This window comes from Urocampus carinirostris, chromosome 17 (assembly GCF_059441175.1).
Source record: "Urocampus carinirostris isolate Australia breed hairy pipefish chromosome 17, RoL_Ucar_1.0, whole genome shotgun sequence".
In the NCBI taxonomy this organism is placed as follows: Eukaryota; Metazoa; Chordata; class Actinopteri; order Syngnathiformes; family Syngnathidae; genus Urocampus; species Urocampus carinirostris.
This window is the reverse complement of record NC_142365.1, coordinates 9,409,532-9,521,747: the sequence shown is the minus strand read 5'-3', so window position 1 is coordinate 9,521,747 and position 112,216 is coordinate 9,409,532. Positions and strand designations below refer to the sequence as shown.

The following is a 112,216-nucleotide window of genomic DNA, read 5'->3' as shown; positions in this document are numbered from 1 at the left end:
GTGCGGTTTCCATATCATTTTTTGAATAAAAACAATTCCAGCTGCCGGCCTCCTTGTGTGGAGTTTGCATGTTCTCCCTGTGCCCTTGCACACTCCGGTTTCCTCCCATGAGGACATCTAAATGTTCCCCACGACTCCAAAGTGGATTCACACTTATTATTAATATTAATGTTGTTATTATTGTCATAAGCTAGGAACGGAGACAGGACCCAATAGCGTTTGTTTACTCAGTTTCATTGATAAAGAGAGAGAGAGCAGTGCTTGCTTCCTCGATCTGATGATCGATGAACACGGTTGGCTGATGGCTGGAACGCGGAAGTGCCACTTCCGTGTCGAGCGAGGATAATCGTAGGCAGCAGTGATACTGGTCTCTAACCGGGACGGGATAGCAAGGGCGGTATCGAGTTCAGAAAAGAGGTCGGCAACAGGTATCAGGCAGGAAACAGGGCAAAACCGGTCGGTGGTCGGGATGGCAGATCGGGCCAGAAAAGGGTCCAGAAACGGGTCGGCAACAGGTATCAGGCAGGAAACAGGGCAAAACCGGTCGGTGGTCGGGATGGCAGATCGGGGCAGAAAAGGGTCCAGAAACGGGTCGGCAACAGGTATCAGGCAGGAGAAAACAGGGCAGGAAAATGTCGGAAGGTATGGAGCTTGCCTAGCTGGGAGCATAGGTTCGCAAATGGTCTGCTGGCTTCCTCTTGGGCAGTCACAGGTGCCCTGAATCAGCAATCTTAACAATTATAATACATGTTATAATTGTTATCATTATTATTATCATCCTCATTATTCTTATTTCTTAAAAAGCCGCCCTTGGGTCGAGCTGTGAAAATATTGTCAGACGATGAACCAGTTCGTGGTCCAGAAAAGGTTACCGACCACTGATGTACTGTACGATAACAATATAATGATAACAAGAGTGTCATGGTTGCCATGGCGCCCAATAGGCCGCTCCCGTGTGTGTCACGGTTGCCATGGTGCCCAATTGGCCACGCCCGTGGGGTGTTTGACTTTTTGTTGAGAGATTGACTTTCTGTTTGTATAAATCTCAGCGCTCTCTTGCTTGGGGGTCAGCCCCTCAAACGAACTTCTGCCCCACAAGACGTGGGTTCTGACTCCGTCCTGTTTCCCTGTGATATCTCCAGTCCGGTATTGTTCCCGTTTATTTTTGTCCTGTTTAATTTGGGGTTCCAGTTTTGTTTCCGTCTGTTTTTGTCCTGTTTATTATTTTCTCCAGTTTTCATCCCCCTCTAGTTTCTCCTGTTAATTTTCGATATCCTGATTCGCTATCTACCCTGTTTGTCACTTCCTGCCCGGTATCGACCCCATCTGTCCGATTACAACTCGGGCAATTGGAATCGGTCTCGTCGGTCTCTGGCTTCGGGTCTTTCCACGCCATACGGGCTACCTGACATGCATGACTCCCCAATTCCATAAAGGTTTGTGTGAGAACGTCACGCGATTGGGTCCTGTATCTGTTCTGGTTCTGACAAAGAGAAGCAAAGACAGCAGAGGTCAAGGCTCTTACCCGCCGGTTCTTTGCAGAAAAAATCAATTCGGCATCTGAGAGTTGAGTTGCAGGCCTTAGTGACGGAATCGGGGTGGGGCAGGGTGGTTTTTTTAGGGTCCTGAGAGGCGTTTGTGATGTGTTTGGACATGGCACAATAAGCCGCTGTCACATTTATGGAGCTTTACGGCCTCTTCTGGTGCTTATCGCAAAGCTCCAGATGGACCTGCATGGGAACACAAATGCCACATCAGCTTATCTTAGACCGCACCGCCTTGTATGTATACAGTACAATCTTTGGAACAAGACCCCTACAGGGAAAATCATTTCAAGATTGCATTTGTGTCAGAACCCGAACAGACGGTGGACCCAGACGCGTAACGTTTTCACGCAAGCTTTGATTTACGGGAACGGGGCAGTCATATGCGAGAACACAAACGCCAGCAATTCGGCGATTGCTGGGCAGAACATATTGAAACCAGACAGGACGGATACAGGATACACGAGTAGATACCGGACAGGGCAGGACAGACGGGATCTATACCGGATACTGGATACAACAGCAAGATACCGGACAGGACAAGACAAATGCGATTGATACCGGATACTGGAGCAAGATACTGGACAGGGCAGGACAGATAGAATCGATACCGGATACTGGAGCAAGATACCAGACAGGACGGGACAGACGGGATTGATACCAGATACTGGATACTGGAGCAAGATACCGGACAGGACGAGACAGACGGGATCAAAACCGGATACTGGAGCAAGATACCGGCCAGGACGAGACAGACGGGATCAAAACCGGATACTGGAGCAAGATACTGGACAGGATGAGACAAGCGGGATCTATACCAGATACTGGAGATTGGAAGAAGATTCCTGACAGGACGAGACGGATGGGATCGATAACGGATACTGGAGCAAGATACCGGACAGGACGAGATAGGAGGAATCGATACCGAATTCTGGATACACGAGCAGGATACTGGAGAGTGTCAAAATACAAGTTTTGCAAGTCCAGAGGTTCGTTGATGGACTGACAAGGAGTGAATGGGAGCACTGAGTTTAAATAGGAGGGAAGCCAATCAGATAGTGGCTGATAGTACCATAAGGCATTTATGCTTTGGGCACCCAAATGGCAAGTAACAGCACGGGTTGGATCCCTTAACCACTAGGGTTGTAGGGGTACCATTTTCTGTGGTGTGTCTACAGCCTGTTGACACCCAACCCTCTCCAGGCCAACGAGTGCACGCATACCTGTCAACCTGTACGTTTTTGCCGCACAAAGTACATTTATTATGCATTTTAAGACATGTACGACGTACAAGACAATCTGTACGGAAAAACGCAAATTGGTCAATTATGGGTACCATCCGGTATACACCGACTATCACGAAACGGCAAATCGATCAAGTCAAACGCGTTCGCCGCAGTAGCCTCTATCTCGGTATCGTTTTTTTGCGTTGCAAACGAAGCAAGCGGTTCGATGCTGCTGTGCGCATGCGTCTGCCGCCTCGGATTTCATGTGGTAGTTATGTAGTGAAAGGAAGTCAGTCTCTTTTTAGAGAACCGGCTTTTTCGGCTCAACTCATTAACGAGAGCCGGCTCTCAAACGGCTCACTTGCTTTGATGCATTATATTACGAATTATTATGTTGTATAAAGAAGTTAAGAAAAAAAGGAAGTATGAAAGGAGAAAATGAAAAAAGACAGGTTTGTGGTTATCCCTTTAATCCGTATATTACCAAAAATAATTTAATGCAGAATATGAATTCATAATTTGAATAAGAAAATGTATTATTCTACTTAATTCTATTTGCATATATTTTTTCCTTCTACAGTGAACGTCCAAGCGACTTCATTTTTGAACTTTTTTAATAACAAACCTCATTCATGTCGAGCAACTCAGTATCTCACAATAAAATGTTAATTAACAATATATATGATATAATGAAACACATGTAGACAGGGTTGGGTAGGGTTACTTTAACTGGATTACTTTCAATGACTTTTGGATCACTCCAATACCAAATATGCTAATTAAAGACAAAACAAAACTAAATAGGAATAAAATGATGACTCACAACACGTGGTAAGCTTTCTCTCCTGGCTTTGATCTCTTTGATCTCCGGCAAAACGGACATCAAATGCGACAGAAACAAAATGAAAATAAATCCAAACATCATTTTTGCCGTTCTATGTATTATGTTACTCCCCAAGCCTGCACAAAGTTTAGTAATTTTATTCATATTTGGTTTATTTTGTCTTTTATTAGCATATTTGGTATTTTGGTAAAAGTCATTGAAAGTAATCCAGTTAAAGTAACCCTACCCAACCCTGGACGCCGAAAGGGAGGGAGGGCAGCAAAGCAGAATTTAAGCGCGTGCTCTTGCGCGCCGACGCTCCACACAAGAACCGACATGCGGACACGCGTCCACACGGAACCGGGACGGCTGTGCGTGCTCGCCGCACTCCTGGCAGCGTGCACCCGCACGGAGCTCGCGTGCCCACCGGCGTGTACTTGTTCCAGGGACGCCGGCACGGTGAGCTGCCACCCCGGCGAGGGCGCGTCGGGGGTGCCGGCGCCCGTCCCCACCTGGACCTCCGCGCTCATCCTCCGGGGGAGGAACTTGACGACGCTGCGCCGAGGCGCCTTCGCGGCGGCCGACGGCGAACGTCTAGACGGGGTAGCCACGCTGTCGCTATCCGCCAACATGATCCGGGTGGTGGAGGCGGACGCCTTCGAGGGAGTCCCGCACCTTCGAGTACTGGACCTCAGCCACAACCGCATAGAGCGCCTGTCTGACGGAGCCTTTAAAGGTACAGTAATCCCTCGGTTATCGCGGTCAATGGGGACCAAAGCCACCCGCGAAAAGTGAAAATCCGCGAAGTATCGACGCCCCTTTTTTTTTTTTTTTAATTAATTTTAATTATTTTATTTTATAATGGGGACCAAAACCAGAGTAGAACATGGAATGAGTTCTCGTATGGAACTGCTGCTGCTGCTGTAGTGGGTCGTTCGTGAACAAAACGGCTCCTTGAGCTGTGATTGGTTTCTACCGGAACTCTTAGTCAAAGTCAAGTCTTTTTCAGTCTTCAGCAAGAAATAAAGAGATAAAAGAAATATACCACTTTAAACATGTCTCCCTTCCACCATAAGATCATTGAGGCTCATTTTGACCCTCATTTCTAGCATATCAAATGGTTTCAAAACAAGGTGCATGCAGAGTTCTTTTGGAAAAGTGTCACAAAGTACTGCAAACAACGACAATAAAACTTCTTTATTGTCATGGGAACCAAAAAGAGGATGTTATTCAGAAGGCCGTCTGAGGGAACAATGACTCAACGCCGTCCCTTCTGTCTTCTACTCTTCTGCTCTCCGCACTCGTGTATTTACACTCGCTGCTCAGACAATCACAATACACAAAAAATGTGGAAATATAAATCAAATTTGGAGTTTTCTTCTATGTTTTAACAGTAAGTGCCTGCATGGGGCCCTAGGCAAAATTAGATCTGGGGCGCCCTATCACTTCCATACTAGAACTCATTCCATGTTCTACTCCAGGGATAGGCAACTATTTGGAGTCGGGGGACGCATCTGACATCTTATACTTCTTTTGAAATAGATTATATTTGTCAACTAGGTTTTGAAACGACCAGTAGTAGTAGTAGTAGTAGTATTTCTGAATTCAGATTTTTATTGAAGTTCTGTAGTTTTTTTTGCAGTGTTACTGTAGTTTTATTGTTCGACTATTTTTATAGTATTTCTGAAATCATTTTTATATAGTATTTCCATAGTAGCATTTTTGAGTATTTCTGTAGTACTTTTGTTGTATTTTAAAGGTAGATTTTCGATTGTATATCTGTAGTAGTTTTGTAGATTTTTTGTATCATTACAGTAGTTTTATGAGTATAGTATTTTTGTAAAGTTACTGCAGTATTATTTATAGTATATTTTTAGTATTTTTTACTATCTCAGTTGTATTTTGTAGTATTTCCATATAAAAATATCTGTAGTATTTCGGTAGTATTTTTGTAGTACAGTGTCACTGTAGTTTTATTTTTGTTGTATTTTTGTGATATTTCCATAAGAGTATTGTAGTATTGGTATAGGTGCATTTTGCAGTATTTCTGTTGTAAACCTCTTATAGTAATATTTTTTGTCGTAATATTTCTCAAGTAGTTTTTTATATTATAGTGTTATGTATTGGTGTTTTTTAGTTTTCAGTAAAAGTATAATTAATGCATTTAGAAAGCAGTATTTTAGTAGTATTTTTGTAGAATTTTTGTAGTATTGCCATAGTAGTATTTTGGAGTACATAATTGTGTACATTTTTTTTATTTTCAAAATGAAAGCAAAATAATATATGAGGTCCCTGTTTTTAAGCACTATATTTGATATTTAGTTTTGTAGTTATTGTGTAGTATTTTTGTTGTATTTTGGTAGAAGTGTTTTTGAGTGGAGACACTAAGTATCAATGTTGGCCCCCAAAAAGGTAACCACTCCTGGGGGCCCCCTAGTGGTTGTGGGTCCCTAAGCAGCCGTTTAGCTCGCTTATGCCTTCACCAGTGAGTTACATATATTTTCCGAGATAAGACAGCATCTTTGTCATCTTGAGCTGTGACATCATTGGAGGAACACCAGCATCCTTGCAAGACAGTCTCCATATTGTTCTACGTGTTAATTTGTCAAAGGATTTACGAATGTTTTAAGTGAAGTTTATGGTAGTTTTTGTGGTGATTGCTTAGGTTGTGTATCGCGGGTGGATGCAGTTATGGTACAACAAAGAGTGAGCTGCTAACTGGCAAAAATAACTCACGGAGAGTTCCATCACACCTGCAGATCCTCCACAAAGAAAAAAGAACAGTAACAGACAAAGTTCGCCCCGGAAACAAACTAATCATAGACATTTTAGGCCCAAATCGTATTTCTGTTCAGCCTCGGGTTTAAGATCCTACCTCTAGTCACGACAGGGTAGGCAAATTTTCAATTTCTCCAAGCAGAAATGAGCGGTATGCAATCACTATTCACAAAAATCGCTGTCTGTTTCGGAGCTGCCTCACATAAGGTGTTAATGGGATTCGGCATTTTGAAAGAGTTGTGTTCCTTAAATGATGTCACAGCTCTACAGCAAACATATATTTCTTGAGTCGACCTGCGCGAGGAATTTTTGTAACTTATTTTTAAATGTGGGGAGGAACACTCCATCATCCGTGCCTAATTGAAACTAATTATTTTTGGGAATACCTTTAAAAGAAGAATAAATCAATTTGTAGACTACATTAATAAATTCTCATTATGTTCTCTTAATTAGTTACCTAAAGATAATTACCAATTCTTGAATAGATTTACGTTTAAAGGGACACATATTCGACCACTAGAAGTCAATGTATTGTATTGTGTGGTGCAATTGAAAACGAGTGCTAAAAGAGCTTATGTCGAAATATAAACTACTGGAAGGGGGATTACCTCATGTGTGGCCGCCTTCTTCAGAGCAGAAATGAGTGGTATGCAATCACTATTCACTAGAACCGCTGTCTGTTTCGGAGATGCTTCACATGTTGTGTTAATGGGACACGGGATTTTGAAAGAGTTCCTTAAATTATGTCACAGCTATACAGCAAACATATATTTCTTGAGTCTAAATGCACGAGGAATTTTTGTAACTTATCTATGAATTTTGGGGAGGGACACGACATGATGGTATGAGCGGTATGCAATCACTATTCACTAAAATCGCTGTCCGTTTCGGAGCTGCCTCATATGTTGTGTTAATGGGACTCAGTGCGAGGAATTTTTGTAACTTATTTATAAATGTGGGGAGGAACACTAAATGATCCGTGCCTAATTGAAACTAATTCTTTTTGGGAAAACCCTTTAGGCTTGTGGGAGCTGCGCACGTTGTGTCTCAACGAGTCCATCGTCCCAGAGGCGGCAACCCAACTGGCGGCTGCTCTAGGTGCCGGAGACCTTCAGGCTCTGCACCGGCTGGAGCTGGCGGGGAACCGACTCCGGAGCGTGCCCCTTGCCGGGCCGGACACCTTCCAGCTCCTGCACCAGATGGTTCTGGTCAACAACTCCATCCAGAGTCTGAGCCGGGACGAAGTGAGCGTCTTGGACCAACACAGGCGCACCCGGGTCTACCTGGCGCAAAACCCTTTCCGCTGCACGTGCGAGCTGGAGGTCTTCTACTGGTGGCTGACAAATTCCTCGCAGTGCCCTGACGCCGCCCTCCTGCGCTGTGCGGAACCCGAGCCCCGCCGAGGAATCTCGTTGGAGCGCCTGCGCCCCGAGGACGTGGACTGCCGCAACGAGAACTTGGAAGCCGTTTCCTATGTGTTCCTGGGGATCGTGCTGGCTCTGATCGGGCTAGTCTTCCTCATGGTGCTCTACCTGAACCGAGGTGGGATCAAACGCTGGATCAACAACATTCGCGAGGCTTGCCGGGACCAGATGGAGGTCTACCACTACCGTTACGAGCAGGACTCTGACCCGCGAATCGCCAACGTGGCTGTTTGAAAAACAGGACCACTTGATCACGTTAGCTGCCAATGACTCCAGACTTATGGAACAGCTTTGCAGAACCGGCAGGAATGCCAAATGTTCTTGAGAGGATCAGTAGACCATTATGTAAAACACTTTTAGAGTTTCTGGACCACCGAGTTTTTCTTGCCCAACAACAAGCTGTCAATAAATAGCAGTAGCCAACCCAAGTCCAAACTCCTTCCTCCTGAAGACCACCTGTAGCAGGGGTCGGGAACCTTTTTGACTCAGAGAGCCATGAAAGCAAAATATTTAGCTATTTTTTTGGAGAGCCACACCATATATTTTCAGACAAAATACAGGGAAACCGGCTACCTAGACAAAAGCTAATATCAACAAATGTACCACTTGAAACATGTCTCTCTCCGACAGTTACTTGAGGCTAATTTTGACCGCCATTTTTGTCATAAACCATGGTTTCGAAACAAGGTTCCAGCAGAGTTCTTTTATAAAAATGTCACAAAATACTGCAAACAAGAAAGGATGTACTTAGGGGAGTGCGCAATGTGTGCAGGGATGCGCCGACCCCATCAAATAGATCTGGGTGCTTGGCTGGCGTTTTCAGGTGTTTACAGTTTGTTCCGTGGGTTTTCATCTTAAAATGTCTCAAAAGTAAACATTGATCGTCTAATGAGCTTCCATAGGATTCCTTAGAGATGTACAGCCAAAACTGGGTCTATTTGTGGAGCACTGTCAGTGTAATCTGTAGTTTAAACTTTGATCTATGTAGAATGGACCGAACAAACATACTGCTGTTTTGCTTCGCAAACACATTCAAATTAGAAAGTCACAGAGAAGATTACTACATCCCCTAATTCATCCCCGAATCCAAGTGAGTCGTATGTTCCCAAATCTTATGGACTTTGAAATCTTCTCAAAAAGTTACAAATAAGATTCAGCATATGCCATTATAGTCTGACAACCGTTTTTTACCCAGGTTCAAATATATTCTCAGTCAGCTCCACCACTGACCCTCAGTTTTACCAAGTGTTCTGGTGGAAACCCTAAATGTTTTAGGTACACTTTTTTAGAATGCTTCCTAGCTTGTTTGTGAATTAGTCTGGTATTTGCTTCCATCCTGATCAGGAAAAAAATAACATCTTCTCCTCTTTACTGCTTTTTGGTTCGTTTTAAAAAGCCATTTTTGCATTTTTGTGTCAAGGAACTGAGTTGACATGTGAACTTCACACACTGTGTAGTCTTAGTTCAGGGATGCCGGATCCTGACTCTCTGTTCTCGGGCGGGCCGGATCAGTAAAAGAATGTCTACTTTGAATTTTTAGCTTTGTTTTTCAGTATTCTGCCTACATGAGCAACCTACCATACTCATTAGAATCACAGAAGAGGAGGGATCTTTTCCAAACACAACACATTTATTCCGAAACAATGGGGAAAATTATTTGTTTGGCTTTGAATGTGTTAACTGGTTTAACAGTTGAGTGAATGCAGTTTTATACCTGAACCAACTCACCACGCTATATAAACACAAAACTGCTCTCTAGTGGCTGGAGAGAGCATTTAGTTAGCATATTAAAAAAAAAATCATAACTTTTGATGGAAATGACCTGGAGACTTGGTTCTTTTTTTGACACACTCAGAAATGTATGCCTGTCTTCGTTCTTTTCTGGCGTAGGATCGAAATCGGATTCCTGCCACTTTTTGACTGACTTACAAGGCCAATAATCACAAACATTACAATAATTGACTTTGATCGAAAAAGACGTTTTGCATAAATGCGAGTTTTCAGCACTTTCATGTTGTTTTTAGAAGCGCCTTCCTTGTAAATGAAAAAAATATGCCATTAAAGTCTTCTCTACACCTTTTGGCTTCATTAGGTGGTAGCCCAAAATTCAGGTATATATTTGAAGCATCACTGTTGAGTGCAAGGGTTATTTCTACACAGATTTATCACTGTCATCATCCTTATCTAATTAGATCATTTCCTACCACTAGTGGCGAATAGTCTGATACCATCCACTGATATCCAGGGGGAAATTATCATCTTTGCATTTTCATCAGCACGGTATCTTCTGTCACGGTTGCCATGGCACCCGATTGGCCCCGCCCGTGTGGCACCAGCTGCAGCTTGTTGACAGATTGGCTCCCTGTCAGTATTCAAACCCTGTCCTATCAGTCCCCTTTTATCGGTCCGTCTGCGAATCTCTGTTTTTACACGGCAAGCCCTTTTTTCGCCCGTCCCGTTTTTTGCTCCTGGTTGTCCCCCGACACGATCTGTTTTGATCTTGACCACGTCTGTCCTCCCGGCCCGAATAACGGTCGGTTTTTGATCTTGACCACGTCTACTCTCCTCTCCTGGCTTTCGACTTGTTTCCAATCCCGACTAGGTTTTTTGCTCTCCTATCTTGGCAACTGACCTGTTTTTTTCTGCTCCCGACCACACCATCGCCCGCCACGGAGGTGCCACTTTCGCGTTCATTGCGACCTGCCCCCTGCGACCAGCGATCACCAGATCGTGTGTGCAATCCTTTCCCTTCTTCCCAATAAAACTATGAGAAACGAGTGGGTCCTGCTTCCGTTCTGGTCCTGACATCTTCCTTATCGTGACCTTGAACATTACACACTTGCTGGAGATGAAAGCTCTCACAAAATGTCTACTCTCGTTCACTCACTCTCATACAGCACAGTAGAAAACATGTCAATAGAGAAGGGGTGTCCAAAATTTTTCAGAAAGCGGGCCAGATTTGGTCATCTGAAAATGTGTGAGGGCCGACTATACAGCCTGGCATTCTTTGAACAGTCTTCAATAAGTTCCCCCTCCGTGAAAGGTTTGGAGTGCTTGGCGATCCAGTGTCACCTCATGGCTCGCATTTATAGTATTTTCTTTTGACTCAGAGGTTCTTTAGAAAAAGCACTGCTGTGCCGTTAAAACAGCTTCCAGTTGCTTCACCTTTTCACAGCATTCGCTTCCAGTTAGCTTTTTGTAGTCAGCATGTTTCCCCTGGCAGTGCCTTTATATTCTTTGAAAACAGCCACAGTCTCCTTGCAAATGAGGCAGACACACTTGTTTCAGATTTCTATGAAAAAATACTCCAATTTCAACTTGTCCTGGAAGCGGCGGCCCTCACAATCAACTTTCCTTTTTTTTTAAGTCATCATGTTGGAAATTAGTTGGGCTAAAATTCTCACAGAAAGGGCAAGGTGGCCAAAGGGTTACTACCATCATCTGGTGAAATGGAGATTTTTTTTTATAGTGCAAATTTGTTTTATACTGCTGTCAACTCTAATGGTGGGCCACATATTATACATTTTATGGCAGAGGCCGCGGGCCAGTAAAAGTTTTATCACGGGCCCACAGGCCGCACTTTGGACATGGCTGCATTAGAGTGAATGACACTTGGAAATTGAAACCCTCTCACAAATACAACCAAAACACTCATCCCAAGGCTCTCACACAGACACTCTAATGCAAAGGCAAAACCCACTCTGACAGGGAAACCTTCTCACACATACTACTAAAATACAACATCTTAGGAGACAACTGAAATGCTCTCTCACACACACACACACACATAATTGCTTCCTTGCAACAACTTTACTACTATAAGATAAACTTTAAAATGCTCTCACACAGTGCTACAAAAAGCTGTCGACAAAAAAGTGAATAACGCTCGCAAACCCTCTCACAATACGACTAATACACACATCCCATAGTTCTCACATAAACAAAAATTGCTCTCATGCACAAGTAAAACCCTCTTTGACACTGAAACACATAATACTAAAAAAACAAAGCTCTTAAGGGGTTTCAGAAATGCTCTCAGGACAAATGATTTCTCTCATACATCCCTGAAATAACCATAATACTAGAAAAGTCAAAATGCTCTCACACACTCACACATAGTTGCTTCCTTGTAACAACCCCACTACTAAAAGAGACGTGGCGCTACCAAAAGCTATCAATAAAAAGTGAATAACGTAAACCCTCTCACAATAGTACTAATACACACATCCCATAGTTCTCACATGAACAAAAATGCTCTCATGCACAAGTAAAACCCTCTTTGACACTCAAACACATAATTCTAAAAAAACAAAGCTCTTAAGGGGTTTCAGAAATGCTCTCAGGACAAATGATTTCTCTCATACATCCCTGAAATAACCATACTACTAGAAAAGTCAAAATGCTCTCACACACTCACACATAGTTGCTTCCTTGTAACAACCCCACTACTAAAAGAGACATGGCGCTACCAAAAGCTATCAATAAAAAGTGAAGTAACGCTCGTAAACCCTCTCACAATACGACTAATACACACATCCCATAGTTCTCACATAAACAAAAATGCTCTCATGCGCAAGTAAAACCCTCTCTGAAACCGAAACACATACTAAAAAAAACAAAGCTCTTAAGGGGAAACAGAAATGCTCTCAGGACAAATGATTTCTCTCATACATCCCTGAAATAACCATACTACTAGAAAAGTCAAAATGCTCTCACACACTCACACATAGTTGCTTCCTTGCAACAACGCCACTACTAAAAGAGACGTGGCGCTAACAAAAGTAAACCCTCTCACAATACTACAAATACACACATCCAATAGTTCTCACATAAACAAAAATTGCTCTCATGCGGAGGTAAAACCCTCTTTGACACTTATGGGCCAACAGAAATGCTCTCAGGACAAATGATTGCTCTCATGCATCCTGAAATAACCATACTACTAGAAAAGTTTAAATGCTCTCACACACTCACACATAGCTCACACTCACACAAAGACAAAGCAAAAACAATTAAATGATTGTGAGAACATACTGTACCAACACGGTGTACGAAAGTTTCTAAATATGATTTGCCGGTGCAAGAAATGTGAGAGCGTTCCTGTTGTGAGCAGGAGCTATTAAGTCTGAGAGTGCACGTGCAGTCGAAACTCATTAATGACATGTTTCCCTGGATGAGGAGGGTGTGACCTTCATCTCGCAGAGAGGGATGCTCTCATACACAAACACAGCAAGTCATTTACACATTTCACGCCGACATCGGGGGGCAGCTGCTGCTCGAAAGGTCCGCCAAGGTGACATTGAGGCTCACGCATGAGAGTCGCTCGGCTTTCGTAAAACATACCTTCGAGAAGTCGCCGACGGCGCTCACGATGACGGCCAAATATCAAATATCACTCTCTAATCCTAATGCTTTCCTTTAAACCTGGAACAAACAGACATTTTCACATGCAAAATTAGAGAGAGTCATCAACACAGCACAGAAAATCATCAATACAATTCAAAATCTGCGAAAAACCGAACCAACGACAACCAAAGCGCCAAGTCGCGAGGCTCCATTTACCGTAAATTCCGGACTATAAGACGCTACTTTTCCCCCTAACTTTCAACCCTGCGGCTTATTCAGTGATGCGGCCAATTTATGTAATTTTTCTAACGGCCGCTAGCGGCGCTCGAGTGTTGCTACCATTAACTGCCCTGTCAAAGCTATATTATTATTATTAAAGCTTTGAAAACTCTCTCGGTGTACCGTATTTCTTTGTAAACATGTGTAACTCGTGTATAATATGTATTTGCAACTGTATATTTTTGTAATGTATTTATTTGTATTTATTTTAGACACTTATTCTGATACAGGTGAACGAAAAATGAGGGGCGGAACAAACACGGGGGGCCGAGTTTAAGTGGGGACCGCTAAAGGTGAGGGACAGACAAGGAAAGAAAAGGGGGTAAAAAGTTGGTTAAAGAAAAAGGAGTTGCGTGAGTAAATGTGTTCATCTGATATATTTTTCCCACCCTTACCTTTGGAAATATACACTTTTTTCCTTGGATTACTTTCAACGGGACCCGGACTTTGCAGGTCTGCATCAAACCTTAAGTACCGATATCATTTTCCGTTCATTTTGCCGGCTGTGATTTTTAGAATGTGGGCTTTAACGAAGGACATTTAGTTTCAATCGCGGGACTTCGGGTTTGGGTTAATTTTCTTTTTGTATTACATGTTTAAATGTGGGCGCATGCGGCTTATATACAGGTGCGGCTTGTGTATGTACAAAATCGGTTTTCCTCTTAAAATGTGGTGGGTGCGACTTATAATCAGGTGCGCTCTATCGTCTGGAATTTACAGTAAATGACTTGACCATCTTCCCAAACCTTTCTCCACATGGAATCCGTTTTAAGAATTATGGATCGTAATTAGCGTGAAAACGTGCCGTTCCGTGTAGTATAAAACAATAAGCTAACGAGTGTACGGTGCATCAACGGTCAATTTACCGGGTAAACCAGATGAACGATCGACAAGCATTCATAGTTGGTTAGACCAGAGCAAAAGGGCCGAAACGAAGTCTCAATTAAGCAGGGTGGGATTAAGGACCAACATGGGAAGGATTAAGTAGATAAAAATGAAAAAAAAAACGTTTTGGGGAATTCCGAGACACCGGCAGCCTTGAACAGGCACCTTGGCTGCCCGGCGTTCATTAACAGACAAAGGCCGGATTAATGAGGTTTTAGCATAAGCCGCGGCTTTTGTTTGTTTGTGTTAGCGCAAGGTCAGACGTAAGAAAATAGATACCGAACGTCGGAAGAACGTACGCACTAAAAATGACATTGTAGGTTAAAGAGGAAAGCACTTTTCTTCCCTTGTGTGTTAGTTTGATTCCAGGATATACAGTAGGTAATAGACGAGGGTTACTTTTAAAATGTAATCCGATGCAGTAACTAGTTACCTGTTGAAAAATGTCATCAGTAACGTCATTTGAACCACCATATTGTAGTAATGCCACTTGATTACTTTCAATCACGTTTTGATTACTCCCATACCAAATATGCTAATAAATGACAAAACAAACATACTATAAATACAATTACTGTCAGGACCAGAAAGGAGACAGGACCCACTCGCGTGACGTTTCTCACAGTTCTATTGGGAAGAAGGGAAAGGAGTGCACACACACCATCTGGAGATCGCTGGTCGCGGTGAGTGGGTTGCTCGGACGCGGAAGTGGGACTTCCGTGGCAAGCAATGGCGGTGTCAGGAACGAGAAAAAAACGGGTCAGAAGCCGGGATTGAGGAGCAAAAACGTGATCGGCATCGGAAACAAGTCGAAAGCCAGGAGAGGAGAGTAGACGTGGTCGAGATCAAAAACGGATCGTTATTCGGAGCGGGAGAACAGACGTGGTCGAGATCAAAACAGGTCATAATTCGGGACGGGAGGGCAGACGTGGTCTAGCTTAAAACAGATTGTAGCGGGAGGAAAAACAGGAGCAAAAACATAGGACAGGCGAAAAAAAGGGCTTGCCGTGTAAAAACAGAGATTCGCAGACGGACCGACAAAAGGGGGCTGGCAGGACAGGGTTTAAATACCGACAGGGAGCTAATCTGTCAACAAGCTGCAGCTGGTGCCCACGGGCGGGGCCAATTGGGTTCCATGGCAACTGTGACAGAAGCTGGAGCCACACGGCAGGGGCCAATTGGGCGCCATGGCAACCGTGACAATTACTACATTTTGTTTAAGATAAATGGACAATGTAACCTTAAAAACGGCAGCAAACCAAGTAGGGCTGCAACAACTAATTGATCAAATCTATTTAAATCGAATATTAAAATCGCTGGCAACTGATTATCTCATCAATTTGTTGTATCGTGTGATCTGTGAGCCACTAAGTACGTTAAACTAATTATGTTGTGACGCTGAAAGTTGTAGTACCCCTTGGGTCCTACAGAGAGTGCAAGGACCGTTTTTATTTAAAAAGTGATCTTACATTTGTTTAAATATTTTTTTTCTTTAACATTGCACCATTAGAAACAAAATTCGCATGACAGTTTCTACTTTGTTGTGTTAAATTGTTTCAACATGAAACAAAGTGGCAAAGCGTGAAGAATTCTAGATCCATATATTTGCTTCTCTCACACACTGCTTGCATACCTACTCGCAATATGCAGCTGCTAACACACTTCAATCGCTGGATAAAGGAAGCAACTGTAAAAGAGGGGACTCCCTCTATGTGTGGACAAAGATCTGATTAAACCCACTCCCGCCATCTAATGGTTACATTTCATACGGTAACCATTCCCAGAGGCTTGATACTTACTAACGAGCTGTGCCAAACCTTTTACAATAGTTTTTTTCTAGTTAAAACAATAAAAATGTATTTTATGTTTTGGCACTCAGGGACAATGCTTCTAAAAAACGTATTTATACATTATGGCACTGAATAAGCCAAGGTGGGTGCAAGCCAAAGAAAGTCAAATCTTCTAAAGTTGAATTTATGTGTGAACTAAGGTAATGTAAATATAAACTGGCACTCCTATTGTTCATTAAAAGGTATTTTACTCGTTACAAACGCTCAAAAAGTGGCTCGCACAATCTACGCGTAGCGTCGATCAGTTATACAATGTTTAAGTTTGTTTATTCTTGAATGATATTTCTTAAATTCCTATTTATGTTTGAAAAAAAGAAAAGTTTTAGTGTATTTAATAAATATGTATCCCTTTTGGCCCGCGACCAAAGGTGTGGTTGGAGTTTTGGCCATCTGTGCAACCAGGGTTGGGTAGGGTTACTTTAACTGGATTACTTTCAATTACTTTTGGATTACTCCAAGACCAAATATGCTAATAAAAGACAAAACAAAAACTAAATATGAATAAAATTATGACTCACCACACGTGGTAAGCTTTCTCTCCTGGCTTTGACCTCTTTGATAAAATGCGACAGAAATATGAAAATAAATCCAAACAGCTTGCCAACATCATTTTTGCCGTTCCATGTATTCCGTTACTCCCCAAGCCTGCACAAAATTTAGTCATTGTATTCATATTTAGTTTCTTTTTTCTTTTATTAGAATATTTTGTATTGGAGTAATCCAAAAGTAATTGAAAGTAATCCAGTTAAAGTAACCCTACCTAACCCTGTGTGCAACTGAGTTTAACACCCCTGGGTTAAGGAATTCAATAATTTAAGCAATTCTTGCAGCCTTTCAATAGCTTTAGTGCCCCCTGGCGGGTAATAATATCTGACAAGATACTGTTCTTAAACTCTCCATTTCTTCAATGGGACCTGGTTATTATCAACAACTTTTCTGGTGTTATTTTGATTTTTATTTGAATATTTAGTACCACGTTCAACATATTTTAAATGTAGTTTATTATTTGTCATCGGGAAATACGTCACTTAGAAAAATGTGACAATGATTCAATAACTTATATTTACCACAAATAAACAAGTAAACCCCAACAATAAGTCTACATTCAAACGAGATGAATATTTATAGCTTCAACTTTACTTCTTTTTGACAACAACTTACCTCTAAAATGTAATCACGTTGGCGGAAGTTGCAGCGAAGGTGGAACTATTTCACATCTGGGCCTGAACCAAACTTTGTTTTTTTTAATCATGTCGTAATTTTACCAAATTACAAAAAAATTGTCTCATATATATAGAACAGTAGAATCGTTGCATTTGTGTATTTATTTAGTGGTAAGTTTATATTTAATCTTTAAACCTGAATACTTGGTCTCGATAGTGCTTCCGGTGGAACAATATGACCGTTGCACCAATAGTTAAAAAAAAAAAAATTCTTTAAAATAACACCACACAAATCGTCTAACAAAAAAAATAAAATAAATATTATTGATATATTGTGTACAACAACAACCAAAAGTCTCAGATGTATGAAATGGTCAAAATATGTCTTTAAAAACAAGCGGAACTATTGATCGCTACATTTGGTCCGACGCTTAAAAACTCCCCCCTTGTAATTGAATAACAATAATCTCCTTGACTGTTGCATTTGTCATGTATATTCTTATAAAAACTGCGCCACTGGGATCTTATAACAACTTTGGGACAAGTAGCTAGACGGAATAAACAAGTGGAAAATAACAGGTATGAAGTGAAATACTATTTAAGTGGGTACAGTATATGTTCTTGAACAAAGTTAGCATGGCTCCCTTCCTTAACACTACTGAATTGATAACATTAATAATATCAATGTTAATGTCAAAGTTCTACAAAAATCGCTGCAGAGCTGCAACCGTGTTGAGTGAGGGAGACTTAAAGTAGGTTGCATTATCATGTACATAGATTTATCACTGTCATAAAGGTATTGATCATATATCTAACAATCTGATAAATGAGTTTATACTACACCGTAACTTGTTATAGCAATCAGAGTATTCATAATAAAACAAATTACCCAAGTAAGATTGATGCACTCTTAAGTCAGCTCATGTGTCAGGGTCGCTACTGACTCCTTTTGGATTTTAAATGCATGCAAAAACCATATACGTCTATTGTATCAAGGCTTCTTGACTTTGTCAGGAATGTATATTTTAACAAAATAAAGAAAAATCACTTTGTTACAGAATGCCCCAAAATAAATGGTCCCATTTCTGTTTATAGGATCGGTTGTGATGCGGCTATAAAAACGAGATTATTAAAAAAACGGCTACTTCCAAAACTGAAATCATAAGTGGGCGTATTATGCATCAATTGCAAGTTACATTTCTGCAAAGAAAACACTAAAAGTGTCAGTTTTTTGCCACACATTCAAAGATGGGGTGCATCATTTGAGGTGTCCATAAAAATTAAAAGTACTTTTTATTAAGAATGTGTTAACAATGCTCAATCAATTTCAAAGAGCCTTCATAATTTTTTCCCCAACACGTCTCAGCTTTTATCTTTTAGAAACCCTGCTCCCGGACACGCACGTTAAGTAGAAGGGAAGGGGATGACTTCATGCTAGTCATCGCAGTTTTTTTGTCAGTGTGGCAGGAAAATGGTGAAAGTAAGAAGAGGCCTGTTTTAAATACAGTCCAAACATCGACTCAAAACCCCAAAATTATGAAAAAATAATTTTTTTTCGTGGGCGTCTCAAGATATACATAATGATTTCAAGCAAGGAGAGGGCGACAGAGATTCACAAAGTTTCAAACTGCGGACAGCGCCTTTAACACAGAATACATGAGACTTTTTCTCTTCATTTTGTTTTTTGTTTTGGAACAAGTAATGGATCTCTGTCCCTCTTAACTGTTGTTTGTTTGGTCTTGCAAATTTATAATATATGTTTTGACGTGCTCGGCTTTTCATTTTATATTTGTATTAGAGTTCTATTGCTGAAATAAGGATTTGTTTAGCCTGGTTCTTGAAGTAAATAACCGACCCTAACACAGTAGTTGTTATTGGAGTTAATAATATTTAATATTTTTTAAAACAGCAAATGTGTTAGATAGATAGATAGATAGATAGATAGATACTTTGTTCATCCTGTAATACTCCTATGTAATTGGTAGGTAACAGAAGAACATTTTATTTGTATAGTTCTTTTAAAGTTCATTTGAACATTTCTTTTGACTGGTAGAGAAAAGATCCAGAGACCTACAGCAAAAATAGAAAAAAAAACAATATTTTAATGGATAAGGAATCCTAACGTGGTACCCATCCATTTATTATCTGCACCGCTTATCCTCAGTCGGGTCGCAGGGGTGCTGGAGCCCATCCCAGCTATCTCCGGGCAGTGGGCAGGGGACACCCTGGACTGGTTGCCAGCCAGTCACAAGGCACACAGAGACACAATTCTCTCACTCATTCAAACCTAGGGACAATTTGGACCAGCCAATTAACCTGACATGCATGTTTTTGGAATGTGGGTGGAAACCGGAGTGGCTGAAAGAAACCCTCGCAAGCACGCGGAGAACATGCAAACTCCGGACAGGAAGGCTCGTAGCTGGGTTGTTGTTATTTAAAATCTTTTAAAATAAAAAGAGTTGTAAAATTGTCATATTCCAGGTATTCCTCATAAAACGTGTTTATGACAGGGCTCCATTAGTATTTGTATTTTTTCCCCCCACTTATTTTTGACCCCACTCTCGGAAAAGTGTAAGACACGAGTCGCCACTGGACCGCAAACATAGGGCGTGCTATCTGAAAACAAACACAAGCAGAGTGTTAAAAGTATATATACTATTGATAACATCGACTCATTCCCTCCCCAGGATGACATCCCCTTCTCCTCACAATCGAAGCAAGAAAACGACTATATCGGGTGGCAGCGAGGACGAAGCCGAAGATCCCGTGGAGCAAATGATCTCCCGCACAGGCTGTGCTGAGCTGCACGAGGCGGTGATGGAGTGCATGGCCGAGCATCAGGATTGGCGAGCGTGCCAAAGTCACTTGGGCGCCTTCAAAACATGTATGAGCGACCACCACAAGGCACGACAGGAACACCTCCAGCAAAAGCACAGCCAGAAGAAACCAACTTGATGGCTTGGTTGGCTAAGAGTGTTATTGAAAGGGGTGGTTCTGTAGCTTGAAATTTTGCTACTCTCATAATCGCAGTAGGGCTGCACGATTTTGGAGAAAGTCTAACTGTGATTTTTTTTCCAATTTCAATGAGATTTTTTTATTTTAAAAGAAAAAAGTTCATTTGTCTGTCATCTGGAAGGGGGATTACCTCATGTGCGGTCCCTTCTCAAGGTTTTTCATTTACCTCATGTTGAGGTTTTGGAGTTTTCCCTTGCCTTCATGTAGGTTTTAGATCAGGGGATGGTGTCATAATAGTCTGTAATTTGCAATAGTCTGTGCATCCCTTTGAGATTTTTTGTGATTAAGGGCGTCACAAATAAAAATGACTTGATTTGACTGTGCTGGTTTTGTTTTTGTGTGTACTTAACCCTCCTGTGGTCCTCAGAAGTAAACAAAGTGTCCAAAAATATTTTTGGGAAGAAAATAAAAAACTAGTAATATTTCCAACAGCCCACCCAACTGAAACCAGCCTTAGTTTGGTTGGCTAATCAAAACAGATCTGGAGCCACCTAGCCATATTTGGTTATTTTTTCTTCCTGGAATCAAAAACACAATCCCCAAAAATATTTTTGGGTGTTGAAACTTGTGTAGTGAATAAATAAGTAACATTTATTGCGACAGAAACCAGTTTGGCTTTTGATTTTTATGATCATCTACACACTAAAAAATAGATTGAGTGTTGACCAAGTTAGCTTTTGCAACGTAAACTTGAGCCGTGAGTGGTAATTGTTAGAATATATAAAAATGTAACTGCATATGTAGTCAAAATTATGATTATCTAGTTACATCTGTTTGACTATTTAAATCATCACGTTATTCATTTGGTTATAGTTAATATGCTTTGAGATTATCTGTGTATTTGAGTGATGCATTTACCTATGGGTTGTGTCTAAAACTTGGCAGAACACTTTCAATTTCCAATGAGTTTTATCAGCCTACATTTGAAAATTAGTTCCATTGGAAAATTTCCACTACACACAGAGACTTGTCTTTCAAGCCACTTTTGAACTAGCCCGGAATGTTTTTTTTTGTTTGTTTTATGTTGTACTTTGGTTTATTGTAATAAATCATCTCATTGGAACTATTCTGCTCCAGCATCGGGAGAAAAGCACTTTCATTTCTTTTAGAGAAGTGGAATCGAATACTCTGACACGGGGCGGTATTGGCGCAGGAGGTAAAGCGCACGTCTTGGGATCAAGGAACTGCAGGTTTGATTCTTGGCTCCTCTGTGTTATATGTCCAAGTGGCCCCGGTAAGCAGGTAGCATGGCTGACGGCGCTATCGGTGTGTGAGAGTGTGTGTGAATGGGTATGAGTAAAGCGCTTTGGGGTGTCTTTATTCAGTTGAAAAGCGCTGTATAAATGTAGACCATAATTGATGATGAATAGTTGTGTGCCAAAGTTCTAGATCAAGGGTGAATGTATGGCTTTAAAGACAGGTATGGCTCTTTTCATGAGATCACACAAGGGCAATGCCAACCTCTATACTGTTTCAAGATTAGTTTATGTGAAGCCGAAGCGACACTTAACAGTTCTGCCCAAAATTTATAGGACATAGTCTTAGCTGCAGTCTACAGTCACGGTGTTACACCAACAAACCCCATTTTCCTGTTTGTCATTAAACAATGTATGTTCAGACACTTGTTGAGACACTTTGTGCTAAAAACCCAAAAAACAAACCGAAAACGTCTACCAAGCACCCAAATCAATATGATTGGATGGTCAGTTTTCTGCACACAGCGTGCTCCCCTATCGCTCTCGCCCGGCGCTCTCTGCACCGAAGGTTAATACATCCGTAGCCTTCTCGTTTTTTTTAGTCTTTTGTGACATCTTTACTAAAGAACTCACCTTGGTTTAAAACTGTTATCCAAGAAATAAATGACGGTCAAAATGAGCCTCAATAATCTTAAACAACTGCAGGGGGAGACACATTTTAAGTGGTACATCTGTTAATATGGGACACATCCTCTGGCATTATTATAGTTTCATAGATTTTGTCTAATCATGAAATGTCACACTTTAGAAATAGGTTTTGTCCTGAGAGATTGTTTTGCAGTTTTGTTGAAATATATATATGGTGTATCTCTCTCTCCAAATAAAAATCTAAATATTTAGCTTTCATGGCTCTTTGGGTCAAAAGGAGTCCTGACTCCAGTTCTACATGTTGGCTATTATGTGCCAAGAAGCAGCCGGTATATGGTAAAATGCAGTGGTGTACAAATATCTGAATCACGTGTTGGTAATTACATTTTATAAATGGTTATTAGATAATTCCAAACTGACTGTCAGCCTCCTTTCATTGATATTTTTCCCCCCCGAAGTTGTGCTGCTTCTTTACATGTGCCTTTATGTTTAAGCATTAAATCTATTATTTGTTTCCATGATCAGACATCTCCTCGAAAGCTTTGGAATGACCTCCGCAGGCCCTTATGAATAACATAGCGTTGATAGATCTGTGGGTTTAGCCAATCAGATTCCTAATTGGCGAGTCAGAGCCTTGTAGCGGACCTTGGGAAACATCACCGGTTTGACAAACTATGGTTAGTCGGTGGTAACGAAAGTATCGCAACGAAAACGTGAAGGAAAAAACTCATTGTGTCCACTGCTTCTGTGGAACGGACTAAAGTAAACAAAAACATGGCAGAGCTATGATAGGACAGGCTTGATTTCATCACTAGGTTCCATTGCAATAGATAACGTCTTGCTGGAACAGAAATGCACGGCAAATATCTACTACAGAGTAATTGAAAGGAAGATGGATTTTGTGCACTGGAGGATTTTATACATTGGACTATAAAGGATTTTATACGATTGAATACAAATTACATTTAATGCAAAAGATATTCACTGACTGGGCTGTGCAGTGTGGTCAGGGCACACTGGTGGAAAATGTTGTTTACGGGAACGGCGGGAACAGGACGTACGGCCGATAAGATGATCAGCACATTCAGACGCAGAAAAGCCCTGATGACGTAGAAACGCTCCGTGTTGTTTTGAGTACCCCAGACATCGGGACTCTTCTATGAGATAGTGAAGCCCAGGGGGCTTCCTTGGCATGCCCACGGGTGGAGTCGGCACACCATTATGCAGGGAGAAGATGGCCAATAGAAAAAAGCTAAAGGACTTCAGAAAAAGGCTTTCCAGAAACTCCAACGTCGCTAATTCGGCCGTTTTCAATGGAGTACACTTAGTTAAATTCTTAGGAAAAATAAATCTGCCCCCGTGTGGAAATGTCGGCTTCCTGTTCATCTTTTCCCTCAAGAAACGAGTGCGCATAAATTGTTGGCTGATTGTATGTTGTGTTTGGTTAATGGAGTCAGATAACTAATTCGAACAATTTGGTAAACAGTACATTTCGATGTTTTAATTCCCAACAGCACGAATAAAAATGATTTGTGGCTATATTCCTTAATGAGGTCATCAATGAAGCTTTTTTTATGTACTAAATGTTATATAGCCATAAAATAGTTCTTGAGGGTTGGATTGATTCGGACATAAAACTTCTGAAGGCCTAGGTGTGAAATGCAAACCAGTCTCCCCCGTAGTGAAGCGCCGTCCATATTTTTGCTTTTTTGGAGTGGCGTGCGCTCCTAACGAGCCTTCTCAGCGACTCCCTTATCTCCTGAGTCTGCAAGGTGTAAATCACCGGGTTGAGCACAGGCGGGAAGACGGAAGTGAGGGACAGGTTGATGATGCGGCCGTTGGGATGGATGTTCTCCATCAGGGTGAAGGTGATGAGCAAAGGAGTGAAGTAGATGGCCACCAGCGAGAGGTGCGCGCCGCAGGTCCGGAGGGCCTTCAGGCGCTCCTGGACGGAGGCCACCTTGGTCAAGGTGCAGCCGATGGCCACGTAGCTGAGTAGGATGAAGGCCAACGGGAGCCAGAAGATCACCACCGGGTAGATGCAGCTCACCACGTAGTTGGGGTAGTGGCTGTTGCAGGCCAGACGGTAGATCTGGCCATGGTCGCAGAAGTAGCTGTTGATCACCACCGAGCGGCAGAAGGAGAGTCGGGTGAGGAGGCCGGTGGCCACCGCCACCAGGACCGCCACCAGAAGCCAGAAGCTCAAGATGAGCGAGAACATGAAGCGGTGCGTCATCTTGACCTGGTAGGGAATGGAATCGTCTTTATTGTCATTGATTTGGGGTTCAAATCCTTGAAAATGCTTCAATTTTAATGTCGTGTTTTTCAAGGATTTAGAAGTGCTTGGATTTTGGGTGGAGTGCTTGTAAATTCATGAAATTGTTGCCACGTTTTTCAACAAGTCTTCCTAAAAATGACACAGACACTGCTTTTCCTTCGTTGTCATTAATGGCAGCTGGCATTAGTTTGTATGGCCTTGTCATCAGTGTCATCACCCCCTATGGGTTGAGTCCAAGAGGACAGGTGCATACTACACCTAAACAGGGCAGTATTGTTGGGGTTCTATTACTTTATTTTGAAGCGATTTATTGCACCACATTTCCTATCTTAAATGTATTTTGTAGTACATTTTTTATTTAAAATGACATTACAAATTAATTCCATGGTAATATATATTTTATATGTAGTTTTCTTTCTCAAATTATCAATTTTTGGAGCTATACCTTTACTCAACTATCGATTTTGGTGTGACCACCACTAGCATATACTTAAAAAAGAAAACGAGAAGGGTTATTATCTCAAAATATTTTCGCAGTACAAATAGAATATCCCTAGAAATGACACATATTGTACATAAAATTACAATCTTTATACACGGAAAAAGTACACTGAGTTTACGGTACTAATTTGATCATTTTTCAACAACAGTATATTGTCGGTGTAACAAAAATTAATACATTAGTAGAAATTGATAAGTGTTGTATCACCAGTAGTCCAGTGTTGGTACTTGGGATCGTATCCTGTAACATCCAAAATCAAGCGCACGGAAATTGTGGAAATTGGAGTGTTTTTTATGTAAAAAAAAAAAACAAATGTGCGTCAAAATTCTTGGTATTGTTCAGGAGGGAAACCAAATTTGGAGGTGGGCCATAGTTTGGGGACCAACTTTATGACTTTCCCAGATTGCTCCCAACAGTAGAAACAATAAAAGTGTCTTTTAAGCTTTATAAACAACAGGGGTTCGTACGGGTGCTTAAAATGCTTGAAAACGCTTAAATTTTGGGTGCTTTTAAATGCTTGAATTGGTTGCCTTGTTTCTCTGCTTAAAAAGGACATAGACATTGCGCTCTGTTGGCTTCGCTTTTCCATTGCCTTTCTTCCCCTCGTGATTAACGGTAGATGGGATTAGTTTGTACGGCATTGTTCTATAAATCATTGCACCCTACGGGTCTAAGAGGACAGTTGAATGCTGCTCCTAAACAGAGCACTATGAAATTTGTATTAGTGCAAGGATTACATATCAATTATGGACATTTATGCAAAAAAAAAAAAAAAATCAAAGTACTATTTCCTAGTGGTAAATTGAAATGGGAAGAACTTCCTATAACTGAAAATGTAAGCTACATATTGCTGTCATTTGACCCAATACCTATATGGGGATAGATATGTCTCAAATATTAGTCAGATGCACAAATAAATTCACAATTTACTCAAACCTAAAAAACATAAAACTGACATGTCTTGATAAATCCACGCGCAACATTTTATGAATTGCCGAAATATATGTGAATCTGCAAAATACAACCTGGATTTCTTTTTTTGAATGGTATTGGTTTTGAAAGTCCTTAAATGTTCTTGGATTTAGCCATGGAAAAAGTGTACGAACCCTGAAAAAAGTACATAGAAAATGAGGACAACAGGAGGGTTTAAAAAAAAATCAAAGTTTGGCTTGTTTGGAATAAATCCCTCACAAAAACAGACCGAGGCTTGTGTGTAGGTCCATCTCACCTGATAGTGCAGCGGGAAAATGATAGCCAGGAGTCGGTCGTAGGCCAGAGCCACCAAGTTGAAGGACTGCATGGAAAGGCAGCTGTAGCAGAAGAAAAGCATGGCCAGGCAGTTGCGGAAAGGCACCCGGCGGTGGCCCAGCAGGAACACGTCCAGGACTTTGGGGACCAGGGCCGAGCTCCCGAACAGATCCGTGAAGGCCAGGTTGAAGACCGCCACGTACTTGGGGGTCTGCAGCCGGCGGTCCAGGCAGATGACGGCCATCACCACCAAGTTAGCCAGAACCGACAGCAAGTAGACGGCAAACAGGAAAGCGTAGTACAGCTTGATGTTGGCCATCCCCGACAGGCCGCTGATGACGAAGTACTCGGGATGCACCATGGACACGTTCTCGTCCTCTGCCGGATTGAACAGCCGCATGGTCCCGAACGCTCGTCTTGACACCGAGACTGCAGCCAATTATAGAGGATGCTTGAAACCCCGTTAGACCCCCACCCGATTCCCCTTGTGGAGACATTCCCGCGTGGGACAAAAACAACCTAAATTCAAAACAAGTTTCCTAATCCCACTGTGAGATCTGTTTGCCGTAACCTTGGCGACCATTTCACAACAAACATGTTGACCCCCTCAAAAAATAATGTGAGACACAATAGTTGGCTGAAGTTCTAGGAACATATTTAAATACTTGACCTGACATTGAGCTCAATGGACGTGAAAACGAATCATATACAATAAGGTAATGTTTTTTAAATTGTATTCCGCTAGAAATAAAAATCAAGATATATCAAAGGGAAAAGATTGTGCAGTTTAAAGCAGAGATAATAGATTATATAATCCTTTTTTGCCTCCCCAAAAAAACAAAAACACAAGCAAAACCATAACAACTTCAAGCACCGTATACTTTCATATAAGCCCATATAAGCGACCTGTCAAAACTGATATAAAACAGCCACATGGTAAAACAAATTCCAAACAATAAATAAAGTGTGTACCATTTTTGTATTTCGCAATCGTTTCCTCCTACGACTCGATTGTCGTTGTCACTGTTTTCCACTTCTCATTCCCCTAATCACTAACTTTCTTGAGTTATGAGCAGAAAAGGGAAATAAAACCTACAAAATAACAATAAAATGAGACGTGGTCCCTCTGAAATGCAGCAATTTAATGAACAGGTAGAAAAAAATCAGCCGCCATCATTTTCATATTTCGCAATCGTTCCCTCCTACGACTCGATTGTTATTGTCACTGTTTTCCACTTTTTGTTCCCCTTATCACTAACTTTTTTAGGTTATGAGCAGAAAAAGGAAATAAAACCAACAAAATCACAACAAAATGAGATGTGGTCCCTCTGAAATGTAGCCATTTAATGAACAGGTAGAAAAAATTTAGCCGCCATCATCTTTGTATTTCGCAATCGTTTCCTCCTATGACTTGATTGTTGTTGTCACCGTTTTCCACTTTTTGTTCCCCTTCTCACTAACTTTCTTGGGTTATGAGCAGAAAAAGGAAATAAAACCAACAAAATCAAAACAAAATGAGATGTGGTCCCTCTGAAATGCAGCAATTTAATGAACAGGTAGAAAAAAATCAGCTGCCATCATTTTCGTATTTTGCAATCGTTTCCTCCTCGTCTCGATTGTCGTTGTCACTGTTTTCCACTTCTCATTCCCCTAATCACTAACTTTCTTGAGTTATGAGCAGAAAAGGGAAATAAAACCTACAAAATCACAACAAAATGAGACGTGGTCCCTCTGAAATGTAGCCATTTAATGAACAGGTAGAAAAAATTTAGCCGCCATCATCTTTGTATTTCGCAATTGTTTCCTCCTATGACTTGATTGTTGTTGTCACCGTTTTCCACCTTTTGTTCCCCTTCTCACTAACTTTCTTGGGTTATGAGCAGAAAAAGGAAATAAAACCGACAAAATCACAACAAAATGAGACGTGGTCCCTCTGAAATGCAGCAATTTAATGAACAGGTAGAAAAAAATCAACCGCCATCATTTTCGTATTTCGCAATCGTTTCCTCCTCGTCTCGATTGTCGTTGTCACTGTTTTCCACTTCTCATTCCCCTAATCACTAACTTTCTTGAGTTATGAGCAGAAAAGGGAAATAAAACCTACAAAATCACAATAAAATGAGACGTGGTCCCACCGAAATGGAGTTAATTAATAAACAGGTAGAAAAAAAGCAGCCGCCATCTAGCTTTGAGGGATGTAAGTGACTTTCTGTTTTTTTCTTCTTCTTGGGAAAGGGCCCAGGACACACTAAAAACGGTTGAGAAACACTGCTATATTTGCACAAAGTCATTTCATAGGTACTATACTACAATCAGTATTTGTACAACTTTTCATGGCGAAATTCAAGCACTTTGAATAACTTTCAAAGGCAATTTTCCAATTTTTCTAGTAACATTGAAAGAAAAAAAAAATCTGTGTCAATGATGTACAGTGGCTTGCGAAACTATTTGGCCCCCTTGAAATTTGTGAGCTTTTGCCACATTTCAGACTTCAAACATAAAGATGTAGAACTGTAATTTCTTGTGAAGCATCAACAATAAGTGGGACACAATCGTGTAGTGGAACACACTTTATTGGATAGTTAAACTTTTTTAACAAATAAAAAACAAAAAAGTGGGTGTGCAAAATGATTCAGCCCCTTTACTTTCAGTGCAGCGAACTCTGTCCAGACGTTCAGTGAGGATCTCTGAATGATGCAATGTGGATCTAAATGACAAACGATGATAAATTGAATCAACCTGTGTGTAATCAAGTCTCTGTATAAATGCACCTGCACTGTGATAGTCTCAGAGGTCTGTTTAAAGCCCAGAGAGCATCATGAAGAACGAGGAACACACCAGGCAGGTCTGTGATACTGTTATAGAGAAGTTTAAAGCTGGATTTGGATACAAAAGATTTCCCCAAGCTTTAAACATCCCAAGGAGCACTGTGCAAGCAATAATATCAAAATGGAAGTAGTATCAGACCCCTGCAAAACTACCAAGATCGGGTTGTCCCCCTAAACTTTCAGATCATACAAGCAGAAAACTGATCAGAGATGCAGCCAAGAGGCCCGTGATCACTCTGGATGAACTGCAGAGGTTTACAGTTGAGGTGGAAGAATCTGTCCATAGGACAACAATCAGTTGTGTACTGCACAACTCTGGCCTTTATGGAAGAGTGGCAAGAAGGAAGCCATTTCTTCAAGATATCCATAAAAACTGTCGTTTAAAGTTTGCCACAGGCCACCTGGGAGACACACCAAACATGTGGAAGAAGGTGCTCTGGTCAGATGAGACCAAAATCGAACTTTTTTTGCAACAATGCAAGACGTTATGTTTGGCCTAAAAGCAGCACAGCTCATCACCCTCAACACAGCATCCTCACAGTCAAACATGGTGGTGGCAGCATCATGGTTTGGGCCTGCTTTTCTTCAGAAGGGACGGGGAAGATGGTTAAAATCGATGGGAAGATGGAGCCAAATACAGGACCATACTGGAAGAAAACCTGACGGAGTCCGCAAAAGACCTGAGACTGAGACAGAGATTTATCTTCCAACAAAACGATGATCCAAAACATAAAGCAAAAGCTACAATGGAATAGTTCAGCGAAAAATACATCAAGGTGTTAGAATGGCCGAGTCAAAGTCCAGACCTCAATACAATTGAGACGTTTCATAACGCAAAGCCATACAAACGAATGCCGGCCGCCGTTAACCACAGGGTCGGAAACGCAATGTCAAAGCGAAGAGAGCGGTGTCGGCGTCATTTTTAAGCCGACGTGTTGAGAAACATGGCAACAATTACAAGCATTCACAAGCACCCCCCCCCCGATACTTGAAAATCCAATAAAATTCAAGTATTTTTAAGGATTTCAAGCACCCTACACAATACTTATTATTGTTCTATGTCGAGTGCAAGTCTAGAGGACTAATGGAATATAGAATAGAGTACTAAGGAATGTCCCTGAGAATTCAATTGAGTCTAAAAGGCCCCCGAGAGAGACTAAGCGACCAACGGGACTAATGATTAGGAGCCCGTATGAATAATGAGCGTCCCTGCAGAGATTTGCCGAGACACCGAGGGCCCATTTGGATATTGTGACAGGCAAAAGGAAAAATATTTGGGGAAGACTCTCAAAGCAATTAGGGTTTTTTTTATGAAATGGACAGTTTCTTCTTGTGATTTGGAGGTTTTGAAAAGATATTTTGTGGTGTCGTGCAGGGATTCAAGTTTCAAGTCGCATAGTAGAATAAGTTAGAAGTTATTTTCATGGCTGAGTGAAGGAATCAATGTGATTAGTATTTATTAGAAGAAGTGTACTAATATATTTTGTGCTGAGTATTACATTAGCATTAGTAATCTACTCCGTTTTTCCTATTTGTTTTTCTTCTTTTTTTATTTGTTTCATCCTTTTATTTTTTTTTCTTGCCTTTTATTATTTCTTCCTGCTTGCTTTCTTCTTTTCTGTCTTCTTCTATTTTCCCTTTGTTATTTTCCTTCTTTCTTTTTGAGTTTTCCTTTTTTTCTCTCTCCTTTTTTCCTTGTATGCTTTATTTTTCTCTTCTTTTGTTTCGTAATTATTCTTTTTCCTTTTCTTAATTATTTTTTCCTGCTTACTTTCTTCTTTTCTCTTTTTCCTCCCTATCTTTTACTTTTTTATATTATTTTTCTTTTATTTCCCTCCTTTATCCTTTGTATGTTTTTTTCCTTTTTTTCTTTTATTCTTGCTCTTTCCTCTTTTGATTATTTTTCCCTGCTTGCTGTCTTCTTTTTTCTCTTTCCCTTTTTTCCCATTATTATTTTGTTTTTTTCCTAGCTTTTTACTTCCTTATGATTTTTCCTTTTATTTCTCTCCTTGTTTTCTTGTATGTTTCTCTTCTTTTGTTTCTTTTTTTCTTGCTTTTTCAATTTCCCTGCTTACTTTTTTCTTTTGTTCTTGTTTCTCCCCCCCTGTTTTTTTACTTCTTTATTATTTTTTCTTTTATTTCCCTCCTATTTTCCTTGTTTCTTTTTTTTCTTGCCTTTTCCCCTTTTTTTAATTTTTCCCTTCTTGCTTTCATCTTTTTTTCTCTTACTTTTTCCCTTTATTATTCTGTTTCTTTTATCTTCTTACTTTCTCTATTATTTTTCATTGTTTCCCCCTCTTTTCTATCTTATGTTTTATTTTTTTCTTCTGTTCCTCTTTTTCTCATCTTTCCCTGCTTTTTTGTTCTTCTTTTCTCTTTTTTTTTAATTTCCCAGCGTTTTACTCATTTTTTTCCCTTTTTCTCTCCTTTCCGTTATTATTTTATTTTTTTCTTTGTTTTTCAGACTGCTCTCATCACTACTACATACAGTTTTCTTTGAAAGGACAGTGTGTCCTGGGGTGGGCACTGTTTGCCCCCCTGGTAACTCCCCTGTGTGGATGAAAAAAGTAAATAGTTTAACTTCAAATCAATGTTTTGTTTTTAGGTAAAAGAAGGCAACAGTTGCTAACTTTTCTCCTCCCGATGTATCGACCGCAACAATAACAAAAACGTTTTGGGGAATTTAGAGAGCAAAGGGAGTCATTACGGCGAACAAACAAGAAACCTCAGGGAAACGCTTGTTATTGCGTCTGAGTTCCCAAAGGAAATCAGTCACCAATTTATTCTCCGGTGTCACTTTTCGTACGTCATAGTTGAGGAACTTACTTTAAACTCAAAGGAAGCGGGATTTTAGGGTCAGGGCAAGGTTGGGCAAACTATGGCCCGCGGGCCACAGGTCATAAAAATATAAAAATTTTAACAGTTGACATGATTGTCATCTTGCTGCTGCGGGTACCTCCAAAAAAGAGAAACATGTCCCTTTTTTTCTTTCATATTTATCTACTTTGATTTATTTTTTCTTTTCTTTTCATCTCTTCTTTTTCCCTTTGCTCTTTTTTTCTCATTTTATTTTTTCGATTCTTCTTTTTACTTATTTGTTCTCCATTTAAAATGTTTTCCTTTTTTTCTGCCCCTTTCTTCTTTTATGTTTTTCTTTTTTCCTTCCTTTATTCTTTTGACTTTTCTTATTTTTGAAATCCCCCCTTATTTTTCCTATTTTTTCTTGTTTCTTTTTTCCTTTTATTCCTTTTACTTCTTTCTAACATTTCCCCCCTCCTTTTTTCTTCTTCTTTTCTTCTTGTTTTACCCTTTTCCCTTTCTTTTCTTGCTTTCTTCTTTCTTTTGTCTTTCATTTTTTTCTTCTTTCCTTACATTATTTTTTCACTTATTCTGTTGATTTCTTTCTTCCTATTATTTTTTTATTTTAATTTTTTTTTCTTCATTTCCTCGTTTCCTTTATTTTTTCTTCTTTTTATTATTTCCTTTAATTTAACTTTGTTCTTCTTTAAAGTTTTTCCACCATGGGTCCAACCCTGCCCCCCCCACCAATTTTTTACACTACGCTTAATAGGAAGGGTCTCAAACCTGCGGCCCCTGGATTGATTGAAGCCCCTGCCTTAATATAACATTTAAAACAGATTGATTTTCATATATATATACTTAATTATTTTATTTTTAGATCATATTTTGTGTAGAAAATTTTCTGCATCAGTTGTGTTGATTTATGACTGAGCTATTTTTGTTCAAATTCTACTACTGTCTATTCTTATAACCTATTTTAGGTAGGACAAAAAGATGGTGTTCACTCGCTATTTGTCTGAAACTGTACTTTTTAAAGATTTGCATCGCGCAGTGTTCTTCATTCTGATTGGCTAAGCCAAGGGTGTGAAATAGGCAGCTCGCGGGCTGGATCAGGCCCGCCAAGGGTTTTAATCCGGCTCTAGGGACAACGCTGAGAGAAGCGCAAGAGGAAAAAAGAGCTGCAGTTTTAAATCTGTCCACTTGATGTCACCAAAGTCAGGCCAAGCCTCTCTCAATGCAATTGTAGCTGTATTAATTTTTCAGTTTTTTTTTAAAAGAAGCTTTCTCTGCTTTGTCTTTCTCCCTCTCTCCTTTCTCTCTTTCTTTATTGTGGTGGCTAATTTCTCTCATTTCTCTCTCTCTCGCCACTGTGAGAAAGGTTTTCCTACCATGTGGCCGCCGACCTAAAAGGAGTTTGTAGTTTTTAGTCATTAATAAATATTCTCAGTATGAGTAGGGTGGGTGTACAGTATCACTTAACCACTAGAGTTGTAAAGGCACTATTTCCTGTGGTGTGTCTTAGGCAAGTACAGCCTGGTGACCAACATATGTTTCCATCCGCTTTTTATTACCTAAGGCCTGAAAAAAAGTGGTTTTGTCCTTTGAATTTAATACATTGTAATAATAATAATAATAATAATTTCCTTTGTATTGTCATTCTTTGTAACAATGTACACAGAACGAAATGTCGATACACCTGACCCGTTGTAGCGAGCCGATGCAGCCGCAGCCAACAGAGGGCGCCGCCATTTTACCAATGTTATAAGTCTTAGGTATGACTCAAGAGTATTTAATTGTATGATCATTCTAAAAAAAAGTAGGGTTTATAGTCACAGATTTGCCTATTGCGGGTTCATCTTGGACGCTAACCATGCAATAAACAATAGATGACTGGTTTCGAGATCAGCGGAATGTTTCTATCAGATATTTTCTTTTGGAAAACCCAATTTGGCTCCACCTCACCCAGACCCTTGCTCTAGCGGACTCCAAGAAAAATGGAGTTTGAGATCTCTGCTTCATAGAAATTTCAGGGAATAAAATTAAAACTAATAGTCAAAGAGCAGGAGCGCTTTTATCGTAGAAAATCTAAAAGCTTTACCTTAAAAATAGAAAATAGGCTTCTGAATAATTTAAGTAGAATGTGCAGTACCCCTGAATTCCACTAGGGGACATCATACTTGAAGGAACAGCATGCAAGTCGATGAGGGACCCCGTCAATTTAAATGGCCCCATGTACAGTAAATGTACAATCAGGGGGGCGCAAGTTTAGACCCCTCCTACTAAGGCGCCATCTTTATTCCTGTCAAGCTGGTCTTAATACTTTTGAATAATTAATACATTTTAAAGAAGCTATTAAGGGCTAATGTATATTAAATTGCAGTGTTTACCATACCATAGTAAGACTCTCATTAATTTGTATTAAATACTTAAATATATATAAATACAGAATTAATCATAATAACTAAGATATTGTATAAAATTGATCAATATATTCATTCTCATTATAAGTTTCTAAAATAAGACTGTTTACTGACTTAAAGGGACAGTGTAATATTAGTTTTTTGGGATACCCTGATGAGGAAGATAGCGGATAACTGTCAACTCCTTCTAGGCATGGCTCATGTTATGTATAATAATGCATATTTATCGACCTACAAGTATTTGAAATATGCTTGTTATATGATAAGATCAATATTTCCTCTTCATGAAGTTTTTTTGCAGAGTGTTTGGTTTGGGGTGTGGATGAACCCAAGAGGGGGAGTCGGGTACTGCAGTCACAAGTGCTCAAAAAGACTACGTATTTATTAACAAAATCAGGATCAGAGTACCAAACAAACAAGTGGGCATAAAATATACTAACAAAATATCCAAACCAGAAACAAGAAGCGAAACTGGAAATGGAAACTACCAGGAATAAAGTAACAAACTGAAAAACAAACAAACCTGGTTTGGAAGTGACACAAAACACAAGGAGGATGACAGGAGAAATTAAAATGACCTGGCAGAGTTTACCTGAACAAAAATGTCTTTTTAGGCTTCAGGATGAAAGGGAACATGTGTGATCAAAACCCCAGTTAGGGCCCTCTGCTGGTGGGAGGTACTCCAGACACTAACAAAGATGCGCTAAATAACTCTCCTTTTAAACATAACCTTTTTTATCACTATCCATAAAAACGATATTGCTACCTTTACCAGCGTCATCGAAATGAATGCCCGTGTTGCAGTTACGTGTCTCAACCAGACGGAGGCAGCATGGTCACTTGTTTTCAGCCGCAGTTCCCTTTAAAAACAAGTCTTGACATGTTTTGCGAATATCAAATTAAATCAAACATGTATTTGTACACCATTTTTAAGACAACAAAACTCAATTTAAAGTGCTGTATAAAAACATGTATTGAACAATAAGGAAAATAAAACACCCGTCCTTTTCCCCATTATAATGGGGGGATGAAATTAAAAACTCCCGATTATTATTATTTTTAAAAATAAAATGAAGAATACAACTAAAGAGTGTAATTGATACACATTTGAGGAAAAAAGGACATTTTTTTCAACCCAGAAGATTGTAGTCACAGCCAAAAATTGCACTTTCAGCCGAGGACAAAATATACCCCAAAAAAAAGGCTTAAGAAATGTGATAACATTAGGTGCAGGGTGAGGCGAGCCATGTGAAGCTGGCTTTCACTCAGAGAAGTGAGTCAGTGCATGACATGACTGTTTACTTTCTATCAAGACACAGACGCTCCCCTACTTACAACCATTCGACTTACGAAAAACGGTAGATATGAATACTTTTTTCGGTATGTCGAAAAATAGCCGGACATTACAGTAAGTTAGATTTTGTATTCTGCACTTTTTTTCAGAGTACAGGGCAGTACTGTAGTGCTTCTTTTCGCCGCTACCGGCATGTGGCGCTGTGAGAGGTCACCCAGCATCCACCCCGAAGAAGAAATCCTCTTCCTAGTTTGTGTGTAAACATTCTATACTGTATCTCCAGCACAGAACATTTTTATTCTTTAATATCTTGTGCATCCATTCAATACACGGTTGGTGTAAATGTAAAGAAGAGGCGAGCCATTTCTTTTAAAATGAAAGTGGAATAAGAAAGCAGTTGAGAAAATGGTTGGATCGCTTTTTTTTAACCACTCTCTAAGGACCTCTTGAAGCGCATCTTCCAAAAGTAAGTTGAACTTAATTTTATTTATCTTTATAGAGCATATTTTTTTATGAAATGTTTATTTTTAGTACAAAACAATTCAGGTTACTTATACAAGCCTTAAACATACAAAATATTGCACTGAAGCAACTTACGAACAAATTCAACTTACCAACGATCGTCCGGAACCTCGTTCGTAACTAGGGCAGCGTCTGTATTCATAACACAATACAGACCCCCCTAAAAAGGTACAATTATCAGTCTTTAAACCCGAAAACGTCAGCACATCAACATCAGTCACACGATTTTCAATCATCTTTATTTAGTTGACACGTGTGTGTTGAGTTATTTACATTTGAAACATGATTTAGTTCCTGTACACATTTGCAATAAAGATGTTTATAAACAGCAAAACACAAAAAAACAAGAAAAATGAAGCCCGTTGCAAGCATAATCCGCCATCATTTACTCGGGACGAAGCGGGAAGCGAATGACACACCCTCAACACGTATTTACATAAAAACGGCATACAAATGAATTCTCGATCATACATCCCGCCTTATAAGCATGTGCGTGTTGAAGAATGTGCGTGAAATAGCAGGTGGTGTGCAAAATGGACGTCATAATGGTTAGAACGCAAATGGGAATGAAGTGATACCTGGGCACTCGAACGGGTTGCTATCTGAACATATTTTTTTTGCTTCTGTTCACGGTTCACCGATCCTTTAACCACCAGGGTTGTCGGGGCATCAGTACCTTTGGTGTGTCTTGGGTAAGTACAGCCGGCCATCCCTCTCCAGGCTGTTTATTTTAGGATGAGGTTTGCTCCCTTACATGATAAAGGGTACTGGTTTTCATGGTTACCAGTAGCAGGAGAAGCCTGATCTGAGTCAGATACAGCACCAGCATCATCTGGCCCCTGTTGTTTTTCAGTGTAAAGCGCCTTTCAACCAAGATCCTAAATCATTAAACCTATTTTGTGCCAATATTGAGAGTATCACAGCATTTTTGCGGCGTTAACGTTACATCCTTTGCTTTTGTGACATATTAAAGGTTTAAAGACTCAATGTCCAGTTAGGGACTTTGCATTTTATTTAGTTTTATAACTATATTCAGATTATTTATAAACTTTAATGAATCCATAACTAGATGGATAAAAAATTAAAGGAAACCGGTCTTATAAAAAAATCTACCAAATAGTTAAAAACCCACTGGTATATTCGTACGACAAATCGGAAATCGAACAAGCGGCCATCTTGGCTACGCTAGCCCCATTGGTTAGCATCATTTGGAGCGAGATTGCCAGTCTGACAACACGTGTTGAGTATTGTCAATATTAGCGTGTTTTACTGGATTTCTATATAATAGAAAGTAGATCATATTAAGAAAATAGAACATAATAAAGGGTACCCCGAAAGAAAGCAATAAAGGGAAGGAAAAGTGAGAAAATAAGTGTTACATGCGAGCCTGCCGTCGAACCACACTGCTTAAAGTTACAGTAAATTGTTTAATATCTTTATTAAGTCTAATATTGTATACACTTTTGAATAAATACTGTTTTATGGGTACACATACTATAATATTGTGTGCATTTATAGTTGTTTAGGTCCACAGAGCTGCCGAATATTAAAAATTGTATTCCAGAATGGATAGGGGATATTCAGATGCTGAGAATAAATTCAAACAATTTTTAAGGTGGAAGTGTTTTTTGGGACTATGTTATTACTTAAAAGAATTGCAAACAACAAAATAGAAATCATTAATACTCTTAAATGTACAATTTTAGTATGAATATAACCGTTTAAGATTTGTAGCAATCAAGTATTAGCTATTTAAATGTAAATAGTGATGGCCAACTCGAGCTTTATAGAGCACTTTTGATATTGATGGATTCCTCTAGATGAGGGGTCTCCAACCTTTTTGAGGCTGAGAGCTACTTTTTGTTACCATTTAGTGCAAAGGTTTGATATTCAGTCTAAAAATAACATGTTATCACCATGCTATTACCCAGTTGTTATAAATAAAGGTTTAAATAGTCCCAGTCAACCGCTGAACATCATGGCAGTAAGAAATCACATTTCCCAGAAAATCACAATGACCCGTGATTCGTTTTCGGAACCAGTCTAAAGGCTACTCAGATGTTCAGATGGGGCAGCAGTAGCTCAGGAGGTAGAGCGCTCGTCTTGGGATCAAGGGATCCCAGTTCGAATCCCAGCTCGTCTGTGTTACATGTCGAAGTGTCCTTGGGTAAGACACTGAACCCCTAATACCCCCAATAAGCAGGTTAGCGCCTTACATGGCTGCAAGGCCGCTATTGGGAAATGTGGAGCACATTGTAAAGCGCTTTGGGAAGTCATTGACTTGAAAAGCGCTATATAAATGCAGATCATTTAATTTTTCATTATTTCTTAGGGGGGCTGTCTGGGGGCACCACGTTGGAGACCCTTGCTCTAGACGGCACTCTTTGTTAAAGGATGCACAGGAAATATATTGAACTACCCTTTGTATCTAAACCAAGAGAACCTAACAATCTAGAGAAGTAAAGATTAACATTGCTTATTTTTTCAATTGTCATAGTTTTCATAATAAATGCATGTTTTTTAAAAATTTGCTATCAACTGGTGTAGTTAACGACAGAAGATTCATAATATTTGGTAGCTCCGAGTACAGCTTTTATTAATATCTGGGGAATTTATGGTTGTTTAGGTACATGTTATGTTAATATTAAAGGTGGTTTGGAATGCATAGAACATCTAAAATACATGCCGTTAATTCGTATGAGGAAAAAATGGTTTGTTACTCGAACAATATGCTGTTGGAACACCGATCCCGATCGGATCATGGTCGAGTACCGAGGCATCACTCTACGTGCACGGAGGGAACCCATTTTCATTGTGTTCTTGGTGTGGAGATGACCGCCAACATCCGCGTTGGCTAAATAACGCACTTGTTTAAATGCAAACAAGAAGAATCAAGGCATCGTCACCGTGGCAACCCATTGCAAATTGTGGATGCCAGTGAGAAGCTTGAGAAAAAACAGCGTAACCAAAACAAAAAGAGACCGGAATCAGTTTGGAGGTCGAACGTGGATTCGTTGTAAAGAGTTTGAGAGTGCGGGAGTGGAGCGGGTAGGTCTCAAGTTGTCAAGTCTGGGCCAGAGGTCGGATATTCCGAAAGCTTCCGCTTAGAGGATGATGCAGCAGTTGCGCTCCCCGCTCTTCTCCCTGTTCCTCTGACCTGAGCACAATAAAACGCATCGCCTTTTTTTGCAACGTGGTAAACCGCGACTGACGGGATGTTCCACTTGAAACAAACTGCGCCACAACTGTTATAAAGCCTGGAGGGTTGTGATGAAAAAAAAATAGCCGAATAGGCGGAAATGAGCCGCACGCCAAGTTACATTCACGGCTGACCGGTTTCTTCAGCCAGCAGGCATGGCAGCGTCCATTCTTAACAAAACGGAGAAGCTAATCCGACGAGTTTCGGTCCTCTATGTTGCAAAAAGACATCCAGGGACATAATGTCTGCTGCACAGATGGAGCTTTACAACGATTGGGTGAATTTGAGTCTCTTTGGATGTGCGGGGTGCGTCATTAAAAAGGAAAATAATTCTTTAAATAGGATTGACATGCTCTTAAAAACAGTTAATATGATCTCTTCTATGGGTATAAAACCCTTTTGTTGTGTGAATAAAAGAAAAATAACTTGTATGAAAAGTATCACAACATATGATTGTTTGTATGTAGCTTATATATGTTTTTAACATCTAAATAACTTGAAACCTGCTCTCAAAAGCACATTTGTATAATTATAATTCTAGTTTCATCACATGTTCGAATTAAAATCACTTTAAATAATACTACTTCTGTGTTTCTAATGGAAGTGTGAAGAGCATAAGAGGTTCGTTTCGTAAAAGGCCTTTTTTAACACTTCCAAAATTCAGCCACAGCGCTGGTACATTTCTAAATGTGAAATTACGTTTCCTAAAAGCTTGTTATAACACTTATCCTTGTTTTTCTTAAAGCAATCTTCTAAAATGGAATTTTGGATGAAATTAGCCCATGGGAGGTATGTTTACATACAGTATGCCACAGAAATGCTCACATTTCTGCAGAGATTTCATCATAATGTTTAACTGAACAACACTGAAGAAACATCGATTTGACAAAACGAAAGGTAGTCTGTGAAAAGCTGTTATAGCAGGGTCAATTTATTTCTCAAAATATAGCCATCAGTAGCTGAACCCCTGGTAACAAAAGTGAGTACACACTTAAGTAAAAGCTCTTGAAGTTCAATATTTTCTTTGGCAGCCATGATTTTGCAGGAACACTTTAATCCTCCTGACCATGGACTTCACCAAAGCCTCAAAAATTGCCACCGGAATGCTCTCCCACTACTCTATGACAACAGGACTGAGCTGGGGGGGATATTCTAGATATTGTGCTTCTCCACCTTCCACTTTAGGATGCCCCAAAGATTTTGTATTGGGTTAGATCTGGACCAATAGCCCCTTTAGAAAAGCCATAGTAATTTTAGAAGTGTATTTGGGATTATTGCCGGGCAAAACCATTGCCCAGCTTCTGGAGGACTGGGAACATTCTCTGATCCAGTATTCCACATTATCCTTGCTTAATGAAATGCTACTCCCAATTCCAGTTGCACTCATGTAGCCCCAAACCATGACATTCCAACACCCAAAAAATAATCTTTGTCTCATCAGACCAGAGGATATACTTCCAGTGTGCCATGGCCTTTGTTGACATACTTCTTTTCATTCTGTCAAATTGATATTGTTTCATCGATGTTCCATTAAACATAATGAAATCTTTGCAGAAATGTAAGGGGTGTAATCACTTTTGTGACATAGTGTATTTTGTCTTTTTAATGCTTTAGATGAGTTATCAACAAAGAAAAAGCATCGAAACGAAACACTCTACGGGGGGCATTATAAAAAATATATATTATATTTATTGGTTCGCGCAACTAATGTCGGGACATTCCATGGTCAAAATACCTCCCATGTAGATAAAGTTATTTCTGACGGCAAAGGTTAATTGTTTGAATGTGACGTACATTCTCATCCAACGGTATTTCAAGTAATCAGTAAAATGCAATCCTTGAGTATTGAACATCTGACTAGTATGTTACGATTGTTAAACGACCAGTGGTGTTGGTTACCTTGGGAGTTGGGCTCAGGCAAGGTCTCTCTGGCCACTAAGTGCATGACGGTGGTCTTGCCCACAGGAAGTTTCAGACCTGCCACACAAATAAGATCAAACAAAATAAATAGGATTCATATGAATTAATGGTTTATTTTTGTAGCCATTTCCTGTGGTGTGTTTTTGGGCAAGTCCAGCCTGGTGGCGCACACCTCTCTCCAGGCCAACAAAGGTTTCCACCCGGTTGACACACTTTACATGGCCTAATTCAAGCACCTTTTAAGGACTTTCAAAGAGAATTTTCCAATTTGTTCAGTACCATTAAAAAAAAAAAAGACTACCGGCATGAACCAATGTGAAGATGAGGAAGAATAAAGTTAAGCGCAGTATACGTCAGACAACATACTTAAATTGTTTGTAAACCTATTGTTGTAACCAGTCTCAACGTTACCGTTTTCAAGCAGAGTGAAATTATCAACAAAAACAAAAAAAAATTAACAAAATGTTACGCCATAACAAACGCAGCACAAAATGATGACGTGCTAAGCAGGAAATACAGTAATCTCTTGCTATTTCACGGTTACGTTATCGCGAGTTCGCTGCTTCACAGATTTTGGAATCGAATTGGTTTTATATGTCTGGTCCCCATTAACCGCGAGAACCGAAAGATTACTGTATGGTCCTAATTCCTGGGAATAAACAGTTCCCTTGCCCTCACCAAAGAAGTGGAAGAAGAGGAGAAAGCTAAACAAGACAAAGTGACAAGGAGAAAGATGTAGTAATGGGATTAAATCCAAACTGGGTGTTTCGGGCCGAACATGCCAGGAAAAATAATTTGTAGCCGTTATAAAACAACTATTTTTTCTAAGCCAAATGTCAGATATGAATCAGTTGCCCTTAAACCCAAAGTCAACTCCCAAATGCATGTCCTCGCTCGCTCCCTTTTACCTCATCCACTTCCTGTCTGGCTCAAAGGACGCTTGTCATCAACACTGAGCTTCCTCTGTTCTGCTGCTCGAGGGGAAACGCGCACGTACGCGCAAGGCAGCCAAGAGCTTTCAAGCCACGTAGCGTGAGTGCGAGTTTACGTTTGTTAGTGTGAGAATATGTGTGAGAGTATGTGTGTACCTCCTAGCGTTACGTTGCCGTGCAGGAAGCGTCCCTGGTAAATGAGCCGAAGGATGTTGGGCCTGCTGACTTGCTCTTCTTCCCAGTCTGCAAACGTCAAACATTTAAGTCATGCTTTTCTTGTCTTCCTTCTGATGCATCATACGCATTCGCTGATGAAATGAACCTTAGCCATTCTCATGAAATGATGACTGAGGGAAGTCCTTGATAACGTTGAAAGCTGTGTTACAGTAGCGCTAGCCGGCAATGTCCTCCAAACTGGGCAAAGAGCAGCCCATTATTTTGTGGGCTATGTTGATGACTCTGCAAGACGCCATGGCACCATTTTCATTAGATTAGTTTCTGATGCACTTAAAACTTAGGGCAGGGATGTCAAACTCATTTTAGCTCAGGGGCCACATTGCGGAATACAAATTCTCACAGGGGCCAAACTAGTGGAAGTGTGTGTGTGTGTGTGTGCAAGAGCAAGAGTGAGAGTAAACCCAAAAAAGGTATACACATTTTAGCAGCTAAGGGTTTAAATATTTTGCATTTATTTAAGTCATTTAAGACTGAACCCATTGAACAGAGTAATGGTAGCCAGACTTGATTTTGAAAAAAGGACATTTAATCTAAAATGCTACTGGAAGTATGAAAACGCAATTAATTCTTGGTAAATTAACATGGTGGTCGATGATTACATGGGGATTCTCAAGCCCCATTAGGTGGAATTGTGTGTTAATCAAACCGTTTAATTTGAATGCGGCCTCATTACACCACACCATCTTTGTGTGGAAAGTGGATTCATTTTGGAATTTAACTTCTCCACTGACGTTTCATGATGCAATAAACAGACGATTTATAAATGCATACCTCACGACTAGCTTGCCGCCAAGACTTTCTTGGAACATTTCCAGTAATTTGCCTTCTTTTATGGGGTTGATTAACGTGGTCTTACGGAAAGCTTCTCATGTGCGTCCAGAACAGTTCCATCAGCTTCAAACGTATCTCCAATTTGAGTGACGGTAATTTATGGTGGCGGGGTCTTTGTTAAACTCCCTCCTAAATTTGTCTTTTGCACTTTCAGTAGCATTTTACAATAAATTCCCTTTCTTCAAAGTCAACTATGGCTTCCAAAACTCGATTCAATGGTCCAGTCTATAAAGAATAAATAATTGAGTTATTACTTATTTTTGGGACACCCTGTATTGATTATGGATGATTAACAAAGATGCACATTGACGAATTCTATGAATGTAATCAAAACATTGATGATATGTCTCTGTGTGATGATGATTAATATCTGCATCAATGTGCGTTTTAATTGCAAGATGCCTCATCCCCCTTTGGCGTAAAATATGTATCTATGGAGGTTTATTCGTACGTCCTAGGAACAAGGGGCATTACTCTACGATAATTTGTTTATCATAGAGTCGCGTTGCAAACAATGTTCACCAAGTGGTTATCAATGACAATAAATACATTTCTAAAAAAAAGAAGTCCCGGCTCACCCACTGGCCAGTTGTCATATACGTGTTTGGCGATGTCGGTTGCCGAGTCCTCGGGAGAAAACAGGAACTCTTTGGTCTTCCCGCTAACCAGGATCAATCTCAGGTTGATCTAAAAGGGAACACACAAGCAACAAAACCATGAAAAGGGGAACCTTCTTCAGATTCGAGCAAACACTATAATGTGTTATTTTATGTATTGTCATTACGGAGATGAGATACGTGATGAAGCCCCCCCCCCCATTAAATTTAATGAGCTTTTTACTTCCAAGGCTGTTAGCTTCTGTTAATGACATTCCACTTGAATTCAGGTCAACAGTCAACTCCTGCAGGGCGTTGAGCACGGACGAAGGCAAACATGCAGCACGTGCGAGAACGTTTGCTGCTCTGAGGGCCAAAGGTGAAATCATCGCTGATGATGTAATTCCTCAGGACGATGGTGCAAAAACATCGAGTACAAAACAAACCCACTCCTTCAGCGTGCGCATTCTTGTATGTTCTATTTTGTAATGACAGTCATTATTTTTTTACCCAAAAGAAGGACGTCTGATCGGTCCACACATCACCAGACCGGTTTTCTATCAGTGGGTGTTCTCATATAACTGTGCGTTGTGTGTACTGCACAACGTGACTGCTGCTCAATGAACCGGGGCTCATATTGATCTTACTGGTAGCAGGCCGTTTGCTCGATATGGAGCGCACTTCCTGCTGTCGGCTGGACCTCGTCAACTATTAACCGCAAGATGAGATGGCGAGATCGTACGTGACCGTTTCCTGTGAAGCAGGACCCAAATGACTTCATGTTCTTCCCATCAGCAGAAATACGCACAAAAGACATATTCTCTACACGTACTGAAGTGTACTTATACTTTGAACTAAGTAGTATTCACATTCAGTTGACACTCTGGATACAGCATCCCCACCTTATGACCATTTCGCTTTACGGTGTGAAACAAGATGTTTTTTCCACCCCACTTTTTAGCGTTATACCCACTATATAGCACTATCAACAAATTATTTAGCATATTATTGTATCTGTAAAGTCCGCGATTTGAGTACATCATATGAAATGATGGTCTGCTATTATTAGTCACGCCAATATGCTATTGGCTGAATGACCTCCCATAATGTCTTTCTTTTCCTTCAGTTCAGAATTTCGTGTGCTTTGCAAAATGAGTCAGTGATAACATACTGGATTTTTATTTTATTTTTACTGAATTTGTACACAATGGCTCCCAAAGCTTGCGGTGATGCCTTGGGGAGAAGCAAAAACATGATAACCTTGGAAACAAAGCTTGCAATTATCATGAAATATGAAGAAGACAAAAGACTTCCTAAGCTGCATGGACAAATCTGATCAATGATTGGGACTAATATTAAAGATGAGGAGGATTTTACAGCTCTACCTGTCACTTCAGACCAAGAGTAAATAAAATTTTCCGTGGAATTAGTTAGGGAATTTGTTTATTGTATCTAACTCAAATCTCTTTTGTAAGTTTACAACATTTCAACTTGTTGTTATCCAAACAAATACAAAGTCAACAAAAATAAATAAATTACTTAAAATTAGCATATATACTGTAATTTCCACTAGAAAACATTCTTCCAATATTAATTCAATGTGTTTTGTTTTTCTATTGAAAAAGAATAAATAAATAGTAGTTAAACATACATTTAAATTTGAAATTTCCTGCAGCACGTTGGTTTTAAACCACTGCGAAAGACACATCCACAAAACTGACTTTTTTCTTTTTCTTCTTTCGGGGTTCGAACACCTTTTTCATGGCCAAATTCAAGCACTTTTTAAGGACTTTCAAAGCCAATTTTTCAATTTCTCTGGTACCAGTACCAGAAAAAATCCGGTGTGAATCATGTATTTTGCAGAGCTACTAATGGTTACAATTTACATATGTGACTCTTATCATTGCGTGTGCATGTTTCAAGACCGATGTTTTTTTAGATCTTGAGTAAATCACAAATATATTTGTTTGTGAGACAAATCTCTCTCCATATGGGTGTTTGGGTAAAAATGACAGTAATATGTACTTACTTACATTTTCAGTTGCAGGAATTTTTCACATTACATATTACCAGCAGGAAACGCTACCTTCATTTTCTATATTGTCCATAATTGATGCGTAATCCTTGCACTAATACACATTTCATAGTTCCCTGTTTAGGTGTAGCATGTACCTGTTTTCCTGGGCACCCATAGGTGGCGATTCATACGACAACGCTGTACAAACTAATACTAGCTGCAGTTGATCACAAAGGAAGATCAAATGCGATGGGAAAGCGAAGCCAATACAGAGCAGTGTCTGTGTCATTTTTGAGCAGACTTGTTGTGAAACATGGCGACAACCACAAAAAAACTAACATTAAAATGCAACCATTTTGAGGATTTTAAGCACCCGAACACACAAGCAATCATGAGTACTACATGGCAGGTTTCACAATCCGTCAATGACTGAAATTGCGGAAGCGTGACTGAAAGCACATTCTTAGGCGGGGTTGACATGATGTCATAACCGTTAAAAAACACGTGCACGCAGGCATCAGGCCACCACTCCACCCAAATGTTCGAATCAGGCCTGCGTCCGGTCATTTGCACGTGACCTAAAGTCAATGACAGCATCAAACACTCAAAGACACATGGCTTCTTGCACAGCCAAAAACACTCACGTTAAAACTATGCAAAACACAAAACGCCCAACCCCTTCCCACAACAAATGGCAATGTTAAAGACAACTCTCCATAACTCTAGTTTGAACATCAAAGACACCACTTTTAAGAATGAATTGAGAATTTAAAAAACAACTGGATTTGTTCACAACTCAAAACATCTTGCTACCCGAACCCACCGTCTCAATCCGACACGCAAGCCTGCCCGATTACTGAAGGTCTACTCACAGCTCTGGTGGCTAAAAATAGCATGATGGCATGGATTATGGCTATAATCACAAGTCTTATTTCTGACCTTCTAAACACGAGATGAATCCTCAAAGGCGTTCATAGAAGTCACTGTGGTGCAACTGCGATTCCTCAAGTGACAATTGCGTAAAACGCTGACAGAATGTGTTGTTTTTAGCAAGGGGGAGATCTGTTTTTAACTAATGTTACCATGAGAGTTGTGTCTTTGATATTTGAGACCTTTAAAAGGACGCCCAAGTTAGTATCTTTTGAATTCTTCAAATTTCAATGCTTCAACAGGAAACTTTAGGATTCTTGCGGCCCTTTATAAACGCAAACCTATTGTCTTGGTTTTGAAGTACGGTTAACTCGGGGGCCACACGATAGAACAAAGATTCTGTCGGGGGCCGGAATAGTAGATTAAAGAGAAAGAAAAAGAGATAAAGAAATAAGAGAAAGAGGGAGGGAAAAGGAGAGAGGGCGGGACAAAGAAAGAAAAAGAGAGAGGGGGAGAGAGCGTGAGAAACAAGAGATAAAAAGTCGTGAGAGAGGGGGGAAAAGAAAAGGGGAGGAAGAAAGAAATCCAAAGAGAAATAGAAAGACAGAAGGAGAGAAAAAGAAAAGAAAGCGCAAAGGGTAGGAAGAGAGAAAGAGAAAAAGAAAAAAGGTAGTTAGAGCAAATGAAGTTAAAAAGACACAGAGAGAGAAAGAGCAACAAATGAAGAGAAAAATAGAGACACAGAGAGTGAAAGAGACAGAGTGGGAGAAAAGGGGTGTAAAAGAGAGAGTGGGAGAAAAGGGGTGTAAAAGACAGAGAGAGAGAGAAAGAGCGAGAGAGAGAGAGAGAAACAAATACAAGTACTGTGTCTTTGTGAGAGGAACCTGGCTTTGGCAACATCAAGTTGACATATTTCAACCTGAAGCTTGTTTATCTCTTGCGCTTCTCTGAGTGTTGTCTCGCGGGGGGCCGGATTCTATCCTTTAGCGGGCCTGATGTGGCCCGCGGGCCGCCTGCTTGACACCTGTGATTTAGAGTTAAAGTTTGTTATTTGAGTGATGGAGTATTTGGCAAACGTGAGTTGACACAGTTCGGGTTTTAACAGCGCCGGACGATCAGAGGCACATTTAAATGGCACTAGGCAATAAAGGTGTGGCAAAGTTTGCAAAATGGTTGCCACTGTGATAGGCTTTTGTAACCTGTCAGTTAAACAACCCATTCACAACTGGCCACCTAAACCAAAGCGACAGCTAGTAGCTTTAGCGACTCATTACATTGAAAATAAATTTATCAATTAAACAGGACTTTGAGAAAAGTCAGAATAGCGTAAGGAAATGCTCATCACCGGCAGGTGCTCGGTTGATTGTTATCGACACTGGGAATCGACTGAAGCGGCGTCGGAAGGGAAAGCTAACAGCTAGGCTAACAACTCTTAAGCCACCACTGCCGAACGTGGCTAGTCATCAACTCCAGATCCATTACCAATTCAATAGATGACCTGGAGCGACAATTCGTAGGATACTATTGTATTTTAATCATCGCGGAACGCGCCTGGAGACCTTGCTTGAGTCGCGGGTTATCAGAGGCTAGCGTGTAGCAAGCCAGCTGCTCTCTAAATCGCTTTCTTGCACTTAAAAGAGAATCCCTCTATTTCCGTTGTTCTTTTGTATAGTTGCAAAAAGACCATTTATTCAACTGCAATTCAGTGATTTGTAAATCTGCAGTTGTGATTTTGTCACTGTCGTATACTCTCAGTCGGTAATAACGTCATTGAGGTAAGTTTTAGTATGTTTGAGTTCTTCCAAAAAAAACAAACTACCACAGAAAATAAACGTTTCTTTTTAAATCGAAAGTCGTATCAAAATTGCAATACAGGTCTGATAAATTGCAATGAGGTTTTTTTCCCAAAATCGTGCAGCCCTATTTTGAAGGCACAAAATAATAATTTTGTCTAGGAAAATAATATACACATGACTTTATTTCCACTAAATATTCACCAATGGAACAAATACTTTTATTTTGGTAAAGAAAGAATAACATTTTAGTCCGATCTCCTCAGGTTACAAACTAAACCGAAACTAATTCACAATACATCAAATGGAAATAAGATTGTGTTTCCTAAAACATATTTTGAAAATCCGATTTACAAGTACTACTAATAAAAATTGTTGTTTTGGTACCACTCTTGTCACCAGCGTACCATTTTGTGCCCAAATCCTTGTAAAAAAACGTATTGTTCCATGAGGCAGTAATGTGTACTGCGCTCAAAGTCAACATTTTCTGTACTTGCTTTTTTCTTATGGTGTATTCATCCATCTATCAGGATATTTATAAAACTTTACACAAGAAAAAACCCTCAGAGGTCAAAGACTACAATTTTCCTCCTGAAAAAAATAAATACAGTGTGATAGTACAAAATAAGCCCACCTAACCTGGAGCGTTTCTTAAATATTTGAAAAATCCTCAACAGGCCTTATTAACTGTAGTGCGAAGTAGTTAAAGAGGGGCTTATTTTAGCCTGGGTTCTTGTAAAATGCGGAGAGTCTTAGGCACGTGTTTATTTTCGTGCAGGGGTGAGGGGGGGCTTTTAAAAAATACAACTGCTACTGGGAATTCTATATTTAAAATGCCCCATTTTCTTTCTAATGTTCTGTTTATTTGTAGTAAAGTAGACCCCAGGGGTAAAGCGTCCTCCCTTACGGGGTTTTCACTTGACAGCGTGGAATGTTTTTACAGCATTTTCCCTCTTATACAACATCAACAACAAACTATTATGCCTGACAAAAAATTTTCAAATTCAAACTTGCGGTGTTTGTGCATATGACGAGTTTAACATATCTAAAGTGTCATTTTTTTCCAGATTCCTATGTACATCTAAGCACTATACATACATAGCAGACTCCCAAGATACGGAGCTTTATGACATTTTCACTTAACAGTATAGAACAAACAGTTTTTTGTGGTCCCTTTTTATGGTATTTTCCCCACTATATCACATTAACAAATGATTTCATGTGCCCCAGAGCAAACAAAACTCAAACCGTGCGGTGTTTTTGCATATGACGAGTTGTGTCTTCAAGATACCTGTCTGCTATTGGTCGACGTCAAATAAAATGCTGGTTTGCTATTGGTTAGCATCATTAAACTACAAAAACTGTATGTTATTTGATGAACTACCTCCCACAATGCCTTTCTTCATCTTCACTCAGTTCAGTATCGTGTGTGCTTCGTGAAACTTTAGGTATATTTTGGGAAATATTTATCGGCTATGCGTCCTAAGACCTGCAGTGTACATTTTTAGAATATATCTTCTCATAAATGCAATGTTTTTTGCTCATTTGGATTGGATGCTATTTATTTAGGGTCTCTAGATTATATCATGGCTATAGTCACTCTGAGACACTGAAAACTTTTTCTATTTTAATTTTACAAATCTTTGTTTGTATGTCAATGTTTTTATTGGATTTCCCAAATACCCTAAGCTTTGTTTTTGATACATTTAATGATAGTTTGTTTTTTAATCAAACCATTCTTTTATTTTGTTAAGTCCTACAGTCATATATGTGTCCAATATCTGCAGATTTGTACCCGAACCTAATATTGTAGTGTAGTGTTGTCAGCAAATACAGTCTATTTTAATTTAAGGATTTATATACAATAAAAACAATAAAGTCCTAACACAGACCCTTGAGGAACTCCACAGTTAATGCTCAAAATACTTGAATTGCTGTCACCCATCAGTACATATTGAGATCCGTTTGAGTGATATGATTTCACCCAGTGATGAGGGATTCCTCGTATACCATATTGCGGTTGCTTTTGAAGTAGTATACTGTGATTTTTTAAAATCAAAACCTTTCCTTAAATCTATGAAAATACAGACGGAATATAGCTTTTTGTCTATTTTATGTGTTATATCATTTACAGGATCAATCAATGCCAGAGCTGTAGAATGTGTTTCTTTGAAGCCATACTGACTATCATTTAATAATTTATACTTGTTAATGAAGCTTTTAAGACGTATAAGAAATAATTTCGAGATATTTTGACAATTGTATTGATATCGGCGAATAATTTGTGACCTGGTGACTGTTTCTGTTTTTAAATATAGGAATGATCCTCGCAACTTTCATAAATTCAGGAAATTGCCCAGTGGCAAATGACTTATATAACATATATTTGTTTATGGTAATTAATCATATGCACGTGTATTTCACGTAAGCGTTACCATTTACCTTTTTTTTTTACCACTACCTGTTATTTTCAGAGGTTGTACAAATTTTGAATGGACAAATTCAAGCACTTTTTAAAGACTTGCAAAGTTAATTTTCCAATTTCTCTAGTACTATTAGAAGAAAAAAATCCGATGTGAATCATGAATTTTGCAGAGCCACCGATATATCTGCGATTTACATATGTGATTTTTAATCTTGCATGTTCATTTATCAAGACATTAGTTTTAGATCTTGAGAACATCATGAATCCATTTGAGACAAATCTCTTTTTTGAAAGAAAGGTATTGGGTGACAGTAATATGTAGCTTACATTTTCAATTGCAGGAAGTTCTTCTAATCCCAATTTACCCCTGGGGAAAACTACCTTAGTTTCTTGCATGGGCCATAATAAATGTCCCTAATTAATACGTAATACACAGTTCATAGTGCTCTGTGTAGCATGCAACTGTCCTCTTGGACGCGACCCCTAAAAGGCGATGGCGCTTCACAAGACAATTCCGTACAAACTCATGCCAGTTTGAGATAATCACGAGGAAAAAATGCAATGAAAAATCTAACCCCTTAGTGAGCAGTGCTGTTGTCATTTTGTAAGCATTTACAAGCACTTCACCCAAAATTCAAGCACTTATCAATCCTTGAAAACACTACCTTAAAATTCAAGCTTTTTTAAAGATTTCAAGCACCTGTACGAACCTTGGAGCTAGCCAATCATATTTGATGGAAGACTTATGTTGACCTAAAACATTAGCGTTGGGAACCGGTCCCCAATTTTGAGCCCTAATTGTGGGAAATGCAGTTTTTGGTTGAAGCACTCTTTGACTAATTCATCTTTAGACGTTCAGATATTCTCGCGGGCCACATAAATGGTGTAGTGGGACACATTTGGCACTTCAACCATGAGTTTGACACATGCAACATAGAGTATCTGTGGTTTGCAACGCATTAGCTAGTTACCAGGCTAGGGGTGTAACCGAATCCATGTAACAGCGTTACGTAATGAGGATATTTACATTGAAAATAAGCTAATCTAATTACAGGTAGGCCTATAATTTTTTTAAATAAGGATTATAATTTCATTTAAAAGCTTTTTTTATGTTGCACACTACAGGGGACAATATTGTAGTCAGGTGCGCGTTAGTTTCCAATTTTTCTATTCTTTTTCTCGTTCGCAGTATCTTTGTTTACCATGTCCAGTCGCTCCTCTCTCTCGCTCTGCCGTCTCCATTGCACACATACACAGTTAATTTTTTCTCAGTAGACTAAAGATGAGCACTTTTTGGGTTGGACTACAAACATCGATCTGATCTTGGTTTCCTCTGTATCTCTTCAAGGTTATATTGTTCATTTATCTTAATCAGAATTTGGTAATTCTATTTATATTTAGTTTTATTTTATCTTTTACGAGTAAAAGTTGACTGTACAGGGGCTCGGTGGTTAGCGCGCAGTCCCACGGTTCGGAGGTTCAGGGTTCAAGTCCAGCAACCAAAGCCTCCCCATGTGGAGTTTGCATGTTCTATCCGTTCCTGAATGGGTTTCTTCCCAAATTCCAAAAACATGCATGTTAATTGGCCGGTGCTATGCCGAGATTTGCATCCCCTAGCTACTATAACCACTTTTGCCTCGTTTTATCTCACTTTTATATCACTTTTCGGGAATGTAATGGCGAAGATATAACCAAAACCACTTCGTCTTGCATTTGTTGGGAATCTAATACAACTTAATCCATTACGTCTTTGTATCATACATAAATCACTTTTGACAACTGTTATGCACTCTACCATGAAGCTTATTATGCTGAAATAAGCTTCATGGTAGAGTGCATAACAGTTTTAATACGAGCGATTTGAGTAGAAAAATGCAAAATTAACATGTTACATGCTCAAAAGTCATCTATATACGGTGTGCATTAGCCTAGATGGTAAGGCGCCCGCTTTGAGACTGGGAGGTCGGTGGTTCGCGCCCCGGCCGAGTCATTCCTAAGACTTAAAAAGTGGTCGGCGGCGCCCTCTGTTGGCTGCGGCTGCATCGGCTCGCTACAACGGGTCAGGTGCAATCGACATTTCGTTCTGTGTACATTGTTACACAGAATGACAATACAAGGAAATTATTATTATTATAATAATAATATTATAATAATATAATATATTATTATATTATTATTATTATTACCGTTCGATTACATTCACAACAAATCAAAGACGGAATGGTTTAAGTTGTATTACATTCCCAACAAATGCAAGACGAAGTAGTTTTGGTTATATGTTCGCCATTACATTCCCAAAAAGTGATATAAAAGTGAGTTAAAACGAAGTAAAAGTGGTTATAGTAGCCAGGGGATGCAAATCTCGGCACAACACCGGTCCAAATTGTCCCTAGGTGTGAATGAGCTAGTGTGAGGTCTGTCTTTGAGTGCCCGAAGATGGCTGGTATGGGCTCCAGGATCCCCGTGACCCTACTGAGGATAAACTGTTCAGATAATGGATGGTTAGATGAAGTAGCATAAGTAATCGATAATAATGAGGTGACATTATTTTAAAATTAAAGTATTCGGATTACGTTACTGATTATATTATTCAACAGGTAATTATTAACTGCAAAGGATTACAGTTTTAAAGGAACCCTCACGACACTGCTACGTATTTCCATTCCTCGCTATACGGTGAACCCACGGCAATGTCGTATCCCGGGTGTCTATTTGAAGGAATCCGTTATTTCTGTGACAATCTATTGGGGTTTCAGTAGTACTTAAGATTTGTTTCGGATTCTTTTTTCTTTCCGAATTGGGTGGGAGGAATAAAGCTCACCATGTCTTCTGACATGCCGGATGTCATCCCGCAGGTCGTTCAAGGCCAAATTTTCCACTTCAGGTAACTGCCACCACCTGAAAATACCAGTCAGTGGAATTTACTCCCAAATTCGTTCCTTTAGGGGGACAACTCTTCGGGTTTTGGACTCTCAGGCAGGACAGGGGCCGAACAGCAGTCGGTCCGTCCAGACGAGTCCAGTCCAGGTATATCCAGGTTCGCCCTCTACTCCGCCGACATATCCGCTAACTAGCTGGGAAAGGCGAGCTTCGACGACATGTCTTCTGTGGTGTCAACCTTCCTTGGACAGAACCGTCGTCGGGGTCGCCCGGGTGGGAAACCCCCGAGACTCGAACCTGGTACCACCGGACCGCAAACCCGGTACCGCCGTCGAGAGGAAGAAAATCAAAAGATAAGAGAACACCGACGACGAGAGAAGAAAGCTACGTCATGCGGAACGGGAAAATATATATATTTATATATCTTTTTCTACCGCTTGTTCGTCGATGAAAAATAAGTTAAAACGACGTGATTTGGGAAAAGGGTGACAAATTAGTGCGAAAAGGGGACAAAAAAAGGTATTATGGTGTTTTAAGGGTTCGTTCGTCGGCGTCGTCACGGACTGACTGACGACGTCACCGCCTGGAGTGGCCTATACTCCGGGCGAAAAATACAATAATCGATATCCTGTTTGGTCTTTCAATAAAAAATAATAAAATTAGTTGAATTCATGTTTTTTTAATCTATTTTTTTAATTGAGCCAGTTTTTGTGTAGTTCTAAATAATCCATAGTTTACTGCTGATATTTTTCAACATTTTTCGCGGCAATTTAAATTATCATGTATGTGTATAGCACTTATTTTGAAAGAACGACTGCTCCACGTTTCGGTCACTTCACTATTTTCACCGCGTACATTCCTTCACATTGGTACGTCAGTTCTCGTCACTTAAACCATTCTTTTTTCACGACCATTCATTGATTTGTCACTTTTTTAACATATTTTCACTTTTTTTCAAATATCTCTGTCGATTTCGTATGTTTTCGACTGATATCAAGGGGGAAAACGAACATAACTTTTATCAGACTCGCACTAGAAGTCATTCTTACTATAGAATAGCAGCGTCTAGTGGAATTATATGGTCATTGCAGGGCACAGTTTAACTACAAATGTCGTTTTTTAGGTGTCCTTAAAAGTTGAAAGTTAAATATTTTCTCTATTAGGTATGTGTTAACAATGCCAAACTAAGTTCAAAGAGCCCTTATGCTTTTTTTTCCACTAAGCCTATCTGCTTGTATATTCCTTTTATCAGAGCTGTTTGGGGTGGAACACATTAAGTTTAAGGAATAGGGGCAGGGGGGCGTGCTAGGGAGTGACGTCATGCTCGTCCAAGCAGGTTTAAAAAAAAATATATATATATTTCCATTTATCAGAGTGTCACAGGGGTCTCCAACCCTTTTCCAAGCTGAGAGCTACTTTTTTTTACTAATAAGCAAAACGTTTCCTGTTTGATATGCATTTCTAAAATAACTTATCATGTTATTACTATGTTACTATGTTATTACACGTTACTTTTGGGAGGTGGGGTTAAATAGACACAGTCAACCACTAAAAACACTTTTTTACAAGAAAATCACAATGACCTACCACTGGTGAGCCATTTTCAGAACAGGTCCGCATGCACACCAGCAGTCTTTAGGGGGCACCTGGATGCCAGCGGGCACCAAGAGACCCCTGGTGTATTATGAAAATGGTGAAAGTAAGAAAAGGCCTGTTTTTAGCACGCAAATTCCCAAAAAGATGGAAAGAAAGAGGAGTACTTGCACAAGCATCACGAATGAACCAAGGCTGCAATGGTGACACGAGCCAGGAGATGGCAGGGGAGTAACAAAGTTTCAAATTCCGTACAGCTTTTTTATATAATTTTAGTGGCATTTTGCAGAGTAGCACACATACCAACCTTTCTATTATAATAATTGGTAATTGTTAATGTAATTTACACGCGGAGTACAATCCGTCTCCAAAATATTTAATAGCAACATCTGCTTGTTTAAATCCGGAAGTGGCAAACTTTTACAAAAATGTAAATTTAACTGTTTATTCATGCACAGCCTTTGTGCCGTGAACTCAAACACTAGTTCGAGACTAGTGTTTTGAGTGTGGTTGTTAATATTTGAAAAAGCTATTTTTTCTTCTTTATTTAAAAATCTGTAAGCACTTTTAAGGGAAGAAAGGCGGTAGCCCAATGTGTAAAGCGGTTGTGTTGGTATGCAATGTTCCCTCTAGTCTGCGAGTTGCGCCCTGCTCAGACCGTCTCAGCGCCCAAGGAAATCCATCCTGCGCAAAAAAATCATAATTGTGAAAATATTTCACTACCAAATTCGGCCAAAATTACAGTGCATGCAGGCAAAAACACTGCAGGTTCCCTCTGCAGTGTTTTAAGTGTGGTCTTTTGAAGTCAATGTCAGCATGAGATTGAGTAAATGAAAACAAGCGTGAAAATGTGCTCGAGTTATAGAGAAAGGAAAATGAAAGGGGTTGGATGTTGGAGTTTTGCTTTTAAAAAAGTTGTCGCATTTTTTTTTATCATTTACATTAAAATACAAAAAGACAAATGTGGTTTACCTTCGGGGCTACGTCAATGTTGCAGTGCAAATGTCCGACTTTTTTAGAGAAGCTGCTTTTATGCCACTTTCGGCAACCAAACAGCTCTTCAGGTTGTTTTGGTTGCTTTCATCCATATATCACCAATTATTATGTACAAAATGACATAAAAAAGGGGGAAAATACAGCAAAAAATAGATCAACTTGAGGTAGGAAACAAAAGAAAAAAGCAAGGGGGTAGTAAAAAGCTAGGAAAAAATAGATTAAGAAAGTAAATTAAATAAAAAGGAAAATAAAAGACAAAAAAGGGAAAGAGTAAAATACGCAAAATAAGAAAAAAAAGGCGTGAAAACTTACGAGTTTTAAATTCAACCTCATTCAGTATTCTCTTTCATTCTGATGAATAATAATTATTATAATTTGCTAATGAATTGAATATAACAGTCAATCTTTTGGACAAAATTGTACTCCACTAAAAAAAGTTTGCATAAATGCATATTGTTGTGCAACCAACTAAATAAAACCACAAAAATCAAGTATTATGTAACAAAAGATGCATAAATCTCATGTAGTTGTAAAAACTAAAAAGAACTGCTGGAAAGCCAGCAGAATGTAACTTGATTTGATGTCAGGTTTTGGACGTTTCCTCATGATTTGGTTGCCACACTTGGGATTGATGCTACTTACCTTTATTCAAAGTGACTCTCACAGACTTTGTGTGATAGCTCAGACCCGTGGACACTTAGAGGGAACCTTGTTGGTAGGTATGGAGTTATTATATCTCAATTTTAGTCTAAACTTGTCATGAACCGGAACAGGATCAGGACCCAAATGCGTGACGTTTCTCACACAAGCCTTTTATTTTACGTAAATGGGGAGTCATGCACGTTAGGCAGCAGTCTGGCGTGGAATGATAGGAAGCCAGAGGCCGACGAGATCGATATCAATTGCCCGAGCAGATATCGGACAGATGGGGTTGACCCCAGACAGGACGGGGCAGACAGGCTTGATATCAGAACAGGATATCGAAAATAAACAGGACAAACTAGACAGGAACGAAACTGGAAACCGATATCAAACACGACAACAATTCCGGACAGGAAATACCAACAGGAAACAGGACCTAGTCAGAACCCACGTCTTGCGGGGCAGAGGTTCGTTGACGGACTGACAAAGGAAGAGTGAAAGCACTGAGCTTAAATCGACGGAAAGCCAATCTGTCAATGAGCCGCAGCTGGCGCCACACGTGCGGGGCCAATTGGGCGCCATGGCAACCGTGACAATACTATAACATGCAACCTTTACAAATACCCTTCCAATAAACTATGCAAAAAGCATAAGATCACAAAAATAACACGCTACTTATTAAAAAAAATGTTTATTGACATCAGAAGCAATTTAAACTTTAACAATAAACGAGGCTTCCCCCCAAATTTCTTCTCGTGCTGCTATGACAGTGGTACGTAAAGATCAGTAAATTGATGGCGATAAAACACAAAAACACTGAGAAGATCTAACATTTTTTTTTCTTTTTATGTGCTGTGCACGTCTAGCTAGGCTAAATACTGTAAGCCCTCGGAACCCCCGGGTGAGGATTTAGAGGAGAGAGACAAAGAAGACACGGACACCAGACGTGTGTAGTGTTAACTATACAAAACAGGAGAAACAAACTGTACAGCATAAAAACAAGTGATATACACAGCTTTTTTTTCTTCATTTTTTAAGTTTGCCCCCAACCCATTTGCCCCTTGGAAGCAACTAATGATTTGCTCAGTGTTTCCCATACCATAGACAGATTCTGGCGGGCCACCGGGGTTTAATTGGTCCCACCAGAGTCTCACAAACTTGTATAATCAAAAAATGGGATCATTATTTTAGATATACCATATTTAATGGTCTATAACATGCACTTGTGTATTAGGCGCACCCCTAATTTTTTCAAAACCTTGTCTCACTTATTCTCAGTTCACACTTTACTGTTGGATGCAACAGGAATTAAACCCGGGTCCCAGCGGTGAGCGCACCGAATTCTAACCGCTGGACCACAGGTGGACATGACGACATGCGAAAAGGCAGTCGATTTGATCTCACCACGCTATTTTTAGTCACTGTACCAGAGACAAATGTTAACTTCCTTTTCGTGGACAATATGTCTGTATTATTTGTGATTGCAACATCCTTTGCTGTCTGGTAATCCTGAAAGGGGGATGCTACACGTGCAGTCCCTTCTCAAGGTTTCTTCATTTTCCTCATGTTGAGATTTGAGTTTTTCCTTGCCCTCATGTTGGTTCCAGATCAGGGGATGATGTAATAATAGTCTGTGTAATAACCTGTGCAGCCCTTTGAGACTCTTTGTGATTAAGGGCGTCACAAATAAAAATGACTTGACTTGTGTGTCACATGTTACAGTGACAATACATTTGTCACTTACAATGCTTATAAATAGAAGAGTAGAATAGCGAGGGAACACGTCGATCATAGATCTAGCCTCTCGATTTTGCTCGAAAAATCCACGAGATCAATGAGGTTGAATTTAAAATGTACACATTTTTTTTCAAACGGGGGACCGTTGTAACCCCGGACCGCCCTAGACCGTCCACCCGCCAGGGTCTCAGAAAATTCTATGGGAAACACTGTTTGCCTTTATAAGTGAAGTGTGTACACGGGGCGCCCGGAAATGCTTTACAAACAATTAACAACGCCGCCCGTCGACCGACCAAATTACTCGTCGTCATCGTCGTCGTCTTCTTCGTCCTCATCTTCGTCTTCGTCCTCGTCGTCGTCCTCGTCTTTTTCCGCTTTAGCTGCAGCTTTAGCAGCCGGGGCACCGGCGCCAACTTTTCCCTTGGCGCGGTATGCCGCCACGTCCTAGAACAAACACAGTGCATTCATACATATTTAGTCTTGATGTTTATATATTTTTTTCCTGTTCCCAAATTCTTGTTGGGATTTTTTTGTCTGTTAGAAAAATACAAAAATAATCAAATTCTTGACGCATAGTATTTAAAAAAATGCATGTTTTTAAGGATAGTGGGATGTTTGGACGCGTTCTAAGGGATGGGCAGGGCACCCGTATGATGCGGCAGGGGTAAACCAGTGAAAGCTGTCGGGCCATGCTGTGTGTTGTGTCCCCCTGATACAAGTGATATGGCCGCTTTCTTATGTCCTGTTTCATCTGGAGGGACGAAAGCATGACCAACTTGGGTGCCGAGGTGCTTAACTTGTAGGTAGGTAGGTAAGTAAGTAGATAGATAAATGTTTTTATCATAGTTCATGTATTTTTGATTATTATTTAAATCAATATTGTTTTTTTTTTAATGAATGACGTTTTTGTCAAACACTAGGTGACACTCAATAATACACACTGTCCCTTTAAGAGTCTAGCTGAGCGAGGACTGGTACCACCCTGTATGGGTGTTCCGAATGAGTAACCAATATTGACTTCCTTTTAAGCAATTGCCTGAAAAAGTCAATTGCCATTAAACAAAATCAATACTAGCGGGAAATGTTGAGTTTCAGTCTGCGAAAAAAGCGTAATAAAACATGGGGGGATTCTAATAGGGGGGGGGCACTGAAAATCTTTGGCTTATCCTACTCCCTGTGGTCAAATGTTCATGTATAATATTAATTAATGTAACGTTTTTTTTTGTATGTGCAAATATTTTATTGTTCTCTTTTCTTTTTGTTTTGTTCAATTCCCGGCTTCTCCGTGCTATATGTGGAAGTGTCCTTGGGCAAGACACTGAATCCCTAATGGTCCCAAAAGCAGGTAGGCGCCTTGCATGGCTGACTCCCTATCGTTGTGTGTGTGTGAGAATGGGTAAGTGTGAAGCACATTGTAAAGCGCTTTGGGAGGTCTTCATTGATTTGAAAAGCGCTATATAAATGCATTTACCATTTAAACTAGGAGATCAATCATTTTAGAGGGGAAGGGAGAGTTGATTTTCTACTTTTTCTTTCTTTTTTCTCCTGCTCATCTGTCCTTTCATTTTTTCTTTAATTTTCTATTTTGCTCTTCTTTGTTTTTCTCCTGTTTCCTTTTCTTCTTCTGTGTTTCTCTTTCCTTCCATTTTTTGTTTTCCTTGATTGTTTTCTTTCACATTTGCATTCAAGATGCGTGTGCAAATACTTGCATTTCTTGGACGCGCGCCAATAAACTCTTATTTTTTCATTTTTAATCAAACACGTTTCTGTTTTTCTTCTTTTAAAGCATGGTCCATCGAGTCAGACTGCTGAGAAACTTGGCAACAATTCCAAGCATTTACAAGCACGTTTCAAACCTAGAAGATTGAAATTCGAGCATTTCAAGCACCCCATGTATCCAAACAGTTTTACCTTCTCGTATTTTTCCTTCAGTTTCGCCGCCTTCTTCTCGAAGGGCTGCTTGTTCTCGGGGGAGGTTCCGTTCCACATCTCGCCGAGCTTCTTGGCCACATCCCCGATAGTCATGCCGGGTGTCTCACCCTTCACTTTGGGACGATACTCGGAGCAAAAGATGAAAAAGGCGGACCTGGGACAAAAAAAAGAGTGGTTTGTTAAGATTCTCTCGTTGAATGGAATCCTGGAGGGTGCTGCTGGACTCACGGGGGCCTCTTTGGGGCGTTGGGGTCCTTGAACTTCTTCTTCTTACCCCCACGGGCTGGTGTGTAGTTCATCATCTCCCGCTCATATCGAACTTTATCCTGCTTAGCGAGGTCCTCAAATTTGCCCTTCTCCTTGCCTGACATTGTCTGCCGTATAGATGAGAGACATACTTTAGTCATTTCAAATACTACTAAGAACTTCTCGGTCAAATTGACCCGAGGAACCTAAACCTTAAGTGTGTTGGCAACCCAAGTAGTTCTAGGAAAATGGTAGTTATGAGCACAAAGCCTTTTGTAGAATCCCCAAGTTAAACATATACTTTAAGTGGGCAATTTAAATATTAAAAATCTATTGGATTTAGAGAACTTACAGATTTTGAAGCTTTGTCATTTTAGAGCACCATTTTAGTTTGCAGTTTGTCGAAAAAACTGCAATACTAATTGATTCCTCTAAACGGCAGTCTTTGTTTAAAGATGCACTGGGCATTGATTGGACTGCCCATTTAAACCAAGGGCACAATATAGAGGAGTAAATTTGTACAATGCTTGATTATTTTATCTTTTAATTTGCTTTTTTGATTCCATAGAAAATGCATATTTCATAAATTGCTATAAACAGGCGTAATAGACTATGGAAGATGCATAGTATTTACTAGCTCAGTGTTTGCCAAATATTGATAAATAATACCCATTTGTTTTTTTTTTTGTTTTTACTTTCAAGAGTTTTTTTTACATGTTTATCCTGAAGTTCCGTTCTAAATATCCATTACGTTCTCATCTATGACAATAAATACTCTTACTATATTACTATATTATAATATTGATATTTGAAACTGTACTGAGTCAAATTCACCCAGGCAGTTTAAAACAAAGACTCCTAAATATGTTGAAGGCAAAAGTCCTGAGTAAAGCTAACAAAGGGAGGAAAAGAAAAATCTGAGTCCCCAAAAAAATGATACAATGAAATATTTATATATATTGGGTTATACAAGTAACAGCATTAAGTTAATTCAGACAAAACACACTCTAGTCAAAGTGACCCATTGAATTATATAGATTAATAATGTTATTTGCCTTATTTTTTTCCGTAAAAATGTACAAAAAAAACCTGTGTCAAAATGACCCAAAAAGTTGGGTCACAAATGGGACGACCCAATACTCGGGTCAATTCGACCCACATTTCTTTTTACACAAGCAACACAATTGTTCAGGTTGTTCTAACCAAAATGACTTGAGACTGTTAGTACTGTTAGTATAAAATTAACTTTTTACAGAATTCTCTTGTGCAAAAAACTAAAATACTACTCTAACTTCTGTAGAAACGGGATGTTGCGTCAAATCAGCCAGGTACCGGATCAATCCATTTTTTTAACCAAGATAGGTTATTTCGACCAAACAGTTTTTAGAGTGTGTACGTATTCTCAGTAGATTTTAACTATGTAGAACAGGGTTCCCTAACGTGGTGCCCATGGGCACCAGGGTGCCTCCTTAGGTGAGCCTCACCAATGTTGGGTCATTGTATTTTCTAGTAAAATGATTTTTTAGGGATTCACTGATTCTCTTTAACCATACTTCCAATAAGTAACCTGGTAATAACATAGTAACAACATAATAATAACATCATAAGTTGTTATGTTCGGAATTCATATCAAACTGGTTGCAATTTGCGCCAATTAGTAACAAAGAGTGTCTCTCGGATTGAAAAGGGTTGGAGACACCTCGTAAAAGGATACTTGAAATTTGGCTAAATAAATCAATGTTTCGAAATCTCGGGCCTCCCATTTCATTGTTTTTAATTGTCTTATGAAAATACATTCGTCTTGACTATGTATTGAAAAATGTATTTTCGTATTTTCTTGAATCTTATTTTGAAAATACGCTGTCACTCACTGTTTTTCATTATACTACTGTTTTGATGCAGTTACAACTTAGGGCAGTCTACAAGCACGACTTTGTAAACATTTGCTTATTTTTCTCTTAGGTTTTTATTAAATGTTTATTCTGGAGGGCATTCTCTAATCTCTTTGTAAAAACGTTCACTACGTTGCCAATAATGGCCAGTCTAATTCTTGGTTCAAACTGACCCGATAGAAAGGAGAATTATTACTATAATATCAAGTGGGTTTTTCCGGATCCTTACTCATCCTGGCTTCAAACTAAATCAAATAAATAAAATCATTTTAAAAATGCAATCCGAAAAGAGCAAATAAAATTGGCAGCAATGTCAAGCATTTACAAACACGTCACCCAAAATTAGAGCACTTTTCAATCTTTGAAAATGCTTTACTAAAATTCAAGCATTTTCAAAGATTTCAAGCAACCGTACGAACCCCCGTTTTTTTTTTTTGCAGAAACAGTCTGCGAGTTTTGTTGCCCATCGGAAAGGAGGTCACAGCAAAACCACGATGACACTCGTAATTTAGCTAAAACAGCCTGCAGTCCAACTGACCTAGCTATATAAACCAATGTTTATAAATCCGATACCGCTCATTTCATTGATATTAATTGTTTTGTTAAACATTAATACATTTATATATACCCTGCGATTGGCTGGCAACCAGTTCAGGGTGTCCCCTGCCCACTGCTTGCTGGAATGGGCTCCAGCACCCCCGCGACCCTACTGATGATAAGCGGTGCAGCTAATGAGATGAGACATTTATTTATATATATATATATATATCATGACTATGTATTTAAAAATGAATATTTATATTAATTCTTAACTCTTATTTTTGGTAATATGTTGTCAGAATGAACTTTATCATTATTGTGTTCCATTTTAGTTGGCAAAGTATACATACAGTGAAAAAAAATATGTAGAGAAAAATTCACCTCTCATACAAACTAATCACATTTATAATAAAAAAATATACACAACTGGGATATTGCACTGATCTGCTGATGCACTGAAAACTTAGGCCAGTCTCCAAGAATTACCTTGTAAATCCTATTTTCTCTTTTAAGTCGTTTATTACACGTTTATCCTGGAGTGCATCGTTTAATCTTGTTATAAATAATGTTCACGACGTTATTAATGATCATTTCTAACTTTGGTTCAAACCTCCCCGCTATAAATGAGTTATTACTATAATATCTAGTGCGCTTATTATGCAGCAGGAAAAAAGAATTGCGAGGACTTAAGGGGGAGTTTCAACAACGTTACCTTCCATCTCTCGGAGCATTTCTTGGAGAACTCCGCAAAGTTAACTGAAGCTTCGGGATGCTTCTTCTTGTGCTCCTCCCTGCAGGTCTGCACGAAATAGGCATAAGAGGACATCTTGCCCCTGGGCTTTGCCGGATCTTTCCTCATCCTGGCTTGGAAATCACCTCAACAAAAAACTGCAAAACGAAAAAAAAACTATTAAAAGCGAGGCGATTGCGTCCTTACTTTCCCCCCCAACGATCGAATTTCGACGCGACGACTGTTATGACTATGCGATTTATGTATTTACTGATGAGGGCTCGCGTGTTCGTTATGGACAAAGCGCGTAAATTACACTTACTTTGTGATGCTGGCGATTACCTGGCGTTGACGAGGGAGGCGACGATGGGAACATGAATAAAATGTGTTGTGCGCGTGTTAAAGGGACAGTGTGTAATATTTCACCCTATTGTGTACGGTGTCGTGGAACCGAAAACGAGTGCCAAAAAGTTTTTGCAAATAAAAAAGGAAAATGTAAAAGAAATAATGTAAAAGGAAAATGTAAAAGAAATAATGTAAAAAGGAAGAGAGAGAGAAAAAAAAGGTTAAATAAATAAAAAAGGGGGGCAGAAATAGAAAAGAAAAAATTTAGAAAAAGTGAAAAAAAAAGAAAACAAGGGAATGGGTAAAAGAAAAAAGAAAGAAATAGAAACAAAATTGAAAAATAGAAACAAGGAAAACTAACTACAATAATGGCGAAAATAAAGAGGGGGAACAGCAGAACCATTTTTTAATAATATTTTTTTAATTGTGAGAAAATAATTTAAATAAAAACAAAACACAGGTCAGCTCCCTCTAGAGGAGGATCATTTAATGTCAAATAAACGCAAATTTTTCATCAGCTAATTATTTTTAATTTCTTCAAAATAAATGCACGTTTACATGATAGTTCATCTATTTGTGTTTATTTAAATGAATACTGTTGTATTTTTACCCACCAGGAGGCGCTAAATAGTGATTAAAAATACATTATTTACATAAAAATAAAACAATATTGATTCAAATCATAAACAAAAATGCATAAACTATCATATAAATGTGCAGTTTTAAATACTCTTTTGTGGAGAAATTTGTATTTATTTGACATAAGTTGATGATCTCCTACATATTTTGTCGGACAGAACATAATTCTGTCTCATTTCTTCTTCTTCTTTGCTCTTTTCTTTATCGTCTTTCTTCAATTTCTTTTTACCCCAACTTTTTTTTCCCATTTCTCGCCTTTTACTGTCCTTGTTTTTTTCCTCCTTTTCTTCATTATTTTCCTGGATTTTTTAAAAAACTTTTTTTCTCCTATTCATCCATCTTTTCTTTTTTCTGTTTTGCTCTTTGTTTTTCTCCTTTGTGATTCTTGTTTCTTCCATTTTCTGTTTTCCTTTAATTTTTTCTTTCACATTGTCATTCATGATGCGTGTGCTAGTCCCTGCATTATTAAACTCTTCGTTTTTATTTTTCTTCATTTAAAGCGTGGTCCATCGAGTCAGACTGTTGAGAAACTTGGCAACAATTTCAAGCATTTACGAGCACGTTTCAAACCTTGAAAACACAAGATTAAAATTCGAGCATAATCAAGGACACAAGTACCCAAAAGTAACCTGTCAAAACATGTAGCTGTCAAATGTTACATACTGTCCCTTTAAAAAAATACACAGATCACACTTTCAAATGTTTTTATTGCAAAAACAGTGTCCCACAAACTGGATTTTTTTTTTTTGCGAAAAAAAATAATTTCTATTCAAAATGTTTTAATTGTGCAAATGATTGTTAAATGTTCCCGGGAAAAGTTGCGAGAAACAATTGGAGAGTTTTGTCTCCTGTCGGAAAAGGAGGTCACAAGCAAAACAACAACGACGGCAATATTTCTTCTTCCATTTTGTGAGAATGGCCTCGTTATGAAAGAAAGTGCCCCTCAAATGTCTCCTTGTGGCCCGTCGAAAGCTTCCAGGGTCCCGCGGAAAGCTCCGGCGAGCTCCTCGACGTCTTCCCGGTGCTGTTCCGTTGCTTCCAGCCGCCTTCCATTGGTTTGCATTGGGTCGCCTTTAAACAGATGAGCGAGGCTCCTAATGGCCGCTCTCGTCTTCATGGAGAGAATATGGCTCCCTTCTCTTTGTGTCAGTGGCGGAGGGGGCAGGAGGCGCGTCTGGATTCGGACGCCCGTAGAAAAGCCCCGCAACGCCGCACAAACCCCCGCGAGGCGGCGTTGGGACCACCAGGGTCTCGTCTACTGTTTGCCGCCCTCGGGCGCCTCCCTCGCGGGTAGCGCGGGGGAGAAAAGCCGCTCGGAAAAAGTTGCTCTTCGTGCGTTAGATTTGCCTTGTTTCCTATGCGAATACAGTCAGCCATTACAGTAAAGCGCAGCTTCTTCTGAGACTCGTTTTTTTTATTTATTCCAACACGTTTTAAATCAGATCGAACCCCACAAAACACCAGAATCCCTCCTCTCTTTTTTCTTTATTTTCTTGACTTTCCTAACGTTTTCCACCGTTACCGTTTTCCGCGCCGCAACCATTGTCAAGATGTTCTCCGATTTTTTCCACACGATCACCGCAAACTACCCCGACTCCATTTTGTGCGAACCTCATGAGAAAAATACTCCAAATTCTTTGATTGAATCAAATCTGTGATTTAATCCGGAGATTTCCCCACGCGAATATTTGTATTTGTTCACTATTCCCACGACCACTGTTTAACCTTCGGTTCCATTTGTTGCCTTTTTCTGCCATTTTGACACGATCAAAAAACGATCGGCGATTAAAAGTGGGGATTCCGTGAAGTATTTCTTGTGGTTCCGGTCCACGTCATCTAAAAATATGAAATTCTCGCCATTTGTTTTACTTACCGAACGACTGTGACTCGGCTCTCAATGCACGGCAATGGCTGTTGTATGAGGGGATACGCAGCGTCTTCACTCCTCCGTTCTCTAACATTACTCTCGATGGAGCTCGCTCGCCATTGGTTGGAGCGCTCACTAGCGCGCTCCCAATTGGTCCTAGCATTTTCATTGTCCTAATAGAAGACGAACGCTCATTGGTGGGTGTCGATGCGACGTCAGGAAGTGTTCCGTGGGCGCGTGGATATGAAAATATTTGTGTCGGAGTGGAGCACGCCGACGCTGATGGCTGTGCTGCTGCTGTGTGATTCTATGAGAGGCTTTGCTCAACTATTCCATCCGCCCAGGCCGAGTGAGAGAAGGGAAGCGGGGCAGAGGTGAGCGGTGCCCCCGCCGTGGGGTTTTGTCGTCGTCACGGAGACCTACCCGAGGGTCTGTTCTCTCCTTATTTCGCTTCCTATTTTTCGTTTTCCGTGTTTGTAAACAAATGTGACGTGGCCGAGCTGCGCGCGCATTGTTGAGGCAGAAAGGCGGAATGAAATCGGGTTATAACAGCCGATTGACGGCAAAACATTGTGGATTTAGATAGCATCGTCTCGAATAAGCACAAAGTATGAGCAAGCGGCAAGATGGCAACTTTGTTTTAGTGTTTAAAGCCATCAACAACAAAAAGACATGAAAATGTCTCACCTTTTGGAGAAAATCACCATTTTGAAGTATAAAAGGGGTGACCTATGTGAATTGTATCAATCCGAGGAGAAAATGTTTTGTGGTATTGTGAGATTTTCCAGAGTAAATAGAGCATTTAAATTAAAATCAGTGTAATTCACGTAAGCAGGAGTACTGCACTGTATTTATTTGTGTCTAAAGCACATTTAATTTGATCTCATTATGACACTATTTTTATTCACGGTGCCAGAGACAAATGTTAAAAAAACGGAGAAAGGTGTCCTCAAATATACAAATAAACGCAATAAAAAGCACAAGATGAATCAACTCTTTGGTGTATCTGATTATGACTGGGACATTGAATAAGTAAGTTGTAAAGTTTATGTTGGTATTGTGTTCATAGCTGTCAATAAGTTGATGGAATCTCGGTCGTATGTTTTTAACATTTGTCACTTTCAATGCTTAGTTTGAGCTGAGAAAAAGATAGATGGGTGGATAATTGATAGATAGAGGGATGCTAGATGGAGTGATGATAAAGCAATGATCGATGGCTGGACCAGTGGATGGATAAAGTGATGATGGATGACTGGATAGATCGATAGATAGATTCACGGGTGGAGCGATAGATGGATAGAGCGATGATAGATGGATAGATTACTGGATGGATAGATAGATTGATAAATAGATAGGTAGATAGGTGGACCGATGATGGATGGATAGCATGATAGAAAAATAGATGGACGGATACAGAGATGATAGATGAATGGAGCAATGGGTGGATAGAGCGATAGATAGATAAATTGAGCAATAGAGTGATGATAAAGCAATGATAGAGCAATGATAGATGGATGAAGCAGTGGATGGATGGATAGAACAATGATTGATAGATAGATCGAGCAATGATGGATGGATGGATGGATAGGTACATAGAGCAATAATAGATGGAGTGATGATAGCTGGATGGAGCGATGGACAGATCGAGCAATGATAGATGGATGGAGCGATGAAAGATTAATAGATGGATTGATAGAGCAATAGATGGATGGATAGAGCCATAGATAGATGGATGGATAGAGCTATAGATAGATGGGTGGATAGAGCCATAGATAGATGGATGTATAGATGATAGATGAATAGAGAAATTGAAGGGTAGAGCGATAAATAGATTGCTTCACGGGTGGAGCGATGATGGATAGGTAGATAGATGGAGCGATGATGGATGGATAGAGTGATAGAAAGATAGAGGGACGGATAGAGTTAATAGATGGATGGAGCAGTGGGTGTAGGGATGGATAGAACAATGATAGATAAATAGATAGAGTGATAGAGCGATAGATAGAGTGATAGATGGAGCAATGAATAGATAGAGCGATGATGGATCGATGGAGAAATGGAAGTATAGATAGATAGGTAGATAGATGGAGCGATGATAGATGGATAGATATATAGATAGAGCGATGATAGGTGGAGTGATGATAGATGGATGGAGCGTTAGAGCGATGATAGATAGAGCAATGATAAATGGATATGGTGATGATAGATAGAACGATGATAGATATATAGATAGATGGATGGATCAATGATAGATATACAGATAGATGGATGGATCAATGATAGATAGATAGATTGATGGATGGATCAATGATAGATATATGGAGAGATAGATAGATAGATAGAGCAATAGATGGAGCGATGGATGCAATGACACGCATCTTATCATTGAGCGAATCGGCGATGAAACGTAACCCTTTAATTTGCGATTGAAAATAATGAAGAATCACAACATCCCTTCGATTGCCAGATATTTGAAATACGTCCTTGGGTGCATTTCTGCGCCAGGAAGATGACACAATTCGGCATCCGTCTGCTCGCCAGGCCGAGACACCGGGCCCACGTTTGTGCATTCTAATGAGTGCGGCCCCAAATGGGAATCATATGCAAATTTGTCATCAGGAGGAAAATGGAGAGCAGGAGCTCATCCAGGAGGGGCGATTTGGGGGAGGGGGCGAAGGATACGTGAGGCGGAGGGGGGTTGCAATAGACAGTTGATGTATGCACGTGTTTGTGTGTGTGTTGGGTGGATTGAGTGGGATATCTGTCGCCCCCCCCTCGTTCCCTACCCCCACTTCAAGCCTCGTTGTGCTCCACATTTGTTATAAAGAACATAAACCGTAAGCCTTATGGCAGTGGTGTCAAATATGGGGCTGCCGGGCAGGATCAAGTCCACCAAGTTTATTTTCTCGCTCCCTCCGTCTTTTTTCTCTATCTCTCGCTTTCTGTCCTTTACCCTATTTTTCTCTTTTTTTCTCTCTTTTTCTTTCTCAGTATCCTTTTTTCTCTCCCCCTCTCTCCTTGTTCTCATTCTCTTGCTTTTTCTCTCTCTCTCTCTGACTCTTTCTCTGTTTTTTTCTCTTGCCCTATTTCTCTATTTCTCTCTCTGTCTCATCACTCGATTTAGTCCTTGTTGTCTCTATTTCTCTGTTTCTTTTTTCCTCTCTCACTTTCCCCCTGTCTTTCTTTCTCTTCTCTCTCTTTCTTTTATCTCTTTCTCTCTCTATATATATGTATAACTATTTCTCCAAAGTTTTATCTCTCTCTTACTCTTCTTGCCTTCTCTTTCTCAATTACTCAATTATTTTTTATTTTTTATTTTTTTCCTCTATTTATTTATTTATTTATTTTTCTATCTATCTATCTATCTATCTATCTATCTATCTATCTATCTATCTCTCTCTCTCTCTCTCTCTCTCTCTCTCTCTATCTATCTATCTATCTATCTATCTATCTATCTATCTATCTATCTATCTATCTATCTATCTATCTATCTATCTATCTATCTTTCACTTGTTTTTTCTCTCTGTCCCTCTCTCATCTTCTTTTGTTTTTTAAGATTCATTTTTGTATTTTCTTTACTATGGTTTCGGGTTTTCTCCTGTAGCTTGAGCTTGCAACGTCCTTCAGAACAGGCAGGGAGCAGCTCATGAATTTCTGGGCTATGTTGATGACTCTGCTACATGTCATTGCACTATATTTTACTGAAGTATTTTTGTATTGCTTATCTTTCCTAACATTTTTTTAAATTATATTTGACCTGTCAAATACACGTTTATGCTGGCGTGCCACGTCTAATTTCGTTGTGAACAATGTGCACTACGTTGTAATCAATGATAATCAAGACGATTGTATTACAAACAATGACGTGATAATTCATTTTTGTTATCGATATATGTATTTTTTTTTGCTTACAACAAACACTGCAAAGGTAACTAAGCACGAGTTGTCAGTCAATAGAGGGCGCTAGAGTTTCCCCCTACCTTCCATTTCAAGTTGCTAGAGCGGAAATTAAGGAAATACATAATCAATAAATATGAACGTTTCTGACGCTTTTCTTGTTTGTGCCCACCATGTAACTTAAAAATAATAACGTTTGTAGATTAGTGTCCTGAGCCGGAATAGGAGTGGCCAATAATAATAGTAATAATAGTAATAATAGTAATAATAGTAATAATAGTAATAATAGTAATAATAGTAATAATAGTGATAATAGTAATAATAGTAATAATAATGATAATAGTAATAATAGAAGTAATAACAATAATATAACATTTAAACAAAAAGTCTCCGGGCGGAACAACTCTCAGTCTTGGTTTAGTCCGGACCTTAGCCGGTGAAACACACTGAAAGAAGCACGACGTTTTCATTACGACTAATGCGAGCGCTTTGCCGTGAGATTCTCTCTTTAACAAAAAAAAGCCAGTTTAATATCAACATTTTGGACAAATATGAAGAGTTTATAATAAGAGAACGGTGAGTGTTATTTTAAAATAATACAGTTTCCACTAAACAGCGAAACACGCTGCCTCGCGCTTCCAAGCATGCTAGCATGCTAATATATTGGTAGCTTTGTTTCATTCTCTGCTATGAGTGTGTTTAAATCCTTTTGAGTTAATTATTGTTGTAGGACGATCATATGTCAAATGGAGTCAATGCAGTGATTATAATTTGGATCTTTATCAATTATGGAGGCTTAAACTAACCTAAAAAGGACATAGTTAATATATACCTCTCCATGTTTTCCATCAAAATATTTGTGTATTTATTGCCTGATATTGTTTGGTTTTTTTTTTGCTCACAATTTTGAGTTCCTATTATGTGTGAATAGTGTGACGATGTTGAATCAATTTAGTTACTATACACTATTTGCTAGTTTGGGCGGCAGTGCCTCGTAGAGCGCTCGTCTTGGGATCAAGAGATCGCAGTTTGAATCCCGGCTCCTCCGTGTTACATGTCGAGGTGTCCTTGTGTAAGACACTGAACCCCTAATGCCCCCAATGAGCAGGTTAGCGCCTTACATGGCTGCAAGGCCGCTATTGGGAAATGTGAAGCACACTGTAAAGCGCTTAGGGAAGTCCTGACTTGAAAAGCGCTATATAAATGCAGATCATTTCATTTAATTTTAAAAACAAAGTTTATATAAACTGGACCCTGTAGTGTTACCCTGTTGGTGATCAAAGGTGTTTGCATGTACAGAAAGTATTTTGTAACTTCCTCTAATGTGACAAAATGACTTCAGGGGTTGATCAAATTGTAATAAAAGTAATATATCACTTAAACAGGTCCTGGTGCAAATGGTTAAATACAGCTTGCAAACATTTCTCTTGATGTCTCTCCCCCCCAAAACATTCTCTTTCCTTTAGCTGCCTGAGATGTGAGCCAGTTTGTCATGGTGATATTGCTGGAATGGCAGCGGGCGTCATCGATGAACTTCTGGAGGAGCAGTGCAGTAGCGATGCCTGGTGAAGACACCGGTCCGGGGGCTTGGGCCTCCCCCCCGGTGGGGTATTTGGGAAAAGTCAGTGTGAGCACTTGATTGCTCTCCTCTCAACTTGCTTGTCACCTGCGCAAAGCTGAATTTTGTTTGACCACCACTGTGACTTACAGTGCCAATCTAAATTGTAGCAAAAGACAAATGGAAATCTTTGGTAAAAGGCGAAAGTTTGAAGTATGCAACCGTTTTCTCGACTATCAATTGTGTTACGTTTTTAATGTATTATTCTCATGAACTTTACATACAAAATTGATTAAAAATAAGTCAAATCTTCCTTACGAATTGTGATATGATATCGATTGCACACGTAATAGTGCATTAATGAAGGAATTCTCTTTGTGGTCTTGTCAAATAGAATGTTTTTAGAACATTAGACCTCTGAGATACGACATTAATCCGTTCAAAGGTGGGGATTGCAAAGTGAACCTTCCATAAAGTGGGAGATGTTAGCATCAACGCAAGTCTCATACCCGTAGCCAAAAACACAGTATTTAAATGGTTGAATTGCACATCTTTTAAGAATCACAGGTAATTCTGAACCTAACCCTAAGAGGCATTGTGGGAGGTTTTTCAACCAATAATACTGTATTTTCATGATCCAATGACGCCAATCAATAGGCGAACCCGCATTTTATTTGCCCATTGCAGATAGGCCTCTTAAATGCCGTATGATATATGACTTGGTTATCATTTATAGTGTCCGTAAATCCTGCGTTCTAACTTTTCAGGTCCAAGAGAGGATGGGCTCACTGGACAACTGTCCGTGGTGCGCGTCCAAAGGTGCGCACTCGGCCCTGCGCTCGTATCGCATCAACCTCCATGACTCTATCACGCTTTGCACCGAGCCTCAGGTCAGCTGTCAGTCCGTCCACAGTTTGTAGGATCAAAACTTGTGCTAACAGTTCTGTCCTCTTTCTTTAGTGTCTCTTCCCGCTGGTCAGCCGCCCCCTGGAGGAGGTTTTGGCGAGTTTGGTTCCGGCAGACACGGTGGCTGGTGGCAGGAAGCGAAAAACTGAGACGGAAAACGAAGATGACTACGAGGTAGTTAAAGTCAAGCGCCTGCGCTCTGACGAGCCGGACTCGTATACTGGAAGTACGGTTCTAAATGGTCATCCGGTAGCCGACAAAACTGTTGCCGAGCTGTCCAATGGGAGCCCCTCTCCGGCTCAAGACTGCGTTCCCAATCAAGCGGCAGCTTGTACTACGAATGGACATGGGCAATGCCTGTCAGGGGAAGGTATGGATGTTATGACACGGACAAATGAGGATCATGGCTACGCAAAGAGACCCGTGAAGGTTCCCAATGACCTGGTGTCTGCTCCAAAACAACACCAAAGTACTTTCGAGGAAGCAGTCTTCTCTCCTGAGAAACCCGTCAATGGTCACGAGGAACCTGATAATCCTCCGGAGAAATTTGTCGACAGTGATGACTTTCCCTTGGGATCTGTAGAAGCTTCTAACGGATTTGACAAGAAACCGGAGCCAGAACCGGTTAAAGACCTGGCAAAATTAGAAGCTGGTGCGCCGTCTTCTCTCTTCTGGAAGAACACTGACAATCTTTGCTGGTTGGATGTCCTGTTGGTGCTTCTAGTCAACTGCAAAAGCCTGAGAGAGCGGAAACCACAGCAGGAGCCTCAGCATGCTGCTGTCTGGCGTCTTTTGAGCGGCTATCAGCATACGCAGAATACATTCCAAACAGGAAACGGTAAGCAGAAAATCCAGTTGAACTCTGGGATATGGCAACTCTGCCTTACCACATTTTCAATTCGTGGTGTGGAATAACATTATTTTTCGTCCCCTCTTTACGGCTACAGACGCTCCCCTACTTACGACCAATCGACTTACGCTAAACGGTAGATACCACTTAATTTTTCTGGGATGTCGAAAAATATCCGGACATTACTGTAAGTTAGATTTTGTATTGTGTGCACCTTTTTCTGAGTAGAGGACATTACTGTGGTGCTTCTTTCCGCCTCTGTGAGCATCAACCTCGAAGTAAACAAAAATCCGCTTCGTCTTCCTAGTTTGCGTGTATACATAGTATATACATAGATAGTATACAATCTCCAGCGCGATAAGAACTTTGACATCTCTATTCTTTAATATCTTGTGCATCCATTGAATATGGTTGTTATGAAGTGTAAAGAAGAGGCGAGTCGTTTAATTTGAAATGAAAGTACAATAAGAAAGCTTGATGCGGTTGAGAAAATGCTTGGATCGCTTTATTTTCCCGTCCACTTTTTACCACGGAGGAGGAACTCTTCCAAAAGTAAGTTGAACTTAACTTTATTTATCTTTATAGTCAAGTCATATTTATTTGTGACGCCCTTAATCACAAGGATTCTCAAAGGGCTTTACAGACCACAGAATGTCAACGCCTAATGTGTAGCTTTGTTTTTCAGCACTATGCTTTATCATTCAGCCTGCTTTGTAACATAGAGCATAATATTTTAGCAAACGTTTATTTTTCAGTTTAAAAATAATACAGGTTACTTATATAAACCTTAAACATACCAAATATAGCACTGAAGCATTTTACGAACAAATTCAACTTACAAACGATCATCCGGAACTCGTTCTCGTTCGTAAGTAGGGCAGCGTCTGTATTTCCCCATAGTACATTATCAACAATACATTTTCCGCAAAAAAAAACGTATTCAATTCACTTTGACTTGTTTGTCTGTATGTAGTAAAGGTTAGCTCGGGGCCTAAAAAATCCAGCCCATCCTGACCTAGCCCGTGGGTATTGAAGCCCGAACCAGCCTGAGACTGACAAATGAACCCGAATAAAAATATGATCACCATTAAAACAAAGGTTACCATTATAAAGAAAAATGAATAAGACACATCGATTGTTAGCCTCGCTAAGTGGAATGGCTGTAACCAATTTATGATTGTTACTATTGTAAACAAGGGGATTTAAGCAAGGAAGTCATCTAAGGGCATGACGATCCTCGTCGCTCTCGATGCATCCACCTGCCAGTCAACTAAACCAATTTTTCACGTCACACCCAAGGTAAATAATATTTTAATGTCATTTTCATGCGTATTTATTATGGTATTCAATCAACATAAGTAGTACTTATTATATACTTTTTTATGGTTATCATCTACGGTCCCAGGGGTTTCGAACTCATTGATTAACATTGGTTTTAATCCCTGCTCTACAGCAACATCACCTTGCAAACCCTACCTCAGAATGGATAAAAGTCGTTTCCCAGGGGTCTACTCTATCAGCGTTTATAAGGTCTTAAGCGAACCAAAATCTTTGGAACAGGATAAAGGAATCTTAATTACTTTCAATATGACTACCAAGTAATCATGAATAATTGAAGGGAGTAACTCATTTGATATGGTCTGTTCTCTTGTTGCATGGATGGTGAAGTGGCTGCTCGGCTTGACGTTGACAAAGAGCTGCAGAACCTCAGGATGACTGTCTTCGAATGTCTCCAGCCAAAACTGAAATGTAAGTTTGGTAAGTACCGGCTTCATTGGAAGGTTTCTGAAAATGGCAGAGGGTACAATACACCCGAGACACTGATGCAAGAGTTTCTCTCTATTCTTGAGGTAATGGGGGGCAGTTAAGATTGGCTGGGCAGGTGTATAAATTAAATATTCCATGTTGGATCAACTGGCACATCTTTTGAAGATGAGAGCCACTTACTTTGTTACTGATGTGCACAAAGGGTTAACAGTTTTGATATTCAATTCCATAATAACAATCATCAGGTTACTGTTATCTCGTTACCAGGTTGTAAATATTAAAAGTGTTCAAATAGGTTCAGTCAACCACTAAAAAAGAGGTGTCAAACTCATTGTAGATCAGGGGGCACATGGTAGAATAACTATTATCTTGGGGGCCTGACTAGTAAATTAATGGCATCAAAAGTGTGCCTTAGCTGGAGGGCTTAGGGGTCATTTTGGAGGCTCACAATTAAATTATGATTCAGGGGTGTTAGATTTGATTGTAAAACGATTATGGAGTTTGTTTTTCTTTTTTTTTTCTAAATATTTTCCCCCTTTACTACTGTTTAATATTTCGAATTGTTTATCAACTCTGCATTTGTTTTGAAAAAAAGCAAAACAACTTTTGAATTCGGTTCCACTACAGTTAATCTTTTGGGGTAATTCATGCAAACTAGAAAGTGACAAAAACATCCAAACACTAATTTAAATGATTGACTTAATAATTTAAAAGTCTTTCTGCCTCTTACTCCTAATTTTTTAATGAAAATGTTTGCTTGGAATTGGGAACTTTGCTGTTAAACTTTATATCTGTTATAGAAAGGAGCGAAAGCTTCTTTAAACTTTGCAACGACAACTTGGTGCGTTTTTTTTATTTTGTGGTTTTTGTCTTTCCTTAAAGGAATTATAAACTTTTTTTTTTAAATAACACACGACTGTGTCTCAAAGTTGACCGATTTTGGTCGTATCCTCTAGAGCCAAACGTACAACAATGCCGACAGATATAAAAAAAAAAATCTGCCTAAAAGCATTTCTGTACCCCTGGTGGTTCCTTGTTACAATCCGTCAGAGTGTATTAAAATTAGACCCCAAAATAATTAGTAATGCCAATTGTGATTTATTTTACACACCATTATTACGCACAAGTGTTCACAAGAGTGATCAAGACGCAAAAAGAGAACTCAAACATTTACAACTCTTTCAAAATGTCTAATACATTGGCCAAAGTAAAATACAGAGTTGCAGAAGTTTTAGTACTGTAAACTGGTCCTCTCCAAATGGCCTAGGAAAAAAAAAAGCCTAGACCTATCCTTGGAAATATGTATAGAATAAAATGTTTTTTTTTTTAGATTGTGATCAAATTTGATCAGGTAAGGTAAAAGCGACTAACAACGTCCATTTTCTCCCAAAAGTTCAAGAACAGCATTCATTTTCCTTTGGGTACATCTTGAAGTGGGATTTTCGGTAGAATTTACAGGAATGTTAAGGGGTCAAGTAAAACGGCAGAGTGGGTTTCTTCAATGTTCTCTGGTTGGTTAACGGTAGTAAGGAAATACAGCAGATTGGGTGCTCTTTTGCTTCTCTAAGCTTTGTCTTGCAGGCCACATAAAATGGTGTGGCGGACAACATTTTGGCACCTAGGCACTTAAGGATGATACCAGTTAAGAATCAAATTTCCTATAAAATGACAACGACCCATCAGCAGTGAGCTATTGACCTAAACCAGTCGGCAGGCTACCCTGGTGGTGTTAGCGTGCCTGTGGGCACCATATCGATGACCCCTGGTCCAAGCAATGTCATAGTTAACTTCTTGAATCTCATCAGTCTTATTCTTCAATCAGACACTGGCACCTAACCTTGTCAACAAACCATATACTATATTCCACTTTACAGGTCAGAAGGAGAGTCCCGTGTTTGCCATGCCGCTCCTGCTGGCGGCCGACTCGTGGGCGGAGCCCCTCTTCCGGACCACTTTCCGCTGGGAGTTCGAATGCGCCAAGTGCAAAGCGGCGTCAGTAGAAAGGTGAGTTCAAGTCTGATAAGTTAAGGGAAACCCGCCGCCTCATCCACCTCCCTTCTTAATTGTTTTAGGTTCACCAAAACGCTTCAAACGCTCACCAACTTGGTGCCCGACTGGCACCCGTTGCGCGCTAATCAATTGGCGCCATGCAATGTCTGCGGAGCCAAGAAACAGCGAAGGAGTATGGAGCTGGAGAGGTAAAGACTTAAAATTAGGGCTGCAACTAACGACTATTTCGATAGTCAACTCGTCACTGACTATGGAAACGATTGGCTGAATAATCAAATAGCTATTTATTTGATTCTTACATTTAGCATGAAGTTGATTTAAGTTCTTGGAATCCTTGAAGTCTTTAGAGACATTGAATCCATTATTGTAAAAATAAAAGGCCTTAATTGGCAATAAAATGTCTTAAATCCAATTTTCTGCTGCAAACACATTAATGAGATATATATTTGTTGGAATTGAAACAATTTAGTAATATTTTCTAATTGTGTTTTTGAGTAATTCACCCATTTACTTTTGTGGAAACATCACGTGACCACAGTAACGGAACTATCAAAACAGTGATGTGGTTTCAGTCAGGCCTTTAAGAGCAGACGCACTTCTTAGGTCTACCCACAATACACATAGCAATTTCCGACAGAGAAGTTTGCTTTGGACCATAGGATCGTGCACATTCAATGGAAAGTGTCTGAACATTTTTTGCCATGGCTAAAAGCAGTGCCTAGTAATGTGACGTTTTCGGACATTTGTTTAAATGGTGTTTTTTTTTATTTTGTCGACCTGGTCTTCAATTAGATTTCAAAAGGCATTAAAAAGTCTTAAAAAGTCTTGAATTTAACTTGACTTAAGCTGGAGGAACCCTGTTAACCCTGATGTAGCAAATGATAACAAACACAAGACAAAAAGACAAATGGGTTCAGTGAAAAATACATTTTTTTTATTGAACATACTACAGATTTGTACAAAAATGAAATCAAACTCTAAAACCATATAGACAGTGTGCTCAATCGGTAGAGACATAAAAGCATTTATAAACCTCTGTCTCTATTTTTTAGGGGACAAACAAACAAATACATTCTGATCAAGTAAAAAATTGTATCCCTGTTAAGCAAATGGAGGCACATTAGCAGGAGCAGAATTTTAAATTAAACAACTAAGATGTCTGTTATTGGAAGTACTTTCGGTGATCAACCAAAAAGTCTGTAACAAAAGTGCTTAACAATTCTCAGCAGTTTGAAATCAAACTGTTTTACCAACCTTTGTTGTTTTAACAACTAACGTTTGTTCTTCGACCTGCATTTGTTTAATTTCTAATTTCTCAGGCAAAGTGTGGCATAATGCGCAAGCTCTTTTTTTTTTATAGTAAAATATCCATCCATCCATTATCTGCACCGCTTATCCTCAGTAGGGTCGCGGGGGTGCTGGAGCCCATCCCAGCTGTCTTCGGGCAGTGGGCAGGGGACACCCTGAACTGGTTGCCAGTCAGTCGCAGGGCACACGGAGACAGACAACTCATTAGCTCATTCTAGGGACAATTTGGAACGGCCAATTAACCTGACACGCATGTTTTTGGAATGTGGGAGGAAACCGGAGTGCCCGGAGGAAACCCACGCAAGCACGGGGAGAACATGCAAACTCGACACAGGAAAGTTCAATCTCATGACCTCAGAACTGTGCCGCACACGTGCCAACCACTGCGCCGCCGTTTCTTTCCTATAGTAAAATAAAGGCGTGTAAAATGAATAATGCATGTCTTTAAAACCATATTGGCTTCAACTTTACTTGAATCTTGCTAAGGCGGGTCAGACTCCGTTTGGTCCATTGTCTCCGATGTGCTCTTAAAGTATTTGTGCGTCACCCATCTACCGCCGTATTACTCAGTCTGCTTTGCCAAACTTTCTTTTCAATAGTAGTCTATAGGAGTATTCTGTAGTCTATTAGCCGCATCGAGGCTAAAATGCTCTCAAACACGAGAAGTTTTGGTCCGCTTATTTCGCCTTGTTGCTGCCATTTCTTTATGTTTATAATACCTCTCCGGAAAGACTTTATTATAGGGGTCGGTAACATTTTTGACCAAAGAGCCAAAATAGTAAAATATAATTGTATTATTTTATTTTTTGGGGAGCAAGGGAGAGACAAACCATATATTTTAAGACCAAATTTAGCAAAACCACCAGACCTGATAATTTTTCAGCGCATTTTATTCCGCTGTGTGACATTAAATGATCTGATAAAATTTATAAAATAATAATAATACCATAGCCTGTGTCCTCTATCAACAAATATAGCACTTTAAAATTGTCTCTCTTCCACAGTTACTTTAAATCGTTGAGGTTCATTTTGACCTTCTATTTTTTTCGTAAATAACGGTTTTAAAACAAGGTGAAAGCAGAGTTCTTTAGTAAATATGTCAAAAACTGCATGGATGTATTTCCCTTCAGCGCATTGGGGCCGTGTGAGAGGGGAGCGTGCAGTGTTGCACAGCTCCGCCCACTTCTATCGCTCACCCAGTCTAATGATTCTGTGTGCTTTGCTAGCGTTTGTGGGTAATTACAGTTTGTTGTGTGGATTCTTATCATAAAGAATTTCAACAGTGAACGTACATTATTTAACGAGCTTCAATATAAAGGATCCTGTAGCAATGTTCAGCCAAACCGGGTCTGGTAGTGGACACCTTGACTGTTAACTGTTGGTAAATTTTGTGGCCTTTAGAGTATCTAAATCTACCAAACGGTACTGATCATCGGAGTAGCTTTGGCTAGGCATGCACCAAACACAACGTTGAGTTTACCTAACTGCTATGGTAGGATTTGCACAAGTAAGATTATATCACCGAGCCATATGTACTCAAGAAAAGAGCCATTCAATTTTGAGCCTGATCGACTCTCAGCAAAGGTAATATTATTTTAGAAACGCATCCCTGTTAGAAAAATGTGTCTGGCGACAATAAATTTCAGTGCCCCCCGGTTTTATTATCGATTTTGGTCGACAACGCCGACTAATTACTTCAGCTCTACTGAAACTGAGCGAAATTTCTCACTTTTTTTGGGGAGAGACTCATTTTGCGCATCTGGTGTCTTGCAGGTTGGGTCCAGTCTTTGCATTGCACTTTGTGGAGGGCGTGCCGAGCAACGAAGTAAACAACCTGAGCTTCACTTTTGAGTCTCGCCGGCACGTCGTCACGGCGCTCATCCAGTATAACCAGCGCGTTGAGCACTTTGTGGCGTGGACACGCACACCGGACGGTAAGTGGCTACTCGCAGACGTCAGTTTCAGTGGTTTTTAACCGATATTTAGGCTAGGCGAAATTGCAATCAAGTCGATGAAAAATATCAAAGCACAGCCCTATGGGAAGAAATAACCAATGCCACCAAATGCTACAAATTTTCCGCAGTTTACTGAGCCAGTTTGCAGCAAATTACAAAATATAGAGGTTCCTCTTTATACAGGCACCTTTAAGTAGGAAAATTTTAATGTACAAGTTTTTCTTTTAACAAAACTCTTGCTCGCTATACGAAGGAAAATTCCGTTTACAAGCAGTCCCAGAGACTACCACTAGAGACCGCGCACCGCTCATGGCCGCTTACTGCCAGCATCAGTTTGTCCAGTTTGTCCATGCAAACTATAATAGGAAAAATATTTTTTAGAATGTGCTTTCATTTAAAGTTACATTAACTTTAATTTTAAGTGTACAGTAAGTGATTGTTTATTATCAACAGTCTTTCGATATGATACCTGTCAACCACCGCCAATAATGGCAAATCCTCCTCATTAAGCGATGATAAACGTAAACCTATTTACTCACAGCAAGACAAGACTGCAGAATACCGCAACAATTTTAGCACACTACAGTGTAGAGGTAAGATCGGGCCCAAAAAAAGCACCCGAACCCGACGCAGGCCCGGGGGGTATTAAACCCGACCCGGACCCGGCCCGACTAATTAACTGGATTTGCTGGCCCGGCCCGAGGGGGCCCGAAATGACATATTTTATTTATAAGGAGGGGTGATTTATGATAACAAATTAAACTCTGCCTTTTGTTACAACATCTAGGCCTAAGTTAAATAAAACTGTATAAACATTTACATCTTTTATATTTCTGTGTCTGCACTGCAATCTGTCATTGACGGTTTTTTTTTTGAGGTAGCGAAAACATTTAAAGGCGTCCGTCATTTTGACGACTTGATCATTGGGCCATAATCCACAGCAGCAGTAGTCGTACGCCTTTAAGATTTTAGCGCAGCACTTTCATTGAGAGGGGATGTTGACGTGTTGTGCCGACTCCTATGCAAATCCCCCCCCCCCCCCCCCCCTGATCGTATTCTATATAAAACGCTTATTAAAACAATAAAGCGAGCTAATTATAATCATTGGGAGATCCTAGTCTATATAACGCGTTTATTTAAACAATAAAGCGCGATCGTATTCTACAGATTGCGTTTTTTAACGCGGATGAAAATCTCACCAACGTCAATGTACGCTTCCGACAAAAGCGATCGTATTCTATATAATACGCTTTAAAACAAAATAAAGCGAGCTAATTATAATCATTGGGAGATCGCGTTTATTTAAACAATAAAGCGCGATCGTATTTTACAAAATGCGTTTTTTTAACGCGGATGGAAAAGTCACCAACGTCACTGTACGCTATGATTTCCGCAACCACAACTAATTGTACACAAATAATGTTTATTTGATTTACTATAATATCCGTATGTAATGTCTTTTTTATTGTGAATGAAACCCTGGTTGCATTGGATCCCGCGGTGTAAACAAATTGTTGTTTTTTTCATTTAAAATCGGAGGGGGGGGAGGAATTTCCATAGGAGTCGGAAAAATAGCGATTACAGCTCCTTCTCCGTTTTATCCAAATTATTTATTTTATAACAAGTATTCCTTGGTCTAGTATCCATACATGGTTTAAGTATATATTTTTAATGAACATTTAACACATTATTAATTAATTTAAAAAAAAAAAAAAAAAAAAAAAAAAAAAAAAAAGCAGGACCGAACCCGACCCGACCCGACCGTATGACTGACATTTCAGGGCCCGACCCGGCCCGAAATTGCCTCGGGTTCGGGTTCGGGTTCGGGCTCGGGCCATAAATCTTACCTCTACTACAGTGGCATTGTCGTCTGCTACCAGTGACCGAGGCGATTCGGATTTTAGCCCAAATATAAGTTGACAGGTATGTAATCTCTCAGACCCCCATTTTCAGTGTTTGGCAGATCTGCAACAAGAAACATATTTAGACTCTGGTGTTTTTAATTTAAATTTACAAATCAGGCTATAATTTAGCTTATGTTTGCTATTATTTTCTTTTTATGTAAAATAAGAAATATACTTTAAATAAGCTAAATTTAGGGGTTTGCTCCTGTTGGAATTATTACTTTATTAATCCACACTTACATTAGTAATCTGACTCCAATTTCCCGAAACAGATTGTACTGGTTTCAATAGTTATCAGTAGCAGGAGAAGCGTCCTGATCTGACTCTGATGCAGCACTTTCATCATATTGTCACTGTTGATTTTTGGTGTCATCCCGCTCTTCATGGATAACAGGCAGCGGCGTTTGTGTGACAACACTGATACTAGATCCTAAATGACTGGGGAACAACAATTTTTCAGAAATTTGGAGTATCACATTGAACTATACACACTGCAACATTTAATTATTATGTATTACTTGTATCTCACTTCCCTGTTTATTTCTTACTTATTATTTAATACTTGTTTACTTGCTTAAATGCTACTTCCCCATTTATTGCTTTTTGGTAACTTATTACATAAAACTTATTTATAACTTAATTTCTTGCATACTTATTTATTACCTCTGTATTACTTATAATTTACATATTTTTACCTCCCTAGTTAACTGTGTATTATTTCTTTCTTTATATGTATTTATTACCTTTTTATTTATTATTGCTTACTAGTTATTACTCACTTATTACTTGCTCATTTATTACATGTATATAACTCATAAGTTACTTGTTTCCTATCACAGGCTCACCTACTCATGTATTACTGTAACAATTTATACTCACTTAAAATTGAATCTTCAGGCACAATTCTGAAAGCAAATGTTTTGAAATTTCTGTCCTTTTGGTGTTCTGGAATCCAGCTGGCAAGGAGAGAAAAAGGTGCAAAATTCGAGCGTTGCAAAATGCTCTACCTCCTTCTTTCCTAGGGTCCTGGCTGGAATTCGATGACTTGAAGCACCCACGGATCGAGCGCCATTCCGCGCTGCCCGTTCCCGCTCGGGAAGTGCACCTCGTCATTTGGGAAGCGGAAGAGGAGTTTCCCGGCTCCGGCGCCTGCTCCCCATCCAGTACCCAACCGGATACGGCGCCGATGGCTAGCGTCGTTCTGGAACGCGACAAAGAGGAGGAGGCCGCTGCGGGCGTGGCTTGTAGGGACGTGTCCATCGGCTCTGCTACCCTACTAGACACCTTCCATGGGCTGTCCCATGACGATATTGTCACATTGACCCTGATGGAGGTGCGTAGTGGGAAAACGGTCCTCCGAGGGTTTACTGGAGCAAAGTTTTCTAGGATTTTTTAGGAAATTTGATTCTTAACTAGAATGAGAATTCATTGACATGATCCGAGACACCGAATTTACTCTAACACAGGCTCGACTATATCCTTGCTACATAATGTTGAAACACGAACTAGATCTAAATTCAGGGTTCGTACATCTCTTGTCAAGGCCAAATTCAAGCAGTTTTTAAGGACCTTCAAAGCCAATTTTTCCAGTGCCGGTGTGCGGATCAACATATATATCTCCGATTCACGTATGCGATTTTTAATATTGCATGTGCATTTATGAAGACGTATTATTTTCAGACTCTTGAGTAAATCGTGAATACATTTGTGGATCTGAACAACACGTGTTTTTGAGATATCTTTCCCCATATAGGTGTAACATGACGGTATTATGTTGCTTAAATTTTCAGTTGGAGGAAGATCTTCCCGTTATAATTTACCACTGGGAAACGCTACTGTCATTTTTTTGCATGGCCCATAATTGATATGTAATCCTTGTGTAACCTGTCCTCTTGGGCGCAACCCGTAGGGGGCGATGATGCTTCATAGGGTCATTGCCATACAAACTAATGAAAGCTGCCATTAGTCACGAGGGAAGAAATACAAAGGCAGGCAAAGCCACCAGAGAGCCGCGTCGGTGTAATTTTTAAGCACCTTAAAAGCACCCGACCCAAAATTCAAGCACTTTGCAATCCTTCCAAACACAACATTAAAATTCAACCATTTTTAAGGATTTCAAGTACCAGTACAAACCCTGTTAAATATATCAAAGTGAAGGCCATGGGACAGAAGTGACACGGTTTTCTGTGGTTCTTGACATGATCTTAAGACTTAATTGTATCCTACATCACGAAATACCGTGTATTTTCTTTGTTTGCTCTTTGATTTCAATATTTTCAAAAATATTTCAATTGAGTGAATGAAAAAAATATTGTTTTATTCGTGGGAGTCGATTTAGCCTACTTTTGTGAAATAGAAATTAACTGAATGGTGGCAGCTAGGTTCTCTATGGCAGATTCTGGCATCAATCTTCTCAGTTAAAAAAATTGAAGATCAATGCACGTAATACATTACAAAAAAATACTTTACTTTACTTATTCAGCTCTATTGTTCAGCTGTTAGCTTTAGCGTCCAGCTAGCGCAACATAGCAACTGCCGCTGCCTTAACAGATGATATTTCAGAAGCTCTCACTAGCTTTGGGGGATGCTCGCTGCGACTAGTACAACACCAGCAACTAGCATTAGCAATTTTTGGTTTTCATTCAATGTTCATGTTATGGGGATTTTCATTTAAAGGAAATTTGTCTTTTGTGCATGTTTAGAATTCAAGATTACTAACAGTACTGAGAAAATATTGCTTCATTGATCTGATCCTACTGCAATATATTTCTTAGGTTTTCAGTAGCTTTAATTACCTTCACTAAACTATATGCAGCATTTGACTTTGACACCCCTAATCTAAATGAACAAAACATAAAAGGAAGAAGACAGGATATAGTGGATTACCAACTGCTTCTAACTAAACAAAACACCAAACTGGATAGAAATGCTACTGCAAACCCTTGTTTATAGCTGGGAACAGGGACCAGAACCCCCTGCAATATGCGGAAGTTTTCGTATTCCTTGATGATTGCAGGCTTCGTTTCCATGGTTAGGTTTTTGCTTTTCAATGGCGAAAAAAGGTTATCAAGTTTGGCATTGTATGTGTTGACTGGTTTATTTTAACAGTTGAGTGAATGTAGTTAAAACCTGAACCAACTCACCTCGCTAAACAAACTCAATTATGCCCTCTAGTGGTCGGAGAGTGCTTTTGGTTTGACTATACAGTATTTTAAAAAATGATGGAAATGACCTCTTTTTTTTACATACTCAGGAATGTTATGGCAGGATGCGTCCCCACAGGCTGTATGTTTGACAACCTGAATGAAAGTCACAACGTGATGTATTACAGGTTGGAACCGACATGCCATTGGATGACAAAGAGCTCCTGGACTGCATCCCCGCCCCGGATAGCTCCTCCTTGGCTGCCGACCTTTGCGAGGAACCTCCTCTCTCTGCAGAGTCCAACATCCACAAAGATCCCGATCTTGTTGGTGCTTCGAACGCTCAAGTCCAATTAGACACAAAAACCGCTGACATCAAAGCGCTGCAGAAAGTGGATCAAGACGGACAAGCCTCCAAAAAGAGTGTCCAAAAGGCAAAACCCGTGTCCTCCACCGGGCCGCCATCGGACCGCTGGTCCTATGTGCTCAACCAATATCCTTTCAGTCAGAAACCCGAGACTGCTCCTCAGTTCGTCAATCAAGTCAAGAACCCTCCTTGTCATTCGACCCCTGTTGCCGTAAGTAAGCCACCCGTTCCCAAACTTCAGCTACTCCAAACAAAGGAGCTTCCGTTAAAGGCGGCAGAGGAGTTTTGCGCTTTCGGTGCCCAAGTCCCGGTCTTCAAAAGTAGCAGTCCTCCAAAAGTAGAAAATAGAGGGTCAGTCCACAACGGGCCCATGAGTGACACAGATGCCCTGCGCTACAAACTCCTAAAGAAGCTGAAGTCCAAAAAAAAGAAGCTGGCCAAGCTAAACCAGATGCTGTCGTGCCAACCCGACAGCACGGCGCTAAACTCTCCGGCGAGTACGGCGCTGACCTCGCCCGTCAGCTCCACCGCCACCTGCGACAGCTTCTTCCACCCGCTGCAACCTTCGCCCGACAGCTCCGGTTTCCTGGATTCCCTGGCCCGCCGTCAAGAAGGGACCCCCGACAACCGGCCGTCCCACATTGACAATTTCCTGGACGAAATCCTGTCCATGACGCCGGAGGCCAACCAGGCCCAACGAGCGATGGAGGACGAGACCATGAGAGAACTGGAACTCTTTCTTTCCTAGGAAAAAACGCGAGGATCACGTCGCGCATGCAGCCGAGGGTCATCGACGGTTTCGAGTGTGCTTATGAATGCATCCAAAGGTGGTTGTTTTTTTTTTTAACACGTGTTGATGACTACTGTAGATTAAACGCACGAGCACATTTTAGGTTTCGGGTCACTCTAGTTGAAAATCATGTTCAAAGAATTGATTTGGCAACGACGAAGCACTTCTTGACTAGAGGATTCCGTTTCGGGTTAGTTAGAAAAATGAATCCAGTGAAGATAAAGTGCCTTTTCTAATAAAGATATTTTGCTGGTTTAAATGGTTTTCTAGAGAATTTTTGTTATCCTGATAAGTTGAGTTAAATAAGTTAACAGGTAAAGTCTTAGAAGCTTTTTTATTTGTAAGTTTTACCCTCTAGGACAGGGGTGTCAAACAGGCGGTCCGCGGGCCTTAGCAGGCCCGCTAAGGGATAGAATCCGGCCCGCTAGACAATTCTGAGGGAAGCGCAAGAGAAAAACGAGCTTCAGGTTGGAATATGTCCACTTGATGTTGTCAAAGCCAGGTGCTTCTCACAAAGACGCTGTACTTGTATTCATCTCACTCTCTCTCTCTCCTTCCCTTTTTCTCTCACTCTATCTCTTTCTTTCACTCTCTCCATCTCTGTTCTATTTCTTTGTTCGTTTATGTCTCTTTCAGTGTCTTTTTACCTCATTTTTCCTGTCTTCCTTTTTTCCTCTTCCCTCTTTTTTCTCTTTCTCTCTTGTTTTCCTCTTCTCTATTTCTCTCCTCTTTTTTCTCCTATTTCTTTTTAGATTTCTTTTTTTCTATCTCTTTCTTGCCCCCACTCTCACTAGTTCTCTTTTTACCTCTTTTGTTTATCATGTTCTCTCTCTGTCTTTTTTCCTCTCCCCCTTTCTCCCTTTCTTTCCTTGTCCCACACTCTCTTTCCTCTCCTCTCTTTATTTCTTTCTCTCTTTTTCTCTTTCTCCTCAATCGATTAGACCAGTCCCCGAGAGAATGTTTGTTCGATCGTGTGGCCTGCCAGTTAAAATGAGTTTGACACCCCTGCTCTAGGAGCTGAATTTGTTTTGACTACCTAGCTCAGGGGTTGGCCACCCAAAATTTTGAAAGAGCCATTTTGGACATAAAAAACATGATTGCAGACATATAAAATGAAAAGCTTGATATCATTCTTATAAGGAAGGTAAAACATACCATATATATATATATATATATATATATATATATATATATATATATAATTGAAACACATTTAGTGTTCTGTTTTCCTTCCTCCAGAAACCATATTTGAAAAAAAAGCACCAAAGAGCCCCATGCCGCTCCAGAGTGGCCTATTGTTGACCTAATACTTGCTATTTTTTATCGTAGATTAACACCAATTCCAAATTGTTGCTCTTTTTTTGGGCAAATTGTGTGATTTCTATTTATTGTTAAAGTGACCGTGATTTATAATTCACTGAAAAGGGAACAGAAGCCTGTGCATTTGAAGCAGACACCCTCCGGATTCTAGGCAAATTTGGAAGCCTACTTACTCAATATGGGGGATCAAGCAAGCTGGATAAACCCGGAGCGGCTGAAAACAGCCAGTAGTTGTCGTTGGTCAGAGCTGGTGTAAGTGGCTCACTTAAGTGGCTAGCGGTAGAAGCTACTAACAGGCCCACCAAAAGATCAAGCAGGTTTATTTACACAGCAGTAAACAATAACGGCGAGCCATAGCCTGCAGCTGAGGGGCTAGAGAAGGAAACCGAGGGACACACCAGATGCCTGAATCACAGGACTTTGTGACCATCTCACGCAGGGCTCAACTATGCAATTGATAAAAGCACCATTAGGTAAAGCTACCTTTTTCAAAATTGTTATCTAGGCTTACATAGTAATAAAATGGCGGCCAAAGATGTTAGCTTCTTTAATTTGTCTGGTATACCAGCTCAGTAGCCTAGATGGTAGTGTGCCCGCTTTGAGACTGGGAGGTCGCTGGTTCGCGCCTCGACCGAGACATACCTAATTGGTATAATGGCGGCGCCCTCTGGCTGCGGCTGCATCGACTCGCTACAACGGGTCAGGTGTATCGACATTTCGTTCTGTGTACATTGTTACAAAGAATGACAATACAAAGGAAATTATTATTATATCTAATGAATCAACGCTGTTTGATTTAAAGTAATTACAATTTTACGCCACTAAGGGTCGCTACATAATACACAACGGGGCTTCGAAGACAAATCCTTTACAATCTCCGAATTGCAATGCACGACATTACCAATAGAGGGCGGTAGAATCGTTCTATAGCCAAGACGCGTTTGTTTTTCTTAAACCTGCAAATTGTGACAAAGAGGAGTGTGCATGTGTTCAGGTGCCAATTCCTTCTAGGAATCCGTGCCAGCTATAAATCTAAATATTTAATCACCAAAGCATGCAATTAAAGTGAACTATTCCCATTTCAATAATCAAAACACAATTTGAGCAATTCATCGATCAAATAATCAAATTTATTGATCATATCCATATATAATTTATTCTCACAACAATTGAATATATAACTGAGAATGACAGAAAAAAATAGGAACCTTTTGCTTTTTGTTCAAGAACTGGGGTCTACAACTCAGTACCTGCGGGACCAAGGTAGCCTCTCAAGATTCACTGAGTAGCCCAAGGTCTGGTTCTAAAAACAATATGGGTCATTGTGAATTCCTAAGAAACTTGATTTCTAACCGGTATTATGTTTTGTGGTCAATTGAGCCTATTTCACCCTCTAATAACGACAGCCAACATAGTAACAGGAAAAACGTGTTATTTTAGAATCAAACTGGTTGCTCTTTGCGCTTCTTTAACAAAAAGTAGCTCTCAGTTTTAAAAAGGTGAGCTCCCCGGTTCAAGAACATGCCTTATCTGAGATTATTTAATCATTATTTGTTATTTTTAGTCGAATATTCGCCTGAAAAGGACCACACACGGAATATTTATATATATTTACTCTTTAAGCATCTCAATTTCTTCCAAATATTGATAATGACACTATTGACAATTATTTTTAAAGGGTGTTATTAAAAATGTGATATCCTTTGGATATTAATAATTATTTATGATAATAAATACAAGTATATTCCCATACTTGCTCACCAGCAGGTAAATTGTATATAAAAAGAATGAAAAATAGTAATCTGATGGAGATTTATATATATGCTGGATAACCAATTCGGCGTATCTATAATACAAACGCTTTTGAATTTCTCACTCCTATTTCGTAAAATAAATCTGATTAACTTAAAAAAGAAATACTTTCCAATTTCATTTGCCTTTAATATGTATTTTCTGTGCTATTTACATCTCAAAATATATCACATTGTTTAAAATGCCTTGTTTTTCCGAGCGTCTCCCAACGTGCTCTTTGTTCGCATGTTTTTCCTCCAGCGTGCGTTTTTCTTCCTGACATTTCCCCTAAGCCGCGCCTACGTCAACGCCGATTGGCTCGCTTTCCTAACAAGGACGTCGGTTGGCTGGGGTAAGATAAGCCCCGCCCATTAAAGGAACGCCCTTCCTTCTTTCACCCGGACCGGGAAAGTCACTTGTTCTTCAAACTGACATGAGCTTTTAAGACACACACACAATATTTACCCGGTTCCGACACATTTATACATTTTTTTATAAATACAAGATAAAACCTAAGTACATTATCACTTAAACACGCGTATTACTATAAATGAGTCTTAATGTCGTTATAAGATTCCTCCGGAGCGAACAGGTGGCCCAGAACTCCTAATTAAGACATTAGGGATCCGACTAATTCCTGGACCACGAGCCCAAAATCAACAGACGGTCATGCCGGTGGCCGAATGCGAGTTGATGGAGGGGCCGGCCTTCGGAGAACCCGACGAAGGCGACTTGATCCCGGGTGCAGCGGCCACACTTTGCCGCAGCCCGGCCGCGGACATCCTCAAGAACTTCTACCACACCAAGCGGGTCGGAAACTACTTGATCGGTCGGAAACTGGGCGAGGGATCCTTCGCCAAAGTCCGGGAGGGACTGCACGCTCTTACCGGGGAGAAGGTATTGCCATTTTCCATTTATCTCATTGTTTTGTTATTGATTTTTTTGTTTTTGTTTTTTTGCTGCTAAAAATGTGATGGAATTACTTTACATTGCACTGCAAGAAACTATTTAGAAAATACCCCAAAAACAGACAAATATGTCCGGAGCTACAAATAAACTCATTAAAAAAACAATTTTTGAACTAAAAGGTGATTTATACATAAAAGTTATTCAATTAGTTTTTAACACCAATGGTACCAACAAAAGATACATATTTCCCAAACATTTCTCAAATATCCCCAGGGAGCCACTAGGGCAGCTCTAAAGGGCCACATGTAGCTCTCGAGCCGCAGGTTGCTGACACCCGCACTACTGTTGCGATGCACTATTATTTCACCTCACTATTTTTTTCATAAATAATTATAAGTATCTCATTATATTTTTTTTCAATAATACATTTACTCTAAAAAATACAGGTTAAGTGTAAAAAACCTGTACTACTTATTAAAAATGAGAGAAATATGTTAAAATTTGAATAATAACATTGTATATGACTAAATGACTTGAACAAACTCCCGTGTTTAGATAAACACGTATTTTGTTATTGTTATTACATAGTTCAATGTAATAAACATTGAATAAATGACACTGTAATACAATGTTTTTTGTTTGAAATGACGTTGTTTAAAATAAACTTTTTAATAGTAAATGTGGTAAAAAAGACATTATGAAACAAATGTAAAGATATAAATTGAAAAAAATAAACAAATAATCTTGATTATGATGAGCCACAATTGTTTAAAAGAAACATTATAACAGTATGGCACAATGAGAATGATACTAAAATTATTGTTATTATGATTTTAATTATGTTTTTTTTTTAATAGTTTTTAGTATACATATCTCACATCTTTAGTAGAATATGAAATACATTGTGAAAAGTGGCTCATATTTTACTTACCTTTAACATAGTAAAAAATCGAAATGGGTATTTCTATTAGATAGTATGTACAAAAAAATAAGAGGGGAAATTTAAGACTTTGTACTTTTAGCCAAATATGTATTTTTTATTGTCATTACACAGTAATTAAATCCAAAATTGAATTTTTTTTTCATTATCCAAAAATGGCAATTAAAGTTTCTTTGCAACCCCGGTGTACAGTGTTGATTAAATAAGTTAATAAAAAATACAATAAGGATAAAATCGAATATTTATACACAAAAAGGAAAAGACTAAAATGATTTAAAAATGTTTTTTTGGTATTATATCTTAAGTACAATATTGTTATTACAAATTATAATGTATTTATTTTTTTAAAATGAGGTAAAATTTGAATGATTTTTGTCTCTTAAACACACTCTGGTATTAGGCATAATATTCTTCATTATTATCTCCTAGTAATTACAATAAAATACAATATAATGTACTTTACTCATTAGGAAATTAGGTAAGAGGAAGCCACATTTCTCGATGATGTCATTTAGTAGTTTAAGTGGTAATGCTTCTATTGTGAGATGACGTCATCACGCAACGAAAGTCTTTTTTAGAAAAAGTGACGTTTTTCGCAATATTAAGTCTTTTGTGTGCCGGTGACGTCACCGGCGCTGACGTATCTTGTTTTGACAACATTGCATCTTTCTCGTCGCTCCTTTGTGTGCGCCCGCGTCGTAAGTCGAGGCAGGGGAGGAGGGCGGGGCTTATCCCAGTAATCATGTCACGTGACCCGATGTGATTAATGGGCCTCATCGAGATTCTGCTGAAGGCTTCGATGTGACTTGCCTTTGTCTCGTTCGCACACATTGTCCTTCAAATGTTTATTCTTTTGTTTATGGGACATGCAATCAATCACTGTCACGCATTTGTAAGCAGTTTGAGGATTCTCAAGTTATAATGTGATCAAATATACAAGGAGAAATGTATAAAATGACAAAATAGTGAGGCATTTTTCTTGTGTAATATTCGGCTCTTATATTCAACATAAACGAAAAAAGACAGGATAGGTTGGAATACAGAACACCTCCACCTAAACAAAACATGAAAGATAGAAGAAGCAGGATATGTCGGAACACAGATTAGCTCTAAAGGAACAAAACATGAAAAGATGCCAACACATGAAATGTTGGTGACCAAAACAGCTCTCCTTGAACAAAACATGAAAGTTGGAAGACGCAGGGGCGTGTCGCAAAACAAACTAGCGCTAAAGGAACCGCACATGAAAGGAAGAACATTTGATATCTTGGAACACAAGCTAGCTCTACCTATACAAAACATGAAAGTCAGAAGACCCAGGATATCTCGGAACACAGACTAGCTCTAAAGGAACAAAACATGAAACGATGAACACACATGATATGCCGGCGACCAAAACAGCTCTACTTAAACAAAACATGAAAGTAGGAAAAGGAAGGGCGTGTCGCAAAACAAACTAGCGCTAAAGGAACCGCACATGAAAGGAAGAACATTTGATATCTTGGAACACAAACTAGCTCTACCTAAACAAAACATGAAAGGTAGAAGACGCAGGATACGTCAGAACACAGACTAGCTCTAAAGGAACAAAACATGAAAAGATGAACACACATGATATGTTTGCGACCAAAACAGCTCTACTTGAGCAACACATGAAAGAAAGAGGACGCAGGGCGTGTCGCAAAACAAACTAGCGCTAAAGGAACTGCACATGAAAGGAAGAACATTATACATCTTGGAACACAAGCTAGCTCTACCTAAACAAAACATGAAAGGAAAAACACATATGTTGAAACACAGATCTACCTGAACATAACATTAAAGATGAGCACACAGGATATGTTGGAACCCAAAATAGCTCCACCTGAACTAAACATGAAAGGTAACACACGGAATACAAACGAGGTATAAAGGATCAACACATGAAAGAAAGGACACGCGCGATATTTTGGAACACAAACTAGCTCTACCTGAATCAAATTGGGAAAGAAAACAAAGCTGTTCCTCTTTGTGGTCTGTTTAATATTTGGCTTTGATATTTAATATAGGGGAACTGATGCCACCTACTGGTGGTGGTGCATAAGTCGTTCCCAAAATTGGAATATTTCCTCTCGGGGAAAAAAAAAACATTATTTTTCTTGTGTATGTGTCAACAGTAGTAAATTAATATATTAATTGTATAATGGTTCTAAAACAGGGGTGTCAAGCATGTGGCCCGCGGGTCCGATAAGGCCCGCCAAGGGTTTTGATCTGGCCCGCAAAAGAAGCACAAGAGAAAAATCACACGCAGTTTTAAATAGGTCCACTTGATGTTGCCAATGCCAGCCGTCACAAAGCAACTGTAGCAGGTGTATTTTTGTTCTCACCTTTCTTTTTCTTTTCCTTTGTCTTTCTCTCTCATTCATGTTCTTTCTCTCTTCTCTTTATTTCTCTCTCTTTCTTTTGTAATGTATATCTATATACAAATAAAATACTCAATAATAACAATTATATTATGACATAAATAATTGATAATACAAATGTTTAATCAATGACTCATAAAAAAATAATGAACAACATAACCAATTCATCCCATAAATATAATGATTACCTTATTATATAAACATAACACGATAAATGTAATTGTTATTCTAAATTAAATTGAATCTAATTAAATAATACAATTTTAACCATTTATTGATTGTTTCCTTTAGTCACATTGGTCCCAAAATAACCGATTAATAAATGAATTGTATTTTTGGTTACAGGAATTATATCAGTAACTGCTTATTGATGTTACAAATTGAATTGAAGTGATTTTATTGTTTAATTTGATTAATTAATGTAAATATATGTATTTGTGTAATTAAAAACAACCATTTTCTTGTCAAAAGGAATTCACTCTAAAAATGGCAATAATCAAGTGATCATTTGTATGCAAAAGGTATTTCAGATCAAATCGATCCAGTTTTGGGGGGGCATCATCGGTCAAATTGACCAAGAAAATTCTGTAGGTGTTTCACAAAGCGGATCAATGAGGCGCTCGCCCGTCGGCGTGCCGCTTTCTTTGTCCTGGATGATGCAAACATATGCAACCGCCCGCCCGAACAGGGAGGGAGGGGCCGAGGCGAATCGAGGTGAGGGCGGGGGGCCACAGGGTTTATTTGCTGCGAGCATCCCTGGAAAGTGAACATTTAAACGCCATTCGTGGAGGAAAGTCAACTATATGATCACGTGCTTTGGACCACAGAGCCCTAACCCACTTATTTGATTCCGCCCCTCTAGATCTGACCCCCACCCCCTTTTTCTGTCTGAGGGGAGTCTAGTAAACAAGTGAACCCCGCTGCCCCACAAAGCCCCCCTGGCTGGGTGGGGATCTCATCGACCCCCCCGCTTTGCCTCAGATTGTAAACAAGTGTCTCCCCCACACACATGTGCGTGTTCTATTGTAAACAAGCTGTATTTAGCGATGTTTTTTTTAGTGGGTTGTTCACGAACGACACGGCTCTATGAGATGGCTCCCGATTAGAAAAGAGCCAGCTCCATTGGAAACGCGCTCTCTTCCTCTCTTTATCTGTTGCCCTTCTATCTTTCTTGCTCTCTTTCTCTCTTATCGTTCATTTCTCTCTCGCTCTCTCTGTTGCTTTCTCTTTCTGTTTCTGTCTTTCTCTCACTCTTTCCTTCTCAATTTCTCTTTCTTTGTTTAATTATGTTTCCCTCTCTTCCTTTTCTCCTCTTTTTCATCCTATGTTCCTTCCCCCCTCTCTCAGTTTCTCTCTCTTTCTCTGACTCTCTCTCTCCCCCTCTAACTCAATTTCTCTTTCCATCCTTCTTTCTTTCTGTTTATTTATGTTTCTATCTCTCTTCCTTTCTTCCTCTCGCATCCTATATTTCTCCTCCCCCACTGTTGCTCTATATCTTTCTCGGTTTCTCTCTCTTTCACTCACTCTCCATCTCTCGCTTAATATCTCTTTCCATCTTTTTCTGTTTATTACTATTTCTTTCTCTGCCTTTCTTCATTTCTTATCCTTTCTCTGTTTCCTCTGTTACTCTTTCTTGCTCCTTTCCTCTCACTCTCTTTCTACCTCTTAATTTCTCTCTCCCTTTGTTCTCTTTCTTGATCTTTTTATCTTTTTCTCACGACTTCCTCACTTTCTGTTTCACTTTCAAGCTCTTTTCCTCTCTTTCTATTTCTCTTCCTGTGTTGCGCTTTCTGAATATTTTCTGTTTTTCCTTTTCTCTGTTCCTCTCTGTTTTTTTTCTGTTTTTCTTTGTTTCCCTGTGTCCCACTCTCTTTCTGTTTCTCTCTTACTTACAACCTCTCTTTATTTTTCTTTCTTCCAATTTCTTTCTTTCTGTTTCTCTTTCTCCCTCTCTCTCCTCATCTACCTCTCTTGAAGGCACTCGTGACTGGTCTATAGGAGTGATCTCCTCTCTGTGATGTTTATATAGTATAAACCATTTGAAAGTTTAAATTGAGTAAAAGTTCACTCCATATTGAAACATTAAAGACTAAACTAATTTGGTCCATAATGTTTCATTATCATTGGTAAGAAATCATTGAATGAATGACTGAAGAAACGTTTGGGAGCCGAAGGAGAGTGAGCCGAGCCGAAGAAGCCGGTTCTCTAAAAAGAGCTCTCAATCCCACCAGTACCAATTTTTGTGGAACACAATTAAGGGCACCTTGCTCATTTGCATATTTGGAAGCCGGGAAGGACAGACGTCAGCCAAGGACAGAATGTCCCCCGTGTCCCTCATTAACGCCAGTCACCCGCCGTCTACTCGGGATGATTTGCGATAAAACGTCTGCGTTCTTGAACTCGGGTTCGGACGAACGGAGGAGATGCGAAATGTGATCAGGTTTAACGACGGTGTCGGAGGACGTCCCGAGACGCTAAAGGCAGAAGGAAGGGGATTTGCTTTCAATACATGTGTCACAATGAGGTGGGGAGGGAAGGGGGGAGCAAATAAATGAAATGTTTCAGGGCCATTTGGCCTCATGGATGGCTGGCTTGAGTGTCTGGGGAGGGTCTTCAGCTGTTACCCACTCGTGCCATGTCGCAGAATTCCAAATTGCGATACAACCACGCCCTCAAAATGGGTCACCGACATCTTTGAAGGTCCAACAGTTGGATATGCATTGATGAAATATCTTATTAGGTTATTACTATGCTGTTACTATGTTATTACCAAGTTGTTGTTTAATGTAGGGTTAAAAATAGGTTCAGTCAACCAGTAAAACATCAGCCTTGGATTAAGACATGTATAATTTATAATCTCATTCGAAAAAAAAGAATTTCTGACTAATTGGATCAAATATTGAAAGACACTGATCATGTCAATGATTTCTCATGGTTGTGAGAAATTAAATGTCCATGAAAATCACAATGACTCATTACGAGTGAGCTATTTTCAGAACCGGTCCAGGGGGCTACTTAACTCCACACAAACAAAACATGAAAGGAAAAGGACGCAGCATATGTTGGAATACAAAAGTTCTCTACCTGAACAAAACATGAAAGTAAGACGACGTAGGTAGTGTTGAAACACAAATTAGCTGTCGTTGAACAAAACTTGAAAGGAGGAAGACGCAGGACATGTAGGAACAAACGTGAACTAGACCAAAACGAACAAAACATGTAAAAAAGAAGAACAAGCTTTACCTGTACAAAAGCTGAAAGGAAAGAAACAGGATATGTCGGAATACAATCTAGCTCTATCTGAGAAAAACATGACAGGAAGAAAACACCATATATGTTGGAACAAAACCTAGATCTAAATGAACAAAACATGAAAGTAAGAAGCTGCAGGATATGTCGGAACACAGATCAGCTCTAAAGGAACAAAACATGAAAAGAAGTCTCAGGGCGTGTCGCAAAACTAGCGCTAAAGGAAACGCACATGAAAGGAAGAACATTTGATACCTTGGAACACAAGCTAGCTCTACCTAAACAAAACATGAAAGGAAGAAGATGCAGGACATTTAGGAACAAACATGAACTAGACCAACATGTAAAAAAAGACGACGAACTAGCTTTACCTCTACAAAACCCGAAAGGAAAGAAACAGGATATGTCTGAATACAAAGTAGCTCTATCTGAAAAAAAACATGACAGGAAGAAAACACAGTATATGTTGGAACAAAACCTAGATCTAAATGAACAAAACATGAAAGTAAGAAGCTGCAGGATATGATGGAACACAGATTAGCTCTAAAGGAACAAACCATGAAAAGATGAAAAGAAGTCGCAGGGCGTGTCGCAAAAAAAACTAGCGCTAAAGGAAACGCACATGAAAGGAAGAACATTTGATACCCTGGGCCACAAGCTAGCTCTACCTAAACAAAACATGAAAGGAAGAAGATGCAGGACATGTAGAAACAAACATGAACCAGACCAACATGTAAAAAAAGACGACTAACTAGCTTTACCTGTACAAAACCCGAAAGGAAAGAAACTGGATATGTCGGAATACAAACTAGCTCTATCTGAGAAAAACATGACATGAAGAAAACACAGTATATGTTGGGACAAAACCTAGATCTAAATGAACAAAACATGAAAGTAAGAAGCTGCAGGATATGTCGGAACACAGATTAGCAATAAAGGAACAAAACATGAAAAGAAGTCGCAGGGCGTGTCGCAAAACAAACTAGCGCTAAAGGAAATGCACATGAAAGGAAGAACATTTGATACCTTGGAACACAAGCTAGCTCTACCTAAACAAAACATGAAAGGAAGAAGATGCAGGACATGTAGGAACAAACATGAACCAGACCAACATGTAAAAAAAGACGACGAACTAGCTTTACCTGTACAAAACCCGAAAGGAAAGAAACTGGATATGTCGGAATACAAACTAGCTCTATCTGAGAAAAACATGACAGGAAGAAAACACAGTATATGTTGGGACAAAACCTAGATCTAAATGAACAAAACATGAAAGTAAGAAGCTGCAGAATATGTCGGAACACAGATTAGCTATAAAGGAACAAAACATGAAAAGATGTCGCAGGGCGTGTCGTAAAATAAACTAGCGCTAAAGGAAACACACATGAAAGGAATGACATTTGATACCTTGGGCCACAAGCTAGCTCTACCTAAACAAAACATGAAAGGTAGAAGATGCAGGACATGTAGGAACAAACATGAACTAGACCAAAACAGACAAAACATGTAGAAAAAGAAGACGAACTAGCTTTACCTGTACAAAACCCGAAAGGAAAGAAACGGGATATGTCGGAATACAAACTAGCTCTATCTAAAAAAAAAAACATGACAGGAAGAAAACACAGTATATGTTGGAACAAAACCTAGATCTAAATGAACAAAACATGAAAGTTAAAAGCTGCAGGATATGTCTGAACGCAAACTAGTTTTTCAGGAACAACGCATGAATTGAAGAACACACATATGTTGAAACACAAACTAGCTCTACCTGAACAAAACTTGAAAGGAAGAAGACGTGGGATACGTTGGAACAAAGACTAGGTCTCACGTGAAATACCTTGAAAGTAAGGAGATCTGATCATACCACAGATGACTCCAGTCTCTAAAAAGCACAAAACATGGAAGAAAATTCAAACCCCAGCTCAATCCCCCAGGTGGCGGTGAAGGTGATCGACAAGCGCAAGGCCAAGAAGGACTCGTACGTGACCAAGAACCTCCGGCGTGAGGGCCACATCCAGCAGATGATCCGCCACCCCAACATCACGCAACTTCTGGACATCCTGGAGACGGAGAACAGTTACTACCTGGTGATGGAGCTCTGCCCCGGCGGCAACCTCATGAACCGCATCTACGACAAGAAGCGGCTGGACGAGCGTCGCACGCAAAAGTACATCCGACAGCTCGTGCTCGCCGTCGAGCACTTGCACCGGGCCGGCGTCGTTCACAGGTGAGTTTTTCTGTCCCGGGCCTCGTTCCTCTCCCCTCGACCCTCAACCAATGGCGTCTTTTCTATCTGTCCTACAGAGATCTGAAGATTGAGAACCTTCTGTTGGATGAGCAGGACAACATCAAGCTCATTGGTAAATGAAACCAACTCCGAACAAAGCTTTTTAGAAGGAATTGTCCGTCTCCGATACAAGTACACAAATTGTTCAATGCGACAGTTCAGTTACTTATTCCTCCCCTTCTGGTAATTGTTTGCATGGTACTCTCATTAAACTGTGCAAACCTATATAGGGTGATTTTAGTTAAAGGAGGCAGTGTTTGGAGGGGAAACAACATATTCAACAGAACGGTTCAGTTACTTATTCCTCTCCTTCTTGTCATGGTTTTCATGTTATCCTCATTAAAATATAGAAACTTATAAACATTTCTGGGTTTTAGTCAAAGCAGACACTGTTTTGGGGGCCACAAAATATTCCATGCGACAGTTCAGTTACTTATTCCTCCCCTTCTGGTAATTGTTTGCATGGTACTCTCATTAAACTGTGCAAACCTATATAGGGTGATTTTAGTTAAAGGAGGCAGTGTTTGGAGGGGAAACAACATATTCAACAGAACGGTTCAGTTACTTATTCCTCTCCTTCTTGTCATGGTTTTCATGTTATCCTCATTCAAATATAGAAACTTATAAATATTTGGGGGTTTTAGTTAAAACAGACACTGTATTGGGGGCCACAATATATTGTATGCAACATTTCAGTTTCTTATTCCTCCCTCTCTTTTCATTACATGCTATCCTCAATAAAAGATAGAAATCTACAAATGGTTGGGCGGTTTTCGTTAAAGCAGACACTGTTTTGGGGTCCACAGAATATTAAGTTAATGGTTCAGTTACCTATTACTCTCTTTTCGTCATTGTGTGCATGCTACCCTCATGACTATATGGAACCTATAACTGTTTGTGTGGTTTTAGTTAAAGCAAATGCTGTTTTAGTGGCTACACATTATTAGATATGAAAGTTGACTTACTTATTCCTCCCTCTTCCACCATTGTTTGAGTGCTACCCTCATTAAACTATAGAAACCTATAAATGTTTGGGTAGTTTTCGTTAAAGCGGACACTATTTTGTGGGCCACAAAATATTCAATGGAAAGCTTAGTTACTTATTCCTCCCCCTGTTATTGTTTGCACGCTATCCCCATTAAAATGTAGAATCCTTTAAAAGTTTGGGTGGTTTTCGTTGAAGCTGAAACTACTTTTAATCTGTGTGGTTTTGGACGGTTCAGTTACTTATTCCTCCCTCTATGAATATTTGAATGAGCCCATCATTGAAATATAGAAACCTGTAAATGTTCCGGTGGCTTTAGTTAAACAATGTTATTATCATGTGCGTGATTTTGAGCGGTTCAGTTACTTATTACTCTCCCTTCTGTGACTGTTTCCATGCTCTCCTCGTCAAAATCTGGAAACCTATACATTTGTTAGGGTTTTAAGTTAAAGCAGTTGTTTTTCCTTTGATAGTGATTCCATGCAGAAACGTGAGGATTTCCAAAAGGTTGACCAACTTTTCCCATCCGCAGATTTCGGCCTAAGCAACTGCGCCGGCATCCTGGGCTACTCGGACCCCTTCAGCACCCAGTGCGGCAGTCCCGCCTACGCCGCCCCAGAACTTCTCTCCCGGAAGAAGTACGGACCCAAAGTGGACGTCTGGTCCATGTGAGTTTCATCAGTAGAACCGACAAAGAGCGAGAAGCGATCCCGTCTTCTCCCAAGGGGAGAGAATGACTAACCAAGTGATGTCTTTCCTGACCTAGCGGCGTGAATATGTATGCTATGCTAACGGGCACGCTACCCTTCACCGTGGAGCCCTTCAGCCTACGTGCACTGCACCAGAAGATGGTGGACAAGGAGATGAACCCTCTTCCTCCCTCGCTCTCCACAGGTGACCATCTTTTTCACGTTCTCCCTGTTCGTTCTTACAATCAGACTATTCATAGACAAGTAAGGGATCGTATGGAATTTTTGAGAAGGTCCTTAAATTTGATGTTAGTGGACACAGAGTTCAATGAAGGATCTGCATGTGTTAGGCGACTTTCACAGTTTACGAATCCCTTAATTGCCAGGGCACCACTTTCTGTGGTGTCTCTTGGGCAAGTACTGCCTGGCTCACTCATTGCCTATCAAAAATAAACAAAATAACTATCTTTATTAAAGGCTCTTTGTTCGATAAAGGACTTAGGGTTTTGTATATTTTTGTATCGATATTCAAGTCATGTTTATTTGTGACGTCCTTAATCACAAAGAGTGTCAAAGGGCTGCACAGACTTATCACACCATCCCCTGATCTGAAACCTACATGAGGGCAAGGAAAAACTCAACATGAGGTAAATGAAGAAACCTTGAGAAGGGACCGCACATGAGCTAATGCCCCTTTCAGGGTGGTTTCAAATTTGGTATCATTCAAATGAATAAATAACTAGAGGGAAAAAAATGAAATGGTTCTAAAATGGGGAAAAAAATGATTTAAAGTTACATAAATTCACGGATCCCTTAAACGCATATGTTGTCATGGCATTACTTCCAATGGTGTGTCTTGGGCAAGTACAGCTTAGCGGCGCCCACATGAAACAGACAGTACTGGTTTCCATTGTTACCAGTAACAGGAGAAGCCTCCTGATCTGGCCCAGATACAGCACCCTCATCCTCCGATCGCCGTTGTTTTTCCAGTGTAAAACTTTAATTACGCTCTTCAGAGATGAGCCGGGAACTTATTGACGGGTAGCGGTCTGTGACAATACTGATACTAAATCCTAAATAACTGGAGAAAAATGATTTTGTCCCAAAATTTATAGCATCGCATCGTACAACACGCATTGCAACACTTTCATGTTTTATTGAAAAACGAACTTTGTGGCGATGACATAAGTCCTCTGCTTTTGAGACATATTAAAGGCTCAAATGCTGTTTGTCCGGTAAAGGACTTTCTTGATCTTTTATTTTTGTATTTATATTATATCAAATTGTTTATGTATTTAAATTAATAAAAAAGAAATTGATAACAAATTGAAATGGTTCCTTCTTAAATGAAAAATAAATGATTTAAAGTGATGTAATACATACACTACTGTTCAAAAGTTTGGAGTCACCCAGAAAATAGTGGGTTTTCAATGACAATTCACGCTTTTTTAAAATCACATTATCTGCAAAACAAAGGGTTTTCTTATAAGAGTCACTAGGAAAGTTAGAAATCATTGTTTTTTATTTGAAAAACAAACCAAACTTTTGTCAAAGTGACACCAAACTTTTGAACAGTAGTGTAAATATATGATGGAATAAAATGCTTCCATTGAAAATACATGATTACATTAATATGGGAATGAAGAGATGTTAAATGAAGACATCCTCAAGGAGCGGCTTATGCTTATCCATTACTAATCAATGCGCTGTCACCTTAATGCGAGGCTTATGCAAGCGTCGGTTCATAAAAGCTGACGCGTCGAGGAAGTCTTATGTAATGTGGACGCAGACAAGGACGGAAGACGTTTTCCAATCCATCTGGAGACGTCCTTCATTATCTCCCAAACTTTCCTGCTGACGTCCTTGCTGGAGATTATTGACTGACATCACATGCCGCTGCAGACTCTCTCAATTTGATCAAAATGTCCTTAAATGTCTTCAATTGTGTAAGGCTGGTCTAAAATGCTGAGTTTTTTTGAGTTTTTCCTTGCCCTCATGTAGGTTTTGGATCAGGGGATGGTGTAGTAAGTCTGTGGTCTGGACAGCCCTTTGAGACTTAGTGATTAAGGGCTATACAAATAAACATGACTGTAAAAAATGCCCCTTGAATTTGATTAACAAGACACTGAATTCACTCTACTTAACTGGAAAAAAAACATAAATCCAGAAAAAAGACCCTAAACCAGGCTTCACCAACGTGGTGCTCAGGAGCACCGGGTAGCTCCCCAAGAACACCTTAGTAGCCTGCAGACTGTTTCTGAAAAGAGCTCACCAGCGATTGGTCGTTGTGATTTTCTAGGACATTGGCATGAGAAATCATTGACATGATCAATGTTTTTGCAATACAGGGGTCGATGAATCTAGGGTCCGGTTGAGGTTGGGCCAAATTGGGTTTTCCATTTAAAAAAAGCGCTGATTAAAAAAAATTCCGCTGTTCTTAAAGGTACAGTGTGTAATATTTACCAGTTGTTGCTGTGTTGTGTAGTGCGAAAGACCAGGAAGAATACTAATAAGAGACTCGAAGTGACTAAAAAGCATACTTTTTCTTCTCATGTTTTACCTAGCCTTTCACAAAAAGGAATAACAAAAATTAAAGGGTAAAATGTGAAAAATAGTAAAAAGAAAGTCGAAAAGAAAATGGAATTAAAAAAAAGTAGTGGGGGGAAAGACCAAAAAAAGAAATTATAAAAGGACAATGAGCAAAACTAAAGAAATAAAAGGTGACTCTCTTTAAGTCGCTGTTATTCTTATTCTCCCTTGTGTTTTGTAGCACTCACTTACAGTGGCACGACACAATACAGCAACATCTAGTGGCCAAACAACACACTGCCCCTTTAACTTTCATATCATGCTGAAGGCCAAACTGGCCCCTGGGCTGCGAGTTTGAAAACCCTGCAATTGATTATCAATTCTTTCAAAATAATTGTTATAACTTACGCATGTAACTCACTCATTGCTTTATAATAAATAGGGAGATGTTTTAGTAGTTGACTGAGCTTATTTTAACAACTAATATTTACAACATGGTAATAACATAGTTATAACATGATACCTACATAGTAATAACATAAGAAATGCATATCAAACTGGCATCCCTTTATGCTGATCAGTTGCAAAAACTAGTTCTCAGCTTCCTCAAATTGGAAGAGCATTTACAACATCTTCCACAAAACCAATCGGAAGCCCCATAATATTTATGGTCCCTTGTCCAGCCGCCATCTGCCTGCTGAAGAAGCTCCTGGAACCCGACCCCAACAAGCGTCCCAACATCCACCAGGTGATGGCCGACTCATGGCTGCAGCTCGCCAACAGGAACACGGGGGCGCCCTACCTCAACCGGTAAGGCCGCGCAAAGATCCCAGCGCCCCGACACTCTTCCGCGGTTTCCACTCTGAACCTCGGCCTTTTTTGAAGGATCCACATCGAGGAGATCAACCACACGGTGCTGCTGCACATGACGGAGAAGATGGGCTACAAGCACAGCGAGGTCCTCAGTGCCGTGCTCACCAATAAAGCCTGCCACACCCTCGCCGTTTACTTCCTGCTCAACAAGAAGATGAAGAGGCTCTCCAAAGAGTATAGGGTATGTAGTTCTTAAGTTAAAACGTCTATTTTAAAAGCGAGTACAGTAGACACCCGAGATACGTTTTCACTTTACAGTGTGGAATAACACACTTCTCTACAGCATTGTCCTCACTATACATACGACATTGACAATGTCATGTAAAATGCTGGTTGCTATTGGTTTGCATCATGGCCTAATAAAAACGCATTGGCTGAACTATTTCCCACAATGCCTCTCTCTTCGGGTCAGAATCTCGTGTGGTGAATTAGTTGCGATGGGTCCCAAGGCTTAAAGTGATGCTAAAGGGAGATATAAAACACAATGACCATCAAAAAAGATGCCTCCGATTATCAATAAATATAAAGGTACACGCTTCTTTACCCAAGGAATAAGGCCATAACCAATCAATGATTGGAACTATTATTAGAAATAACTGTAAATAAAGCAAATAAATCTTCTAAGGCAGGTGTAGGCAAACTACAGCTTGTCAGGCTTTCTAATCTGGCTTGCCAAATGTTAGAAATATCATGCTAATTTTTATGAAAAAAAAAATAAAAAATGTCACTTTTGATTTGGTCCATTATTCAAATAAACAGGTTAAATTGATTTTACTTGTGTTTTTTTAAATCATCAAAATATTACTTACATTTAATGATAAAAACATTTTAAGCTCGCTGTATTACTTCAATGCATGGTGCTTAAGAGGGGAACTATTCATTTATTTATGGCTAAAAAAATATATGTATAAATTGTACATGTAAATGCATAATGTGCGTCCTATTCTGAAAATATTTATTCGAATCTCATCGAGGCGACTCAGACTCGTTTTTTCTTTCAATTGTCAGCTATTGACACCGCCATTTCTGTATGTTTATGTTACCACTCGAGACGGACACTATAGGGTCTTGTGCATGAGTGACTCTTAGCAGAGATGATTTTGATGGAGAGATGCCTCACTCTGGTGGAAAAACGTGTCTGGAGACAATCGTTGTCAAAAAAAATTCATGGTCAACTATTTCTATTATTGATTTTTTTGTTGTTGACGTGGTCGATTAATTGTTGCAGCCCTACTAGTACCTACTGTTTACCATGTGTACGAAAGGTTTCTATCACCCTGCTAGACAACCTCATATCCCAGGGGTCTACTGTACGTCACAAAAATGGATAAATGTGAGTAAAAAGTCCCCCATCCTCTGTCTTCAGGAGATGCAGTTCCAGGAAAAGAAGAAAGGTGAGAAGCCCAAAGACGAGTACTTCCAGACCCAGTGGCGCAAGCACGTGGACAAATTGACCATTCCACCGAAGCAGGCCCCCGTTTACCTCGCGGTGAGCAAAGGACCCAGCAAGGAGAAGAAGCACCGTACCGGTGAGTCTCCATGACGGCGCGCCCGTTTTTGTCCTCGTGTCTCATCCACCGTCTCGGTCTTCTTTGTCTATGCAGGGTAGGTTGAGCCAACATGCATGTTCCCCATCCTTATCCGTGCGTCCTTCCGTCTGTCCTTTCTCTGTCCATCCAACCGCCTTCCTTTATTTCCATCCATCCACCAAAGGAGAAGCGTCTCGGACGATGCGTGGACACGTGTAACCCTCAGACGCTCGAGTAGAAGTTTTTAGATTTAGAATAGTCTTCATAGTTGTTGATTTGCATATAGTGTACATTCTCCAACCAGATTAGATGTGGGATTCCGGGATAGACATGTAGTAAGACTTTAAAGGTATTCCCAAATAGCACATGTATATATTGTATATTCCGATTATTTTTCAGAGAAAAGGCATTACGAAGTCGGCATGTTTTACGTGTCAATTAGTGGAAATGTTTTAAATTAAGTTTTTGGTAGTTTTTGTGGAGGAAGCCTAGGCGTTGTGTCAAAGCTGGATGCAGTAATGTTACAATAATTGGCAAGCTGCAAAAAAGGGGGCTATCGGGCAAAGAAACCCACAGGGAGAGCCTATAATTGAGACCGATAGTTGAAAGGTGGCCGCAAAACTGCCCGCCCAAAAAACACGCGGTAAGCAGCAAGGCTAATTGGGAACTGACACCGAAAAGCGGCAATGGCAATAAATGCAAAGCAGGCCGGGAACAAACAAACCAAGGAAAAAAAAACTGTACTAAAGCAATGAGAGGAAATCAAAAAACACGTGGTGAGCAGCCAAGCTAACCGGTAACCAACAACAAAAAGCGGTAACGGCTATGGCGATAAATGCAAAGCTGGCCAGGAATAAATCAAGAGACACAGCGGTAATGCCAGGCTAGCCGGCCAAACAAGTCATGGTGGGCAGCCAACGAGCTCCATCCGGGCGCAAACAAAACAGAAAAGCCCTCGGCAGCCCCTACATTAACAGGAAGCTAGCCGGACAAAATTATACCAACGGCAAAAAACAAAAACGAAAAGCCACAATCCTGGCAAAACTGGCAGTAATGCCAGGCTAGCTGGCCAAACAACGCATGGTGGGCAGCCAACGAGCTCCATCCAGGCGCAAACAAAACAGGAAAGCCCTTGGCAGCCCCTCCGTTAACAGGAAGCTAGCCGGACAAAATTATACCAACGTCAAAAAACAGAAACGAAAAGCCACAATCCTGGCAAAACTGGCGGTAATGCCAGCCTAGCCGCACAAACACGCACGATGGGCAGCCAACTAGCGCCATCCAGGTACAAACAAAACAGGAAAGGCCTGGGCAGCCCCTACGTTAACAGGAAGCTAGCTGGACAAAATTATACGGCAAAAAACAGAAACGAAAAGCCACAATCCCCTATCTCCAAGCATAAATGAGTAGTACGCAATTGTTGTTCACTAAAATCGCTGTCTGTTTCGAAGCTGGCTTCACATGTTGTGTTCATGGGATTTGCCATTTTGGAAGAGTTGTGTTCCTTCAATGACTTTATAGTTCGACTCGAAACTGAATTTCTCGAATTCTTCGACACGCAGAATATTTTGCATAATTATGGGGAGGAACATGGCAAGTTCTGTGCCTCATTGAAAAAAATGTGTTTGGGTATACCTTTTAAGACCATTTTCTGTACGTTTTAAGCCCTGTTAACAGTTGCGGTGTCTCGCAGGTCTGTTACGTGCTATAACTGGTGGCCATCGTAACTCTCCGTTGGCCCCGCCCGGCACCGTGGCGTCCTCGTCGATGGAGTACCTAGAGATCCAGCCCCTGTTCTCCTCCCACACACCCCAACAGCGCCGCCGCCTGGCTACCATGCCTCTGGTCAACAACACCAGCCCCGAACATAGCGTTCCGGCCCCGCCGGCGCCCTCGCCCATTGGCATGCACTCGTTCGGCTCCTTGGCCAAGGCGGAGCGCTTGGAGGACGCCCCCGCCTCGCCCTGGTACAAGCTGACCAACGGGACCCTCTCGCCCCCCCGCCACGTCTCGGCTTTCCAACCCGACTCTTCCTACCTGAAGAAGGCCACCATCCCCAGCCCGCCCGTGCTCATCGTCCACCCCCAACCCAAGAAAAGCGCGTCGGCCGACTGGGGGGGCGGCTTCTCCTCGGACACCAGCGGCAGCCCGCCCAGCACGGTGGGAAGCCCCCGGGGAGGCTCGGCCTTCAGCCCGCCAAAGTCGGCCTTCAGCCCTCTCAACCCCGTCTCGGCCTTTAGTCCGCCGTCCAACCCGAGCGGGGGCTGCGGCAGCGACCCCGACAGCCCCACTCAACGCGCTAAGAAGCCCTGCGGAATGCCGCTCAAGAAGAAGGTGCAGCTGCAGCCCTTTAGCTTCCGACCGGAGCAGGTGTTGGAGGAAGTGGTGTCCCCGCCACCCTACCCCATGCAGACTCTGCTCTGCGCTTCTGGGGCACTCAAGACCCTCTGCTGAGGGGCCGAAACGAGACCTGAATCTCAAATGACTTGAAAACTGATCTCAAATGTGAAGGATTCCAATATCTGTGGTTTCCCAACCTTTATTGCACCGTGGCACACGTTCCAATATTGCCACAAATCAAAACCAGTGTAGAAGACGACTGCATTTTTACAGAATAACATTTTTGAACCGCATATCTACCAACAATACCGCTTTACACGTTCGACCAGTTTGTGTATACAAGCAATATAATTTGTACCTAAAAAATGGTTTTACGGTGGTGAAAATACCAGATTTGAGCAATGATTTATTTGTCCAAAAGTCTGCCTTTTTAAATCTTGAAGACACAGGTAATTGGTCAATCGACTTTGTTTTAGCTGAACTCGTTCCCATAATGCCCCATTACAACATTGTACAAGGTGGCACTGCAATGGAGTGTTACACGAATGAGTTTTGCTAAAACAACATTGATTAAGCGAGACAACGTGGTACCGTGAATAAAAATAGTCTGAAGATGACATAAAATCGAATGCTTTTCTCTGAGTAATCAACAGCGATCCGGGTTCAATTCCCATTGCATTCGATGTTAATAAATTGTGTGTGTACACGGATAAATATGGAATGGCAAAAAGCATTGGGAGCATTTATTCTCTATCTGAGCGGCTCGGTACCGGCCCTCAGCCCAATGGTTGCTGATCGCTGCTTTATTGCACCGAGGCACACGTTTGAAAATTAGCATCACAAGCCACGTGTTAAAGAAATGTATCGCTACTGCATATTTACAGATTAGCATTTTAAAACTGCATACTTACCTAGTACAAACACTACCACTTTGTGCGCTAAAAAACTCCACCAAATCACATTGTTTTTTTTTCATCTTTTAAAAACACATAGGGAGTTTCAGTCACTTTGGGTACCCGAAGCAGCAAGACGCGAGAAAAACATTGGCGCCGACTTCAATAATTGAAAGATACACAAATTTACCATAGGTATGACAGTTGTATTTTTGCTTAGCATTCAAATCAATGGTTGTTTTTTTTACTCAATGAAATTTATTTTGTACCACTAGGAGGCACTAAATATTCCACACTGTCTCTTTAACGACACTTGCAGTCTTATCTAATCTACACGTCTTCCAGAATTCTGAAATTGGGACTCCCAAATTCTGTCCAACTGTTTTCGCTTTTGTTCCTGAACATGAGCTTCACTGTGCTGTTATTTGATATGTATATTTTGGGGGACTGTTGGGAAACCCTGAATCTCAAAGACTGCAAAAAAGCATAAGCACTGTATAATACACAGAACAAAGTCATAATAACTGATTTACACCAGCCTGTTTTCTGTTGTTCGCTATGTATTCCTCCTGCAAACAACCCAAACGGTCTTTTCGTGACCCCTCGCGGTCGCTTACCTCATTTTACGCCGAATACGAGCGTTCTTTTTCCTCCCGGAATACGAGTTGTGTACATGTCGCGTGTTTTTATGGAGACGTTGTTAAATCCGTCCCGGCTTTTTCTAATCTCTTGCGTCTGTTTGACAGTCGGGTCGGGAATGAAAGAACAAACTATGGGGTACCAAAGCGAGTGAGTGTTGGTAGCAGATGGAAAGTCTTAGCGAGATAAGCGTTGCTATTTTGCGTGCTCTATTGGTTTCGGATCGGGGGGTTTAGCTCATTTCGAATCGATGGTTCATTTAGAACGAGCGAGAGATTTTTTGGCAAGTCAAAGATCTGCATTGTTATACAGCAGGGGTCTCTAACCTGGTGCCCGCGGGCAGCCCCTGTTCTGAAAGTACCCTACTAGGGCTGGGTCATTGTGATTTTCTAGTAAAATTATGTTTGTGGTGGTTGACAGTCAAATTGACCCTATATCCGACTTTTCTCTTCTCTCTCTCTCTCTGGTTCTCTTTTCTTCTCTCTCTCACTTTCTCTAACCTTCCTTCCTTCCATTTCTCTCTTTTTATCTTCCTTGCTTTATCGTTCTCCCACTCTCTATCTTACTCTTTTTATTTTCTTTAATTTTCTTTCTCCTTTTATTTTTCTTCCTTTCTCTTTTTTTATGTTCCTCTCTCTCTTTATTTCTCTCTTCCTTTCTGCCTCACTTTGTTTTTCTCTTTCTCCCTTAATGACTCTTTTTTCTTTCTGTCTTTTGTCTCTCTTCTTTCTACTTCCAATAATTAACCTGGTAATAACATAGTAACAACAAAGTACGTAGAACATGATAAAGTGTTACTCTAGAAATGTTTATCAAACTGGGTGCCATTTGCACTAATAAGTAGCAAAAAGTAACTCTTGAAAGGTTGGAGACCCCTGATATACAATGATACCTCGGTACTCTACTATCATAGCCAAGATGGCCGCCCAGCTGTTTTCAAGTTGCAATTATTCACTCACTGAGTAATCAACAGCGCGGTATCACTGTTTTCGCTTTTGTTCCTGAAATGTATCTCTCCCCCCCAAAAAAGCTATTGGCGAGCTGAAGCACTACGAGCATGTGTCCAACAATGGAACGGGGAAAAACTAGCTCCCTTCGAACAAGAAAAATTGCAAAAGTCGATGTCGCTATGGAAACGCATTTCTTTGTGCAATAGTCTTAAGTGTTTACTACGATGAGCGTAACGAGTATTTTGCCAAGACTGATGAGAAAATCATGTAAAAAAAAAAAGTTGTAAATGTCGATTCTCTTGGCTTGGCACTGTTAAGCACTCGAAGCAAAAAGTTGCATGCAATGTTGAAATGTTGTCAGTCTGTCGGCGTCTTTGTACCTTTTTTGGAGTTGCTAACTCCGGCGGGGGAGACTTTTGTAAGAATTTGTAACTTTTTGGTGCTTTGTCAAGAGATTTTTATGCTGTATAAAGTTATTTAAATTATTTATATTCAACTCCAAACGC

The 112,216-nt window shown here is 39.9% G+C and overlaps 7 protein-coding genes and 2 long non-coding RNA genes across 15 annotated transcripts; 5 read left to right on the top strand and 4 right to left on the bottom strand.

The window, feature by feature from the left end:
* Window positions 1-3,920: 3,920 nt before the first annotated feature.
* Window positions 3,921-10,434, top strand: tpbgl (trophoblast glycoprotein like). Its single transcript, XM_088320624.1, has 2 exons — window positions 3,921-4,329; window positions 7,392-10,434. The coding sequence occupies exons 1-2, from the start codon at window positions 3,930-3,932 to the stop codon at window positions 8,027-8,029; spliced, it is 1,038 nt and encodes a 345-aa protein (XP_088176750.1). The 5' UTR covers window positions 3,921-3,929; the 3' UTR covers window positions 8,030-10,434.
* Window positions 7,711-18,238, bottom strand: LOC148349158 (uncharacterized). The gene is made up of 3 exons (XR_015847210.1): window positions 18,208-18,238; window positions 13,139-13,219; window positions 7,711-7,903 (listed from the first exon to the last, which is right to left on the bottom strand). It is a non-coding gene; the product is annotated as an uncharacterized LOC148349158 (long non-coding RNA).
* On the top strand, window positions 17,749-20,651 carry LOC148349157 (uncharacterized). Its single transcript, XM_088320625.1, has 2 exons — window positions 17,749-17,897; window positions 20,006-20,651. Exon 2 carries the CDS (start codon window positions 20,007-20,009, stop codon window positions 20,271-20,273), a length of 267 nt encoding a protein of 88 aa, XP_088176751.1. The 5' UTR covers window positions 17,749-17,897; window position 20,006; the 3' UTR covers window positions 20,274-20,651.
* Window positions 20,652-23,825: 3,174 nt separating this feature from the next.
* LOC148349156 (olfactory receptor 1E16-like) lies at window positions 23,826-26,605 on the bottom strand. The gene is made up of 2 exons (XM_088321669.1): window positions 26,186-26,605; window positions 23,826-24,419 (listed from the first exon to the last, which is right to left on the bottom strand). The coding sequence occupies exons 1-2, from the start codon at window positions 26,603-26,605 to the stop codon at window positions 23,826-23,828; spliced, it is 1,014 nt and encodes a 337-aa protein (XP_088177795.1).
* A 9,686-nt stretch (window positions 26,606-36,291) lies between these two features.
* On the bottom strand, window positions 36,292-54,364 carry ubl3a (ubiquitin-like 3a). Its single transcript, XM_088320954.1, has 5 exons — window positions 53,713-54,364; window positions 43,769-43,877; window positions 42,279-42,365; window positions 41,170-41,247; window positions 36,292-39,228 (listed from the first exon to the last, which is right to left on the bottom strand). Exons 1-5 carry the CDS (start codon window positions 53,737-53,739, stop codon window positions 39,176-39,178), a joined length of 354 nt encoding a protein of 117 aa, XP_088177080.1. The 5' UTR covers window positions 53,740-54,364; the 3' UTR covers window positions 36,292-39,175.
* On the top strand, window positions 53,537-54,443 carry LOC148349154 (uncharacterized). Its single transcript, XR_015847265.1, has 2 exons — window positions 53,537-53,775; window positions 53,837-54,443. It is a non-coding gene; the product is annotated as an uncharacterized LOC148349154 (long non-coding RNA).
* Window positions 54,444-57,677: 3,234 nt separating this feature from the next.
* Window positions 57,678-67,071, bottom strand: hmgb1a (high mobility group box 1a). Of its 2 annotated transcripts, XM_088320517.1 has the most exons (5): window positions 66,937-67,071; window positions 64,062-64,237; window positions 60,900-61,045; window positions 60,651-60,825; window positions 57,678-59,183 (listed from the first exon to the last, which is right to left on the bottom strand). In XM_088320517.1, the coding sequence occupies exons 2-5, from the start codon at window positions 64,206-64,208 to the stop codon at window positions 59,037-59,039; spliced, it is 615 nt and encodes a 204-aa protein (XP_088176643.1). In that variant the 5' UTR covers window positions 64,209-64,237; window positions 66,937-67,071; the 3' UTR covers window positions 57,678-59,036. The 2 variants fall into 2 exon arrangements, with proteins under 2 accessions (XP_088176643.1, XP_088176644.1); XM_088320518.1 differs by lacking the exon at window positions 66,937-67,071 and having other exon boundaries at window positions 64,062-64,312.
* Window positions 67,072-67,208: 137 nt separating this feature from the next.
* On the top strand, window positions 67,209-87,644 carry uspl1 (ubiquitin specific peptidase like 1). 6 transcript variants are annotated; one of them, XM_088321227.1, is made up of 10 exons: window positions 67,209-67,304; window positions 72,294-72,454; window positions 73,153-73,275; window positions 73,346-74,129; window positions 75,810-75,899; window positions 77,783-77,912; window positions 77,981-78,106; window positions 81,000-81,160; window positions 84,108-84,418; window positions 86,417-87,644. In XM_088321227.1, the coding sequence occupies exons 2-10, from the start codon at window positions 72,320-72,322 to the stop codon at window positions 87,341-87,343; spliced, it is 2,787 nt and encodes a 928-aa protein (XP_088177353.1). In that variant the 5' UTR covers window positions 67,209-67,304; window positions 72,294-72,319; the 3' UTR covers window positions 87,344-87,644. The 6 variants fall into 6 exon arrangements, with proteins under 6 accessions (XP_088177353.1, XP_088177354.1, XP_088177355.1 ...); XM_088321228.1 differs by lacking the exon at window positions 67,209-67,304 and adding an exon at window positions 71,257-71,403 and having other exon boundaries at window positions 72,294-72,448; XM_088321229.1 differs by lacking the exon at window positions 67,209-67,304 and adding an exon at window positions 71,257-71,403 and having other exon boundaries at window positions 75,810-75,890.
* Window positions 87,645-90,881: 3,237 nt separating this feature from the next.
* On the top strand, window positions 90,882-111,716 carry hunk (hormonally up-regulated Neu-associated kinase). Its single transcript, XM_088321490.1, has 9 exons — window positions 90,882-91,393; window positions 99,931-100,223; window positions 100,301-100,356; window positions 101,801-101,936; window positions 102,035-102,162; window positions 105,170-105,296; window positions 105,372-105,540; window positions 106,726-106,888; window positions 108,582-111,716. Exons 1-9 carry the CDS (start codon window positions 91,166-91,168, stop codon window positions 109,340-109,342), a joined length of 2,061 nt encoding a protein of 686 aa, XP_088177616.1. The 5' UTR covers window positions 90,882-91,165; the 3' UTR covers window positions 109,343-111,716.
* The last annotated feature ends 500 nt before the right edge of the window (window positions 111,717-112,216 follow it).

What these genes read in the sequence shown, in the direction of transcription:
- hmgb1a (XM_088320517.1), bottom strand. Translation starts at nt 64,208, where the DNA reads ATGAGGAAAGATCCGGCAAAGCCCAGGGGCAAGATGTCCTCTTATGCC. An exon ending in AATGCTCCGAGAGATGGAAG is followed by an intron (nt 61,046 to 64,061) that starts GTAACGTTGTTG and finishes TCTATACGGCAG; the next exon opens with ACAATGTCAGGCAAGGAGAA. An exon ending in AACGCCCCAAAGAGGCCCCC is followed by an intron (nt 60,826 to 60,899) that starts GTGAGTCCAGCA and finishes TTTTTGTCCCAG; the next exon opens with GTCCGCCTTTTTCATCTTTT.
- tpbgl (XM_088320624.1), top strand. Translation starts at nt 3,930, where the DNA reads ATGCGGACACGCGTCCACACGGAACCGGGACGGCTGTGCGTGCTCGCC. An exon ending in GTCTGACGGAGCCTTTAAAG is followed by an intron (nt 4,330 to 7,391) that starts GTACAGTAATCC and finishes AAAACCCTTTAG; the next exon opens with GCTTGTGGGAGCTGCGCACG.
- LOC148349156 (XM_088321669.1), bottom strand. Translation starts at nt 26,605, where the DNA reads ATGCGGCTGTTCAATCCGGCAGAGGACGAGAACGTGTCCATGGTGCAT. An exon ending in TTTTCCCGCTGCACTATCAG is followed by an intron (nt 24,420 to 26,185) that starts GTGAGATGGACC and finishes ATTCCCTACCAG; the next exon opens with GTCAAGATGACGCACCGCTT.
- ubl3a (XM_088320954.1), bottom strand. Translation starts at nt 53,739, where the DNA reads ATGACATCCGGCATGTCAGAAGACATG. An exon ending in CCGGCATGTCAGAAGACATG is followed by an intron (nt 43,878 to 53,712) that starts GTGAGCTTTATT and finishes GTTCCCTTTTAG; the next exon opens with ATCAACCTGAGATTGATCCT. An exon ending in ATATGACAACTGGCCAGTGG is followed by an intron (nt 42,366 to 43,768) that starts GTGAGCCGGGAC and finishes TGACGTTTGCAG; the next exon opens with ACTGGGAAGAAGAGCAAGTC.
- LOC148349157 (XM_088320625.1), top strand. Translation starts at nt 20,007, where the DNA reads ATGACATCCCCTTCTCCTCACAATCGAAGCAAGAAAACGACTATATCG.
- hunk (XM_088321490.1), top strand. Translation starts at nt 91,166, where the DNA reads ATGCCGGTGGCCGAATGCGAGTTGATGGAGGGGCCGGCCTTCGGAGAA. An exon ending in GGACAACATCAAGCTCATTG is followed by an intron (nt 100,357 to 101,800) that starts GTAAATGAAACC and finishes TCCCATCCGCAG; the next exon opens with ATTTCGGCCTAAGCAACTGC. An exon ending in GGGGCGCCCTACCTCAACCG is followed by an intron (nt 105,297 to 105,371) that starts GTAAGGCCGCGC and finishes CCTTTTTTGAAG; the next exon opens with GATCCACATCGAGGAGATCA.
- uspl1 (XM_088321227.1), top strand. Translation starts at nt 72,320, where the DNA reads ATGGTGATATTGCTGGAATGGCAGCGGGCGTCATCGATGAACTTCTGG. An exon ending in AAAACTGAAATGTAAGTTTG is followed by an intron (nt 75,900 to 77,782) that starts GTAAGTACCGGC and finishes TCCACTTTACAG; the next exon opens with GTCAGAAGGAGAGTCCCGTG. An exon ending in GTGGACACGCACACCGGACG is followed by an intron (nt 81,161 to 84,107) that starts GTAAGTGGCTAC and finishes CTTCTTTCCTAG; the next exon opens with GGTCCTGGCTGGAATTCGAT.